Raw genomic sequence first — 126,750 nt, 5'->3', positions numbered from 1 at the left:
ACCACCTGAGATGGCCGCAGCATCTATCTCACAGATGAGATTCATCCCAGATATTATATTTTATCCCTAGTTTAACCCTTCCTCACCAAAGCTGTGGTTTTCTCCGGCTGGTCCAGAGGTGAAGCGTGGCGCCTTTTCCGCTGGCTGAGAAGGAGCAAGGGGGCGGCAAACTTCTAACTTGCTGAGCCTCGATTTAAGACATAAGGGGTCAAAAGCAATCAAAAGAGTTTTTGCTGTGACAAACCATGTGGGCGTGGCCAAGCATCAAAATCAGACTTTGCGCCATTAGAGTATGACTAAACTGCCTCAGGCCCTGCTTTTATTAAGGATTATTAAATTTGTATAGCCGAACACGATGCTCAAAAAAGTATATTGGAGTCATGGTCCACACCCAACAAGAAATGGGCCATTTTGGATCAAAGATACCATTTTCTTTTTTTAGGTCATGACATATCTGAGGGAAGGGCTCTTGGGTTTTTTTGAGTTTGAGACTTCAAATTAACTTTACATGGACTATAGTCATAGCAAATTAAAAGTTATCAAAATTATTATTCTACATGGGAGCATGTGGGCGTGGCTAAGCATCAAACTGTTAACTCCAGTCATCCAAAGCCATGCTTTTAGGAGGAGGAGAAGGATGATGAGGATGAGAAACAAACAGCAGTAGGAGATGCAGTGAGAGCAGCAGCAGGAAGAAGAATATGAAGAGAAGGAGCACAGGGGGAGGAGGATGATTAGGAAGATAATCAGCAGAAGGAGAATGGAGGAGGATTAAATGAAGCAGGATAAGGAGGATGAAGAGGATCAGGAGAAGCAGCAGTAGGCAGGGGATGAAGAGAAAGAGCATCAGCAGGATGAGGAGGAGATGCAGCAAGAGCGACAGCAGGATGAAGAGAAGGAGATACAGCAAGAGCGACAGCAGGAGGAGCAGAAGGAGACACAGGAAGATAAGCAGAAGCAGGATGATGATGAGGAGAAGCTGCATTAGCAGGAAGATGAGGAAGATGAGGAGAAGCTGCAGGAGGAGGAGGATAAGAAACAGTGGCAGCAGCAGAACAAGAAGGAGGGGGAGGATGAAGAGAAGCAGCAGCAGGCATAGGCTGAAGAGCAGGAGCATAGGCTGGGAAGGAGCGTGGAGGTGGAGGTCGCTTGGTTCCCGCGATCGCAACATACCAGGCGGTGCGAGCTGCGAGGGCCGCCCAATGCCACTTGTGGCTTTAATTAGGCCCGAGCAGCAAAGCGCTGCGAAGGCCTATTGTATTTCGAAAGTTTCTTATTATTATTATTATTACGATTCTTGTAGCACTTTGAACGCATTTTACGGGGACTTCGCATATTCAAAAACTCAGGAAAACGTGGCAGTAAATTGTCCCCCGCGTGAAATAGCCGGTCTGTAATGGAATCCAAAATGGCCGCCCCCAAATTACGCCACAGCGCCCCCTAACGTGAGTTGGGGGAAACTGTAAGTCCCAGAGATTTGAAAGTTGGCACACAGGTAGATCTCGTAAAATCATGAAAAAAAGTCTCTTGGAGGTATGCCCTAAAACCCACAGGAAGTCGGCCATTTTGGCTCAAAGTGCGATTTTTGGCCATTTTTCATTTTCGCTCATGTCGAACTTTAACGAACTCCTCCTAGGGATTATGAGCTATCGGCTTCAAACTCGGTCATTATGCAGTTAAGGCATTGGAGATTAAAAGTTATCAAAGGTTTTCGTTTTTGAGCATGTTTAAGGGGTCCCCAGGGGCCCCGAAGTTAGGGTACTTTTGAAGAATTTCAAAGTGGAATAACTTTTACAAAAAAGGTTCAAATCAAACCACGTTTGGCAGTAAGGAGCCCCTTTGGGTGCTTGACCATACTGGATGGTCAAATGATGACATCATCTAAGCCCCGCCCCCTAAGGGAAGAAAGTCACTTTTTTCACTTGGGAGGGTCCCTTTGAGTCATTTTAAACACCAGCACCTTGAAAATTTGTCAGATGATAGAAAACATGTTGGTCTAACTTCGTTTAAAGCACAGAGATTTTGAGTTAAATGGTGTTGCCGTGGCACCCTGGCGAAGTGAGGCGTTTCGCCATGAAAATACGATTGGCTCTCATTTCCTCATTATTAATCAGATCTGCACCAAAATCGCAAGAGATGATCCTAGTCCAACTCCAAACAGGAATCCAGAGCAATATTTTGTGGGCGGGGCTTAATTTCACTACAGCGCCCCCTAGAAATAACAAACTTCAAACCACCAGCCCCAAGCCGTTTTTAGTGCTAGAATATTGAAACGTTGAACACATTTGCATCTCATCAGGCCCTAACTAAAAGCCTCTTGAAGCCATGGTCTAAACCCCACCGGAAGTCGGCCATTTTGAATTACAATTTACTCTCTTGTGAAAGCACTGACCTTTTTTCAAAAAATTGTATAAAATCAGCCTTTTATCCAAATGAGCTAAAACTTTCAAAATACGTTCTTTACAAAGCCTGCTGTAAGCTGGTTACAATAGCAAAGCGCTTCTTTAAAGTCCGTCACTCTGATTTTTCAAAAGTTTGCGTTCTCGCCTAATAGTTGGTCAAGTGGACAGATAATGCCAGGAAATAATTCAGCCCCTAGCCATGCTCGTTCCTAGGATAATGAAACTTGGCACACATCTGTATGAGCCCCCCACCTACAAAAAGTTTCATTGGAGCCATGGTCTAAACCTCTCATGAAGTCGGCCATTTTGAATCAAACGGCACCCTTATGAAAATAGAATCACTATGTTAAAATATTTCTAAAAAATCAGTCGTTTTCCCAAAAGCGCTAGGACTTTTGGAATATATTCCTCTAATCGGTACTTTTTTGATGGTGTACACAGCATAGCTCTTCTTAAAAGTCCGTCACTCTGATTTTTCAACAGTTTGTGTTAACAGGAAATTGTTGTATCTCAAAAAGTTTTATAGCAATCCTAGCCAACTTTGGAACAGTTATTTATCCTTTGATTATAGAAAAGACTGCCGAGTTTGGCGTGAATCCAGGCATGTTTGAGCATCTTATGGGGTTTACAACTGCCGCAGTATATGGCATTCAAGTTTAAAGATTTTTCTTTCTTTAAATTATTTAATAAATCATCTAAAAAAAATCTAGGACATGCAAGATGTGTTCCTTGACATTTGTGATTTTTTTCGGGATTTTATTGCAAACTATAGATTTTTAATGAATTTTTTTGTTTTGAGTAGAGTCGGCCATTTTGAATTACATTTTACCGTGTTGTGAAATCACGGACCTCTTTTCAAAAAATTTTATAAAATCAGCCTTTTATCCAAATGAGCTAAAACTTTCAAAATACGTTCTTTACAAAGCCTGCTGTAAGCTGGTTACAATAGCAAAGCGCTTTTTTAAAGTCTGTCAGTCTGATTTTTCAAAAGTTTGTGTTAACAGAAAATTGTTGTATCTCAAAAAGTTTTATAGCAATCCTAGCCAAATGTGGAACAGTTATTTATCCTTTGATTATACAAAAGACTGCCAAGATTGGCGTGAATCTATGCATGTTTGAGCATCTTATGGGGTTTTCAACTGCCGCAGTATATGGCATTCAAGTTTAAAGATTTTTCTTTCTTTAAATTATTTAATAAATCATCTAAAAAAAATCTAGGACATGCAAGATGTGTTCCTTGACATTTGTGATTTTTTTCGGGATTTTATTGCAAACTATGGATTTTTAATTATTTTTTTTTGTTTTGAGTAGGGTGTATTACCGCTAACCGTGGAGTTTGGCAGTGCTGTTTCTCCATCTTTTGAACATATACTTTTGACCCACCACCTGAGATGGCCGCAGCATCTATCTCACAGAAGACATAGACTTCAGATTCACTTTGCATGGACTATAATTCATAGCAAATTAAAAGTTATCAAAATTATTATTCTACATGGGAGCATGTGGGCGTGGCTAAGCATCAAACTGTTAACTCCAGTCATCCAAAGCCATGCTTTTAGGAGGAGGAGAAGGATGATGAGGATGAGAAACAAACAGCAGTAGGAGATGCAGTGAGAGCAGCAGCAGGAAGAAGAATATGAAGAGAAGGAGCACAGGGGGAGGAGGATGATTAGGAAGATAATCAGCAGAAGGAGAATGGAGGAGGATTAAATGAAGCAGGATAAGGAGGATGAAGAGGATCAGGAGAAGCAGCAGTAGGCAGGGGATGAAGAGAAAGAGCATCAGCAGGATGAGGAGGAGATGCAGCAAGAGCGACAGCAGGATGAAGAGAAGGAGATACAGCAAGAGCGACAGCAGGAGGAGCAGAAGGAGACACAGGAAGATAAGCAGAAGCAGGATGATGATGAGGAGAAGCTGCATTAGCAGGAAGATGAGGAAGATGAGGAGAAGCTGCAGGAGGAGGAGGATAAGAAACAGTGGCAGCAGCAGAACAAGAAGGAGGGGGAGGATGAAGAGAAGCAGCAGCAGGCATAGGCTAAAGAGCAGGAGCATAGGCTGGGAAGGAGCGTGGAGGTGGAGGTCGCTTGGTTCCCGCGATCGCAACATACCAGGCGGTGCGAGCTGCGAGGGCCGCCCAATGCCACTTGTGGCTTTAATTAGTACCTGTATCTGTCCTGATACTGATGAAAATTCTACCTCTGGTAACGGAGAAAATGGGCCTGATCCATAGGGGTCAATCTATTCAGTCTATTTCTATAATAAATTCAACTCTGTAATCTCTTTAATAGCAGAAAAGTTTCCCAGTTTATTGTCATTTCTCTTTGATTACATAACTACAGTCAGTTTGAACCCTTACATCTTTGTTATCAGGATTAGGTTTATCCTGTTGATGCAATTTACTGTTTTTATGACTTCCTTTTCTGACCCTATATCAATCTCAAACTGCCTTTTGGGATTTAAACATGTGCATTCATACATATACATGGTTGTGGATAGAACTTTACCATTTATATGAAGATCTATAGATGTTTACTTTTAGGTGTCGGGGTCAGATCAGAAGTAAAAATATGGAGCGGAGATGCTAGACTACAACCACACATCCTCTGGATTTAGTGAATGCATATATTAAGTTTATCCTTTGTTTCATACGGTGATATATGATGTACTCTAGATTTGTAAATAATTTTGATGATATAAAAACACTTTGCAGCTATAAATGTTGCATTTCAAGGCTTTGCCATCTTGGACAGTTGAACTCATTAAGCAGAAGCATCGTCTGTGAATAGATGTTTTCTTTTATGACTGTTATTAGGTAAACTTTTGGTTTTTGTGTTGGGTGTTTTTCTTTCTGGAGAAAAGCAAGCTCCTCATTTGTGAGATCCTATAAAATTCCTAAAAATCGGATTTAGAATAATGAAACAAGATGCTCGTGTCAACCAGTGCAACCTGTTGTTTTGGCAAGCGCTGCTTCATTTCTCCAGGCTCCATTTTCTGTAAAGCTTTGATTCTGATTTTAGCTGACTATGATTTGCCCTCAAGCACTTATCCTTCAAAAAGAAGAACATTAAATGTACCTGAAGTCTTAGATTGCTAAAAGGTTGCCATCATTTCCAAATCCAGTACAACTTAAAGAGACATTTTGTACATTTTTACTGAAAAAATATCTTAGACAAACTTTATTATAATTTTTTATACACGACATTTAGTTTAGCACAGCTCTCATGACATTTCCATCTCTTCAAGTGCAGCAGTAATGTAATCATTGTGGGAGAAAAAAACATGGTGCAAAAAAACACATTGATATGGTCCGTTTTAAGCAGAGTCTCTGACATGATTTAGAGTTTAGGAAGGAAGTACATGTGCTTTTGTGCCCTTTTGACCAGTGAGGTGTTCTTTAGCTTTTATTTGACCCATGATGACTAAAATATCAGATGAGGAGCAGACTGACATCTCAGTAGTTCAGAGCTGATGCATCTATAAACCTGTAGCCTATTTTCCTGAATTTACTTAAGGTAGGTAATTCCTGCGCTGCCAATCTGATGTCAATTGCATCAATCTTAAATGTGACCAGTCTGCAAGATGGATTTTGTAGATACTCAGAAATGACTGGTATCCAGCTCAACTCAGACGCCAATGGTGACTCCACATACGGTAACAAAATAAATATAGAACCTTGTTATGTACAAGTGTGAGCTACGAGAACGTGCAGAAGGCACAACAGTGGTTGAAAGCTCAAATTTATACAACAGAGCCACTCTTCTTCATGCTGTTTAGCCTTCCTGTTATCTGCTGAAAGTCTTGCTCTCTCTCTTACATAACAAACTGTAAACATGTTTTTAAATAAAGTAGAAAGACTTTATATCATTCGAATAAAGTCTCTGACCTTCAGAAGTTTGCTCTATTTTAGATACACCCTGGATTTTGTTGATAAATGTGTGACTTGGTAGCGTCCGTTTTTAACTGTTCTCCATATCCAGTCCTCCAGGGGCACTGCAGCTGGTAGATGTACCCCGGACTTTCTTTCTTACACAAGAAAAAGAAAAACATCCAAATATAATCTTAAAATAATATTTAGGCAGTTCGTCCTCAAGCAAAAGAAGCAAAATTCTTATTTTTTCCCCATTAAACATTTGCTATACTTTGGTTACCTCTCCATATTCCTATAAATTCATCAGCAATGTACTTTTCAGTTTCAGAGCACGCTCCATCTCGGTCACCCATGTCAAACAGCGCTACGCCTGTTCCATGGACGTTATTGGGTCATATGTTGTTGAACAGAAGATTTCCATTTCCTGGCAGATATCCGCTGTTGTTCATGTACAGTCATTGCTTTGATTGTTTTTTTTCTACTGGGTTCACAGTCAAACAGGTTCCCCCAGCCTGAGGGATTGCATAAGCCATGTTGAATACTGTTGCAATGACAAACATGCTGTCTTTTAGTTGTTGAGTACGAACTGGAACAGCTTCGTTACAGTCAAACGAGTCATGTTGCAGAATATTTTTATTGTTGCACATTTGATTCAGAGTTCCTTGTTGGTTTGATGTTGGAGTCATTTTAAGGAAACAGGTTAATGTTTCTTCAAATTGTACTTTTTAAAATTATGAAGAGGTTCAAAGAAGTTGGTAAATGAAAGGTATATTGGTATTTTAGTACATGCTCAATATGAATCTTCACTGCTGTAGTGCTTTAACCTTCCTAAAATACTTTTTGCAGATTTGCAGAGTTTGGAAATCATGCAATATGTGTGAATGAACAGAGCACATCTGGCTGCAGGTCTGCTGGACCAGCCCCTCTGCTCAGGCATGACTGATCAGGAATGCACACTCAGCCGCACCCTTTCTCTGCCTCAACCGCTGGACGCGGCCCCGCTGAGTGTTCTCGGATTACCGGAGTTCATTTGTCCTATAAGTTGGCTTGCCACTCCTTTCTGTTCTTTTTAAGACAGGCGACTAACCCTGAAGCTGTCGTCTCTTCTCTTTTGTTCTTCCCCGTTCGGACAGCCGACGTGTCAGAGTACTCATCAACCGAGTAGAATCAGGGCAGCGAAGTCTGTTTAAAACATATACTTGACTGATTTCCAGACTTCAGCTGCTGCTCAGATGTAGGTCTGACACACGTGCACGTCCTTGTTTTGACGGACTACAGAGTGTTAATTGCATAAAATTACCCGTAACTGTTAAAATACGCACAGCCAGACCTTTAAGCTCATGTTGAGCAGCAGCTGTGAGTCTGTTGGCACTTTGGGGTCACGAGTAAGAGGTCAAAGGTTTGTAACTGCTTTGCTTTTATTCTCCTGGGCTGATCTGTGCTGACACATGATGGTAAAACACACTCAAAGAACGTTTTAAAGGCAATGCACTCTGGAAAAGCATCTAAGAAGATTGCTTCTAACTGATTGTTTTGGCAACACCAACAGTTGGCTACTGTGGTTATTAGTCCACTGTAGAGCTGCACAACTACAGTTATCAGTGTAGCATGAATGTGTGATATCGGAGTAGAAAATGAAAGGCTTGGGAGCATTTAATAGACCTTTTTTCCCTTGTTGCCAAGATTTCATGTTAAGTTTTAATAGCTGAGATGTTAAAGCTCCTGCTGATATTCTCATTGCAGTATTAACAATGCCATCTCGTCTTTTCCTATAGGTCAAGGTTATAATGTGCTGTTTTAATTTGCTGCACATTGGGGATCCTGATAAGAATCTCAAAATCTTTTGGCTTTTTATATTTTTAATCGCTGGTGTATCACTTAAGCCCCATTCAGACGAGGATGGGTTTGGCTGCATCTGACCGACTTCTTGGTCTGATTAGGGGTGTCGTCCAGACGAAGCTGCCGCCACACCGACATCATTTAAAGCCTTCCTGCTAGAGTGGGAACGTTTATTAGTCCCTAGGAAACATAAAGCTCGCTACCCTTACATGCACCACAACGTGGCAGGCTGCAGAGTTGTGACTGAGTTTCAGAATCACGCTTTCAAATACTGTTTTAATTTCCTGTAGATTTTTACACCTACAAATTGTGTTCCTCTGTTTTCACTTCACACAAACGTATCTTTTCTATCTCCTGCATTCAGTGTCTACATTCTGCTCTCCTTCTTTACTTTTTCTATCTCTTTTACCTCCATAAAGCCTCATGGCTTCATGTGTTTTAACTTTACGCTCCAGTTTTTCTACATGGAAACCTTTCTCAGCTTTGTGAGGATGCAGCCACACTGCTCGTCCCTTCCAGGGATACAGAGATTTTTAGATTGGGACAAATACATTTGGTAGCAGTTTTGCTCCAATGTTCTCTGATCCAGAAGAGAAAAGAAAATTGCAAGGAAGAAATGTTGTTGCTAGGTTTCTGTCGCTCGTTTGAAGGTGAATGTAGCTGTGTTTCTGCACCTCTTTTATTGTATTTTATTTATAAAGCCTCTTAATGGGAGTCTAATGAACTGATACTATCCAATACATGCAGCCAACTGTCATACAGATAGGCTGTTTGTACCTGACCTATTGTAGATTTGAAAACAGATTCACTTTGGGAAGGTTCATGGATGGGACTGCTTTTGCTTTTTGGGACTGTCTCTAATATTTTTATTATTTTTTTTGTAAAAAAAAAAAAGAAAAAGAAAAAAAAAAGGTATTTTTGTCAAATTTAAGCCTCTTTACTTGCTAATGTCTACTTATCACATTTACCTTTAATGGTATATTTTTTTATATTTTAATTCTATTCAGTGCTAAAACCTAGTTTTCTTTTCTAACTCCTTTGTAATTTAGTGCGTGGCTGTTGGGTGTGATACATCAAGCACATATCTAAATAGATTAGGGATTTTTATTTCCCAAACTGGGGTGATAGATTGTGACGTCAGCTTTAGCACCACTGTAGCACCCTAAGCAGAATCCTGTGTGTGTGACTTTAAAAGTACCATCCCACTGAGGCCATAGATAGACCTTGAATGCCTGAAATAGCTGCGTTATCACCCACTACAGATGACTATCTTTGCACCATAAACACATTCACAGAGGGTCCTGCAGATACACTGAGCTCAGTCCCTGCAGATTTGCTTTGTTTACGTACTGAAGCCTAATTATGTGGTGCTTACAAGTGAAGGCGAGGATGTGCAGACATTTTCTGGCCCATTTCACTTTTTATTGTGATAACAAACTATTGTAGCAGCCTCATAAGAAAGCCTGGACAGATCAAATTTAGACAACTAGTGCCACCATGTGTCCTGAGATGGCAATTACATTTCTATAGTAAATAAGTTAGGAAAAAAAACCCAACAAATATATATGTATATATATATATATGTGTGTATGTATGTATGTATATATATATGTGTATGTATGTATGTATATATATGTGTATGTATGTATATGTGTATTTATGTATGTATATATATATATGTATGTGTGTGTATATATATTTGTATATATATGTATATCTTTGTATATATGTGTGTGTGTGTGTATATATATATATATATATATATATATATATATATATATATATATATATATATATATATATATATATATATATATATATATATATATATATATATATATACAGGTATATATGTATGTGTGTGTGTGTATATATTTGTATATGTGTATATCGGAAACAGCCCAGCTAGCGCCCTCACACTTGCCATCAGAGGGTTGTTGCTTCGCTACACGCCTCACAGGGCCCCTGGTGGCTTTAAGTTGCAGAATAGCTCACCTGATTATAGAACAGTTTACTGTGTGGCAATTTATGACCTGCAGGAAAAACCAAAATATTCTTGAACATATCAATTACATGCATGCAACATGGTGTAAATATATCCGCTCAGCTGTCTGTAAAAGCACATTCCTTCCATGTAAAATAAGTATCTGCAATAGCAGTTTATAAACTGTGGCCAATTATAATAATAAGTGTTACAGCTTTTTTGGGATTAGCTTTTTTATTATTTGTATTTCAAGAACAACAACAAAAACTACTTAATATGATTTACCAAATTATGATGTGTGGGAAAACAACCATAAAACTCTAAAAAAATTAGGTTTAAGTTAATGTAAAGTGTATTTTAAGTTGCTGGTTGTGGCTGCAAAAAGTTTGCATCATCTGTGAAAAAAAAAGATTTTATCTTTTTGTTTTTGTATTTGTTGTTGTGTTTTTTTCCCCCCCCACATGCGGTTTAGGACAAAATCAGCCTAGCACCAGTACAAACTCCCATGTAAGTGTCTCTGTAAATGCGGGGTGCTGAGGCGTAATAAAAGGTTTCCTCTGTGGTGCAGCTGAACCCCTGTGTTTAACTGGCTCTGGAGACGTGCTGCTGCTGAGAGACGAACACTTGCTCACACTTTAAACCAGGCAGCAACGCTCAGCCAAACCTATTATGTGAATGAGACAACTGTGGACGTGTGGATGAACTTCTGCAGGCTGTTTTTCTTCTTTTTTTTTACTCATAAAGCTCAGGAAGTGATATTTATCCTGTAAAGGAGCGCCTGATCAGGGTGTATTTAGTGTCAGTGGTTCCTTTCGTGTCGGATTGAGTTACATTTTAGCCACATCGCACTCATATGTCGCCGTGTCGTGTCGCACAGGAGTGAAGAGCGTGAATAAAGAAGCTGATATGTTTGATCTCTGTGGTGTTTATTTAGCTTAATATATAATTTATTCATTTTAGCAGGTCGGCTTTCATTTAGGGTGAAATTACAGGATTCTCTTGTATAATCCAGGTAATCACTGAATTTCAAAACAGCATCTCAATTATTGTTTTTGTCTTAAGTGCAACAATTTCTGAAAACATCACCAAATCATACCTTCCTGCTATTTAAACTCTACCTTAGATGTCCTATTATTCTTTCTGACTTCTTTAGATTTCATTATTCGGTAACTTGGATCAACCTTCTGCCTTTTCTCTAATCATATTGGAAGTAAGAGCCAAAAAGAAACTAAATGTTTGATGCATGTGTCACTGTCTGAAGGCTGAATATAACTGCATTTCTCTGCTGATACGATCATGCTCCCGTCAGAGGAGACATGACAGCATTTACCTGAACATGACTAACAGCCTTAAAGTCAACAAAATATAAGCTTTCAAAGTCAATCAACTGATACAACCCCTGAAACTTTACAGTTTCCAGTTTTAAAATGATATTTTTATCAAAAAAGGTTCCTTCTAATGTCCCATTACCTCGTGCTGGATATGATTTTCTGTTCATCCTATATCTATAAGTCCGGGAGGTGAATAGACATCCCTTATCCCCAGAGATTGTTTTTAAGAGGTCTTTATCTGATGGTTTATGCAAAGCTTCAAGTTCTCATTGCACCAAGCTGTTCCTCACCCCTGCAGAGCTCTTCAGCTTTTTCTCTGGGATCCTCAGGTGTCTCCAGCCAGAGGGAAAATGTAGTTCATCCATCAGGTTCTGACTCTGCCTTGTGGTCTCCTTGTAGCGGGGCATGCTGGAACGTGCCCAGAAAGCTTCCTGACTTTCCAGATCATCCTAATCTGGATCCTTCCCCATGACGATGCTAAGGCTGAGTCCAGCTACCCTATGGAAAAACCTCATTTCAGCTCATGTTTCTGGGATCTTGCTCTTTATTTACAGACTATGATTTAGCTCCTCCACATTATCCACAAGCCTCTTGGTTGCTTCTCTGATTGATGCTCTTTTAATTTATCAGCTTAAAAAGGACTGAATACTGTCCATAAATCCATAATACTGTCTTAATTCCTTAAGTTAGACGTTAGTAAAGTGCTTTAAATACTTTTCTAAGCACATACAGTGTGTGTCTAATGCAGGGGTCTGCAACCTATGACTCTGGTGCAACAATCTCTTTGGAGCCTCTTCAATGACTGTTAGTAGCTGCTAAAAACAGTGGCGGTTCTAGACCAAATGTACCAGGGGGCCAGGAGGGGGCCAGCGTGTTTTCACGGGGGCACAGAAAAGCATGAAATAAAAAACAGGGCAAGGGATTAAAATATATTAAGAGAGCTGCATGAAGTGACATTTCTAGTCAATTAGGTTGAATTAAAATTCTATTTCTTATGAGATCAATATATAATCATAATTTAGGAATTTTACATATTTTTCACTTAATTTAAGTCAAAATTAACGTTTTCTTTAAAATCTGAATTAGAACTCAAGAAAAAATGATAAATTCACCTTTAAAAATTTGAGTATTTTTTTTTATTTGTTTAAAAAAAAAACATTCAGCAGATGAAAACTGGATTCCTATCGCAATACCACTGAAGCTATCACCTTATTGTTTTTAAATAATTAGTAAAACATCATTTGTAAAGAAAAAGAATGAAATAGATCCAAAGGACCTATCAGTAGCCATGTCTGTTCAACGGCATATCATCATTAGAATTTCTTTTAAGTATTATTTCTTTAGTATAGGAGCAATAACAGGACATGATTTATAGGGGCACTTGCCCCCGTTGGCCCCCTGTCTAGAATCACCCATGGCTAAAAAAATGATAAAAGAAACAACTGGTGGTTTCAAATATAGTATATAAAAAAAATTTTATTCTTTGAAGCGTTAGTGTTTTTTTTTTTTTGAATAACATATGAACTGAATTTTTGCTGCAGAATGACTTAAAGAAGCAGAAGTATGTTTTTAAATCTATCTCTTATTATTGGCCCTGGAACTGAGAATTTATTTCTTTACATTATATCCTAAAAAAAAAATCAACGCCTCCTCTTAAGAAATATGTTTGTCCTTATTTTAACCATTTAAATCCTAAACCCTGAAATGACATTTATTTTTAAACAACTGAAAAATCTCACCACCAATATTGAATAATCTAAATTATATAGGTTATTTGTGTAATAATACATTTCTTTATAATTTATAATGTATTATTCACTGTATGAGTGCAGCTCTAAACAACTTTCATTGAACCAAGCTCAGGGTAAAGTATACATATGTCCTTAGAAACCATGTTTGTTTATTCTTTTGGTCTCTAAGCATTAAGGCTAATATTATAAGAACCGGATGTCTGTTGCAGAAATATGCGGCTGTTTATATTGATTTCCATATTGATTATCGACACTGAATGAAGTAGGGGGGTTAAACTAGGATGCTGACCTTCTCAGCTTTCTTGTTCTCTTGGGGGGTATTTGGCTTTAAAGGAAATTAAAATCTTTAACCATTAATTTTTTACTTTTGGACTCTAAAGGCTGCCCCTTTTAATGCCTGTAAGTCTAAACCCTGTGATTTTTCCATCAACATAATGACCTGTAAGTTATTTTTCCTCCAACACCAAACCGATCCCTTTGTGTCCGCTCAATAGAAAATAATCCTGGTTAAATATTAAAGGACTGTGTCCTCATGTATCATCACTCTGGACAAAGGTCCCGAAAACAGCCATATTTGTCAGTGCGGATGAAGCGGTGTTTGGTCCTAAGCGCTTGGTGTCCCGCCAACACAGATTTCTAAATAAAAGTCCAATAAATTCAAGTTGGGAACATAAAAGAGCGATGGGTGTGAGGAGTGTTGGTTTACACCACATGACCGAAGCATCAGCTTTCAGTAATGGAACTTAATCCACCCCATTGAGATGCAGATTATTTTACAGACAGATTAACAATTCCTTTAGTCTTTATGATTGAATTAATTAGAAATTATGAAAAAAAAAACTTTGTAGAGAACTCATTGTTTTTATACACACACACACACACACACACGCAGCTTGGTGGTCACATGGTTCCTCTGCATTCACAGATAGGTGGGAAAACTCCACCTCCCTTGCAAATATGTAGTGCATCATAGAAGCTGTTGTACCTGAGGGTCTGTGTGTAACTATGAGCTCATGAAAGTTTCTGCTTCTCCAAAATGTCAGCGGATTTTTCAGCTAGATCTTCACAGGTTTTCCAGCTATCTGCATATTAGGGAGTTGAAGTCAGTTACCAAAACAGTTCTGCTGTGAAGTTTTAAGTTGCTCTTTTTACATCTCTGAAACATGGAGTATAAACATAGAAAGCTTTTTTGGGCTTCAGAAATATATAATAAAGCACTATAACAGTTCAGGAGTCTAGAGAGCGTGAATAACATAAAGGTAAAAGGTGTGAAGGAGGGTGTGGGGAGTGGTTGCCATGTTGGCTAACAGAGGAGGAGGGGCGGAGATCAGGGATCACAGAAAAACAGAAAGAGGCAGGGAATAAGGAAGAAGGGACGGGCCGACTCGTGTTTCAGTTTAGTGTGTTTTATGGTTGGGTGTACTCCCTGGAGCTCCTCGCTGTCTTTGCACTGGAAGTCTGGACTCTCCTGGAGCACAAAGTTCTCAGCAGATCCTCAGCAGAGTGGGCTCTGATTGTTAACCCATCTTTTTTTGGTGTTTTTTGGAGGGCAGCAGGTGCATTGCTGATGAGCTAATTGAGGGTCCAGATCTGGGCGGCTCTCAGCACCTGGAGTATTATACGTTTCGCCGTTTGTTTTCTTTATTTTAAACGGATCCCTCCTGCTTTGTTCACCTCTTCTACCGTTACCAGCATCGACGGTGCAGGAGGGAAAAACAAGCAGAAGTGGAAGAAGACTGAAGAGCTCTGTTTGGAAGTAGGGAAACATATGTGAGGGTGTTTTTACCGTCCTCTGAGCATGCAAATAACTTCATCAGGCTGGGAATAGACCCGGGGAGACAGACACCTCCTAACCTCGCCGTCTGCTGCAGCACTGAAGGCTTGCGTGTCAGCTGATGAGCTCAACAGCATGAGATGACAGCACCAGAAAGCATGCACGGTTGTAAATAACAATTCCTGTGGGATAAACAGTATTCTCTAGAAGTGTGGAAATCTCTTCCTCCACCCCTTCGATGAAATGAGCGAGTAAAGGGGCGGATGTTTTTCCAACTAACTGGATTGCCTAATTATTCCTTTAAGTTTTGGAATCATGCCCAAAAAATGTCAATCAAAAAGTAATTCAAAAGATGTGGAAGGATGGTTTAAAAAAAGATCATTTCCGTTTTGTAAAAGGATGATGTGAGGGAAGTTGGGTGTAACCTGATCGGAGCCGTGATGTGGACTCAGACAACAAACTGTCTTACTGATGAAGTTCCTCCTGATACAAGTTTGCTCATTGATGTGGAATCTGATTAGAACGTTCCTGGATCTTTATTGCTTCCACTCAACATTTGGACTCCTAAAGCGGACATTAAACTACTGGATCTGTTTCTAAGGAGGATAATTATCTTAAACGGTTTCATCCGATCTCTTTCTAAACCTGTTTCTCTGAGCAAAGATGAGAGGAGACCAAAGATCCGCTTCCTTCCACCCGGAGAAGCCGGCAGGCCTGTCACGGGCTCTCAGCTGGCTTAGCATGTCCCCGCTCGCCCACCAGGGGAGGCGTTTCTTCCACAGCCAAAACGATCTCCGCATGCCTCCAAACCGCCGCTCGCGTTCGCGGACTCATCTTCACCTGCCACAAAAAGAAGAGGATGAGGACCATGACAACTGGGTGTACAGACCCCAACACAAAATAGGTGGGAGCTGAGATGGATGATTAAAAAAAAAAAATAATAATACACACTCCTGTAAACCCTTTCTCTATTAATTTTTTTTTAACATGGAAAACTAAAAGGACATCTATTTATTTATTGCCGCTTTCTCTCCATGTTTACAACTTGCACTTCCTGGTTGCCATAGTGACTAAGTGGTAGCTCTGTTTGGTCAGAGGGTCAACATTCAGTTGGTGGTCAAAGAGCGCCCTGTGTGCGTGTGCCATTGGTAAATAAAGACTGTCAGACCTGAAGAAGGGGACGTCATATAAATGGTGAAGGTACTGGCTGGTACTTATCAGAGTTTGGTGCCAGGCAGAGGATGTGTGTCATGGTTGGATGGCTGACCATTCAGAATGAATGAATGAAACCCATCTGTTTATACCTCATATTAGGCCATATTGGCTGCTTCTCGTAGAGGTTCTTCAGTGTTTCACCTCAGATTAGTCTAATTATGTACTGACTAAATGATGGTGGGTGTTTCTGGTTACATGGATCAATCAGCTCTTCAAATAGCCTAATGGAACACTTTGAACTAGCTTTCAATAACCATTAATGAAATTAAAGTTCAAAAGCGACTTACCTAATTAACATGACCCCTCTTTACATTAGTAGTGAGTGTTAGTTAAATGAGAACCTCGTGGTATTGGAATGGCACAATAACTATTGTCATAGTGTAATCTGGGTTGCAAAGGGCTGTCCGTTTTTTTTAAAACTACATCCAAGCTTTTGTTGTGAGTCTTGAACTTGAAGGGGGTTGCTTGACCGTGTTAGAGACTCTTATTTTGAAATAGAAAGGAAGTAGTTATTTTGTTACCCTTTTAGATGATCTACATGAACTCTATCAAATAAGTGCTCTGTTGAAGAAGTATTCAAGGGGCTTTAAATTGGTTACACTGGCTGCTTATATTCTGTAGCAAAATAGAGCTCCATTTAGACTAACCTTTTGAAACAATGTCCGAGACTGGTCCGAGCAAGGTAACTGTTGAGTGTAAATGGAACTGGACCGTGCCAGACACAACCCAACCGCGCTAAATCTAGTGCTAGTTCATCAGTAGGGCTCGGCACGGTTCAGTTGTGGCTCGGTTCTCAGATAACAAATAGGGCATGAGCAGACCGCGTCATCTCCTTAAGACCAATTTATGCTTCTGAAGCATAGCCTCTGCAACGTCAAATCTGTCTCTTTGTGCGACCGAGCGCAGAGGTTCTGCATCCGTCTGCGTGCACCTAAAAAAAAAAAATCATGACTACGCGTTGGCCGGTCAAAAACCCACACAGACCTCAAGCGGAAGTGTGCAGACAACAAGCAGCTTTAATCGGTCCTTGGTATGCCTCTGTGTTGCCGTCCTTCTTGATGAGGTGCGATCCATGGAAGTTCTTGCAAGTTCTCTAATAAGCTTGCACTCTGGCGTGAAACTGCTGTGCGTCCTTAGAAATTCCAGACCGACGTTGCAGAAGCATAGCAGCAAAACTGGTTTGCGACCAGACGCAAGCGACATTTGATGTGTGGGGTTGCAGAAGTATAATCTGCCCTTTACAGTCCGCTTCCAGTAGTTGGCGGTAATGCATATCAGTAAGTTGCCCATCAACCGCCATGAAAGAGAAGAAGAAGAGGAACTGTAATCAACAATTGAAATCTTCTCAACACTACATTTTATAAAATTGTTTAAAAAGAGTGGTGCGACCAAAGGCTGCCTTCTTCCTCCTTAAATCATTACAGTACTGTAGATCGTCACTAGAAGGGGAGGAACTGTGCTAGCATGATGTGTAATCGGTTGTAAGGAACCTTGCTTGGCAAGGTGAACTGAACCAAGCTCGGTCTGAAGTCGGCACGGATCGGTGTCAGAGGGGTAGTGCAAATGGTGCAAAGAACTTTCCAACACTTACTTGCTAATGGCGCTAAAATGAGCATAAGCTTTGGTGTTTATCAGTTTAACAAATCTGCACTGGTATATAACTCTGAAAAACATGTTTTATTTACTTTTTGGGATTTTTGAAACCTTTGATATTTGAAAAATCAATTAAGAAATGGAAATAAATAAGGCCTTGCGACATAGAATATGTATGCTTCTAACCTTAATGTATTGTTAAAAATCAAAGTACTTAAAATTCGTAGTTTGTCCTTTGAGTTAATCTTGCTTCAGTGGTGTAGTACTGGCTGTTCAGCAAATAGTACTAAAATAGTCAATAAGCCTTATTTTTGCTAAAATTGTTGTCTTTGTTGGTTTAGTCCTTTCTAAATTCCTGCAAACTGGAACATGTTTTTAATCTTCATTTCTCTGAACAAATCATGGATCATTTTATTCCACAGACCAGTTCGCCTGACAGAAATGCTGTTTATTGGCGTCTCAATTTTCCCTGTTAAGTTTGAACATGCCCATTTCCTAAAGGAACACAGAGATGCACATATCTGGAGTAATTTAAGAGCCTGAAATTCTTCTGTTGGTCAAAGGGCTTTCTAACAGCATTGTTGCGATGCTTATGTGGTTTTCTGATTGAAATGGTTGTGCTATACAATCATGGATTGATGATTTTTTGGATATTTTGCAGAAGTTGTTCAGCTTAAGTCGCCGTAAGATGTACAGCTTGGCAGCGCTTGAATTTGCGTCACCGGTTTGTTGACTAATTTATAACCTTCAGCATGGCTTTACTGTAGTTGAAAATCTCTAAATTGTTGAATCTGGTTCCAAGTGTGATTGTTTTCTTTTTTTGCATAATTTTTGCATGATTAGAAACAAATATTTTTCCCTATTAATCCTTTGATTTATTTGCTTCTTTTTTTTTGTACTACCAAATCTTGAAGTCAGTTAAAGTAATATTTAGTCCTCAGTAAGACCTGATCTGATGGGGTGTACCAACCAGTTTTTACAGTTACATGTAACACTGTTAAAACCCCTCGTTTCTCCCATTCAAATGGTTTGCTGTCCTGATCTGAGTTTCCCTTTTGCCTCGGTTCCTTCCTTTCTTACTGTTGCACACTGTTTAGATCTTTTAATAGCTAACGCAAGGCCAGAGACGGAGTCATAGACAGGTCACCCTAAAACCGTTTCCACCCAGAGAATACATACCCAGTGTACTTTCCAGAGGAAACATAAGAGTAATTCCCCACTTTGAAACATATGTATTTATAACAACTGGATCTCACATCTGCGCATGTACCAGAACCAATTACAAGACACGTGGGCCGCCATGCACACTGCCCCAGAGTAAATATAGCTTTAAAATTACTGCCTTCAAGACCAAAGCCTGCAATTTTGGGACGCAGTCTGTCGCTTGACTTTTTTTGTCAGGGTTGTCAGGGTAATAACAACCGCGGCAAGGTATGCAGCTGATTGTTTCCTGGTCCTGCTTGTTGTGTAAAAGAGCCGTCTGGTACACAAGCCGCCATTGGCCGCCTTGGTGAATTCAGACGGGTTAATTTATAAGATAAAGGTATAAAAGAATATTTATAGAAATACAAGAAAACTTATTGTAAAAAGTGTTTCTTACTTTAAATAAGTAAAGAAATGTATTGGAAAAAACATTTAACTGACTTAAAAAAGATATTCTAAGTATTTTAATCATCTATAAATGTGTTCATTATTTAAAAAGAAAAAACGCTTTCATATAAGGCTTCACTGTGCCTTAATTATTTAATTACATACAGCCTTTTGAGAGGAATGAGCTTCTGTAGTCATAAATACATGTAATAATCCTTTAATGAGATTATGGTGGAAACAGAACAAAGGAACTAAAATAGGAAAGAAACATATAATCAGTGTTTTATTTTTAAGAAAGTTTATATCTTTGTGTCGTTTCTTTCTAAATGAAAGGCATTGATTTGCTATATAAAGCTGCTGAAACAGAAAGTCTCTCATTTGTTCATTTGTTCATCTCTCATAATATGCTGGGTTTGTTTTACTGTGAAATTATATAGAAATAAAAACAGTTTTTTTTTGTTTCCAATATGGTTTGCCTGATAGAATGGATGGGGGTAAACCAGCTTCATATGTTTCTTTCTTTAGGCTTTATTCATTTATTCTCAGTCTATAGAGAGGGTCTTCTCTTGATTGTCTAGGATCAGTTAGGGATCCAGATCAAAGTTTTTTTATGATTGAATAAACCCAATTAAGTCAGCAGCTACTTTTCCATTTGTTTTTTCTTATTGTGTAAAATGTGAATGTATTATATTTATCATTGGCTGTGAACATTAACCAAAAGATAACCCCTTTAAATGATCAAACAAGAGCACAACTTATAGACAGTGTTTTTTTTTTATGTAGTTGCATTATTTATTCTTATAAGCAGGTTTTTTCTATTTACATTACATGAAGCAAGTAAAAGAAATGCAACAGATTTCTGATTCAGAATCAAGATTTTGGCATTTGGTTAATGCAGAACATGTTAACAAGAACGTTGGGTGATGTGAGGCTTAGTGGTATTTATTTGGAGGGGCGGGGGGGGAGGGGGGGGTGTACAGTATGTCAGTGTGGCACACAGATTAACCTAAATAGTCACTATACCTTGGCACTCATATTTTATTGCAATCCAACCCAGAATTGGGTCTGGTTGAATGCCATTAAGAAACTATTTCTACGTTTTGAGCATTTGAGCAGGTCAGCTTGTTCACAGCTGATTTTCTTTTAGATGCTCAATGAAAATGTTTTGTAACCGTTTTAGAGCGTTTGGAACATATTTCCATACTTTTGAAATAAGCTCATCATCACCATGTCGTACATCTGTTAATCCAGATTAGAGAATACGGACAAACCTGCAGAGCCTCATTAAATCTCAGACACGGAAATCTTGGATTGTGGCCCCCTTCCCACTACATGGATGTAAACTGAGGCTGTGCATAGATGATAAACAAAGCAAAAATGCTAACTTCATTTTTACCATAAGTGTATAAATCATTGGTTTCAATTTATTCTAACGACCATTTTTTTCTTTTCTTCCTATGTGCTGCTCATTATGCCATCACCTGTAGGTAAGTTGAACCTTTATTTCTTAATCTCAATAACAATTTTTTACTCTCGCTGCTTCATTTACAGCATAATGCTTCATCGTCCATAATGATTTATATTTGCTAAACAGGATTTCAGTTGTAAAGGCGATAGATCAATGCTGGCTTATGTTCTCTCAACATAATCCAACAGCTTAAAAACTGCCTCACCAATTGAACTACAGCTCTACCATGGTTATTTTTTTTATGACAGATCATATTTTTCTTCCCTTTCCCCTGTTTGAATGTGTTAAATACCTCAGGTTCCTTCTGTTTACTTGTCTGATCGCTCTTGTTGCAGAAACTTTGTCTGCATCCAGAAGCTTTTATCTGCCCATTCTTATCAGGCTCTGGCGCAGCAAACAAAGCTCAAAGTGAAGCATCATGGCGTGCTTGTTTAGCACTGAATGTGAGAATAGATGTGAGACACACTGAGGTGCTTTCAGATAACCATTAGTGTAGGGCTGTAGAAATGATCCAAGCATTATGACGCTGTTTTATCTGAAGACAAACAGTAAACTCTGGAAACTGACGACAGCCCCCATAACAAAGTAAATGTTCCTACTGGTAGGAAGGCTTTTAAATCAGATGACCTGTGTAACCATGCCGACTGTTGCTAAAAGTCCTGTTAAGATTAGATACTAAACAAACGAAGCAAACAGAAGAGGATTTGATGTTCTTTTTAGAAAATTATCATCGCAAATGGCAATAAAGCCAATTACAAAACTTTTTTTATTTTTTATGAGCCGTAACCTGGTATATTATGACTTTTGTAATTGTCTTTAAATTGATTTTAAATCCTGCTTTGGAGAAAAATAAATACAGCTCATTCAGATCCCTTTTCATACCTGTTTCTTCTTCCTATGCGTATGGGACTCAGAAAAACTGTCTATTAATCTGTAACAGGGTGGCTTTTAGCTACATGATGAAGAGCCAGGAAATCTTTTGAAAAATACATGTTAGTTAGTGTGCTGGTCTACATTTTGTCAATTGACTTATTGCATCGAATTTCCAGAATAAATTGACTCTATGTTCAACACAAATATAAATATATATATATATATATATATATATATATATATATATATATATATATATATATATATCTTAAATTTTTTTAAGTAGGAAGAATGTTGTTTTTTATAGAATTTTCCAAAGAGTCAGAATCTGTTGAAAAATCTTTTTCACAAGTTTTTTGCCCCTTGTTTTTAAAACTTCGAAAACTTAAAAAAAAAAGGCAAATCTTCTCTATATATCTCTTTAAAAAGGGTCAAGTAATGTTTGCGACTCTTGATGAGTTTTATTAGCTATGCCGAATGGAAATATGGCTCTTTAGACTGTACAGGTTGCAGAACCCTGGTCTATACTAAAATAAGTAAAGGAAAAAAAAGCATAAACTGAATGACATAATTTAAACATAAATTAAATTATATGTACTTTTCATTTAAGTTGCATAACTAAGTTATCTATGCAGAATCTTTAAACTCTTAGACAAGTATCCCAGTCTGTTTATCAAAGATGTATTACTAATAAATATATTAAAATTCCCACTGAAATATTTTCAATAATCTCTGTCAGCTCTCTTTGCAAAGTTTATTATATTGAAAGGAATTTCCTCCTTACTTTCACAGTTTCAGCTCTATGAGTAGAGATTTAGTTCACCTCAAACTTTGCCTTTGAGGTAAAGTTTTTATGAACAAGCTGGAAACTAAAGGTTTGAGCAGCTTCCAGTTTAAGTGGCAGCTTGATGAGGTGGTTTTCTTATGGGCTTTACAGGTGGGTTTATTCAGGGATTTGCATGTGTTTTTAGATGGGGAACCTGTTTTTATGGCTTTCTAATGCTGACAACCACATTTAGACACTTAGTCAGCCATCCGGACCTAATTACTGACATCAGGTCAAGGCAGATGAGTTGGAACCCTCAGGCCATGCTGATAATTGTGTTTACAGGGTTCCTGCAGATCCTTAAAAATTCTTAAAAGGCATTGAATTCTTCAGTATTAAATCAAGGTATTTAAATGTCTTAAATCAGTCTTTCATAGGTGTTAAAATTGTTACCACATCATAAATGTGGTAACAATTGCATTGACTTTATCTTATTTTTATTTTATTTTTTTTTACAGTGTCCTGTCTGGCTATGTGGCAATAAGAATAATTGTCTTGATGCCAAAAAGAGCCCAACAGATTTTACTTTCACAAGTGGAGCAGTATGGCAATGGCCATACTGCTCCACATGTTACATGCATATAAATTGCTTTATTATAATTATGCAGGGAGTTTTACAGTTTATATGGACAATGCAATGTAAATAGAGCAGAAAAACGGAAGAAGAAAAGGAAAGAAGAAAAAAAAGATGAAAGAAAGAAGAGATAGAAAGGAGATAATGTCAAAACATTTTCAGTCTTCTACATCACCTGTAACGAGATGAAAAAAGAACAGCACAACCGAAAGACATGGTACGAGACATACAATAAAGCAACATCTAAAGCATCCACCCCCAGACCCCGAGCTCCACCAGTGCAACGGCGAGCCCCGACGCCAGCCAGTGGAGGGAGAGCAGGACGGGGGGAACGGGCTCCGCACTTAGCGGAGACTTGAGATGTATTTGGGAAAGGGTGCAGTTGAGACCCCAACCTGGGAGAGAAAAAAAAAACACTCACAATCTCAATCACTTTATCTTTTATGAAAGATAAAGTCAATGCAAGGCAATACATAGCAACAGGGGTAGTGGGAAGAACGGCTTAAAAAAGGCCCTTGATAGCCGGAGAAACCTGATCAATGTCATTCCTCTGGTATATCATTAAAGGGACTTTAAATTTTTTAAGTAAAGGTTTTTAAAACCTTTGGAGTTGTTTCTTTGAACACTTTCTCCTCCAAATATTTCTTTGTCTCAATCAGATATTAAATAAATCCTGCTAAAGTACTACAATATACAAAATGTTTTGAAGATTCTGCTTGATAAAACCTTTATGCAGATGATATTTTCCTGTTAAACCCTTAGGATTATCATTATTTGGACAGCATACAATATTTCCTGTTTTACATCTATCACATTGTGATAGATATCCTATATCACAATGGGCGACAGTGGCGTTCGATGCAGGAATTTGCTCTGCAATCGAAGGGTTGTCGGTTCAAGCTCCGGTTTTCAGTGTTGGCATTGGGCAGTTAATGCCTGCTAATGGTGTTCAGAGGGTCTGGTGGCACCTCTATAAATTTGCTTATGTCAGTGAGACCCAAAGCAGCTGTGGCTATAATGTAGCTTGCCACCATCAGTGTGTGAGTGAATGGGTAAATAGCTAAAGCGCTTTGGTCAAGTGTCCTCGCTATAGAAGAACAGGCCCTTTACCATCTACTGTAGAAACACGTGACCTCTTCCATCACTTTGGGTACATACCTTTAATAATGAACATTGTAAAGCGATCATGCAGGTCCATTTATGACCAGATTTGAACAAATACGCACTATTGATATTTTGTTGGTTTCTTCAGTTTTTATTGATGAATTGATAAATGAAGGGTTTTCTATTTTCACTTTTGTATATGTGGTAGACCAGTCCAAAGGGTTAGTAGTTTACCAAGCCCCAGACTGGATCTGATAACAAACAGTTGAACTGTGGGGCTTAAAGAGATTTACATTTGAGCAGTCAACAAAAGATCCCCCTCAAAGCGCGGCCCCTGTCTAGCGGCAAACTGCTGACTGTCCAGATTCTCACAACCACTGTTACCTAAAAACTCTTTCACCGGTTGGCTTTGGGTGTTTTTAATGTTATTTTTTCCTGCCTTTAAATGAATTTAAAACTAATTAGTTGAGCGTTTACATAAAAATTTATAATTAGCTTCTCCTTAATGCATTAAAGAGAGACCAACATAGAATTTGTAGTGGTTGACAGACTTTTTGGATAGAGGCTGAGCTTTAATATTACATCTATCCTTTGATTGGGCAGGGATGGGCGGAGGCGGGGGGCAGAGGGGTGGTCTCTGAGCCGTAGAAGTTGGCCTGCTGCCACTCAGAGCATGCACATGTGTGCGTGAGCGGAGAAAGGGAGGGAGATGGAGCGCAGAGCCAATATGTCAGGATCTGTGTATCAGGGTGCGGACAGTTTGACAGAGCGGTTTGGAGAAACGGAGAGAGGAGGAAAACTTCAAGAGAGAGGATTGTTGGGAAGAGAGAAACCAGAGAGAGGAATCTAATCGTTTTTTTTGTTGGATGAGGAAGTGAAGGGCAATGTTCTGTCTTAAAGGTAAGCCGGAGTTCATAAGATACACTAGACTTTATGAGACAAAGAAAAGTTAAACTTCTACCTCCGTTACTGTCCGTCTGTCCTGTTATCTTCCTTATCTTGCCACTTTAAGCTCTTCTTCTTTTGTTCCACCTTTCTAATCTTTGATATAAACACATAAAGACCTAATCCTCCCCTTTTCCCAGTTTCTTTTCAGCTATTGATTCACAGCCTACTCGCCTCTTGGTGTCATCTGAATCAAATCTTCAGTGCAACTCATCCTTTTCTCTTTCATTTGTGAGCTTATTGACTGCAGTAACAGCTGGAGAAGCAGCAGCTGCAGAGGAAAACCATGTGTTGGTCATTACTTGATGGGATAAGAGAAAACTCGTTCTTTTTTTTCTGGAAGCCTTAAACAATCATCTTTCTTTGTTGTACCAAGATGAAAAATGTTGATATTGTGTTAAAAAAATGTGGTTTGAAAGTGTTGTTCAAACAAAAGCATCACCTACAGTGTAGTTTAAACATGATGTATTAGCATGTGAAACAGAGATCATACAGCTGACTGAATAACATCAAATTGTTAAAGAATATTTGTGGCTTTTGTTTTGATTTTATTCATATGTAAGGCAAGGCAAGGCAAATTTATCTGTATAGCATAATTCAGTACAAAGACAATGCAAAGTGCTTTACATTATTAAAATATAGGAAAATAAACAGAATCAAAGCAAGTAAGAAAAAAGATAAAATAAAAAATGCAGAAACAAAAAAAACCATTAAAAACAGTTGGACTAATGATGTTTCAGTTGAACTGTTTAAGAAGAAGAGTCGAAGGCAATCTTATACAAATGTGTTCTTAGTCTTGATTTAAAGGAACTCAGGCTTTCCGCACTTTTACAGTTTTCTGGAAGTTTGTTCCAGCTAAGTGGAGCATAGGAACTAAATGCTGCTTCTCCATGTATAGAATAAACCTTTATTAAATTTAATAGAAGTTAACAATTTGTATTTTAAAATAACTTATACCTTTTCCATTGCTTGTCTGTGCAGACTAACTCAGGTGCTCAGGTAGCCTGCACTTGGCTGTTTAGAGTTGCTGCTCTTTGCTTCCTGAAGTTTAAAATCATTACATTGATGACAGATTTAACATTTCTGCATATTCTCAATAAGTAAGCACAGATTTAGGGGATTCTCTGGGTAAAACTGGGATCAGATCTTTGATCCATCTAATGTTTGCTCTAAGACGGCTTAAATATGCAGGAGATGAGGAAACAGAAAACATCACAGACCAAAAACTAAGATATCAACATTATGATATAAACTGATAAAGCTGTTACATTGTGTAAGGGTTCCTTTATGTAAGAACATGATGTTTATTTTTCATCTATCTTTTGAACACTAGCAAACATATGATAATGTGGAACATATGATAATAAGGAAAGCTTAAAATTAAAACTATAGTTTAAAACTGATCAATACTTTCAAAATGTTGTGGAAACATTGAACATTTATATTAGAACGCTTCAATCTTTTCAATGACTTAAAAATGCTCAAGAAATACAGGAAGATCTTTTTGCTGGAACTTAGTTCATTGTTCACCCTGTTTTTTTTTGAGATTCTTACAAATTCTTTCTCTGAAATCTTTTTTTTTAGTGCTATTTGTAGATTTATAGCAGTGGAAATGAGGTAATATAAACTACACACATCAACTACATCTGTTAGTGTCCCAGTTTTTCATCTGTATGCACTAAATCACCTTGTCAAATACAGTCCACAGATTGTGACTCTTAAAAAATGGAAAGAAACAGATGCTGCTTCTATACTGCCAGTTTTTTTTTTTTTTTTAGAAAATCAGTGTGGATTAACTCATGAACATTTTTAACTCTGTCCTGGTTAATATCAGTTGAAACACATCCAGTAGTTTTTAAAGCTTCCAAACACTTCAGCATACTGACCCAAATACTCTGCTTCATGTTCATTCTGTGATCCAACCACTAGATTACACCGTTTGCCAGCTGCTGAATGATTGCTTATATTATTTTAAACAAGCTCTGAGACAAACGTGACACTTTCTGCCCGTTTTTCCTAAACTCCCAGCTGTGGTCAGAGTGGATCCACATCTGCTTTCACCACCAAAACCTCGTATTAGAGCTAAATAAGGGTGTGCAAAATAATCGTCAAATCGATGAATCGTGATTCTAATTTTTGTGATCTACTGAATCGATTCTTGAAGGCAAGAATCGATTATTAAAAAAAAAAAATGAACAAATAAAATACATTAATGGTTGGCGCACATCAATCAAACCAAGTGGAATACAACTTCCAGTCCAGCAGAAGTCGCTGCGGATGTGTTGACGCCTGCTGCTTTGTGTCATAAGCATGTCCGGACTGATTATCCTCATTTTGTTATTTTAAGTTTGATGAATCCTAAGATCTTTTTGTTGGTGTGTCCATGCCAGTAATAGTAATATTTCTGTCCAGTATTTGTTTTCATGGCAACACCTCCAAAAGTAATTTCAATAAATACAGCTATGTATGAATTCAGTTGCTTTCAGTTATGTATCAGTTGAAGACACTATCCAGATCACACCCAGCCAGTCAGCCACTGGTAAGGGCTGTATCTTTTTCTTACAGTGTTCAGTGAAAATATCACAATGCATCGCAATATTTCAAGTATCGTGATGCATCGTGATAGAATCGCATCGTGGCATGTGAATCGTGATTCGAATCGAATCGTGACTTCTTTGCCAATACCCACCCCTAGAGCTAAAGCCCTGTGTAAGGGTGGATTTATGCTCTCCTTGGTTTGGTTTTCCGTGTGTTACATAAGGGATTTCATGGCTTGAGCCCCACTGGGGGAAGTGAATATTGGATAGGATGAGTCGGAGATGAAGATGTCGATGTCACTTGGATGAGGAGGTTTCCTGCCGTCTGACGGGTGGAGAGATTCTCCATCTTTGTTAGTCATTTAAATCCCTGCTGAGCACAAACTAGGAGTTCATCTGACCTCCTAGATGAGGGTTTACTTCAGGCCATCTTGGGCTCTGTCCAGTCCGCAAGAACATATTTTTGGCTGAGCTGATATTTCTTTTCAATTCACTTTCATGTTTGAGGAAATCAGGGTTGGTTAGTTGAGGCCATGCAGTTTAAGTGCGATCTGAGACCAAAGTATCCTGAAGTATTTGTCCTTAGCAGCAGTGACCGGTCCATTCTGTTTGCTAAGTCAGGTTGTTTTTGGAGTTACTTTTGTGGAGTTTCCTGTTGTTTTATACTACTTTCTTATTGGAATATTAACCTGATAGAATTCATTAAATGTTATGGAAGTATAGTTAGATTTTAAGTTTTAGGGCAATAAAGGAGAGATAATACTAAAGCCTCTTTCCTACTGAAATTAGCGGATTAACGCAGGTTTTTCGGGTTGGTCGAGCCCCTAACAGTCGGCTATTGGCTCCCTTCTCATTGGCAAAAAACGCCGGTTCTTACCCCCGCTAAAAAGTTGCATAGCTTCTGTCCCCCCACTGCTGCGTGTCAGGGTTAGCATTGATAATGTAAGCAGTGCAACAGAAATCAGGAAAGTAAACAATGGAGAACAACATGTAATGCAGCCAGGGCCTTGTAAGTGTGCTTTGTTGTTTTGCTCTTTTGTCCCTCCGAATCTCTCTCTCCAGTGCTACGCCATGTTTATCGGATGTAAGCAGAGTTGTTTTGACTTGTTAGATCAGACACAAGTGTCGCAATGTCGTGATGTACGTACATTGCGCTCAATGGTATCACGTAAATTTGCAGGTCGACCTCGGTCTGATGTTCCGGCTGTGGGCTGATTGAAGCCGAGCCGTCTGAATACGATTACGACCTGGGTCGCTTGTCGACTCGTTAGACACATGTCAACACTGTTCACTGACCCGTGCTGACACGTGTCGACACAAGTCAGTGAGCTGTTGCTAATGCCACTAAAAGCTGTTTTTTTTACCGGTTTAAACATCTTTTTTGGTCAGTGAGAATGGGGTATTAGATTATTGCTTCTGGTATTTGATTTTTGTCAGATTCCTGCTTTTTTATCTATATAAAAGCTAGAGATGCACCCATCCAGCAGAGCTTATCGGCTGTTATCCGATACCGTTCTGATTTAACTGTTATATCTCTCTATTTGAGTGAAGCTTTTTGCCTTGATATAACCATCGTAAAAAAAAAAACACGTAATAAATTAGCATGGATATAAATGTACTACATATTGTTGAAAGAAATAACAGTTCCACATAAAATGCATTGGATTAGATCTCCGATGTCTGATATCAAATAGTATATCCGATCCAACTTATTAGATGTCTTTTAATAGCTTTTCCCATAGTTTTCTTTGTGGTCTTTGACTAAATAGCAGTTTCGTTATGCCAACAGGAGTTGATGCAGGGAATGCTGTTAGGAGACCTGAAAAAGCTATCAGCTGTTAAGCACGGTGGTGGCAGCATCATTTTGTGTGGCTGTTTTCCCATCAATCGCAGATTTGGTGAAACGGGCTGTTCCAACTACAAAATGATCTCATATCAACATCGGAACTGGATTTGGACTGGAAAAACAGGCTAATGTTTATCTAATGTTAAAAGCTACCTTCTAAAGATTTAGGAATTATGCTTGAAGGCCAAGTCTGTGTCGGCACACCTTTAAATGACCCCTCCCAAGTCTGCCAAGAAAAGTGGTCAGATATCCAGCCTGAGTTATGAGTTATGGTCGAATGTCGATGGCTACCAAAAGTGTGCAATCAAGATGCAACTTAGCCACCTGTATTTAAATCCATTATACATTACAGTATTTAATACAGTATTTAAATGCATATGTTTTTTATTTTGTATGTAGTAGATAAAATCAGGCATAAATCCAAATTCTTGGATCCAGTTGTAGTTGAGTTGATTAAATGTAGTTGCAAACATTTGTATTTTCCTCATGCACATAAAGTTTACCTTAGACAATTTTTCAACATCTCTGGTGACCTTTATTTGTAAACCCTTTGCACATCCTGTCCTATTTTAGTTTTTAAAATCATGATGGACCCCCTTTCTAAAACTGCAGGGCAGTCGATGTCTATGCAGAGTGTGACCTGCTGACCCATGTCCTCACCCTAGACATGAATCACGGTGCTGATGGATGTTCTCACACTTCACATGACAGACTGCTTTTCTTTAGCGGAGGGGAAGAAATGAGGCGTAAAATAGGAAAAAAAAGGAGAAATATTTCTTGGAGAGTCTGGATGATAGCAAAAAAATTCAAATGCAGGTAAAACCCTTCAGATGTTTCTCAAAATATTCTCTAGAAATCACAAATACGCAACCCATGCATTGGCTGGTTGTTTTCTAGAGCAAAAAGCAGCTGTTGCAGTGCATTATGGGATAGGCAGTGTAATTGGTGAGAGGACTGTTTAACCAACTAGAGGGTCAGCGTTCTGTGTCTGTTCTAGCGATATATTTTCAGCGGGTTTAACAGATCTCTCTATGCTTTCGAAATTTTGAAGGAAATATAAGCTAAATGTTGATTTTAAACTGAATGAAATTTGTCTTACCTAGGATTTTAAAAACAAGCAGGAAAACTTGATGTGACTGGGGGGGATTTGCTTAATGCAAACAAATAAAAAAATAGAACATAAATTAGATGCATTCATTTCGAAGGAATTTAACGAAACGGGATGTAGCTAAGCTAGTTGAAATTACTGTTCTGTTTTTGCACATCTACATGTAAGCAGTTTAACTCTTATCTACAATTATCTACTTCAGAGTATTTAACAATCTACCTGATTCATGTTAGATGAGAGAGACGCAGATTTTAAACAAGAGTTTTGTTCTTGATCCTTAAACAATAGAAGCAGAAGTTCCTGTTAGCTGCCAATGGGATCTGCAGGGAATCCAGTGAACCTTTTGTCTTCTAAAAAGAGTCAATAAAACAATAGTTTTTTGTTTGTTTGTTTGTTTTTAATCTTATTAGTTAAAGAAAAACTATGAGTCAGTAACAGGCTCTTATTGTCTTGATGATTAAAAGTTGAAATAGTTTTCCCTAAAGGCAAATGTGACGTGTGAGGCTTAGATGGACAAAGCTGGAAGGTTCTGTTGTGGGTGAACTCTGGGAAAACAATAGTTGACTCCCTGTGGACGAAGGGAAGGCTTCCTTAGACGGAGGACTAACTCCGCATGCAGGTGCTCCTCTTGGTCCATTCAGAGACACGTGTCCATGGAAACCATTGTCCGCCTCCCAAAGCCTTCCGCTTTCCGCCCCCCCACGCAATATTTGGTGCAAAATTTGTGTGTGCATACAAAGGAATGTAAAAAACACATTTTCAGACTAACACTCTGATCACAGCATAAAGTGAGCATGGCATCCTTAAAGAAGCATACCCCCACAGCTGTTATAAACCACTGATAAGACCAGGAAGTGGACATCTAAACCTGAGCACATGCATTTAACATGATAGTCAGTATACATTCAACATGTTGGGTGTCTATGTTTAGTTGTACACTGGTGCTTTTTTTAGGGAACTGGTATATTTTTGTGCAGCCAGATCAAGAACATCAGCTCTGCTAAGTGCAGCTCAGGCCACAGTCAGGCTTTTTTGGCTTCCCCTACGTGTTTCCACACTTAGGGTTTAATGTCTGTGTGTGCCTATGCATTCCATGGTTTGTCTATTATAATTTGAGTGTGAGAACACCATGGTTTAGGGTTTTGTTAATCGGCTTGTGTGTTGGCTGCCTTACCATGCTGTGGAAATGATAACTGTTGGTAATGGCTGTTTTAGCCCCTCGCTCTCTGTGGAGCCTTTGGCACAGTGACAATCAGTCCTCGCCCCTTCCTTTTCTTAGGTTTATGCTCTGCATTAAAGAAAAAAAAAGGGAAAAGTGTAAATTCATAGTAAATTAATGACTCCATAAACCAAAACCCCTAAATGTTCTGAAATAAAATTGACAAAATTACACCCATTTATGTGAAAATACCAAAGTTTGAAAAGGATCCAAGCCTCAGGGAAATCTGTTTGACTATAGGCAATCTTTCTGGAAATATTCGGATTTTAACAAGTCAAGATGGTCATGCCATGAAATAATTACTCTGACCTCCTTTTAGTTTAAACATTAAACCATTTATACATACGACTTAAGAGGGTGGAACAGACCTGGAACAGACCTGCTCCTGAGAGTCATTAGGAACTTTGCTCCTTATGTTAGCTTTGCTAAAAGATGTTAATGTTTCTAAATTGGCTGTGACGCCATCCTGCAGAGAAATATCAACTGGGCTGCTTCCATCAACACCTTTGTTTATAGATGCTGGAGATTAGCCTGTTTTCCAGTTTAGTCCTGTTTCTCTGACTGTGACTGGCTGGATGTGCTCTCTTCATCCTCTGACATGGGAGCTGGCTCGGTGCTCGTCGGCCTGACTGTGTGTTTCCTGGACGGGGCCGCCTTTTACAGCTGCTTTTTGCATCTCTGCTTCTGTCTCCTTGAACCCCAGTCGGTCTCAGCAGATGGCCGCTCACACTGAGCCTGGTTCTGCTGGAGGTTTCTTCCTGTTAAAAGGGAGTATTTCCTCTCCACTGTTGCTACAAGCATGCTTAGTGTGAGGGATTGTATTTGAGTCAATGAGTCAATACAATCAACTGGTTTTCCTTAGATAGAAAACTTTGTATCAATTTGACTGTATGATCTGGTTGAAATGTAAAGTGCCTTGAGATGACTTGTGTTCTGAATTGGCGCTATATAAATAAACTAAATTGAATTGAATTAAATTCCAGAATGGTGTATTAAAAAAGATTGATGGCTCAAAAGGGTAAAACCAACCAAATTCACATCTGGTTTGTTCTTACTGCCAAAAGTTTGCTCTCTTTCAAAGCGTGAACAAACAACAGAAACATCTCAGCTTGTATACAAAAAGATTTCCCTCAGAACAGCTTAAATCTCCAACCTCCTTTTTACTTAACCTTACTGATACAGAAAGTATTTCACTTGAAGTCAGAAGCGAATTCCTCACCTATGATGCATTCAGTGCTTCTGAGACGATAGGATTATTACATTTCTGAGCAGCCAGTCTCTGATCAAAGTAGATCAGGCGAAAATTGCCTGGTTAGAACAAACTGTTTTTTATTTGACCCTCTGTAAAAATAAAGATCTTATCCCTCTTAAGATACCAATTTCTGTTTCAGAAATAAAAAAATACCTAAAAAGGGGAATGTTAATGTCACCAAAAGCTGAAATCCCCTTTCTTTAATCTGTGGTTAACCACAAGAATGTCTTGTTCCTCTTAATCCTGTCCCCAAAAATAAGACTATGCAGTGTGTGAATGCTGCCAATAGGGGGAGACATTTGCCTAATAAATTCTCATAGCCAACATTTCTCCTCTTTATTTCTTTTTTAATTAATATAATTAAATGCCTAATTTCCTTTAAATTCATGAACTTTATTTATGTTTCTCTAGGCGCAGAGTTTGATCCAGTGATGGCTTCTGTCACCCTGTTTGTTAATCTGTCAGTGTTTATTGGTCCACTGCTTATCTTTTTATCTGGTGTCTGCTGTACTTACACCTGTTTGTGTTAGACTATCAGGTTTTACACCCTCTCCATCTGCTCCTCTGCAGCTTCCAGAGAGTAAGAGCAGAAGTGCATTGACTGGCAGGTTTAAACTGCTGAGATTTAGGAACGTCAGTTTATATTTGGCCCAAATGAATAATGTTTGTCAAGAGTTGGCGTTAGTTTTTTCCTGAAGCTCAACAGATTCGCGCTGATGAATCGATGCTCTCAATTACCAGCAGCCTGGTGTCCATCTGTGTTTTGTGTCTGTCACAATCAGAAGCTAGGAGTAAAGGTCTGGCGGCTGGATAATCTGGTTTTACAGATTAGAAAAGCAGCATCGAGTAGCAGAGGAAAGAGGGAGGAGCTGTGAGGAGAGGCCATGTGGACTTTACCGGAGTCTGTTGGTGCTTTCTCAAATAGAAGGAGGAGGAAGAAGGGTTCCTATGGATGCTACTTCGAGCGCTCCTCTAAAAGTTTGGATTTCTTTAAAAGAATCTTGTTTTGAAAATCTGCTTTCTTAACCTTTTGTGGATTTTGTTTTGCATAAAATCTGGAGATGCTTTTTAGGACTGTATGGCTTTTGGAAGGAAAATAAAAAATGTTTTTAACCACAGACATTTTTACACTTTCTCTGGTTTTAGTCTTTACTCTTTCTGCTCTGGGTTATTGCAGAAACTCTTGTTGTTACATTTGCGGCTCACAGCTCTTGTTTTTGTCAGATGCTCGGATTCAGCCATCCTGCTGACATTGTTCAAATACTTTTTGCTGCAGTAGTTCAGCAAAGTATTTGTCTTGGAGTCGAATTCTGTAATTAAACACCGAGCATAACTCTCCTTTGTCAGGCAAATCAATTCACATCAATAGTCTCCCTTGAGAGGAGGAAAGCAAGGACAAAAAAACGATAGGAGGGGACGGGGCGGGGGATAGAGTCCCGTGTGGGTTTGAAAAAAAAAACCTCTAGACCTCCATCCTATCTTGCTAGAAATGAAGGGGGGGTGCCTATTGAAGGTTTGAGAGTACGGGGGGAGGTCTTAGTCACTTCACCTCCAGCAGAGGGTCCTGAGAAGAAGGCTTGTAGAAGAAGGAGGTGTAGTCGGGGGCTTAGGTCCGGGACAGAGAAGGGGAGGGCAGTTGGTCTGGGTTTAGGTCCTGGTCAGGGATGATCACTTATGTGCACTGCCTCTCTTCGGAGCCAGCGGTCAGTTGCTGGGACAGAGCCTGCTATGAGGACCCCCCGAGCAACAAGCGAACTCTGTGCTCCTTCAAGCCTGGTAGAAACATGGGGAACAGCCTCCAGGCCCGGGACTGCCCCAACTCAAGGCCCCCCAAACCCGAAGGCTGCCTACGCAAGCGTCTCCTCTCTGTTTCGAAGGTGCACCAGAAGCAGGACTCTCTGTGGACACCTAAACCACTGCTTGGACCAGTGGTTAAAGACTCTCCAGGGAAAACAACTACCTGCCTGGAGGGAAAAGGTATATTAAGACAACTTTTGTTGTGCTAAATTTCTGTTATGTCATTAGGAAATGGTCCAAGTTTTAAAAGGAAATTATTTGATTCCGTCATTTGATAACCTCCCCTTCTTAGAGTTTCATAAAGATGTCATTAAGGAACTGTTAATGCATCTAATTATGCAGGTAACTGAGCTCCTGATTAAAGTTTCTCTAGTCACCAAACTGTATAAGGGGAAATAGTTGCACGCTACTACTTGTCAGAGCAATGCTGATAACCCACAGAAGAGAAGCTTCCCAAGCTGAGCTTTGTCTCTTCCTATTAGCCGATTTCCATCCTCCTGTAACAGTGATCTGTGCCGTCTGTTGTTGCGTGTAAATCTGTTTGTGTGCATTTCTATATAATTTGATGGATGTCCTTTAAGGGATGGGTGTGGATTGTAGCTGTATGACAGACATCTTTTTTCCCCTATTGTAATGATAGGGTTCCTCCAGGAGAAAAACCCAAATGGCCCTGACCAGATGCCTGCATAAATACTGTTTCTATCGCTGTCAGTCAATGTGGTTTTCTTCAGAGTTTCATCACTCTAGTTAAACAGTGGCCTAAAAACATTTTCATATTCCTTGAACTTTTCATGTTTTCCCACAGTGCAGTCATAAACTTTAGGAGTGAATACATTTTTAAAGGCAGGAAGATTCCGAGTGTTTTAAATTGTCATAGATATTGTGCATCAGTGAGCCTTAATATTTGACATGCTTCACTCCAATACCACAAAATGAAAAGTCAAAAGTAATCAATTTGGTCACTTAAATCCAGCTGTGTCTCGTGGTTTTTCATTTATACCGCTGGTCTTGTACAGGTCTGTGTTGACAGAACTCTGATTAGATTGGCTATTCCACAGATCTAGGTCTCAAAAAGAATCCATTGTTGAAGGAAAACCATAAGAACCGCTCGCATTTGTCACAAGACATTTTTATGAAACAAATGATTTGAAAGAAATTTGGTTTCATCAAATGAGGTTGAAAACTATTGTCGTATTTTTCGGACTAAAGAGCGCACCCCATTATAAGGCATTCTTGCTGCATTTTCAAAAAAACTGGAAATGTACATATATAGGCTGCACCAGGCTAATGCTACGTTCACACCGGACGCAGCAGGAGCTGCAAAATCGCGTCTGCTGCTTGTAGTTTTAATACATTTTTAAGTGAGAAAATCCACCTGAAAACTTAATCAGTGCAGTCAGTTCATTCAGATTATCATCCTGCCTTCCAATATTATTTCTGTCGGAGCCGTTCAGACCCCTACAAACCGGCGGTGCACTGTCAGTAGGAATCCCATTCAACAGCAGCCTATGGCCCGGTCGCCTCCTCGCGGTTTGCCACGGCGGCTGGAAGCTGGTTTTCATGTACATAATCCAAAGTGCAGACACCAGGATAATAAAAGCGAACACGCTTTGTCGGCAGGTTTCAGCATTTTAAGTTAAGTTAGACATTAATAAACTGTTTCAGAGGAGTGATCACAGCACTATGTATCATCAGCGATGTATCTGTCTTTCTGCATCTCCCAGATCAGCGTCTCTGATTGGTTGATGCGGCGCGTCGAGCAGCAAAAGTTAAATTTTTTTCTCGAGCAGCAGCGCGTTTGCGGCGCGTCAGATGCTTAAACGCTCCCGACGCTCTGCTTCAGCTGCTCAGACGCGCTGCGCCTGCTGCTCAAAACGCGCTGCGGGACCTTTTGCTGCGCCTTGACACGCGTCAACCATTGACTTTGCATGTAAACTCGCTGCTTCTGCTGCGTCCGGTGTGAACGCAGCATCAAAGCTGCTGATATCCACTTAACTGTCCCCCCATCAAACATGTAGGAGGAGCTCTATATATCACCCATAGAGTAGGGATGAAGATGAATGCTAGCTCCGGTTAGCCTCTTAGTTCGCAGCAGACAAAGCTTCTAATGAAAGACTGGGCTTCAACTGCTGTTTATTTCAGCTCTGCAGGAGTAGAACCCAGCTTCTTCATTGCTTCAACATCTTGCAGCAAATTAATTTTTTAATTCTGGACATCTTTTCTCCGTTGTGCCTGCTGTTAGCATGTGCTTGTGTTGAGTTAAAATTAGCCCCTTCTTCTTTGACCTCCGCCCCCTGGTGGTCAGAAAAAATCCACAGAAAAGCTTCCGCTTCGTCTAAGCCGCACGGTTCCAAGCGTGGCAAAAAAATCCGTACGGTATGGCACTTCGGTCTAACCAGAAAACTCCATATGGTGCAGCAGAGTGGTGGTAGAATCATACTGAGGGGTACTTTTCTAGCAAAGGAAAAGAGAGGCTGATGAGAGTAGATGCGGGGATGAATTGAGAGGATGTAGTTTTTTATGGTGATTTGTATTGCTTTTATACATTTTAAAAGTATCCCATTTACCTTACTAAAAATCTGCAAAGCTGGTAAATCCATTCCCCCAAACAAATTCAAGTTGTAACTGCAGCAAATTTTTTTTTTTTACAAATAATCTCTCAGAGAGAGACTGGACATTAATTATGCCACATTTTCCGTTTCACTTCCACTTCACCACCGTTGTTCTCTGGTCTATCATTAAACTCTTAAGAAACGGCATCTTGTTGATGTATTTGTACAAATTGTCAAATACATGAATGTGTGTCACTTGAGACGCATGACTGAAGAAGCTTCACTGGGGGTCCACCCCTGGGAACAGGACATAATAGCAAGCAGCTGGAGGTGATGGACCAGCCAGGCGCGCAGGGAAGTGTCTAAGAGGAGTGACGGGATGGGGGGACGAAGCTGATACACGGCTTGGTTTATGGAGGTGACCCACTTTCACCTCTGCCGCTACATAAAGGAACCATTAGAGAGACGCTGGAATCAAATGACTTATGTCCAGAATTCCTTTGTACAGTAAACATCCAGGCTGGACTAAACCTTTTATGACTTTAAATCACTTTGTTTGGACTCTTTAGTTGGTTCTTCTACTTATTGTAAACTATCCTCTAAGGAAGAAGTGAGTCGGGATTCCGAATCCTGACTGGAGCTTAACAACATGCTGCCAGACGAGCATAAACCAAGCTGATGAGCACTTGGACTAATGCGCCCTGACAGCTCCAGATGTAACTGCCTTTGCTTTGCTACTGTATTGTCCCCGCTTTGGAGGTTTAATCAACAAATAACCCTCTTACATTTGAACTTGGCTCATTTGTTCAGTTTGGACTTTTAGTTTAATGGTAATGTGTTCTTTATTTGAATAAAGTTCTCCCTAAACTTCTAAGAGTAAATTATTAAACTGTAAGCATTATTTTTTATTTCTTTTCTCCAGCAGGAGCAGGTGTTCCCCCCATTAACTCTGGTTGGATTATAGGCAGGGTCAGTTATTGGCCAATCAGAGCAATTGCTCTCTGGGGAAGGGCACCTGAGAGAGGTCAGGCTTATGGAGTAACGAGATGAGGCTAAATGAAATGGCTCTTAGAAAGTGGGGGGAGCGTTGCTTAAACCCAGTTAAGGTAATATGATTTGGGTTGGAGGAATTGGACAGGGATCTGACCTCAGTTCCTCATCATTCTCTCCTCTGTTATGACCACCATTATCGTCATTTATATCATTCAATAGAGATAAAAAAAAAAAGCTAATTATGTTGTAGATTCAACTGAGGGTTTTTCTTAACTACATGTTTAGCAAGACAAATGCAGCAGATTATTTTCTAACATCTTTTAACTCCTTTTTCCTTCTCATCAGAAAGTCATAAAAAAAGACATTTTTATGACCTGAAGGAAGGAAGTTCATCGAAAAGCTGTTTGTTTTTCCTGATCAACGATTTGTAGCTTTTTCTGCAAAGTCCTCATAAATGAACAAGTGAAATGTTAGATTTCCCTACAGAACTCATAAAAGCCTGAATCCTGCAGAGTCTCAAAGACTGATGAGTACGGACAAGTGCACACTTGGACTCAATGTTCATGGGAAGCATGAATAGCAGGTTGGAGGTTTGAGAACAATAGAGCGGAGAGCATGACACGTAGCTTAATGAGATGAAGAAAAAAGGATTTCTCTCGCACACACAGATGCACACACACTTTAAGGATTTGAGGGTCAGGGGTCGGTTAGGGTCATTCAATTGTAAAATGGGTGAGGCCTGTTTTTCCTTCAAAGCAACCTGGTTTGCCCCAGTGTCCTGTCACTTTTTTTATTTCCAAGTGTAGCTGGATTAATCTTTTTAAAATCTTTATTTAAGCAGAACCATAATATAAAAACTTATTATTCTCAAGTATTGTTAGGGGAGTGAAAGCTGATTCATTTTGGCTAAAGAAAAAAATTAACAGATTAAAAACACATTTTGCCAGATAATGCAGATTTTAGCCAATCTCAATTCCTCTCTCCAGACATGTTAAAGGAATTGAAAGTGTTTTTTTTCCTTCTGACCATAGATGGTTATATTACTTATAGTTAAATCCGCTGGTTTAACACTATGTAATGGTGAGCAATCTCTGTAAATTATGGTTTTAACTGTATTATAAAGTAAAAAAAATAAAAAATTGGACCCCAAAGACCCTTGACTAGGCCATGAGATTTCCACAAGACTTCCATTATTTCCATATCAGACATATTCTATAACTGGGGTTCAAAGTTCAATGATAAAAAATGAGGTCTTTTCCTCTGGGTTGTCAAAAACTGTTGATACTCTGAAAAGTATTATGTTGAGAAAGCATCTTCTTTGTCTTGATTGAAAAAGGTGATTTTTTCTCATTATTTATCCCAATGGTATTGTTTAATGCATCGAGTATCCAATATTTTCTGGGCATTGATGATGAGTTTGTAATTTTAGTATTACAAACTCAACATCTGAAAGTCTCTCACTCTTTCACAGCCTGAATAAACAGCACACCATTTAGAATATGGACTTCCTCTGGAGTGACTTTTAAATAGGCAGCTAAAGCTATAATAGCATCTTTGAGTCTTCAAGCAGTAATTGACTGAAAAGTCCAAATTAAAGGCTGATTACTGCAGTTATTGTCTATGTACATTTCCAAAATAACCAAGTTGAATTGAGTTTCTGAATTAAAGATCTTTGGTATTTGAGTTAGTTGAAAGTAGTGTTAGTTTTTCCTGCTTGGAGGTTATAGAATCCAGATTATTTTGCTGGTTTTATCTTCTTTAAAAAAAAAAAATCTGTTATAGCCCTTTAAAAAATAAAGCTCATCACCTTTTACTGTTTTATTTTAGATTTCTTTGTGCAAAATCTTACCTACATTTTTCTTTCTTTTTCAAATTAGCAAGTGATCTTATAAGATTTAGGCTGCATTTAGATATTTAGTGACTGTCAAACTTTCCTTTTAGTATCTTATGTTAAAGCCACTGTCTGTATATCCAGTTCACCAGGTTTTATTATTATTTATCTTAAAAAACAAAACAAAAAACACATGACTCACAAACACGGAAACAGTCTACTTACCTCATCAGAGTTTTAAACTGGCATGTGACTGGATGTGTCACAGATGTGTCGTGAACATGAGTCACTGGGCTCAGGCTCAGCTGGCTTTGGTTCAGGAAGCTGATGAAGTAGGAGGAGTAAGCTGAATCAGCGTAGTTATTATGTTGGGATCAGGTGTCAGGGAGCCCGTCGGCCTCATATGTTTTACAGCTGAGTTTTACTTAGAGCTGTGATTATCACATCAGGACGTAACAGCCTGATAATCATGCAGAGGCTTTTATCTCACTATTGATTGATTTAGTCAGAGGATTGACGCTGACACAGCAGATGGTTGATTCCTTTTTTTTTTTTTTTATAACAGATATATGTTCTAAATAATCCCAAAAATACCTTTTATTCATTTGCAAGTGTTTTTGTTTGGATTTCAGTTACTGGATGACCTTCCTCTTATTGTTTGGTCTCTCTCTATTAACCAGAGCCCCCTGCTGGTTTCATCAGGAATTAGATTAAGGAAGAACATCCGGATGACATTCAGATCTTTAGATTGCAGTTATAAACATCTACTTTATCTTATTTTTCTTGCATCTAATACTTATCAGGTTCAGGTTTCTAAAGTATTTATGTTATGTCTGCACGACAAAGACGTGTGATGAAAAGATGGCCGCCCGCCAGCATTGCTGAGATAGGACGTCCCGCTATTGTTTTTATGAATGTAGGCTAGTCTCATAGGTTGCATACATCAGGTGGAGTGGAAACGCATTTATAAGATGGCACATCCTGCTGAATATATTCCTAATCCACTGCCGGCGGGCTCAGAAAATGTGTTCTTTCAGTGCCATCCAACTTTATCCAGGCCAAAACAGTTAACCGTTTGCCCTGCTGAAATCCCACACTGGTGTTAATCAAAAATCTAAGTAAACTTGTAGTGCTGGCTAAGCGTGCTTAATCACTCCGTGGCTGCCCAGACCTCTGTCACAGCTCATTTCTTTAATGAGAGCTGCTATAAGAGGGAGATTTCTCCACCTCATGCTGCTTTGAGTCTGCTCCACTTAAGTTTGCAGCCCTGTTTGCTTTACTGAGCTGCCTGCTGCCTGTCTGCAGCTTATTCTGCATTAACTACTTTTGCCTAATAGTTCACAGAAAACCAGTTTGCAACCACCCCCCAAAAAGATACATGCATGTATTTCCTCGGTAAACTAATTCAGTTATAGAGCCTAATTATTTTGTGTGCAAGAACATCCCAGCTAATCCGACTCTACACATTCAACCTGCCCCATCTTGTATTTCTTTGTATCTACTGGTCTATCCCCAGCTTTAGTCCCAGACCTAAACTATGTCCCATCAGTTTGAGATTTCCATTGAGCTATTCAACATGCAAAAGATCTCTGAAAAGCTCCCCAAAGAGACTGACTATAAAGGAGAAAAGCAAAGGGACATGGAGGAGAGAGAAAGTGATTTTAAGAGCCTCTTTAAATCTGTTGCCTTAATGAGTTTTGCTCACCATGGCAACATTTTTTTTTTTATTTGAAGCGTTTTCCCTGAGCATAGATTATATAGAAAACCAAGTACACATACGGTGAGCTACAGCTTTGCCTTTATTTGGAAAGCTTTGGAGAACATTAGCTGATGATGATGAAATTCCGTCCATAAATGAAGCTGAATGTCTTAATTGTTTTGCACAAAACTAACTGGGACTTAGCTTCAGGTTGATGCTCAATTTCACCACTGGGGGGCAGAAGAATACAGGAAAAATGTAAGCGAGAATCTGAAGCTTCCAAATCTGTAGTTACTAATCTATCTTTTAGAGACAAGTTTAATATATCGTAGCAATAATAGAGTTTAAATTAAATTATATCAGGCACTGAACAGGCATTTATCTTTTTGTAAAAGAGCCACATGAGGTTTTGGAAGGTATTTAATTTGGAGTGACGTTAGTCTAAAATTTATGAAATATTTGATAAGGGAGCTGTAATTATTTCCCCTGAGGCCCATTAGGAGGGAGGCGCTCTTTGCTTCCAAGAGAGGTTTGCTCTCTCCATTGAGGCCTCAGTCCAAACTGTTCATTAGTGCCCAGATGGGACAGAAGACAGAGGGGAGCTAAGATGGATGGGGCGAGGGAGGAGGGAACTATAGGCTGCTTTTTAAGGAGGGAGGGATTGATGATCGAGTGGGAACGCAGGGGGTGGGGGGTTCAACGAAGCTGGGTTAAGTAGATTTCGAGATCAGGCTTTTTTTTTAAACACAGGCTTATCACCTTAAATTTAACATCTAAATGTGCTCTAATACACAGATCTTTATTATGAATCCACCAATTTTAAAATGAAACTAGAGACACCCTATGCCTGTAAGTGGTGTGCAGCTCAACAGGTTATCCTTGAACATCTTTAAATTTTAAATGATAGGTATTACATTACACTGATAGTAAAGCTGCAGCTGCACTGTATTGCTGCTCTCAATGGGTCAGAGGGATTCTGCTTTGCTAATTTGAAAGGATGTCATATTTAAGTTCTGTAATATGTTGTATTGGAAAGAGCAACAAAAATAAGACTGATTTTCAAAGTAAACATCAATCCTTTCTCTTGTTCAGCTTTTTCATGGTTCCACTGTTGTGTAATGATTTATCTTTAGTGATGAGCTCGAACTCTTTGAGGTTTGAAGGCCCTCTGTTCCATCAACCTTATCTTTGAGAGTTATACTCACCTCCGATTTTTTTTTTAACAGTAAGCTCTCCAGCTTTGATATACATTTAGCACATTACTATTAATCAACCCCTAGCATCAGAAAGAAATGAGTGTTTCTTATTGGCTCTCCTTAGATTATAATGGTGGCACCATGCTGACTGGATTAAAACTTCTTTAATCTGGCTGCAAACCTGCCTTTTAAAATAAATATTTGAAGAGCATAAAAAGGTGAATCAATTTGGAGCTGATAATGAAGAGCGTTTTATTCTTCTGCATCAAGCAAAGCTGTATTTACTAACACAGTAACCCCAGGATAATTTCCTAGATTTAGTTTAGAGAAACTAAGCACTGTGGTGAAATCTAAGTAAGCAGGGACATGATTGAGGAATATGCAAATTAGGCATAATAATATCAGATATGGGTCCAATATCAGCTAAAAAACTGATGTCGGATCTCCGATATTGTCAGGCTGATAGCAACACTCTGCTTTTGTTTAAAGTTTCTGTATCTCATTGGTTAATATCACATGGGTCAGTTGTTCTCATAACTTCTGTTGTTGACCATGATTCACTGCTTTTTGTAATATCACTTGATCGAGCAATTTCTAAGGCTGCGTTCACACCGCAGGCCTTGGCGCTCAATTCCGATTTTTTTTTGTGAAATCCGATTTTCTTTGCGTTGTCATTTACATTTCCAAATATATGCGACTTGTATGTGATCTCCTTTGTAAACTGCATTCATACAACGCAAGTGTCCCACATGCGCAGTAGAGGATGCGATGACGTCACAGGCGTAAACATGGATGGTAGTGCCGGCGCGCATCTAGCAGTCTTTTCCAACCTTAAAAACTAATTCTTTTCAATATGTTTAAACATAAATACTGCTCTCCGCATCATCATCTGCCATGGATGTTGTTTTTCTTGCCGCTTCTGCTTAGTAAGCAGAATATTGACCTTTGTCGGGTATTAATGGCGTTCAGATCAGATGAATGGAACCTGGCCGTTCACACACAGGTCGTATTTAAAACGATCAGATTCGTATCGGATTTAGGACCACATAGCCAAGCGGTCTGGGTTGGAATGGAAAAAATCGTATCTGTGTTGTTCAGACTGTCAAGAAAAGATCAGATCCAGGTCGCATATGGGCAAAAAAAATCGGATTTAGGTCACTTCAGGCTGCAGTGTGAACTTAGCCTAAAATTTTACATCACAAAATAAGTTATTAGGAATCCATGATTTGTGTCGATATCGTATTGGTTAAATATCGGTTGTATTCTCAAAGCTGCAATATTGGTATCGCATCAAAAATAAAAAAGTTGTATTGATACATATTGCAAATTGCAAATTGACCCAGTGCTGATTTCAAGTAGAGCTGGGCTTTAAAACGATATCAATATACTTTATCTGGCAATCAACCTGATCAATATCAACAGAAATTACATCCGTTGATCCATAATTTCATTGAACTCCGATCCAAAACTGCACAGCATGATGGGAGATGTTGGCAGGGGTAAGCTAACCAAGGCTGATTTATTTTTTAAAGGTTATGTTTAAACATTATGGTTCCAGTTTAAATTCAGCTTTTTTCCTGGTCGTTATTTAAAAATCCATAAATAATAGGAGTGTCCCAGTACAACTTGTTTATATTACCTGATACGATATTAGCATGAATCATACCTGCTTTATTTGAATATTTTGGACTGTATAATGTTAGAAAAAGCTTGATCTAATGCTATTACTAAAATGGAGAACAGTAGTCACCAACAATAGGCCCATGTAATATGAACCATTATCGGATGTTAAGATGCAGGTCGATATAATCACATATCAGTTTTGCGCTAATATCCGACCAATATCAGATATTGCTATCGAATTGGGATAAACCTAATAAATATTATCAGTGTGGACTGATATGAAATGTTTATATTGACAGCCATGATTTCAGGTCGTATGTCTCAATGAAGACTGAAGACTTTAACCTTACTCCCTATATTTTCTGTAAACGTTGGTGATAGGGGTGAAGAAAAAAATCGATTTGAGCTCGAATCGCATTTCTAAAATTTAAAGATTCAGAATGGATTGTTATTTTCTTTAAAAACGATTTTTTTTGTGGGTTTGGATGTGCCTTATCAGGCACCGTAGTGTTTGGCGAAACCAATGAGCAGCGTGAGCTATGCACAGGCATGCAAGCGTTAGCTTAACAGGCTACAGAGTGGTGTGTGGTGTTGTGTGAGCTACTGTGTTTGTTGTATGGAGGACGACGAAAAAGAAATTCAACCGCCTCCGCGGTCTTTAAAAGCAACCATTTGGAAACACTTTGGAGATAACCTTCAACCCAACCCGGATAAGAAGGGCTTGACATGACTCATGCGATATGCAGAGATTGCAACGGTAAAGTTAAGTATTTCGGGAGTACTTTAAATCCTCGTTCTTATCTTGAAAGACATCACCCAGAGTTGTTGGTAGAATTTACCTTTCGGTGTTTACATTATTGCAATAGGTAAATAAAACATTTATAATTATAAAGTCTTTATAAATGTACTCTTCTTTCATGCCAGCAGATTGGAATAGATCCTGAGAATCGTAAATTAATCGTTTCTGAATCGAATCAGATGGATTTAAAAGAATCGGAAAAAAATCGAATTGTGACCCCAAGAATCGATTCTAAATCGAATCGGGGGAAACCCAAAGATTCACAGCCCTAGTTGGTGATCTTTGTAAAGCCCAGAGATGGTCCTGACTGGGCCAATGTTTTTGTTTTTTATTGGCTGTGCCAAATGCAGTCATGCATTATGATAAAAAAGAATCGATGCCAGCCACCAGCATCCGATCTCATATCCAGGGCCTTACATGTGCCCCCATTGTCAGGCTGATGGTCTCACCCACTTCCTTCATTTGTGATTGCTGGTCATTTATGTCTATTTCTGATTTTGATTGGATATTTTGTTTTTATAGGAAAGTGTTTTCTCTCCAAATGACCAACATTTTTTTGTTCCCGGTGGGAAGTTAGATCCATTTAAAGAAATAGGTCACACCACATAGTCTCAGCCCTGCTACTCTCAACAATTATAGATGAAACACATGCTGACATTTTAAGTAGTATGGCTTTAATCCACCTTCCTTTGGTGTCCTTCTGTTTGCCTGATAGAAGCGTGTTTGTGACGCTTTCTTCTGTGTCATGCAGGCGAGCCCCATGTGGCTTGTTGGTTTGTGCGCATCAGGTACCAGAGACACTTAACCTAAATTAGCTTAGGAATAAAAAAAAAAAAAAAACCTCTTGCTTGAATCAACAGAAGCTGAACATTTGGGGCCCTGGTAACAGCAGAGGGTTTGTGATCTAGTTTGAGGGTCATTGAGGTAAATAGCAAGGATTTATTTGGCTTTATCCGGAATATTTACATGCCTTGAAATGTAGGGAAATTTTGTATAATGAATTATTTTTACTTAAAGACCTAATGCCTAATTAAATTGCTTAAATGTTCCATCTGTTCTTACCCTATGCACACATGATTTATTGCCTAAAAAGGGTGCTGAAAAGACTGGCTACTCTGTACATTTGTGTAGACTATAGCCAATACTGTGTGATGAATAGTTAATTTTGTAGAAGGTCAGATTGATGGGATTTTCAGTGTGAAGTTGATTATAGAATTGGATTCATGATTGTATGCTGCTTTGAAGAAAGATGGAGGAAACACACAGACACACAAATCCCCTGAGGAGAGAAGAGCAGACAGACCTTCTTTTTTTTTAAAACCCATATTGTTTGCATTAGCAGCAGCATGACAAACAGATCAATCAGTGTTATTTTTGAAGCAGATTAAATAATTTGGCATTGGTCTAACTGATGCCAATATGTGCTCTCGCTTTTTTTCTTTTTTTATTTGCGGGGAGGACAATTTTTTTAAGTTATATTTAATATTCCTTCTCCATTTACATGATAGATATAAAATGATGTTACACAAATCTCAATTCAAACATTAATAAACATTAATAGGGATGCACCAAAAATTCGACAACCAAAATTATTGCCCCTAAAATGACAGAAAAGGACATTTTCAGTTTTCATCCGAAAAGTATAATTTCATTTAAAGTTTTCAGCCTTGGTTTCCTCATTTTGCGTTTTTTGGTTTCAGCCAAGAATTTTCATTTTGGTGCACCCCTATTTCTTAATCTGCATGGTTTCTAAGTCAAAACAGGGTTTTGTTTTTGGTCCACTCTATAAAGCCTTGAACTCAGTGCTATTTCGGACATGTTGAATTGAAAAAGCTTCTTGGACTGGAAGCGAAGCGTCTTCAAACTTGGAAAAAAAAGTTGTCTTTTAAACTTTTTTGGGAATCCTTATTTCGCAACAAACAAAACATTGAATAACAATAAAAAATGAAGGGAGTAGCAATGCATACGCTGTTCGTGATCTCAAGGCATGGCTGCTGAATACAGTAATGAATTTGCGAACACATGCAAAAAAAAAGAAAACATTAAAAAAAAACAGCTAATATCGACTAATAATATCAGCCAATGTAGCGGCCTATCCCTGATGTGCACACTGTAAATACAGTCTAATGAAGCTTACTCTCAGACCACTATAATGCAGGCTAATGAGATTTTGTGATGTGACTAATATTTTAATAGAGTCGCTGGAGAATCCAGCATTGGCCTTACCACTGAGGCGGAGACCTGTGATCCTCCTATAGTTTGGGGAACAAGAAATAATAATTAAACTTTATTGAACTCACATTGGAGAAATGTACCTCTGCATTTAACCCATTCCCTTGGGGAGCAGTGGGCTGCCATCATGGGGCACTTGGGGATTAAGGGTCCTGCCCATGTCCTCACTAAGACTAAGAAAGTAGAGCACATCACCCCAGTTCTAAAGTCCTTACACTGGCTCCCTGTATCTCAGAGAATAGACTTTAAAATACTTCTGTTAGTCTATAAATCTCTGAATGGCTTAGCACCTAAATACATCACAGACTTGCTATCAGTGTATCAACCCTCCAGACCACTCAGGTCTTCTGGCTCCAGCCTGCTCTGCATACCTAGAACCAGAACTAAACATGGAGAAGCAGCATTTAGTTCCTATGCTCCACTTATCTGGAACAAACAAAAACTGTAAAAGTGCAAAAAGCCTGAGTTCCTTTAATTCAAGACTAAAAACACATTTGTTTAGGATTGCCTTCGACTGTTCTGGTTAAACAGTTCAACTGAAACATAATTTGTTCAACTTTTTTACTTTTAGTCCAACTGTTTTTAATGTTCTTTTTTTGTTTCTGCATTTTTTAATAATTTTTTTCCCTACTTGCTTTGATTCTGTTTTATTTTCCTTGTTTTAATCATGTAAAGCACTTTGCATTATCTTTGTACTGAATTGTGCTATACAAATAAATTTGCCTTGCTCAGAGAGCCAGAGTGGTGGCCTGTGGGAGTGGGATTCAAACTCACAACCTCAGAATTCTAAGCTGTATGTCCTAACCACCGGACCGCCACCCCCCCTAGGTACAACACAACAAGGTACTGGTGCAAAGAGGACTGGGTAGCAGTCAGAGATGGTGGCCTCTGTGATCTGATCCATAGACACTTGAACTATTGTAAAATATAAATGCAAACTACAGAAACGTGCATATATGTGTTTAAAAAGGACTGCTGCATCATCTTGCATCAAACATGATGAGTTTATCCAACTCTATCTTCTGTAAGACTATAATGGTAGTCTGATTGAAATACCTCTGACCTCTTGATTTAACAACATAAATGCAGATATCTAGCATTCTGGCCTCATTGAATTAGTTTTAGCAAAGTGCCTTGGTTTAAATCAGCGTTGCCTGGGACAGTTGGCTGCAAATAGAACATGACGGGGAAATGTGTGTCATAAATTAACCACATTTTCTAAAATCTCCAAACGCCCATTAGTCTTCTTGTAAAAGAAAAAGATTTTAACTCCCTGCTCAACAGGGTTGCTTGTTTTTGGAAAAGCCTGCCTTTATTGAGCTGAACATTAGGAGACAGAAGTGGGCCAGCTAATGGATTCTCAACAGATGTGCGTCTCGTCGTTCTGGGATCCCTCCGTGGATTTTCTTAACCTCATTTTGAGAGAATTCATTTTAGACTAAACAGTTTTACACTTTTGTCTTTCCTCATAGTCAGATGTAGATGGTTGCTTCCGCTGTCTGCTCTCAGTGACCCCCACCGTTCCCTTTTCATCCCGGATTGAATTTCAAAAGAGTTTGGGGTCAGACACCGGAGGAGAGAAAATTAGACAAAACCGCTGAGCATGCTGGGCGTTGGTGTGTGTTTGTTTTTCAGTCTTCCTATGTGTATTTTTTATTTTCATTCGGTCCAGCCCCGCAAATAGGTGTTTGGGATTCACACTTTCATCTTTCTTTCTTCATCTTTTCTCCTCTACCCTCCACCCCTGACTTCTGCATCAGCTACTTTTATCTGATCTTTCTTTCATTTTTTAATCTTCAAACACTTACCTTTTCAAGCTTTAGATCTGCCATCCAGCCACATCAATTGATCTCCTAACCTTATGGGAATCCTACTTCGCCTCCTGCGTAATCCCTTTGATTTTTCTCCATGTTGGCATTGTGTTGCTTTTTAAAAGGCATCTTCCAAAGAATGCACTTAAACTTTGTGAGAGCCGTGTGGTAATGGAAGAGAAAATACAGCTATATATCTGTCACCACATCAAAACTGCTAAATTAAACCTTAGAAATGTTGAAAAGCAAAGCCCCATCACTTTTGTAATGTTGGATGTAAAAGGAGAGCTGCTTGTCTTCCCAACGTGAAGGTTTTTCACATGGATCACAAAAGACGAGCAGCTAATAAAAGGAGGCCCCTCTCCCTTTCAATAGAGAACACACACATATGCATGCAGATCGCTGACTTGGATCTTCTTTCTTTTTATTTTAAGAGTGTAAGGTGTAGAATGCTGATAAAAAATTATTTTTTTTTCTTTTAATGTCATCAGAGAAGCTCTTAAAGGACTATTTGATTTTAAATCTGCTTCTATTGGAAATAATCTAGTCTGATTTATCTTAAATTATATCCCAAAATGAAAGCACAGCAGCTTTATTGTGTATTATTTACACTCCCAAATATTTCAGTTGACCGTTTTGATCAAGACTGAAAACCTACTTCTTCTTAACTATCTCTTTATTTATAGAGCCAAAACTAAAAAAAAACAAAACATTCCTTCTGTTTATGGTTTTGAATGCATTAACTGACCCAGCATAAGCACTAGAACTACCAGACACTCTTTTTTTATCTTTCCTTTTCTATAAAGATATAAAAAAAATACCTAAAATCAGCAAATTAGATTAAAAAAAAAGCAGTACTGACCCAGGAAAATCCAGATCAGTGCATTTCTAATTGTAATGCAGTTATCATGTTAAACACCATCTGTTATCAATTAGGAAAAATAACGGCCTTATTTATTAGGGATGTTATAATCTGATAAAGGTATCAGATATCAATTTGATATCGCTCAAAAATAATAATTTTGGCTCGAGTCTAAGAACTCTTGATAGAAAGATAGAAACATTTAATTTCTCTTTAAAGTTTCAGTAACACCCTGGTTAATAATAAATGCTACAGTTGTTTTCATACCTTTTATTGTTGAATCTTGTTCTCTGAGTAATATGAAGTGATTAGGGGTGTAAATAATAATGACAGCCGACGATCCGATACATTGATACGTCCGCAAGAGTATCGATTCATTTTTTCCCCCCCTCCGGTCTATTTTTATCCATTTTGCTCCTGGGCGTAATTCTCCCTCCCGTGCTGCGGTGGCGCTAAACCTATTTTGCCCTCCTACCGCGCTTCCTGGTTATACTCCTGCAGCAGTGTGTCGCAATGAGCATGACACAGACACTTTTGATTTATGCTTAATATTGAAGCGTGGTCTTTGCTACACACTGTGGGTCTAGATACGGCCGAGGCGGAGAGGAAGTGGGGGCGAGTTTAGTCCGACAACGGAGGGACATGAGGGCCAAAAAGAGCGGAGATCCAAGTGGAAAAACGGTCCATTGTCTAGCCTGTAAGGTGTAAAAAAAAAAAAATAAATAAATAAAATGAACCAAGTAATCGAATCGTATCGTATTGTGGTGTATTCTTGAGTATCGAAAATAATCGAACCGTTGGGTCAGGAAATCTATACTGAATCGAATCGCCATGATGGGTGTAATTTACACCTCTCAAGTGATTGAGCCTTTTCTAATATTCCAAACTGCAAAAATAAGTAAAAAAAAGTATTAATAATTCATGCTGATATTATATTGGGTCAGTATTGGTGTCACTGATAGTCAAGTTGGTAAAGTTGGAGCTCTGTCCTGGAACCAGGTTTAGTTTGGAAATCTAACTCGCAGTTAGATGACTGCTGGTCATTTGATCCCTTTACAACTTTGGTACCCAACTTGTCCGCCTAGCTTCACCTCTACGGGAACTTTAGATGATGGTAAAATCATTAGTGTTGGAAAAAGCAGCTGTGAGCTCTTGTTTATTCAGCCAACCCTGTCCGTCGCCTCTGTTAGATTCAAGGGAAAGTTGGAGTTAAAGTTGAACTTTTCCTGACAGCTGTGTTTGTTTTTTAACGTCTGTGAAGATGACTGCTGCAGCAGCAGATATACGAGGCTCCTTTCCCTGATGGGGAAGTTAGATTATGAAGGTCTATCTCCATAGAGACTGCATAACTCGTCATGATTAAATCATTTTAGTTATAGTCGCTAAAGGGTGTCTCACTACTTTAGCGACACACTTTTGCTTTTGGGTTCTAAGTGTGCATTCTATTGATCCAAGGAGGTCTAAACCTAGTCCTCTGTTCCCTGATCATGTCATATTACCTCTTAAAATGTCTAGCTCTAACCCATCTGACTCATTACTGATATATTATTTATGCCTTGCTTTACAGCAGTGAGAGAACCGAAGTGATCCGGTTTCTGGTGAGCCATGCTCCTATTCAGTTATGTAGAAACAGAAAACTGCTAGAGGAAAACATTTACATTTGCTTATGCCTTATTGCTGTGAGGGAATACTTTAATTCTCCTGCTTCTATTCAGCTTGTGTGCTTCTCTGCGTGAGAGGTTAAGATGTGCAAGGTCTAAGCCCTAACAAGGGAGGAGAGGGAGATAAAATCAATAGGACTCGAGTACATTAGCTATCCTGAAAGCACTTGTGTTAAGGAGAAGAAGGGGAAAATTGGGATTTCTGAAAGGAGGTAGCAGGAGGGATGGGATACAAGAGGTTCAGACAGAACCTGAAGGGTTTTAAAGAATTGGATTGGCTCACTCCTCACAGGTCTAATTAGAGATGCTGAGAGTAGTGATGGATTTCTGCTCCTTTAGACGTAATTGTTATGTTTTATTTTTATAAGGAGTTTTGTTTTTCCATCCATCCATTCTTTTCATTTTTAGGTTCTTTCTTGTAATTTGTATTTTCTTTTTGTTAGTTTTTACACACTAGTGGTTCGTTTTATGGACAGTAGGCTAACAGGAAAGGGGGTATGAGAGTGGTGGAGAGACATGTGGGAAAGGACCACAGGCCGGATTCGAACCCGGATCACCCGTGTCGAGGACTAAGGCCTCCGTACATGGGTCGTGCACCACCTGCATGTCCTTAATTTGTATTTTTTTTAGAATATAATTCAGAATAATTAACTTGGGCCGGGAAAAGGTCAGATCTAGTGAGTAAGGAACCTCCACTCTCCATGGTGGTCAGTCTGTTTAAACGAGGAAACTTTGACATTCTGACACCTGGGGAACCCTGGGATTGAACCACCAACCCTGAAAGTTGCAGACAACTGTTCTCAAGGCGGGCCTGCATGTGAGAGACATTGTGCAGCTGCCTTTGCCAGGTTGATGGGGAGATCCAAATGGGGTGTGAAAACAGGCTGGGAAAGACAAAGGAAATACGAGCCTAGTGACAGGAGGTAGATCAGTAGTCCTAGATCCGTCTCTCTCTGTTCACTGAGCCTCAGTAAATCATTCAGATATTATTAAGACATAATTTCTCCCTTTTCAGCACCACCTCTTGAAGTGCCTTTGTTTCAAGTATTAGGGATTCTAGCTGTGCTTTAATGGGACGTCATATCAAAGGTGTTTTAAACACACATCTAAAGGGATTTTTTTAGTTGCTATAAAAACTAAAAAGTTAAATAAGCTAAAAGAAAAACGCTCTTGGTCATCATATCCTTATTGTGTCGTTGGTTTATTCTGATAATAAAATCCAGATTTAAGCAGGTTTTTCCTGCAAATTATCGAGATACATCAGCAAGTAATTTAAACTACTTCTGTTTCATTGACTGAATTGATTGGCTGTGTGGAAAAGAGAAGAGATTACAACTACCTAAGCTGTTATAATCTGAATTTAATAAATGTCAAAGGAATACTATTAGCGGGACTCATCTTTAATAACATAAATCATATTAATCTCTGTTTGTCCTTTTTTCTTGGCCCTAGGATTCCCAGACTCAGTCTTTGCGCTTCCCTCATATGCTGCCTGGTGTATGAACAGATGAAAGATTTATAGTGTTTGGGCTGGGCTAAAGTGGGGAGGCTTCCATTCTTTAGTGAGGGGCAGCAGATAAACGTATGAATGGATATCCCTAATCCAGGAGGTGGCCTAGATACGAATCGCTCCCTCAGCAGATAGAGATGTTGACCTGACTGTCAGACAGTGTGTGGGTGCTTGTTAACGCCTCCTACAGAACAATAGGCTCTCTAATGACAGGAGCTGCTGGAGCTCGTATTTACATAAATTACACTAATACTGTACGCGTGCCGAGCAGAGAAAGGTATAACATGCATGAAGGGTTAGGAGAAAAACATGAGGTAGTTTAACATTAGGAGAACATGATTTTAATTCTCATATAATACTAAGGCTATATCTAATTGGGTTGCAGTTGATGATTGTTTTTTAAACATTAATTAATGTAGTATTTAAAGTAATTCTGCTATTATCAACATTTTAAAAAAAACTGAAGGAAATATAAATAAAGTTTGATTAAAATGCTTAAACTGCCCTTTCAAGAATTGGTGGTTATCAACAGTTTCAGTGGGCTTACAATGTATTAACTTTGTTTTAACTGTAAAAGTGACTAAAACTCTTGTTACTGTAAGATATAGATTTATAAACCTTTTTGATAGTATATAGTTTTAGATGTCTTTAGCTCCGTATGATAGTGATTTGCACAATGAGTGCAGTTAGCTTTGTTAACTAGCTAAAAGAAAATATAGCTAACTGTTAGCAAAGCTAATTTGCTAACAATTTGCTAATTTGCTAACTGCCAGCAAAGCTAATTTGCTAACTGTCAGCAAAGCTAATTTGCTAACAGTTAGCTAATTTGCAAATGGTTAGCTAATTTGCTAACTATTAGCAAAGCTAATTTGCTAACTGTTAGCAAAGCTAAGGTAATAGAATAGAGCTTCACCCAGGGCGTAGCTCTAGTCTGAAGAATTTAAACTTAACACTTAAATTTCTAAATTGTGGAAAATGTCTATATTTGTGATACAAATGGAGGTTCTGTCATATTCACACACTTCCACCTGCAGAGTGCCTCTGTAGTGTTTTCAGTTACTAAACATAAGGAGTGCGATTCGTTCAGAAGACGGAAATATCAGGTGACATTTTTTTTCTTTTTTCAGGTTAAGTTATTTTAAATTTGGCCTCTGTATTTTTTTATTTTATTATAGCTAATTGTTAATATTAGCTTATTTTCTGCTACCATAAATGTCCTGTTTCATTATCGGCAAAGTTTTTTATTATTTTTTTTTTTTCAAAAAGTCCAACATGGATTTTTCATGGTTTTCCTTTTCTTATTTATATAAAGTAGATCAAGTGAGTGAAAAGTTTTGACATTTAAAGAATAAAATAATTTACTGACAGCCTAAATCCTGCATTAGTTTAACACTGAATTAAAAAAAGCTGTTGAGAGGCAGAAAGCAGTGGGAAACGGAGAACTTTTTCAACAAATTTGCTTTCTCGTTCAAGCTTTTGTTGCATCTCTTCAGCCCCACCTCCCTTTATTTGTCAACCGCTTTGGCTGAAATTAAATACGGCCGCTAAAGGAGGCACTGTTAAACTAATGGGTGTGTCTCTGAAAGGGTGGTGTTGGAGTTACTGGGCAGGAGAGGCACAGATCAGACAGCGGGTCTAAATCCATGCAGCAAAGATGCAATGGTTTTACGAGAACACAGGAACTATGGAGCAACCGGAGAGGAAGAACAGTTTATTTTAGACAGATATAGATTTTTACTGATTTAAAAAACTTATTGGAATTAATCTATTTGTGTCATTGCAAAATTTAATGTATTCAATCTTGTTTTTATCTGAATATTTTGAGTTGTTTATTTTTAAGGTTAATTTATAAAAGATGAGGGATAATTATCAGCCATTGCAGCAGGTTTGCTTGAATCAAAACCTCTGATTGAATAAAAACCTCTTGTCAGCATAGAAGCTTAAAGATGCTGCAAAAGAATCTCTAATGATGAGAAGTAAAGGGCTGGGCTGCCAGAACTCCTTGGTAACCACAGCAGAGAAAAGGAAAGGGGCCAGAGCTGCACCCCTCCCGCTGTGTGTGTGTGAGGAATGGACTGACTGCTGGAGGCGTGGTGATGTTGATGATGGGGGGGAGTGGTGGACCGTGTGTGTGTGTGTTTAGAGTGATGTGGGGTTAGAGACGTATCGTCAACACAGTAGACGCCCGCATGCGCTTGGGAGAATGTGAACGTCGACTAGCAGAGCACCTTGGTTTATCTCCATTTTTTATCCAGGATTTGGCAGCTTTTCTGCTACTTCTGTTATTAGTAAAGTGTATCCCACTCAGTCGGAATAATGGTGTTCATTGGGACCTCGTTAAAGTCTGTGATTAAGTTCTTCAAGAGGAAGGGTAAGACTATATTTTCTCTTCTAATTTTGTCTGTAAATATATCTTAAATACAGTGTTGATCAGATTGAAGTCCATTTTCAGATCTGTATGTGGATTTTCCACGGTTGAACTTCAGATTTAACAAGATTTAATAGATATTCATACAACTTATAAGCTCCTGGGGCTATTCTGCTTTACCGCTGCCTCTGCTGTGTTTCTCCTTGTTACCAGGTAACCTTTGATCAAAGGTTTTTAGAGCCAACACGTCATGATACTGAATAACTGATAAGAACAAGTCTGGAGAAACTTCCTATCATATTGAATTATTAGGCTTTCTTCATCCTTTAGGGGCAATGTTGTGCTTTGTTTTTGTTTTTTTTGTTTATTTTATAGAATATACCAAGGCCACCTGGATCATGTATTAAAAGGAGATCAAGCTTAATGCCGTTATGGTAATATCGCATTACTTAATTCATCAATGAATGCGTATTAAGCACGTGAGGACTTAAACACCTGCCTGACTCAGAACAAGCAGCTTGTAAAAGTCTATCTGCAGGTTATTTATAGCCCATGTGTGTGTCTAAGCTAAAGTTAAGGTGTTGTTAATTATTACCATAGCTTCTTAAACTTTTTCTTGCGTCTTTGTTTTTTTTCACTTGATGAAAGAAAGCATTCCCATTCAGGAGTTTTGTGGACAATGTATTCTGGAAAAGAAATGACCAATCATAAACCTTTAGCAGGTGGTTGTTAGAATTTAAACCCATTTGGACAAAAAGTTTCCAAACAGTAAGATTAGGCCTTGCTTAACATTTTTATTCAAACATATATAATTATTTCAATATTATTGGTTTAGAATGTTATTTTGCATTTTTTTTTTATTTAATTTAATTTTGTTTTAGAACGGCACTTCATCCTTTTCACAAGTACCAACTTGGTAGCTACCATTTGTGGTCGTTTTACACTTTTTATCAGTTCGTACAAACACGTTTTTTGTGTGAAATGCAGCCATCTTCCACTTCAACAACCATGCATCTTTTTGCATACACCACCACCCACCATCATTTTTTTGCATAATGTTTGCTAGAATTTATTAGGACCTTTTTTTAATCTTTCGTATATACTAGTGGTTTTGTTTGACCAGATGCTATCAACGGTTGTATTACACACGAACCAGTTAGCCCAATAGAACCAATACGAACTGTGATATGGTGTAAATGAAAGTCAACTACATTAGGTGTGAGGTTTGTTCATTTCTAGGGCTTTTTTTTCTGGCTAATTCATGAAAAACACTTTACTTCTATGTTATGGCTTAAGTTTGCAGGAATGTAATGGTAAAGAAACAGTTTAGAAGTAGTTTTATTGGTGATGTGAAGGACAAATTGACCTGGAGCCTTTTCAAGCACCACTATTTTGACATGGTTTTCCAAAACAGTAGTAAAAAGGATATGGTGTCTTATGTCAAAAGTAAGGAGTTCAAGTTATTTTCCACTGGCACAGCGTTCAGATGAGATGTATTGAGGTTCTTTTTACTTAGAGGTTAAACGTTTTAAGCTTAAAAGTAGAAATGTTCACATAAAATCCCCAGAGGAGGGAATTTACCAACTCCCATTTAAAAAATACCACACAAGCTCCTTTAGTCACAAACAGACATCATCAGCTGTTTATTTTCTTTTGGTGTCAAGTAACGAAGTACAAATACTTTGTTACTGTACTTAAGTACACTTTTTAGGTATCTATTCTTTACTCCATTACCTATTTTTCTTCATACTTCTGACTTCTACTCATTACATTTTTACACAAGTATCTGTACTTTCTATTTCTTTACATTATTTAAAGAAACGTTACTCGTTACTCTTGGCTTCGGTTTAATGTTTATAAATATTTATTTCCCGTCATGTGCGCCATCCAATGCAGATCGTTGGCGCCATCCACATCTAGTTAAAACTAGTGTAACTGGATGAGTCATATATCGCAAACACTCATTGGTTAGCTAAAGGAAATCATCAGAAGCGAGCTGATGTTCTTCAAACTGCAAACATGAATTGTCTATGCCATGCTACAATGTTGGATTCAGAAAAAGATGTTGAAATGTCTGAAAGGTCGGATGCAGGCGAGAGCGTATCGGGAGACCAACAAGACCTCCCTCATCCTTGGCCCTATCTCAAAGAATCTTTCGAAATAGTCGAAAAATTGAGCTTTCAATTCATATAGTGGCATCTGGCTTTTTTTTCAAAGGTTACTTTATACTTTTATACTTTAAGTCGTTTTTGGAGCACATGCTTTTTCACTTTTACTTGAGTAAAAAGGTAAAAAGGAGTAAAAAGTTGATACTTCAACTTTTACCAGAGCGTTTTTAAACTGCAGTATCTATACTTCTACTCAAGCAACAAATGTGTGTACTTTGGACACCACTGTTGACAACAATAGATGTTTTAAGGTCAGTAACTTTTATTGGTTTGAGGGTAAAAGAGGTCTGAGTTTAGAGGGGACATTTTTCTGCCCACCATGTTTCCATGCTTTGGTGTTGTTCTCTGCAGCCCCGCTCTCTTTACTGCTTGTCATGATGCGTTCCTCAAACTTATCACTTGCCTCTTTTCTCTCGGTTTCTATTTTGTTGGAGCCTAGGGAGGGGTGGGATGTCAGTGGACAGAAGGATTACTGAACTTTCAAAAAGACTTATATGCCAGTGTTCTGGGTGTGTGTGTGCTTGGGGGGTATTGTGGCACTGAAACCCCTGATGTGGAGACTGAAGCGATGGGACAATGCAGGCTTTGTGTCCCCAGTCCCCATGTCCTTGGTCTGCTTAGTAGTCTTTTCAAAACTCATAGTAGGAAAGGAGGCTGGGGGAGGGAGCTACCTGTGCTGACTGGGTGTGAGAGAGGGACAGAAAAAATGGATAATGTGAAATCTTTGAAGAGTTACTCGCCTTTAGAATCCTCATGTTACCGATGAAAGATCGAAGATCTGATGCAAGATTTGCCAGCATTATTTTAGAGTCATTGGTGCTGTAAACTACCACATTTTGTAGATTATTTACATATGTCTCATGAGCTTCAGATTAGAGTGCTGTGGGTAATTTCTCTGTTGTTTATCTGTTCTAATCTGACTTTTTCCTCAATTTTATTCCATAACTGTGACAACAAGCTTTTTTTTTTTTTTTTTTTTGCATTTATTTTGTGCATGATTAAACAGAACACCAGAAGCAACGGTGACATCATATGCTGTGTTGACATTTACTAATGTGTTTACCATTTTAAATTTGTGGTTAGCATGATTATCATGCATCATTATTTGTAAACGGCTGGTCATTAAAGCTGGAGGGAAGCGGCTGTTCTAAGGGTTTTAGTTCCGAATTCTCCTAAGTGGTGCACGACTTTACACGAGTGACTAAAGTGAATGTGATTGGTCGATTATCAAGGGGGCGGGATTGTTGTGGCAGAAGGTTCGCAAGTAAGTTTGGTTGTGGCCTGTGTCTCGGAAGCATCTTGCTAACCAGTTAGCCACTTAGCGCTAATGGGTTCCTAATGGGGAATTAGATTGGAACCAAGTAGCGCTTAGCAATGACACTGTCAAGGAACGCTATGGACAGCGGAAACATGCAAGAGGAGGAGAGTTTTGTGTCGGAGGTGGATGAGTCTCCTCCGTCATCCATTTTTTATTTAGAGGAAGAAAGTGGGGACGAAGTTACTTCTGCCAGGGCGACAGAAGCTTAGTTTGGTGTAGAAGGCTTAGAGCCGTACATGTTTGAGCCCTTGCCTCGCAACGCTGCAATTTCTGTTAGTTCTACGCCTGCTGAAGACACAGACGTCCATCCCCGTCAACACTTTGATGGTACTCAGTGGTAAAATAAATTATTCTTATTTCAACCATTGCGTATATTAGCTGCGACATATTAATCAAGATGCTATGACCGAAAAATTTTGATTGACAGATGACCCTTGATATATGATTGGCCGAATTTAGGTGTTCAGGCTGACGTATAACTAACCGGCCTGCATAAAATAACGAAGAAGAAAAAAAGATTTTAAGACAGGATTTTTATTTTATAGAAATTTTATAACTTTTGGGACAATATGGTCTGATAAAGAGAACAGTTATATACATGTTTAAGCCAGAATGATTTAAAATTTAAATATGTCTTTAAAGCTGAACAAATTTACCAAAAATCAGAAGAGTTTGAACCAAAATTGAGATTATGATTTTATTTTGATTTTACTTTGCACTAACAGCATGCATAATGGCTTTGGGTTTTGCTTCAGGGTTTCATTGTATTCATGGCCTTAAATGCTCTCTTGCTCAGAATCTGTTGTTGCAGGACTTTCTAGCTCCCAAGCAACTCTCTCCTATTTTCTGCAAATCCATTTACAGCATATTTCTGCCACCTAAAGGGCTGAATGGTCAAGTTTTACTCTCTTTAAGCATAACAAGAACACAAATTGAGTTTCTATTTAATATGGAAACTGCATTTTCCTAAGCTGTAATAGGAATAGGTCCCGTTTTGACATTTGAAATCATACTTTACTGATACCTCGTAAAGTTTGTGTTGGTTATCAGTGGTCGATATATTCCATCATCAAATGTTTAAAAGTTTCAAGATTTTTTCTCCACTTGTGTTCGTCTCAGACAATGAGACTGAAATGGACACAGGTGTGCTAAAGGTTCTGAAGTTAGGGCTGTTAAGTTTATAAACTAATGAGAAGATCACTAAATACTTCTTTGGATTAGAAATATGAAAGAAATGTTCAAGTAAATATATAAAAAGAAGAGTAATACTCGCGAGCACTGTCTTTTATTTAACACTCTCTCAGCTCATTACATCTTAATTGTACTGGTTAAATAGAAAAAGTAAAGCCACCTTGCCTTGGCCTTTTTCTGGGATAAATTCAGTTTTGTACCCTTCTAAAACTAATAATGGTGCATAAATCTATTCTGAATAGGATTCTCATGGGCTTTTTCCATGCATGTGCTGCTACATCCTTGAATGTTTATGGTTTAAAGCTCACTTGTGCGATTATTGTACTTAAAGCATGTTGACTCTTTCCTTTTTTTGCCATATGTAATTTAGCGGGACTCTGCATGTAACAACAAACATACAGCAGAAAATAGAGGAACAAAAAAACAAGAAAGAAAAGAGAACATGAATAAACACAATCCACCTTCTTCTCAGCTTTTAAGCTGTGAATGGTTGAGCGTTTATGAATGAGCTGTGGAGCCATTTAGGTGCCGAATTGAAAAGACTTTTCACTAATATAAAAAGACTTGAAAATTGCTAATAATAGCCTCTAATGTAAAGGTGCAAACACACGCAAGAACCTTTGTAATGGTCACTGTTGAGACATTTAGAAATTTAACTGTATATCAAAGCAGCTATGTGTTTTTTAATGAGCCATTTGCAGCTTGCTCCCCCCTCCCTTACCCAGTGGTGCCTCCATCCTCCCCCGACATGCATGCAGTGCTCCTCTCCTGGCTCATTTGCACCTGTGAAGGGGACAAAAAAAAGAAGAGAAAAAAAAAAAGCACTCCCCACACCTAGATCCACTGCCATGATCCGTCCCCCTTCACCCTACTCTGGTTGGGACTTGTGCTGATTTCTTCAGAGTAGTGTTGGTCATGAAAGAGAAACAGATGGTTCTCTAAATGGAGATAATTCTACATCCACGGTCACCAACGTTGGCCTGGCTGCGCTCCCTCGGTAAGCTCTAAATAGTCTGACTCAGATTTTCACACATTAAGTGAGGAAAACATGGCTGCAGATGGAAACTGATCCACAGATAAAGTAGAAATACCTTGATAGCAATGGTGTGAAGCTACTTTTATCTGATAAAAGGCATTAAGACTAAGTTTTAAACTCCTCCAGAGGGTGTATACCTCAATCTCAGCACCCTGTATTTAAAGCAATTTCTCATTAGATCCTTTCAATTAGAAACGGTATAATGTGTGCTACATATTGTGTTTCTTAAAGGATTATTTCAGGCTTTAAAGAGGTTATAGTTGTTTGGGTTTTACATGGTAATTTATTTTCCCTCTCCTCTGACTTGTGAAACTTCTTTGCGACGTCTCAAATAAGCGTTGTATTGGTAGTGTGGAGTCTGGCACCTTTGTTGGAGAAAACCCTCAATTTCCTCTTCCCTTTCTTTCCTTCAGCCACATGTAAACAAACCCTTGGAGTTTACCACTTTATAAGGGCTCTAGATAACGTTTTCAGTACCGTTTCAGACCCCCCCACCCCCCTTTCAAACGCACATTTTGTCATTTCATCTTTCCCATTTCTTATTAGGAACCAAACACTTTGAACCCGTGTAAAGTATCAACCTTATTTTACTTCTGGTGGCTATTCAATATTTTGCTAAATTTTGGAGACCAATAATCATTAAATGATTAGATCTATGTTGTTGTATGAAGACTTCTTTATTTCTTTTTCTATTTGGGCCAATTTACTGTTATGAAATATGACCAATCATGACCATAACACCAGGCTAGGAGTTATGGTCATTTTCTGAGTCATGATTTCATTCATGAGTCAGGAATTTTGGCCCTACATAATGTAGAAATGTGCCTACATTTTGTAAATAATAATGTAAAAATTATTTAGTAAAAAAACGACTATTGAGCCGATGTGACAAGTGAATTTCTCCACTGTAAGATCAATAAAGCCTATCTTATCTTAATGAGCAAGTACTGTTTAATACCCTGTGCAATAATCCTGTTAAATAAGAGACTTCAGCTGTTATAGTTATCTCATCACCTCACTGTTGTTTTTTACCTGTTACCACTTTAATGTACAACACCAAATCCATATGTGTATTAGTCACCTTAAAGCTCTGCCTTATTTATTTTTTTCCTCTCGATCCGTTGTATAATGTGGATGCACCCCATTGAACCAATGTGACAAGTGAATTTTTCTTATCTTATCTTAAAAACCCTTACAATTTCTCTATATATCATATCCCCCACCCCCAATTCTTTACAGGTCTTGATGTTTAGACCAATAAAACCAAAGAGATAACTTTTAGTTCAACAAAGCTAATTCTTTATGGTTCATTGTCTCTGCAGCTGTGTCTAACCTGGATGAGGAGAGCAAATGGACAGTCCACTATACAGCTCCCTGGCATCAACAAGAGAACGTCTTCCTCCCAGGCAGCAGGCCGCCCTGTGTAGAGGACCTCCACCGGCAGGCAAAAGTCAACCTCAAAACTGCTTTGCGAGGTAAAAACCTAAATTGAGTGCCTCAAAAAATGCTCTCTTAGACGTTTCTTTGGCCTTACATTTGTTGTGGTATTTTTTTTTGCCAGTTAACACTGTTAGCATTACCAAAAGAATAGATAAAACACCTTATCTGATTTTAAAAGGGTGTTTTATCCAGGAGCAGCAGATGTTTAAAGGTCTTCTTCACTCTGTTCAGCCTTCTTGTTGTCTGCTGAGAGTCTTGCTCTCTCTCGCTCTCTTGCAACCTCAATAAACTGCAGAAATGTTTTGAAGTGTCATAAAAAAACACTTTAATCACCATGCTAACATGGAGTTAATTTTCCTCAGTAACAACCTGCACACTGAAGAGCAATGTTGTCATTGTTCCGCTAAGATGAATTCACAAATTGTACAAAAATCAAACTTTTGCGTTTTCCAACTGGCTTGTGGCACACTTTTTTAATATGTTTTGGTCGGGGGTGCAATTTATACTCCAGAACCAATTATAAATTGAAAATATACTGATAGATTTTCAATGAATCTACCGTAATAAAACAATTTTACGTGACATTGTTGCTCCGTGTTTTAAAAAAGCCACCGGAAACAGAAATGCAATGCATCATTGACATTGTAGTGTGGCGGCCTCCCTATAGGTCACGCTGGTCATGATCAACCAGAGATCATAATAAAATAAATACCATAACATTCACATCTTTGACACCCTGAGTGACAAGGTTGTTGTGATTAATCAGATCTATTGCAGAACCACATTCATGTATACCCTTAAAATAATGTTTTTTAATTAAGATGGCGCCATATCTTCCTTTAGACATCACCGTGTTATCTGAACCTTTCCTGGAAAGTTTGCATACCTATGTTCCTTCGACCTATAGCCTGGTTTGACTTATTTATGGATTATTTCTCTTTATATTGGATATCATGCCTGGTCCAACTTATCCTCCGCTGTGACTTATAGTCCGTAAAATACAGTAGTTTGTTCTTCTGTTTTAGTTTATGTTCCCCCCCTAATATTTTCTATACTATCAACACTAATACAGCTAAAGCTGATCCAGAATGCTGCTGCCCGTGTCCTCACTAAGACTAAGAAAGTAGTGCACATCACCCCAGTTCTAAAGTCCTTACACTGGCTCCCTGTATCTCAGAGAATGGACTTTAAAATACTTCTGTTAGTCTATAAATCTCTGAATGGCTTAGCACCTAAATACATCACAGACTTGCTATCAGTGTATCAACCCCTCAGACCACTCAGGTGTTCTGGCTCCAGCCTGCTCTGCATACCTAGAACCAGAACTAAACATGGAGAAGCAGCATTTAGTTCCTATGCTCCACTTATCTGGAACAAACTTTCAGAAAACTGTAAAAGTGCGGAAAGCCTGAGTTCCTTTAAATCAAGACTAAAAACACATTTGTTTAGGATTGCCTTCGACTGTTCTAGTTAAACAGTTCAACTAAAACATCATTAGTTCAACTTTTTTATTTTCTTTAGTCCAACTGCTTTTTTGTTTATTTTATTTTATTTATTTATTTATTTTTTCCTACTGGCTTTGATTCTGTTTTATTTTTCCTATATTTTAATCATGTAAAGCACTTTGCATTGTCTTTTTACTGAATTGTGCTATACAAATAAATTTGCCTTGCCGTGCCTTGGCTTGTCTAAACGCATGTGAGTCGTAAAATCCAATTTAAGCTAATTAAAATCAACTAGTATTTGTCAAAAATCCTGCTTACTCTTGACTGTTTAGAATCTCATTTGTAAAAAGGATGTGCCAATGAGTGAATCTAATTTAACTGAAGACGATTTACATTGAGTCAATTAGTAAAATAGGCTTATTTTTAAATCAAAGTGGTTTGATTCCCTGCTTTAATGGTAGTTTTGTCCAAAAAGGCCATTAAAATACAAAAGAAATGGATATTTCAACCCTCAATTGGGCAGGTTTTCAGTGGAACCTTGACTTCCTGCTGGTTAAAGCTTATCTTTTATTAACGGTAATTTAGACGTTCGGCAGAGGTCAACATTTCTCATTGTTTTCAGGTAAAATGAACCAGTATTTATTTGCGACTCAGTAAAAAAATGTCCAAACACGTCATCCAGTGTTTATCCAACAACACAAAGAGTGTGAGATCCCTTCTTTTCCTTTTGGTCAACAAGCCACACCTTCGTTGCTCAGCAAACACATGGAGTCAAATTTCTGCACAGACACAACTTTGTATGTAAAATTATCACTTTCCCAGGAAAGGAAGCGGGAATTCCAGTGAATGCCTGGACTGGTTTTGCTGAGAGTTTCTGAAAAAGCCTTCTTATCGGCTCATTGCTCAGATAAACGTGTGAGAAGCGGATCAAATACATGCAGGTGTGGGTATCAGACTCCTAGCAACTGTAAGAGCAGGAAGTTTATACTCCTGGATGGCCTTGTGGGTCGAAGTTAATGGTGGGAGAAAGGGGCAAATGGGGACCAGGCTGTTTTAACATGATGCTTTACGTTAGCGAGTTGCCGTCTTATAGACACTACAATCTGACCCTTGTAAGGTTACTAATAGATCTTACCTCCTGAAATATTGATGCTACTTAAAAGAAATCCACGCAAAATCACTTATAGCTGCTGTGATTAATTTAACCAGCCCTTTATCCCAAAAGCGTCCCATCTCCCAGGTTTCCTAAGGGGCAGCCAACAGTTGCCAGTGACAGCACCTGTCCTCCTCCAGGAGGTCCAGGATCCATTAATGATCCTCACATATCAGTTACAGCCTCATAATGTTTTGTTTTTGTCATATTTCTTGTAGCAAAATAACCCCTTTTGCATGTTCTGTAGTGATCACCTTTTTCTCCTTTACGGTTTTGTACTTTGGTTGTTAAATACCATAGATATTGCATCTCTTTCATACACTCCATCAATCTTTATGTCCCCATCTTTAATAGCAAAGGCAGTAAAATAGTTTCCTGTAATCTATTTTATAGTTTAATATTACAAATTGTGATTAAAAAAATAAGTCTGATTAGTGTGCATAATTTCTCGCTTATCAAAAGAGTCCATTGGCCTATGGGGATCAGAAATAATAGTATGTTTTTGTGCAATTAAATAGTGAGATTTGAGATTTTCTTCCTGTCCATCATCCCTACGTCTCCACTGCACACTAAAATGTGTTTAAAGTACAGACAGTGAAAACATGAAAGCCTCTAAAACATGAACCCAGAGTTGGTTTGCATGGAAATTTAACAATGCTATCAGGCCAAATATTTCTCTGGACATAAATGACAAAAGCACAGCTCCACTAATTTGTAATTTTCTCATTGTTCACCTGATTTTATTTATTTTACATTACTACAATAAAATCCACTGAGATACTGCAATGGGGACCTGGGCAGAAAAGCTGTAGCACACATTGAAGATGTTATACAGCACAAACATAAATCATATACAAATATAGAAACAAGATAAAAGATAATTATTCACTAACACCAGCTCAGATTAATAGATTCATGTTGCTTATTATTAGGGATTTATTAAGATAAGTGTAAAGAAATAAGATCAGAGTAACAAGCAATGTTACAATATACAAATGCTCTTAATTCAAGGAGTCTTGGGTTTTGAAAGGAATCTGAAGACTGGATAATTTCCATTTTCTCTGTCAGACTGAAGCAAAACAACATGTTTGTATTCCTCATAATTCAGAGTGTATTAAAGGTTCAGCAACAATTCTTTCAGTTTCTAATACAAACCTTCAAAATGAAAAATGTAATGAAATGAAAGGTGAGATTTTAGCATTTATACTGAAATTTATGCTAAATCTTAATAGAAGTAAACTAATATGTAATTTTACGCCAGCATGAACTATAAAAGTCAACCCTAATCCTGAGCAATCTGCTGCTGCACAAAAAAATATCAATTTTTCCTGTAATGCGACCTTTCGTCTGTGGTATCTCTGTGCAGTCCTGATGGATCACAGCTTTTATTTGTAATGCGACCCAGATGAAATTACTGTACGAATTAGGGTTTACAGTAACTGAGGGGTGAGAGAGACTTTGTTCCACTTATATGCAGACACAACCAGCATTATTGCATTGGTATAGATACATGACCCTGAATTCTGCTCCGCTTTTTTAAACAATCAATACTCACCCAGTTTCTCAGCCTCACTGTGCCCCTTTGACACCCATAGGAGACCTTCCCAGAAGATGAGTTGCAGGAAGTATGCCAGACAGTTGGAAAAAAGTCAATGTGCTTCCAGTTCCTCATTAGTATTTTAGGGTGATTATATAAATCTATCCTATTCATTGCCTCCAAGATCAATCAGTTTTCATTTCAAAGTAGAGTATAACACATTTCCAGTCTGAAAATAAAAAAGTCAATCAACCTCTGAATTCAGTTAAATTACTTTCATTTATTGATCCCAATTATTCCATTGCAATACAATGTAATGCAATTTTCAGCTTAATATAGTTTTGTTTTAATTGTTTTTTGGAAACATACATTTGCCTTATTTGATATATTTATAAAAAAAAAAGGAAAAACAATGTACTGAAGTACTGTTTTAGCTATAAATGCTTATTGAAATGTTTCTTATATCAAAAGCGTTAAAGTAGATAATATGCTGCTTAAACTTAATTTGCTGTTTTGGTTTCTGTTCAGTTCTACCTAGCAACAAGAAACCCTTATCTTAATCCGTCATCTAAATTCATGCCCCACCACTGTCTCACTGTCACCCTACTAATTACCATCATGCCTCCTAATTCCCATCTAACTGACTGGCACCTCATCTGCCTGTTCTTGCATTAGCTGCATGTGTCAGCCCCATCGGGCTCCATTAGCTGGCAGTATTATACATGCATCGGTGTGTCTCTTCATAGGGACATGCTGTAATTGAGCGAGAATGAATTAAACACATTAACAGGATCAAAAGGAGGATCTTTGAGGTGACAAGCTAATGGCAAAGTGGATGTACTCTGATTTGCATTCAAAATTTATCTAGAGCTTTTATACATGTTTCAAAAAACAGCTACATAAACCGTGTAAAGGTTTTTGTATGTGCATTATTTAGATAATCTTTAAAAAGAAAGAAAAAAATCAGGCAGATATTTGTAAATGCACCATTAGATAAAGGTTCATCCCAGTTTTTTAGATACTTAACTTTTAGATGCTTATATTTTGAAAGTCTAAGATGTACGATATTTAAGATTAAAAGGTTGTAAAATAAAACAGAAATGAGTGAATACAGTATTAAACAGAGCAACAATGTGCTTTGCGCTCCCCTGAGAGAACAGGAGGTAGGAGGGGATGGTTCCACCATCTGTGTGTGACAGACTGAAACTGATACCACCTCCTCTGGTTCCACATAAACACATACTCGTTTCTTTATATCAAAGTTTCGCGAACACAGATGCACTCTGAAACACACACATTATGACAGCAGGTGGTGACATGAAGACAGAAGCAGAGCTTAGCCTAGTCCAAAAGGGGATCATGATCACATGGCCGTCAGACGTACAAAAACCGCACATTTTACAGCATTTTCCACTATGGGTAAATAAAAATGAACTGAACAACTAAGTTCATGGTAGCGGTAGAGTTCAGCCAATGGATTTAAATTGTAAGAGGTTACAACTAATGGAAAAAGTAAATTTAGTTGCACAGAATACACAAAAATTAGCACGAGGCCAATAAAGATAATCTCAGTTCTGAAATTTTAGATAATGACTACAGAATCGTAAAGAAGGCTGCAGATTTGACAGGAGCAAAGCAGACAGTTTGCATCCAACTAGAGTAAGAAGATCCAAAAGATCAAAGGGTTTCTATTGGAAAAATGTTCATGGAAAATTAAGAGGAAGGAAAAAAAAATTGGTAGTAAAATGTTCACAATCCTTCGAATCTCCTGTTTTGGATTAAAAGGAGCTAAATTCAATTCAGAGGGGTTCATTTTTGTATTGACTTTATTTTGATAAGTGACACTGGCTTTATATCTACTGCTAGATCTAAAACTAATTCAGCAGGTTTCATTTCAGCAAGTATAATTAAAGACTTAATGGCTCGATTTAACAGGTTTTTATTGTTTATTTCAGTTAAATAAAAACAATTAGTGGAGTAAAAAGCTCACTGAGGTTTGTGTATTCCTGTTGTAGAAGCAATTTCACTGAGATATAGAGATAATTCGGACATAAATATGACTTAAAACAGTCAGCTTCTACTTAGTGGTTTTTCTATCTGGTTTTACAATAACCAACTCTTTGTTTTTCCTTTTTATTCCAGAATGTGATAAGTTGAGGAAAGATGGTTTCCGGAGCTCCCAGTACTACTCTCAGGGTCCCACCTTCTCTGACCCTAAACAGGCCAGCCTACAGGATGAAGAGGATGATGAAGATGACAGAAAGGTAGGCATTTAAAAACATGGATTTGCAGGGTAACGTGGAGAAAATGTTTGTTACACATTAATAAAGTTAGGTATTTAACAATATGGCCTAATGTGATTTCCAACACTGGGCTTCGTGGCCCACTTTTAATGCTGGATCCGTGCTGTAAAATTCTTTGGTTGATTATGCCATGAAGTCCTGTAGAAGCCTGCTAACCATCTAGTTTAGGAAACCAGTAGATCATGCTGGGCAGCAGCCCCTAAGAACCTGGTATTACTGAATCTAAGTCTGCCCTCTAGTGGTTAGAGAGGAAAATGTGACATGTTTTCATGCAGCTTCATTCCTGCTGTAATCTGTTTGACATTTTTAAAGGAGAGTCCTCTAAAACTTCAACATTTTAGTGATAAATCAATGTTCTTTTTATTTAATTTAGCCATAGTTCTGTTTTCTTTTTCTTTCTTTTTTACACAGACTTTAGAGTAGTGTACCTTTTATTCTTAGTTGTTATGATAGGTTTATGGAGAGATAATAAAATTGGACAAAACTGAAATAGGAAATTGAGCTAATGAAAGAAGAAACATTAAAGAAATGTTATTTATTTGTGCTTTTTTGTTTGAACCCATATGTTATGGACCAGATAAAAGGAAGTTGAATTGAGTGAATTGTGAAATATTTCATATTTCTGGCAAACAAAGTTTTGTTTTGGCAATGGTAAGTTGGAGTACTTGATAGATGTGGAAAAGGAAAACCCAAATGAGGTCAAATAGTTTGTTTTCCCTGTCTTCAAGTCTAAATATTTTATGTTTCCATCCATTTGCACACAGTCTTTTACAAGTTTTATAAACAAAGCCCCTTCTCCACAAAAAGTGTCTCTTTTTTTTTTTACACGCTTCTATTCCTAGGAACTGTCTGACCATAGTATAGACTTAAAAGTTTTATCCATGTTATGCAGCTTTATTTTAACTTTTCTGACCTTCCTCTCATTATTTCCATCTCTGTCCACTAACCTACATCCTGTTAGACCAGATGCAGCCTTACCCACTCTGTTGTCCTTGTCCTCATGTCCTTCGTTCTGCCGTCACTTCTTGTTGTCCTGATCCTAACTCTGTTTGACAGCCTCTTTAAGAACAGGAAACTGGCTTCATGTTTAACCTGAAGAAAATGTAGAGAACAATCCATGCTTCTTACTGCCTTGCTCTTTTTTTTGCAAAAAATTTCCTTCATTTTGTTTTTCTACTAATCTCTTGTTTGCTCAATTTTTCCTTTTAAAATGTCCCTTTTCATTTCTTTTCAACCAGCCCAACGTTGTAAATAAAGGATAATACAGAAATGTATCCTCTCTAAGAAGTTGGGAGGTAGGGAAGTTAAAAGTCCATTAAATAATATAATTTTCCCTAAACAAACAGACTTTAAATCATGTAAAAGAATATTATCATTATATCTAGAATGATCTACCCATTGTTGGTTAAATTAAGATGGGAAACAAAAACAAAGTCTGATTCTGCACACTGCTTATTAGACGAAATGATAGAAATCTGGAAACCGACACAAATTCCTAAGAATTTAATAGGAGCTTATAGCCAGATTCTGAGCTTTAACTAAAGCGCAAAAGTAGTCTTAGACTGGTAATGTCTAAACTGTCAGCAACCAGACACACATGATAAAAAAAATAGAAAACACCTTTTTTAAAGTCAGAGTTACTGTTATTGAAACTCTTACTTATTTAGCTTAGATGGTTAAATTGTTCGCTCTGAGGATGGAAGGAGCTCCAAAACCTGAGCTGAGTTAGTTAAGCTGATCATGGTGGAGGGTGAAAACAATACTAGATACTTTTACACAAACATCTCACAAAATAAAGGGAAGGACTGAATATTAAACACAGCCAAGCTTCTTGCAGCCAAACTGCCTTTTATAGACTAGTAAAGGGAGGAAGGGGTTAACTAGTCGGGCACATGCAGACAAACTCCTATAGCATCAAGGGTGAATTTTTGCTTTAGACCAGGGGTCTTTAATGTTTGCCAGGTCAAGGACCCCCAAACTGATGGCAAGATGGAGCGGGGACCCCTAATTATATATAGTACGAAATTGTGTTATATCAAACTGGCCCGATAGTCACTCTATTACAGATGGATTTATGTAACGAAAGTAATTTCTCCCTGGGATTATTAAAGTATTCCTGATTCTGAATCCTGGTTGATGGGACAGGTGTTGTGAAGGAAACGGTGCCCAGCTTGAAAGAGCTCCTGTGTGTCGCTGAATGTGTGCATTGATGACTGAAGGACATCTTCTACCTTATTTATCTGTTTACCACTGTGTGTTGAATTCATCTTAATGTGGATTTAAAGACAGTTCAATCAGTGGAAAAATTTGCAGGGGGGAATATAAAAAAAAAGTCTAATCAGCCAAAACTTTCGCGACCCCCTTTCAGTACCTCCAAGGACCCCCTAGGGGTCGCGGACCCCCTGTTTAAGACCTTCGCTTTAGACTACAGTCATCATCCTGTTATCCCACTCATCAAAAAACATAGATAATTAATACTCTGCTTTCACAAAAGTTTGCCACAATCAACAATAAATATGGGAGCACTGATCGATCAGCTGGCCCAATCTACCTACTCGTGAAACCAAGCTTATCCACCGATCTTATTTACCTTCAAAAAACATCTGAAAATCAGCCATTACTAAAGCTCCAAACTTTCTGTTTGGATTAAGAGCTCTACTTTATGCAGATGAGTAGAGTTGTCCTATGTTTACAGGCGTGTTTAAATGTCGATTGAAACATTGAAGTTCGTAGATGACCTTATGATGCTTTACATTGTCAGATATAAAGAGAAAATTTAAGAGCGGCCAAAATCGGACAGTTCAGGCTTTTTAAAGATCCGTGATTGGCTTGAAACTCTAATGATAAATACAAAGTTAGAAATGAAGTACTTATCATCCTAATGCTTTCTGAATATACAAACCAGTTTTGACTGATAAGGACATTTTTTATTTAATTTTAAGGATTTAGAGAATAGCCAGTAAAAAAGAGACAAAGCATGGTTTGAACTACCAGGCTTCCACCTGCATAGTTAGCTTGGGTCTAATCTATGGTCCTACGGGTCAGTTTGACCTGCAAAGAAAGACATCTGTAGATATGAGCTTTGCTTTAAGAGTTGGTCAGTGTGTAGTACAAAACCTCAGTGAGTTGCGATTGCAAACAATCAGCGCTTTAGTGGAAACCAGTAATTTTTTGCAGCATTTTCCCTCAGATGAAAACACAAAGTTGTTAAAATGTCTGTTTCACTGGAGAGTAATGGCTCAATTTAACGTGGCTGTCTGCTCCACTCTTCATTTTCACGATTGAGGACTCTTAGTGTGTCAGCTCAGTTTACTGCTTGAATGCTTTTGTCTCTCTCCTGGCTGCTCTGCGGCTTTTATCGTGCCATCTTCAGATGTTTCGTCAGTTCAATCAACAGTTTCCATTTGGATCTGACTGATCGTAAAACATGTTTAGGGCTCCAGAAACATTTAAAGGTCAATCCATGAAGAATCTCCAATTGATGCATTAGGACAACTCTCACGAGTTTTTAATGCTCAGTCTCTTCTACTCTTGATTTTTGTCCTTCTGATTGCTGCCTCTCCTCACTGCTTCTTTCAAGCTTTGTATTTTCCACCACATTAAACATTTACTCTGCTGTCCTCCTGCAGTCGACAGCCTCATCAGCGGAGGATGACAAATCTCAGCTCTCCATGAGATCTCCGACGCCGCAAGCAGGTAGCGAGACAGGGGAGGCGTCTGAAGCAGACGGACGGGTGGTATGGAACAAGGCCGCTCCCCTTCCCACCCCGGAGGAGAAGATGAGGCAGGTGGCTCAGGCTGTGCCCACAGATGTGGTTCCTATCAACATCACAGGTACGTTAGATGTCCCAAGGCACAGCCAACCAACCTTCTGCATCCGTCCTCTTTCTGCTTTACTGATAACTTTTATCAGTATTTTGGTAAATCTATTCATAAAAACACTTTGGGTTTAAATTCAACCCTAGTTTTTACAACATAATAAAAACCAGGGTCATTGCTTAGTCTGGTTATACATGTTATTAAATCTGATAAAACATGGATAAAGAAAATAATGCATGAAAAAATACTGCTTTCACATTGTCTAAAATATATCCATCCATCCATCTATCCATCCATCCATCCATCCATCCATCCATCCATCCATCCATCCATAATCTATCATCCATCATCCATAACCTATCATCCATCCATCCATAATCTATCATCCATCCATCCATCCATCCATCCATCCATCCATCCATCCATCCATCCATCCATCATCCATTTATCATCCATCTATTGACATCTATCATCCATCCATTCATCCATCCATAATCTATCTTCCATCCATCCATCCATCCATCCATCCATCCATCCATCCATCCATCCATAATCTATCATCCATCATCCATAACCTATCATCCATCCATCCATAATCTATCATCCATCCATCCATCCATCCATCCATCCATCCATCCATCCATCATCCATTTATCATCCATCTATTGACATCTATCATCCATCCATTCATCCATCCATAATCTATCTTCCATCCATCCATCCATCCATCCATCCATCCATCCATCCATCCATCCACCATCCATCCACCATCCATCCATCTATTGACATCTATCATCCATCCATCCATCCATCCATCCATCCATCCATCATCCATTTATCATCCATCTATTGACATCTATCATCCATCCATTCATCCATCCATAATCTATCATCCATCCATCCATAATCTATCTTCCATCCATCCATCCATCCATCCATCCACCATCCATCCACCATCCATCCATCTATTGACATCTATCATCCATCCATCCATCCATCCACCATCCATTTATCCATCCATCTATTGACATCTATCATCCATCCATCATCCATTCATCCATCCATCCATCAACATCCATCCATCCATAATCTATCATCCATCCATCCATAATCTATTTTCTATCCATCCATCCATCCATCCATCCATAATCTATCTTCCATCCATCCACCATCCATTTATCCATCCATCTATTGACATCCATCATCCATTTATCCATCCATCCATCAATCCATCCATCCATCCATCCATCCATCCATCCACCATCCATTTATCCATCCATCTATTGACATCCATCATCCATTTATCCATCCATCCATCCATCAATCCATCCATCCATCCATTGACTGTAATCAGGAGCTGTACCACATCATCTAGATGGAAATATCTGTCTGCCATGCAGGTTTAGCCTCATGTTACCGTCTCTTATCCAGTCTTAATTGGTTTTTGACCTTCACCTTTCCTCTAAGCATCTGTGAGTGAGCGTTTGTGTGAAAATCAGCTGGGGTCAATGTTATTTGACAGATGAACATGCCGCAAGACTCTGTCGTTACAACCCAATTAGTCTGGAACATCTCATTTTAGTGTTTAGGAAACAAATGGAAGCTAGATTTTTACGTTAATTGACCCTTTATGGATTAGTAACCTACAGCTGCAGACATTATTTGGAGCTTAATCTGCTCTCACTCAACCTGTTTAGTATCGACTGCAACTGCTGCGGCCTCAGGTTGCTGAGCGGACGTCTAAATCACACATGCAGACTCATGGAGTGATAAGAGACTTTACTGTCACTATGAGAAGAAGCCAGAGAGACAATATCTGGCATCTTGTCAAATCCTGCCTCCCTGATACGCTGCAGCATTTCACTAACCAGCCGCACACAGCAAATTAAAGAACTTTACTCTGACATTTTCATCTTCATTAAAGGGAAACTAGACAGAAAGTCACCATGAATGGACACACTCCATGTTATATGCTCTACGCATGTGGATGTTTCACCTATTTGTGCCCAAGTCTCTTATATTTAAAGGCAGAAATAAACTAAAAATATTTCAAACTTTTTTTTTTTTTTTGACAGAAAAAGATTATAGTCTTCTTAAAAAAGGATAATAATAAAGCTGTCCTTGGAAACAGGCAAACCTTTGTTGACATGATAAATATTTTTTGCTGTTTTTGTACTCTGTCTTTGCCTTTCTTACACAATGCAGAGGTTTCTAATTGTATTAGCAGATGTGTCAAAAGTATTAATGTTTTTTTATTGAAGCAAATGTTTGTATTTTTAAAGCTACTTAAAGTATAAAAGTAAAAGTAATGCAGGAAAAATTGACAAATGCTTTAAATTCTACTGGTTACTGCGCTACTATATTAAAGGAGCATTTTTCTACATTTCTGGATGATAAATTCCTTATACTTAGGTTTTTTAGTTTTATAACTAATTACCCTGTCAAATTTAACTGCATCATCTTGAAAAACTCTTTATTTTGGTATGTAGTGAACAACAAGTTGGTGCAGAACCGAGTCCAACCACAAAGAAATAGATTTTCTAGATGAAGCTAATTATTTTGAGGGTTTTTGTTTTTTATTTTTTCAAATACCAACAGGCTATAAGGAAAATAAGCTTAAATTACCCATAACTAATACGTGTATTTTTAAAATGTAAGAAGTGCAAAGTAAAGATAATTGCAAAAAAAAAAAAAAAAGTAAGCAATGGAAGTAAAAAGTAAAATTTCTACTTGGGTAAGGTAATGTAGTATTTGTACTTTGTTTCTTGACACCTCTGTTTATTAGAAACATCTGCATCAAACATCATTTAATCCCTTTTGGAACAATAATATTGAATAACAGCTTATAAATGGGTAATTATTGGTTTAGTTAATAAAAAGTTAATACAGTCAATATCTTTGCTGCATGGAAATAATTGGGGCTGATGGAACCTGTTGATTATTTTTTTTGGTGGGTTTTCTAAATTTCAGGAATATATATATAATATTAATTAATAATAAATATGATATTTTAGTTAAGAATATGACTTTAATCTTTCAACTGACCTTCACTTCCTGACTTGTTAATGTTGCATGTTGAGCTTTAAAAAAAAAACAACCCAAACCTTCTGCATGTTGTTGAGTTTGTTTCCTCCCACTAACCAACTGCTGTTTGCCTGTGTCTTGCCTGCCTTTGCTCTCGCCCTCCCGGCCACCAGGGGCAGTGTTTGACCGCCAGGCGAGCATCCGGCGCTCCCTCATTAACACTGACACCGTGGCCCGCCGGCCCAAGAAGGTCAAACGCAGAAAGACTATATCAGGGCTGCCTGACAACATCAACCAGGAGCTAGGTATGGATCTCTGCGAAGCCTTCTGCGCCAACCCTCTGCATGAGCATCCTCCACTCTGTCACTACCTCTTTCTTTATCCGCTATGGCTATCCACAGTGGGTTGGGTTTTTTATACGGAGAAAAAACACATATTTTCTCATGTTACAAACACAAACTTTTTTGTTTAATGGAGATTAAATATGACAGACCAACAATTTAACAGTTGGCCCCGGCTAAAAGCTCTTGGCTCTGTAAGTGTTAAGGGCCCTTGATGGTTAAGTGATTAATTAGCTCCATCCATCCTTACATTAACAGGTTTATTTGTCCTTGCAGAAGAAAAGCGTCGCCCATAGCACGATGCTTCCACCATGGCTCCCCTTGTAAACCTTGCAGATCGTACTTTGTTTCCAGCTCCTACATAGTTCCCATGGGCTACTTCTCTAATTAACGCTCCTCTTGCCAGTCAGCTCAGTTTAGGTGGATAGACCTCTCTGGTTCCATTATTGAATGATGGACGGAGCAGTGTTTATTTTTTCATCCATATAAATAACTTTTTTATGCAGGAACAACTGCCACCCGATTCCTCACCCGATTTTTGCTAAACTGTAAACCAGATTTCTTATCACTTTCTACCCAAAGTGGTGTTCGTCTTGCTGCGCTTCTCTAAAGAAAAGACCTGTTTGTTTGGCATCTAGTATTTGTTCAGATTATGGATTATACAGCTTAGGATCAAGTCTTATTACCTAATCCTGCTCTAAACTTCAACACTAGAAGTTTTCAACTTGGGGGTGGTGATAAAACCAATGGTTTAATTTCCTTCCCCTTTGAAATCAGTCACTGCTGACTGGTGTTGGTCTGTGACATTAGATCCCAGAATATAACATTTGGAGTTTATGAGGGTAATGGCCAACTTTGGAAAAATTCAGGCCTTATGAATTGAGGTTATTGGACAAAAGCTTTGCAGCGGCTGAGAAATCACAGGTTCATTTCTGCATATGTGGCGTTCTTATTGAGCCCACAGCACAGAGATGGTTACCCTTTCATGGAGGTTAGCTAAGCAATAAAAGTTTCATTTTATATTAAAAGTTAGTCTCTCTATGTTTGTAAATTGTGAAGATTTTACGATGATTAATAAAGTTCTTTAAGAACATATGAGGTTCAAAACAGCTTTAAAAAGGTTTAGTGGTTCTCTAACCTTAGTGACTCTGGGTGTGAAGCGACACTAAGCTCTTAAAGCTGACAGTGCAGCATGACTAATGTTTACATTTCGCTCAGCTGTCTCATGGTAGCAGCATTCCATATCTCCTTTCTTTCTGTGGTCACTCTGATCCGTCAGGATTGATAGAAACAGAGCTTTAAAGTCTGGTTAGTGGCCCCTCTCGCTACAGCTTTTTGATGTCAGCACGGCTCGCTCCGGGGTAATTGTCCCGGCATTTCGTCCCTCCCTCCTTTAGCGCTGGAGCTGCCTGCAAAGTAGAGATGCAGCTTAATCTATCTATTGCAGCAGAAGCAGCAGCAGGCGAGCTGTCAGTCGAGCTTTTAGCAAAGGAGGGAGAGGGTGTATGTGTGGTTAGGAGGAAAGAGGAGGAAAGGACGCAGGAGTGCGAGTGCCAACACAAAAATACCAACAGGAGAACCACAACAAATGAGATTAGACGTCCTTTCTCTGTATCTTCCCTCTTCAGTGTTTACAGGCCCCTATGGTTAGTATACAGATTTTTACGTCTTCATTTAGTGCATGTTGTTGTTTTGCTGATCATGATTAAGCAAGTTTGCGTTGGAAATGCATGATTATGGGTCTTTGGTGTAAATGTTAGTGTGTGTTGGGGTCAGTGATCTGTTAGGGTGAGTTATAAGATTGAGAGGGGGGGCGGGGGTGTCTGCCATCCTCATTTCCCCCTTAATGAGAAAGAACAGATGCTACAAGGGTACGGTAAATGTAATTAGTAGTTTTCCGTGGCTGTTTTTTTTTTCTTTAAAGTCCAGTCGGATGGGAAGGAGGCAGAGAAAAAAGAAATAAATCTCCTTTTCTATTTTGTTTCTCCACAGCAGCTAAAGGGCGAGGCGGAGAGCTTCGGCCACATTCGATGTTCATCCCAGGTCAGTACTCCACCCTGGGCCGAGCTGCCAGCGTCAACTCCACCCTAAGACACTCAGACACCAGAGACTCCAGCTGCCAGACGGAGGAAGTGAAGATTGTCCCCCCGTCCATGAGAAGAATCCGGGCGCAGAGAGGACAGGGGATCGCTGCTCAAATGGCCGGTATCTCTGCCTCCTCTTCAACGGGAAGCATCTCCGTCTCCAGCACTGACAGCTCGGGGGTCGTGATGCTACCGCATCAGTTTAACGGGGACCCCTCCCGTTTTCACAGCCTCCCACGACAAGGCGCCAGGGTGTCCCTCAGTGCTGATCCGATCTACAGCAGCACGCCCATAAAGTCAGAGGAGCAGCCTCAGAGGCAGATAGGGAAGCTTCAGGTGGACGACACTGTGGTGCACATGAGGAATTCCCCAAGAATGAACTCTCTACCCAGGCCAAAGTCTCAAGAGGTGAGGAGGACTACAGAGTGGGGTGGCAGTACAGCATGCGTAGTCTCCCCTCATGCTGCTTATTCCACCTCCTACATCCCTAACGCCACCCTGTCTAGCTCCACTGAGGTGATGAGCCTCAAGCCCTCCAACCAGTCGCCGGTTTCAGTCTACCCCACATCTCGAGCTCTCAACCAGGCTTCCTCCACCAGCAGTGACCTCTTGATGTCCAGTCCGACAGCTTTCAGCCACAGTCCAGCCTTGGCCTCCTCCACCCCCCTGCACACGCCTCAGGACATCAGTCTGCCTCCTGGCAGGCCAGCGAGTGAGTCAGGTCACTCCGATAGCAGCATCCACAGCCACAGCACACTGGCCCCCACTCCGCCATCCTGCCTCCCAGAGGAAAACTGGATCTATGACACGCCTGAAAACGTGGTGGCTCCACACCGCACCCTGACCTCCAGCTGCTCCACCCCCATCAACCAGCTCTACAGCAGCTTGGACCACTCCTCCAGGACCACCACCGACTCCAGCTCCCTCTACTCTCAGGACAACGACGGCTACTACACCTCTATGCACCTGGACTCAGGTTTACGTTCCCGCAGCCACGGCAGCGGCAACGGCGCCACACTCGGACGCGCCTCTAGACACAGCATGTACGAGTGTCGCGAGGCGGTCGTCGAGGAAGACTCTGGCAGCCTGTACAGTGACCGCTCCCTCTCCCGCAGCATCTCCCTACGCAAATCAAGGAGGCCGCCTCCTCCTCCGACTCGGACAGACTCTCTGAGACGTAAGCCTGCGGCGAAGAAGCCCCTTGGCGGCGAAGTGTCGAACGGTTGCATGCTCAGTGAGACTCTGATCGCCAGCTTGCAGCAGAGCTTACAGATTGGACTGAGAGGGGGGAAGGGGAAGGGCGCCTCACCCTCCTCGCCCTCCCACAGCCCGAGCAGTGACTATGACGATCCCTGGGTGATGCGGTCACGCAGTCAGAGCAGTATCAGCGCCGGGAGCTCGGCAGCCTCCCTGGCAGCTAACGCTAATTCTGCGGCCCTGCAGAACGTTTACTCGCTCTGCCATGTGACCCCCACCCCCAGCGACACCAGCAGCCTGCGTTCTGACTACGCAGACTCATGGGGGTACTACTCAGACTACCCGCGTAGCCAGACAGACCAGCGGGCGCAGACGCCTCCCGGCCACGCCACAGATAAGCTCCCAGGTGGCGGTCATCCAGGAAAGTTCCAGAACGGAGGTCAAACCCATGGGGGTTCAGCCCAGGAGGTGGAGGCGTCTGTGAAGAGCAAAGCCGGCTCCTCTCCGGACAGGGTGCACAGACTCACCTCCCCATCCAGCGGCTATTCCAGCCAGTCCAACACCCCCACTGCTGGAACGCCGGTACCAGCTTTCGTCAGGTCCATGTCTCCGTCAGGTGGCAGACCCAAACCCAGAGTCCCAGAGAGGAAGTCCTCCCTCCTCTCCTCAGTTTCTGTCTCCTCCTCCTCCACATCACTGTCCTCCAACACCTCAGACAGCCTGAAGAGTTGTGCCCAACCACCACCTCCTCCTCCACCGCTGCTCTCCTCCTCAGCTCCCAGCACCCCTCTCAGTGCTCCTCCACCCTTCCCTCCGCCCCCTCAAGATGCTTCCCTGGATCCCCCCCCTGCTTGCTCCACTTCCTCTGATTTCCCTCCTCCTCCACCGCTGCTCTCCTCCTCAGCTCCCAGCACCCCTCTCAGTGCTCCTCCACCCTTCCCTCCGCCCCCTCAAGATGCTTCCCTGGATCCCCCCCCTGCTTGCTCCACTTCCTCTGATTTCCCTCCTCCTCCATCCCCAGACATCCTGATCCATAGCAGCTCGTCTTTCAATGGGAGCCTCAGTCCGCCACCTCCCCCGCCTCCTCCCCCTCCCCCTCCACTGCCTACTTTTCCTTTAGCGTCTTCCTTGCCTTTTAAGAAGGGAGCTAAAGATCCTCCCAAGGCAGGTCCTCCCAGTAGCCCCTCAAAGTCTCCCAAACCCCTCATCACCCTGTTTGCACTTCAGAGCGTTCAGCTCCGCTCAGTCAGACGACAAGAAAATGAAATCAACAGTAAATCAGAGCAGATTGAAGCTCAGGAAACCAGGATAGAAACCATTTTGGGTGTGAAAAATCAGGACTGGGAGCCACCCAACTCTGCAGAGCCCCCCACCGCGCAGACCGGCTCTACTGGGCAGGATTTGCACGAGACCCAACCGTCGCCAGTGTCAAAGCTCCTGGAAGAGCTGTCACTGGACGGTAGTTTCTCCGATGAAACACCAGATGGCGCTGATATCAACGGGGAATCCAAGGAACGGAGTTACTGTTTGTTAAACAGAGAAGGAAACGAGCATCAGGACTCGTCACATAGCTGCGAAGTGACCCCCATCAAACAGCCCCCGGCAGTCGCCCAGAAACCAAAAGTTTCACTAATCCTCCCGTTTAACCAAAGCAAAAATGTTAGTGTGCATCCTCAGGATAGTCTGTCTATAACCCAGGCAGCAGATGAAGTGGATGCGCTGCCTGGGCAGATGAAGGAGGAGCTGATAGAGAGGACAGAGCAACAGGATGAGGAAGATACCAAAGAGCTGTCAGGGGGAGGGGAGACATCCCCTGACCAGGAGGACTCCTGCTTTACATCTGAAGATACAAGTGTTGGTCATCATCTTCCAAATGGAGAGGTGCAGGAGGAGGAAGAGGAGGATGAAGACGGACTGAGCAGCACCACCGGGTCCATCAGCTCCAAGGATGATGATACAGGTGAGTCCGAACTCTAATTTGTATAATTCTGAGGAAAATGGATCCTAAAAGTGTTTTTGTTGAAGACTTTGAGGATCTGCTATGGTTAGAAGTTGAGCTGCTAATTGCTGCTTGGAAATATGAGAACTTTGATTATTTGTGAATGGAGAAGGAAACTTTTGAGGAAACATAATTTAACATGAAACCCCCCCACCCCCACTGTCAGAGTATATATTATCTCTCTTCTTTTCTCCCATTCCTACCCCTCCCTCTCTCCCACTCTCTCTTTTTTGGTACGAGGTAACGATGGGGGCACGTGTCCCAGGGGAGATGGTGTTTTGTGGTTGGAGGGATATTGGCGGGGGGGAGGGGCCACATGGTATCAGAGTGGAGGGAGGGGAACTGATCCGGTAGAAAGGATGAAGCGGAGGAAGGGGCGAGTGTAAACTGTGACTGCAGGCAGTTGATGCTCAGACCTGAGCGAGGAAGGATGGGAGGAAAGCAGAGGAGGATGTAGGCCAGCCAGGGATGCTCCTCTGTGCATAGAAGAGGAGCAGCATGGACACCTGAGCCTCTTTTCAGTTCTATGATTTAAGATTTAAATTAGTTGCCTTTTTTCCTCTCTCTCTCCTTAGGGGAGGTTTTTGAACCCAGTACGGCTGAAGCATCTCCGTCCCCGTCAGTAAACGGGGCATCAGAAAAAATCATGGTGACCCCAACTCCTACTCCTGCTCGACCCAGAACCACAGAGGACCTCTTTGCTGTAATACACAGGTAGGAGCTCCTTCCAGCTTTCCTAATCTCAGATGAAATCTTCCAAATTTGTCCTCCTTTAGTCATTGCCTCTGCTTTAAAACCTTCTGTAAACCCCCAGCTTCCTCTTCCTCACCCTTTCCTCACAAACTAATAAGCCCCTTCCCCCCCCCCATCACCCTTCAGGCCTTGATTTCTCTTCCCTCAGCTCCCCCCCTTCACCTCTTAGACATAACTTTAATGAAAGCATCGCTGCTGAAGCAAACTCCTCTTTTCTGACTAGTGAAACTACAAAAAGGGACGACTCAGAATGAGTCATTAAATGTTCATGAAAGCATCTGTGTTCATTCAGTCACATTATCATTGCTCATTTTCAACAAAAGAGGGGGAAAAAAACACAGTTTCTTCATTTATTATTAAACTATTGAACACCCTGAAATCCTAATCTAGGTTAGAGGCCACCGGAGATTTTCCCCATCTTCAGTTTTCATGTTTCTGTGACACACTCTGCATACATTGCTCATAAATATCCCATGCAGCCCGCCAGTTTTGTGCTCCACTGTCACGTGCAGCAGCTGCAGATGGACTTCATCCCGAGCAACACAGCGCTTTTTTTTTTCCTTATCCGTGCTCAGAAGATGGGTTCTCCGTGTATTTGCGGAACCCGCTTTATCACGTGTACAAGCATGGTGGTGGTGTTGTGCAGCCTAATTAGAGATGAAGACTGCACGTAGCTCCGGGGCAAGTTATTTGTATTTATTCGGCACACTCCTCCTACTTCACACCACCTGAGGGGGACGGAGCGTAAAGAATAATTTCACAGATTTGGGGACATGAATATTTCTATAGATATTTAAACCTGGGAGGAAGAAAAACGTATAAACCTTAATGATGGAGGCTTTTTGGCTGTAAAATAGGCAAAAATTCAAATAAACTTGGGAATTTTGAAGCAACACTTTTAGTGGTAAAAAAGTCTAAAGAAAAAAAAAAATCTTATACATTTCTTATAGTTTTTATTTTTCGGCTTCTTTATATTCTAAGGACTTTAAAACATGAGAGAAAAGCATGAGCAGCAGGTTCCTTTTTAGCGATGTGAAGATTATGTGGGATTTATACCTTGTTGGTATAAATCTCACATAATCTACACCAACTTTTTTTTTTTTTTAAGGTTATTTATCACTTAAGAAGAGATAAAAGATTTCAGGTTTGTTTTGCTGATCCCTGATCGGACTCAGTTTCTTATCTCTTTCCAATAGGGTGATGCGTGTTTAAGTAAGACAGTAATAAACGGCTTGTAGAATTTTTTTTTTATGTTTTCAGTGATTGATTAAAATCCTGAGTGGAAACTCTTCCGATTAAACCCTGGAAGCATCCAGGAGGGAAAGATCGATTGTTTGCTCAGAGCTCTGTCTCATATTACCAATGTGATCACCTCTGGAACTATTCATGCTGTTCAGCGTTGTCACAGCCCACCGAGTTCAGGTTTCCCATCTTATGCAACATTTAAGTGATGATGCAACGTGCAGAGGGAGGCTGCTTAGATCCTCTAAAATCAGAGGACTCTCACATCAATCGCTGGTGTTTTTTAGTCCTCCCCTCCTTTTTGTGACCTTCACTATGAGGTTTAATTTTCTCCAGTTATTTTTCCTGATAGCAGGGTTTCTTAATGAATACTTTAGGATTAGAGATTCTGCATGTGTCCTTCTCTCATATCTTTACCACCTTCAGCTTCAGATGCTCTGCATTTTCAGTGCATTTAATTACATTCTCTCCGCGACGCTGTAAGGTGGTGTACTGGGTTATGGGATCTGTATATAAATAAAATTCAGACAGACCCAGATGAAATGTTTTAGTTCTTTTTTTTTTTTACATATTTTAGTAAAACATTTTCTCTAATATTCTGATTCGATCACTTTGGCCTAAAACTGTATCACTGTAGCACAGAAGGCACATGGTCCTATGACCCTATGAACAGGGTCTGCTGACTGCTGCAGGATGCTTCATCCCCTTCAAGATACGTGAAAAAATCTTGAGCTTGAATTACTACTTTAAATATCTCTACTTTTAATGACCAATTTATTATGTTATTTACTGGTTTATATTGGCCAGAGATGCGCCGATCCAGTTTTTCTATCTTTATCTGATACCGATACCTGGGTATCGGTATCAGATAAACATTGTTAAAAATGGGTAACAAATCAACACAGATTTAAATTTACTTTATATTATTTATTAACAAGTTAACAGCAAAGAGAAAGATATAAAAGTTCCATGTAAAGTGGACTGGATTGGATCTCCGCTTCAGGTATCGGATCAGATATCTAAGATTAAATATTAACAGAGAATTTAGACAAAGCAGTTTATATTTTAAATTAAAAGACTTGTGTATTTATTTATTTATTTTTTTAATATGAAAAGGGGTTTATCCCTCTGATGTGTCGAGAAGGGCTGCAGTTAATAGATGAAAACATACTAGAGCAGGTTGAAAGTATAAGTGGCTCTTTACAGGCTTACTGCATTGTCTCATAATCAGTCATCTTAATTTAATCCTTTAAAAATAACTGTAAGAATACATCGTTTGATTCTATATTTGCTGCTGCTGCCATATTTTTTGTTTGTCTCAGGTGGTGATATTCATCCGCGTGTTAAATGATGCAGATTAGCAAACAGTCCAGTCAGAACAACTGTTCCTGGAACTTTCTTAGTGCAGATTTTCAGTGAAACATAAATAAAACATTTTTAAGTGAGTCACAGTAGATGAAGTTCTCACTTTTACCCGATTTAGATCTGTCAGGTTTTATGCTGGGTTGGTCAACCATTATCCTACTCATATAAGAGTCTTTTCAGGGATTTGGAAGTTTGTGGATCTTAGGCCAGCGTTGATGTTTACAGGCGCTCTTCATCCAATTTGCTTGAGAAGTTTACTGATGTGTAGAAATAAAGACCTCCTCCCAAGCACTGGCAGCTGCTTCCACATAGTGTTGACTCAAAGCTGAACATCAATACATGCTGATGTTTCCAGAATTACCTGTTTATTACAATCTTTAAAACTACCATGAAATACATTACGGTTATAGTCAAAATGTTCTAAGCATATATATGACATATAAAATACATATATGTGTGTATTTTGTCTCTAGGTTATCACCCTTGTTTCTGTTGAATTAACTCTTATTGAGTTCCTCTAAACATCTGCTGAATCTACTGGTCTCTGTGTCCACAGGTCAAAGCGGAAGGTCCTGGGGCGTAAGGAGTCTGAGGAAGAAAAGTCCCGAACCGGCAGCCAACCCCAGTCTCCTCCATCAACCCCCACCAGCCTGTCTCCAGGATCACCTCTGCCCCGCCAGTCCGGCCCCATCCAGCGCAACCTCCGCAAGACCTCCACCAGCAGCGACACCTTCAAGGCCCTCCTCCTCAAAAAGGGAAGCCGCACAGAGACCAGCTTCAGGATGTCTGCCGCCGAGATGCTTCGCTCCACCGACCCGCGCTTTCAGCGGACGCGCTCCGAGGGCTCTATGGACCCCGCCCTGGCTTCGCCCACCTCACCAATGGCTCCAAACAGCCCCTCCAACTCTCCAGGCAGAGGTAAGAGGGCGACAGAAGAGTGGAGCCGCTATGACGCCTACGGCCTCTCATCGCCCACGTCTTCGCCCTACTCCATGGGCATCTCAAAATACGGACGCTCGCGCACGCCGCCGTCAGCCGCCAGCAGCAAATACAACGCTCGCAACCGACTCCTCAGCAGCCCCATGACTGTGATCTGTGAGCGCGAAGGAGAGCTGGCTGAGAGCGAGTGTGGAGAAAGCGCGGAAAATCAGTCCGAACCAGCAGTGCAGACTCTCACCGTGCTTACAGACTCTAACGGCACATGAGGAGCTGAGCTCCTGTGGAACAAACCTGGAAGGAGTCCTGAGGAGGAGCCTTCCTGAGCGACCAGCCCCCTCAACGCTGCCTCTGAAGGGTCCGACGTGACGCCGGCGGTCGCCTGACCATTCAAACCTGTCTGACGTGGGAAAATGGTCCTGCTCCTCTCATTTCATTCTCTCCTCAATCTTCTAGCAATGTCCCTCAAAGTACCAGATTTGGAGGATGAACTGAAGTGGGCTGAAGGATCGCAGGAAGCTAAACATTTAAGTTTGCGGCTGTGTTGTTTTTTATGAGAAAGATCTGCTTTCTGCTCAGCTTGTAAATCTCAGTTTCTGCTTTTTACTGACTGGTTTTAGAAAGTGACTGATAGCAGCCGTGTTTACAAATGTCAAAAAGAAAACCGGATTAAGGATGAGGTACATCAAACATAAAACCCGTCGGTACACACTCTAGAAACACCAGCTTTTCATCAGTGGTTCATTGGGAGAACACAGGGGCTCAGTGCTGCCACCTAGAGACTGGATCATAACATCTTCACTTTCTGTTTGTAGACTTTTGCACTGTCCATAGATCTGTTTTTGTTTGTGACCTTAAAATATGTTTTAAAGATGATTTTATTCATGAGTTGTGTTTGGGAGTTAAATATGAACCTGTAAATGTTTATTAAAGAAATCTTATGTTATTTTCCAGCTCTTTTAGTTTTGTAACCAAAGAGTTGAATATTAAACAGAACTGGCTGTTGATCTGAATTCAGTCTGTGTCTTTATGTCTAATAACAGATCTATTTGGTGTTTTAAAATGATTGACACTGTCCAAGTAAATCTGATTATTTTATAAACTTAAGGTTTAGAGCACTTTTTTCCCCTCTGTTAAGAACTGTTATTACTCATAGATGGGTATTGTTGTTGTTTATAGATCTGGGTTGATTCACATGTTCATGTCAAATTTAATAATTTGTTTCTTTTTCTGACTTTTTTTTAAAGCACAAATCCAAAAAGATGTTCAGATGGATGGACGATCTGTCTCTCATAAACATAAACCATTCTATGTGATGTCTTCCTTCCTGATTTTTGCTTACGTGTTGCTCTCTTATTAAATATGGGAAATATTTGACATGTCACAGAAATGTAGATCACTTGTAAACACCCTGTTAGACTTCCCTATTTAATGGGGGAGTGAGAAAATAATAACAATAATTCAAAATACCAATATCGCCATACTTTATAAAAACATTGTTATTAATTCAAAATACGGCTGAATGGATCTTTAATGTTAAAAAAAATCGATGCTTGATAGATTAGTTGGATGGATGGTTAGCACACAGATGGATGTTGGATGATAATTAATATATAGCATATTAAGACAAGAGGATTGGGGATACAAACTGGAAATACAAATGTGCTTTAGAATTAATAAATTTCAGAAAAAATTGAGAATTGCTGTTTTAAGACAAAACAAGAGGTGCATATTTTTGCAGATGTCCTTCAACTGCTCCTGTCCTCATTCTTAACTTCTATTAATCTGTCTCCGGGGCTCACAGCTGAGTAAATCTTGTCTCTTCAGATTAATAAACCGCATTGACAGGCGGGTGATGTCCCAGCCATGGCAGCCTGAGGGCCACTGTGCCTCCAAGCTGCCTCCTGGCCGTGATCAAGTGTTTGTTTCGTGACAGGAAGCATCTCAGATCTGGAGGTTTGTTAGAAGCCGGCTGGCAGAAAGGGGTGGGAGTGAAGCGCCGGGCTCCTTTGAAATATCTGTAATAAAAAACTGTGATTTTATTTATGTCAGTTCCCTCTGTGTGTGACTCAGAGCCATCTGCCTGCCTGACACACCTAATCATATCCTCATTAGAGCTGTGGTCATAGCTCCCATGCTCCTGTCATCCTGTAAGCTCAACCCTTCCCCCTCTGTGTGGTCATCAGTTACATCTGGTAATCCCCCCTCTCCCCACAGGTTTAATAAAAAACAAACATTTCTTCCTGCAAGGTTTCCTCTCAGGACCTGAACGTGAGTTTCCACCCCTGATTCAGCAGTCACCTGTCCTCCACAAACTGCCTCCATCTGGCCATCAGATGGGAATCTATACCCCTCCCTGCTATAACTGCACTGCTGACGCTTCCTGCTGTCTTCTCGTTAACACATGCACTTATACAGGGTTTGATCAGCAGCCACGCAACGCAGGCTGGTCAACATGATGCAGCAGCTAAAACCAGAACATTTTACATCCAACTACTATTTGCATGGTTGATCATTTGTTCTAATTTTCCTCCAGGGTTAAATGTAAGATTTAAACCTATAAAAATCTTTAGAAAAGGTTTTTAGGAAATTTATTCTGTATTTAGTTTTTTTTTTCTATCTGGCAGGGAAGATGTTCCAGTTTTTAAGATCCCCTGCAAATGATCAGACTATATTAGAGATGCATCGATCAGTCAGAATGATTCATCAGGGTTTTACTACATGCAACTTTATTTGTGAGAATATGTCCTTATTTCAACCTTGTTGCCGCAGATTGCATTGATGTGCCATCCTGGATGAGCCACATTATCTGAGCCACTGTGGGTTGTAGAGGTCGTCTCATACTAACCTGAGTCTGAAAGCAAAACCAACATTCTGAAGTGACCAAAGAATAAACCAGAAAGCATATTTAGTGAGAAGTGATGTGTGGTCGCCACCTGCAGAACCACTTCTTTATTTAGTGTTTCTCGCTAATGCCAATAATTTCCACCTGTTGTCTATTCCATTTGTAGAACAGCATGTGAATTTAATTTTCAATCAGTGTCCCTTCCTAAGATTTAATTTCAGTAAAGTATCATTTAATCCACGTTATGTTGTTTACATGCTCTATTTTTTTTAGCATGTTTCCTACTTAATCCAGTGTTCTATTTCAACGTCCCTTTGTCTTCATTCATCCATCTGTTGACTTATCAGACCTCAGTTTGTCCATCCAAACCATATTTCTTTTCTACATCAATCCGTTTGTCCATCCATGGAAAGAAGCAGTAATTTTTTTCAATCCATTCTTCTGTTATTTGCTCTTAATTTAATATAAAAATGGGCTTAAAATGACAGAGTATTCGCCCTCTAATCTTTAGAATCCCAGTTCTGGACCCAGGACCCTTCATATTTTGTAATTGATTGGCTCTGATCAGTGATGTTGATCACTGATCAGAGCCAATCAATAGAAAGCTGGGTATCTGAGTGGTGCTTTGTTTAGTCTATCTAGTTCCTTCAAACTAAAATAACCTTTCATACTGAAGGCTGGCATACTATAACACACAGTCAAACACCAGAAAACCAGGTTTGCTTTCCATCCAAATTAGCTCACGCAGCAGGGATACAGTCAAAACGCCCATCTGTGGTGTTTAGATTAAAACCCCTAATTTTAGATTTGTTCCTGGTGCTAATGCTGCGCCTCAGCGAGCGCCATGAATCAACATTAAAACTAGGAGGGTGTGTTTGTTTTTTACTAAAAGAGAAAATAGGAAAAAAAAAAAAAAATTCTGCTGATTTTTCCGAACATGATCCGGGGCACCGTCCTGCCACAAATAAAACCACTGACTCAGCAGAGATAAACCTTAGGAGGATGAGGAAGGGGAGCGAGGATAAAGGGCAGAGCGAACAGCGGAGAAGATCTAATCCGGCTGATGAAAGGTCACCGTTGTCTTGAGTGCAATCGCAAATTTTACGCATCACAAATTAAATGAAACAAAATGGTATCTGTGAAATTAAATAAAAGAGAAACTTGAATCATTTCATTTTTTTTTATTAACGATAAAATAACTTTACATTCAACATCAAATAGAAGCAGATAATCAGCGTTAGTTTCTCTGAAAAAAACATAATTACTCATGTAAACAAGGCATTATCATGTTAGTGCTTATAATTACTCCCAGATATCTAAAAGGTTTGCAGGTTGGAGGCTCCAGGCACCACCTGCCAACTTTACGTGTGACATGACAAGTCCAGAAATAGATACTTAGTCGTTTATCATGATGGATCTGATAGGAGAGGATGTGAGTGAGGTCTGAGAGCAGATAAACAGGGATTAATCAAACTGGTGGACGACTGAAAAAGCTGCAACAAACCTTCAAAGTTAAGCACAAAGGTTCATTTAATAATTTTTTTCTGGTCATACTAAAATTAATAATCTGATTTCTATAAAACAAAAGGTCTCCATTTCCTCTAGGTTTGCTGCTGTGGTGGAACGGAAAACATTCTCAGCTCAGATCAGGCTTCATGGAAAAGCCGTCGGCTGTTTTCCCAATGCAGAGGCCACACGTGGAAAACAACGCTCTGCTCGGATAAGAACAACATTAAATGTTATGCAAAATGATTGGTGTGGAGGAAAAGTAAATATATAGTAAAGCTAGGTGATGAAAACATCATGCTGTGGGGATTGTTTTCAATCGTGTAGAAAGATGGAGCCAAATGTGAAGGAGTAGAAGACTTGAGACTGGAGGTTTACAGGTAAAAAGCCAGAGCTCCAAAGAAAGTGTTTACCTTGGTCATGTGTTAGAACTGCTGATCAGATTCCAGAACTAATAGCAAAATAATTTTTTACATGTGATCAGAAAACAAGAAAGTGCTGAAAGAGACGTCAGTAAGGCACTGAAAAATAAAGAAGCATCATGATCCTAAACATTATAAGAGAGTTCTGAGACTTTCTGACATGAGATGGACTAGGTTCTCTGATTCTTGGTCCATGGACCATCGCAGCAGCTGCTTAAAAAGAAAAAAAACTTGGCTTTTAAAAACTAGATCCTTTCAAATTCAAAATAACATTTTAACTAGTAATTAAGCTCAAATGTAAAAAAAAAAATCCCTTTTAAACAGTCAATAATATGATAAAAAAAAAAGAAATCACAAAATTATGGTATATTCATTGTATTATAGGAAAGAAAAATAATAATAATCAAGGCACTCTTTCCACTTGGTTCCCCCCCTGCTGGACATTTTCTATTATTAAGGTTTTTCAAGTATTTGGTCATCAACATCAGTAGGTTTTTGTAAAATTTATAAACTCCTCCTTTTTCATCATTCTTCAGAAGCTGCTGCTAGTTGGATCCCAACTACTGCTCTGCTTTCTTGAGGATCCACACCTCGTTCCTGCGGTTGGTCAGCTTGAACGGGGCGTCGTACCCGGCCGTGTAGTACGGCTTGTCCACGAATTCGACGCCGTCCCTCTTCAGGCTCTCCAGATGCTTCAGGAGCTCTTCCCGCCTCGTATTTTCATTGGCAAAACCTCCATACGTCCTGGAAAAAAGGAGTAGGATTAACACCCTGCAGCAGTGACTCCCACTAGGAGGTAAGCGTACCTCCTAGTGGTCGGTGAGTGCATTGCAAGGGGTACACCAAAATATTTTAAGCATCTTCTGCCTCCATTTATCTGTTTACTACAGTGTGTTGAATTCATGTTATATGTATTTAGAGATATTTCAATTAGTGGAAAGAATTGTAGGGGGAATATAAAAAAAATAAAGTCTAATCAACCTAAACTTTGGCAACCCCCATGCAGTACCTCCGTGGACCCCCTGTTGAAGACCTCCGCCTTAGGCAGTAAAAATAAATCGGGCTGGGATCTGTTTTGCTTTGTGAGGACCCAACTGAATAATTAAACAAGCTTTTATTAACCAAAAAGTTAGTTTTTCTTCTATCTTTGAGTTCATCTTCAGCTTTGACACACATCAAAACCATTTAGAGGAACAGACTGGATGTAAGGAACAGCCTGAGATCAGCTGGTTTTCACACTGAGCTGTCGGAGCTCATTAAAGCAGCTCAGGTGCAACAAAGTAAAACTAATAAAGTCAGTCTGACTATTTGTTTTGTTCTGTATTTTGTTTCTAATTCATCAAGTTTAAATGTGATTATAAGGGATTTACTCAATGGAGCTCCAGTTTTATAAATACAGGTTTATAATAAGATTTTATTTTGTATTCATTTTGATTCTTGCAAACTTCCAGGCAACATATTAATGTTTATTTATTTGAGATGGAAAGCATAAAATTATAAAAAATTAAGTGCACAAATATAGAGAGATGCAGATATATAGAGGTAGATATACAATCAATAAAAACATATTAAATAGGATAAAAAAAAAAAAAAAAAAAAATTAGAATAAAAAATAATTTATGGTTTGTGCAGTGAAGATAATGCAGCTCACGCATGTCTGCTGTGTCACGTCTGCTTGCTCGAGTGAGGCTTCACTTTTTCACTTTTCATAAACAGGTTTGCACTTTTGAGACAGTTTTGACACATCTCAAGTTTAAACTGTCCGATTTACAAGTTTGCACTTTGTGTTTAAAATGACAGGAAAAAATAAAATACATGAGTATTTTGAAACGCAGTTGAACCACTTTCACTATTCTATAAACAGATCGAATCGAAATGAATCGATTTAGAACTGTATGAATCAAAATTGAATCGTTTCAGGACTTTGGCGAAAATACCCAGCCCTAGACACGAGTCTACTAGTACTACTACTAATGTTACACTAAAAACCCTGGGTTTATTTGTTTTTTTCAGACGAGGGCCACTCCTGGGCTTGATGCGGGCATGGCTGTGGGTGCTGTAGACACTTACGCCTTTGTATCTTGCTTGTATTTTGTTATCATTAACATCTACTGCTCATAATAATAATTTATAGTATATTTTGCAGGATTCCTCTCATGATTCTTTATAATGTTTGTGGTTTCTTCAAACTAGCAGATGTACACATGATGTTTGCAGAACAGGCTCTTTAAGCTGGTTTTCTACCTGACATATGCAGTGAACTCTTTCCGCTCCTCCATGAACACATCCGAGTCGCTGGGCTCAGGTGGGTTTGCCTGATGCTCATCTGGGATGTAGAAGGATACGGTAAACTGAGATTCGCAGGCGGGGCCGGCTCCAGGGACCACACGGCACGTCACAGGGGCGGTCATCTCCACTTTAGCCTCTAAAAAAAACAAACAGCAGTTGCCAGGATTTAAACACACGCAGAGCTTACACTGGGGAAATTAGACGCTGGTGTTTGAATGCATCACTTTGGTGTTTAATGCTTCCTGAGCAGATGGTGGATGAAGAAAGATCAGACCCTGAGTTTACAGGTAGCATACCCCCCCCTTCTGCTGCACACCTCAGTATTGAACAACACAAACAATGTATAAAATCATCAATAATGCTGCTGCAAACTGCAGAGTCAGAGGAAAGCTGAGCTCTAAACTGCTGAGCAGGAACTAAAGTTCCCCATCTATTACATTTATTCATCAACTTCTTCGTCTTAAATTGCAGATATTCTTTAACTTCATTCACTTGACTGGTTCCTAAAAATTAGGTGTATAATATTTTGTTAAGTCAAATGAGATATATGTATAAATAATAAATACAAAATGTGCATCTTTCAACTCTGGAGGCACAAAGAACATCTGAGAGTTTCACACAGACTCACTGTTTTGGTTGTTCCCTTGAATGTAATTGAAGAGCTTTCTAAAGCCGGTCTTTATACATTCTTCACTCTGCATCCCACTCAGAGTGGTGCTCACCCACTTAGCAGCATGGTAGGTGCGGATCTCATAGTCCTGGCTCTGTTGGACACAGACAAACACACTTATTGGAGCTCAGGCCTATGATGCTTATCCATTATCTTTTCAAATGAACAAAATATCAGATCAGTTCCTCCGACACTGCAGATGGATAAAAGCCATTTCATCCCAGCGCTCCGTGTCTCGATCCTGTAACATCATCAGCGACCCCTCACACCATGTGCTGCCCTTTAGAAGGAGTCTTCGCGGCATTCGATGCAGGACCAGCAGATTCTGTAACAGCTTTTTCTCCGCCGCCATGCTGAACTGTTGAAACCCTAATCAAGTCACAAACCGTGACTCTGCATCACACTTGAAAACATCCTGAGATCAGCATCATACTTGCACTACATGGTTCGTTTTTAAATCCCTTTAAATAGAACTCGACTCAGTGTTCTACTGCATTTTGCACCATTTTTTTTTTTTGCACAGCTCTGAACCTTCCATATCAATACCTTTTGCACCATTTCACTCCAATACCGTTTGCTGCACTTTATAAATGGAAATGTTCTTTTTTCCACTGCTAAGCTGCTCATTCACTGTCGAAAAGCTGTATGTAACAAAATGTTGTTTTGTATACACTGTGTATACAAAATGACAATAAATTTTGTCCAAGTCTGAATACTTTGCAGAAAACCAATCTGCATCATTCAGTCATGCCATGAAGTTGTCTCAAATTTTAGAAATGCGAGAGCATGAAGGTTTAAATATTGCTTAATCGAAAAAGAAATACAAATACCCTGTGAAGTATTTACACCCTGCGATGTTCTTTGGTAGCAGTCCTCCAGAGTAATGCAGCCCCTTTATTTATGCACATTACCTTCTTGGATTGACCTGATTGGTTGTTTAAGTTTGCATTTTTCAACATTAATGTTCTACAGGTAAAATTCATATTTTCGAATTCATGCAAATAAAGCACATGTACATATTCAGCTTTCCAGTAAACAAATGTTATATTCAGAGCAGTTCAGAGGTTTATCCACCTTGACAGGAGTGTTTTACCCTAAAGCAGGACTATCTGATTCAAGTTTTAAAGTCAAGTGTCTTTGGATGATTTATTCGGAAACACAGGACATTGCTGTCCAGGTCAGAAATTAAAGCCACTCCAGAGGGTTTCTAAATTGTCTTTTTGTACATTTTTTTATTTATTTATTTATCTATTTTTTTTTTAACATTCTTTTCCTTAATAACATCTTTGCACAACTGAGATCTTTTTAATTAATTACTAAACTCTGCTTAAAATATGGCTTTACCTTACAGGGTGCAAATGACTAAACGTTTGAAATTTTATTTTAGTTTAATTTTATATAACTCAGTGCAATATATAATATATATGTATATACCGGTATACAGGACTGTCTCAGAAAATTAGAATATTGTGATAAAGTTCTTTATTTTCTGTAATGTAATTAAAAAAAATCATGAAATGTCATACATTCTGGATTCATTACAAAACAACTGAAATATCGCAAGCCTTTTATTGTTTTAATATAGCTGATTAGCTGAAGAAAACACAAAAATCCTATCTCAAAATATTAGAATATTTCCTCAGACCAAGTAAAAAACAAATTATAACAGCAAAACAAAATCAAACATTTGAAAATGTCCATTAATGCACTCAGTACTTGGTTGGGAATCCTTTTGCACAGATTAGTGCATCAATGCGGCGTGGCATGGAGGCAATCAGCCTGTGGCATTGCTGAGGTGTTATGGATGCCCAGGATGCTTCAATAGCGGCCTTTAGCTCATTTGCATTGTTGGGTCTGGTGTCTTTCAGCTTCTTCTTCACAATACCCCACAAATTCTCTATGGGGTTCAGGTCAGGACCACTCTGCAACTGTCCAGTGCTTCTTTTCTATAGCCCAAGTCAGACGCTTCTTCCGTTGTCTTGAGTTCAGAAGTGGCTTGACCATGGTAATACGGCTATTGTAGCCCATTTCCCGGACACGTCTGTGAACAGTGGCTTTTGATACCTGGACTCCAGCTTCAGTCCACTGTCTTTGAAGCTCCCCCAAATTCTGGAAGCGGCTCTTCTTCACAATTCTTGTAAGGCTGCGATCACCTCTCTTGGTTGTGCAGCGTTTCCTGCCACATTTCCCCCTTCCAACACACTTTTTGTGAATGTGCTTTGAAACTGCACTCTGTGAACAGCCTGCTCTTTGAGAAATTGAGAACTTTTTGTGTCTTACCCTCCTGATGGAGGGTGTCAATGATGGTCTTCTGGACAGCAGTCTTCCCCATACTTGTGATTTAGTTTACTGAACCAAGCTGAGTGTTTTTCAAGGCTCAGGAAACCCTTGCAGGTGTTTCGAGTTAATTAGACGATTCAAGTGATTAGTTGAATAGCCTAAAAGTATACTTTTTCACGATATTCTAATATTTTGAGATAGGATATTTGGGTTTCTTAAGCTGTAAGCCATAATCAGCGATATTAAAACAATAAAAGGCTTGCGATATTTCAATTGTTTTGTAATGAATCCAGAATGTATGACATTTCATGATTTTTAATTACATTACAGAAAATAAAGAACTTTATCACAATATTATAATTTTCCTGAGACAGTCCTGTATATATATATATATATATATATATATATAGTTAGCTCTTAGTTATAGAAAACATATTTATTGTGCAGGGATAAGGTCTTAGCTCTGTTACACTGTTAGCCAAGTAATCAACATTTCGTTGTCAAGATTCACCTTGTGTTTTTTTTGTGCAATGACAATAAAGGAAGTCTAAGTCTAATTTTAGGATTAATATTTGAAGTCCCTTAGCGAAGACTCAAATTCTTAAATCTAAAGGTGCGTTGACTATATATTTAACCAACCAGTTTGAATTTTTATCAATTTTCCCTTCGATTTAATTTCCATAAGCACAGAAGAATGTTTAAGGTGAAAGTTGTTATCCTGTATTTAAAGGAAAAAATGTCCACAATAGTAAATACTTTAGATCCATATAATTCTGTCCTCCAAATCTTGTTAGGGTTACCTTTTTATTCATTCACCTTCATTATTTTTTTTATTTTTTTAATCATTTAATAGTATAAAAACAATCATGTTGGTTAAAATATGGCAGCATTCTGATATTTCTGTCTGATCTGAATGTTTTTCTGAACTAAACTTTATTCTGTTTAGGATTATTAAGATCTGGGGTATCAACTATCACACAAATGCAACAAAAATGAAAAATAAAAGTAAACAGAACAAAGGTTACAAGTTCAAGGTTCATATTTACCCAACAAATAGTGACTAAAGTCTGTCAGTATACTGGAGGAAAGACAGAATCCCTTCATTTTTCTAATCTAACAGGTTCAGTCAGTGATATCTCACTGAACCAATAAAAAGAACAGAGCAGATAAAAGATCATTTAACTGCTTAACAGTTTAACTGTTATATTTTTGGTCTCATGACAGACAGGAGCTCAGAGCAGGTGTAGGTCTGAAGTTCTGCTTTTATGAGGAGAATAATTTACCTTGGACTCTTCTGCTGTGAATTTGGGATTCTTCAATCCAACGGAGAATAAAGCTTGTCCCATAGCTTTCAGCATGATTGATGAGCGGCTGGTCCTCAAATTAGAGAAAATCCTCAATGTTCAGCTTCCAAACTCCTGCAAACAGCTAAAGGTGTCCATTTTATCTTACACAAGAGCGTTACATCATCTGTTTTTATTTCTTTCTGGCTTCTGTGTGTCACCGAATAAACTTTATCTTCTCACTTTTAAATCTACCTCACTGCTCCATTGATAACATGTTACTAGAATAATAAAACAATTACCCACCGATAGGAGCGTTTGATCCTCGGCTTCACGGTGTCCGAATGATCCGATCGCTTCCTGTCACTGAACTCTGACTCCTGATTGGTCGCTGACACTGAACTCTGGCTCCTGATTGGTTTCTGTCACTGAACTCTGACTCATGATTGGTTGAGTGACTTGAACTTCAAAATAAAATACGTGATCGTCGCAGGTTCAAAATGGGCCATTTTATTTATTTTTATTTTATTATTATTTATTTTATTTATTATTTATTTTTTTTATTTTTCTCTTAAAAAATATTTTAAAGTAGTAAGTAGAATATTACACAAAATGATTAGGGCCACTGAAAAAAACTAAAAAGTTAACTGATTTTTCATATTTATCTCAGTATAATATGGGAAAAAAAGTCCGAATTCTGACTTTAATCTCAATATTCTGAGAAAACAGTCAGAATTCTAAGATCAAAGTCAGACTTTAATCTCAGAACTCAGAATTTTTTCTCAGAATTCTGACTTTAATCTCAGAATTCTGACTTTTTCCTCCAGAATTCTGTTTGTTAGCCGTCAGAATTCTGAGAAAAAATGTCAGAATCTGAGATTAAAGTCAGAATTGACTTTTTACCCATATTAAACTGAAATGATATTTAAAAATCAGTTAACTTTTTTTAATTTTTTGCAGTGGCCCTATTAATTTTCCATAGAATATAATTAAGCCTGAAACTACTATTTCTGACAAATTAAAAAGAAATATATACATGTCCACCATTTTTTTTCAAATTGCATTTTCGCAAAATTAGACTTTTATTCGTGTATGCACCTGTCATCAACTCAAACTATTTTATAAAAAAAGACAAGATAAAACAATCAGAGCTGAAAATTGGAAAAAAAAATATTTCCCTCATGCAGATACAATGGAATGTAAGCTTTTTTTTTTTTTAACTATGGGTTGTTGTTTAATCTAGTTATTAAAAATATAAAAGCATTACCAATGTCTCCACATTTATTCGAAAACCTTACAATTTTTTTTATTAAAATAAACCTTTTCCCCTATATAAGTCATCGTAGATATGGACCTTTAGACAGCAGTCAACCATCTTGTAGGTATTTGAATGGCCTACTCTTGTATTTCCCATTTTGAAGAAAAACTGACTGTTTAATCTATTTATACGCCTGGACAAAAAAGCACAGGTAGCTGAAAATTCCTTAGACAATTAGATCTTGTTTATTTTTTCATAGTGGGACCTTACCCAATAAATGAGGTCTCCCAAATGGTTGGCTTTTTCTAGAATATTCAGTTTAATGTTATGAAACTAAAAATCAAGACATACATCTATTGATAGATTTAATCAAAAAGGGGCCACTGTACATGCAAGATAGCCTTTATTAAAGCTCTAAAATATATTTCACTTTCACAAAGCCATGGCAATACCATAATCCCTTACTATTTGATTATTTACACCCAGTAACCAAAGAGCTCACTTAACAGAAAAAAACAAAACAGTTTGTAAGATTTATTGTAGCTGTCAGAGACTGAGGCACAAAAACCAAAGTTGAAACTTTGAATTTCAGGTTGCAAAAATGGGGGGGGGGGGGGAGGGGGTTGTTACATTAGCTAGAGGGAAAATAAAAGCGAGACAAAGGCAAGGAGGTGCAGCTGGTTTTAGTCTCCAGCTTCTTCTTCTCCAAAGAGGAGTAATATTATACCAATAGTACAGACGGCTACATTGACCATGTAGGCAGATGCATAGTTCACCTATTTAAAACCTCTCTGTCATTTGTAAAGAGATGTATGAAAGCACAGCAAAGCAGATCATGAACAAGAAGAGAAAAACATGAATGTACAGGAAAAGGCAAGGCATGGTCAAAACAACAGCTTTTTCATTGTCTCTATTTTGTTGTGAAAGGCCAGTATGACTCAGTACAGTATTGAGGGCAGACTGGTTTGACCAGTTACTATCATTGGTACAAAGGAGAGCTTTTCTGAAAGTAGTCAAAAGAAGGACCTTGATAATTGTCTTAAAGCAGTTTGATGAATCAGACAATAGGTTGAGAGGCTACATGAAAAATAAATTATAACCAAGAATCTACAGTCCTTTTATTGTCAAATAAATACGGATCAATGGAACGCCGCAGCCAGGCTTTGCGTGCTCCATCACTAAACGCCTCCTGAATCTTTAGTGGTTCTTCAGTACTGGTGATGCTGGTGGATAAAGGTTAAAAATTCATCTTTGGACAGTTTCTGAGGGTCTATTCGGGTCTGAGAATCGTGGACGATGACTCCATCCACCCAGGCCCAGAAGAGTCGCTCAGCATAACAAACTCTGCAAAAACAAAACGCAAATAACACATAAACCAGATATTTTAGTGGTTGTTTTTTTATCCTTTCATTCTGCACTTCTTACATTTATTTATTACCTTTAATTACTTTTTTATGTAACTGACCACCAGATATATGTAAAATTTTAAGCTACAAAGACAAAAAAGTGGTGCAAAATTACAAGTGGAAGGAAAATGGTGATAAACGGGATACATGGTGACTTAATTTGTAATCAGTCCACCTTAGTTTACACACGTTATATCCTCCTGCTGCCACACATACAGCACCAAGCATCCCCACGCCACGATAGATTCACCTAGGGAACAATGCTTTCACTTTAATGCCCAACTTTCTGATGTTCAATTTAGGGATACAAGTACCGATTATTTTGCTTATTGATAAATCTATCGATTTTTGGGGGGATTAATCAATTAATAATTAATCAATTAATCAATAATTAATCAATAATTAATCAATTAATAATCAGATATAATTACTGCTTTTCTTGGGTTGCTCTGTCAGCTAAAGGCATATTTTATGGTCTCTATACTTAATTTAACGATTATTCCAATCCTAAATTGACGATTATCTCAATAATCTATTAATCATGATTAATCCGATTAATCATTTCAGCCCTAATTCAGTTACATAAAATCCCAGTTAAAGTCCTTAAAGGGATAGTTCGGGATTTTTGACATGAATCTGTATGGCATCCCCATCACCAGTGTCATGCAATCACACTGACTTACCCCTGGCAGCATCCTGTGAGCAGAGTTCTCGTCCAGCTTTGGTCAAGCCGAAAGTAGTCCGGCAGGTTTGCTAGACCCAGCGAAATAAAATGTTTCTCTTCCCAAAACATTACAGGTGCTGGTCATAAAATTAGAATATCATGAAAAAGTAGATTGATTTCAGTAATTCCATTTAAAAAGTGAAACTTGTATATTATATTCATACATTACATACAAACTCATATATTTCAGATGTTTATTTTGTTTAATTTTGATGATTACAAATGACAACAAATGAAAATCTCAAATTCATCATATCAGAAAATTAGAATATTGTGAAAAGGTTCAAAATTGATGGCCCCTGGTGCCACACTCTAATCAGCTAATTAACTCAAACCACCTGCAAAAGCCTTTAAATGGTCTTTCAGTCTAGTTCTATAGGCTACACAATCATGGGAAGACTGCTGACTTGACAGTTGTCCAAAAGACGACCATCGACACCTTGCACAAGGAGGGCAAGACACAAAAGGTCATCGCTAAAGAGGCTGGCTGTTCACAGAGCTCAGTGTCCAAGCACATTAATAGAGAGGCGAAGGGAAGGAAAAGATGTGGTCGAAAAAAGTGTACAAGCAAGAGAGATAACCGCACCCTGGAGAGGATTGTGAAACAAAACCCCTTCAAAAATGTGGGGGAGATTCACAAAGAGTGGACTGCAGCTGGAGTGAGTGCTTCAAGAACCACCACACACAGACGTATGAAAGACATGGGTTTCTGCTGTCGCATTCCTTGTGTCAAGCCACTCTTGAACCACAGACAGCGTCAGAAGCGTCTTGCCTGGGCTAAAGAGAAACAGGACTGGACTGCTGGTGAGTGGTCCAAAGTCATGTTCTCTGATGAAAGTAAATTTTGCATTTCCTTTGGAAATCAAGGTCCCAGAGTCTGGAGGAAAAGAAGAGAGGCACTTCATCCACGTTGCTTGAAGTCCAGTGTAAAGTTTCCACAGTCAGTGATGGTTTGGGGTGCCATGTCATCTGCTGGTGTTGGTCCATTGTGTTTTCTGAGGTCCAGGGTCAACGCAGCCACATACCAGGAAGTTTTAGAGCACTTCATGCTTCCTGCAGCTGACCAACTTTTTGGAGATGCAGATTTCATTTTCCAACAGGACTTGGCACCTGCACACAGTGCCAAAGCTACCAGTACCTGGTTGAAGGACCATGGTATCCCTGTTCTTAATTGGCCAGCAAACTCTCCTGACCTTAACCCCATAGAAAATCTATGGGGTATTGTGAAGAAGAAGATGCAATACACCAGACCCAACAATTCAGAAGAGCTAAAAGCCACTATTAGAGCAACCTGGGCTATCATAACACCTGAGCAGTGCCACAGACTGATCGACTCCATGCCACGCCGCATTGCTGCAGTAATACAGGCCAAAGGAGGCCCAACTAAATACTGAGTGCTGTACATGCTCATACTATTCATGTTCATACTTTTCAGTTGGCCAACATTTCTATAAATCCTTTGTTTTTATTGGTCTTCAGTAATATTCTAATTTTCTGATATGATGAATTTGAGATTTTCATTTGTTGTCATTTGTAATCATCAAAATTAAACAAAATAAACATCTGAAATATATGAGTTTGTATGTAATGTATGAATATAATATACAAGTTTCACTTTTTAAATGGAATTACTGAAATCAATCTACTTTTTCATGATATTCTAATTTTATGACCAGCACCTGTATGTGTTCAAAAGAGTGATATTTTTGCATCCCAAAAACATTGTAGTGGAAAAAGTCCTATTTTCTCTCTGTTCGTATCAGTGCGCGCCGTCATTCTGACAGCGAGCTCAACTTGTCCTGTTGTTTGTGATGCAGACAGCAGCTGCTGCAACTCCGACATCCTCATCAATGGAAAGGTTCTGTATCTCGGGCATTACTAAATCCCACTCGTGGCAACAGTAGCATTCCACCTCTGTCTGCATTAATTCGCACTTGAAACAAGTGCACCATGATTTGTCGGCCACCCTGGATATCGCAGCTCCAGCTGAGGCTCCTGCGGCTCCGGCTTCAGCTTCCATCACTTCTCTGTCCACCCTTTCTCTTTCTGCCCGATCTAACTCCATTTGTCGAAGTTCATCGTCAGTGTACTCGGGTTCATAAAGATATCCCTTTGGCTCTAAGTGGAAGTCGATGTTTTCCTCGTCGCTCTCGTAGTCAGACATCTTCCCCAGTAGTAAACAATCGCGAATCAAACAGGTAGGCCCTAGCTGTCAGGTCATGGTGTCGCGCGCACTGATACGAACAGAGAGAAAATAGGACCAAGTGATAACGACGTGTGACTTTTTCCACTACAATGTTTTTGGGATGCAAAAATATCACTCTTTTGAACACATAATGTTTTGGGAAGAGAAACGTTTTATTTCGCTGGGTCTAGCAAACCTGCCGGACTACTTTCGGCTTGACCAAAGCTGGACGAGAACTCTGCTCACAGGATGCTGCCAGGGGTAAGTCAGTGTGATTGCATGCCACTGGTGATGGGGATGCCATACAGATTCATGTCAAAAATCCCGAACTATCCCTTTAATGTTTGTTACCACTTCACAGCGTATAAATAACTCTGCTACTACAGAACCACACAGAAAGGTGAAAACCTACCGAAAAGGAGCGGCCGCGTTTGGAGGCATGTCATAGGTTGATTTCTTGGTGGTCTTATTAAAGAAGAACTTCTTATTAGAGTTTTTGCTGTACGCCATTGTCCAAGGCTCTGAAGGGAGAAGGAAGGTTCTGTCTTTATTCCTTTATTTCAACACACTCTTTGATATATACCAAAAAATATGTAGAAGATACCATATTCAATAGCACATATACACACCATTGACAGTTTTAATGATATGGAGGCCTGTGGGGAGGAAGTGTCTGTCATCTCTGCCGGTATAGGACAAACGAGGAACTCCTCCTGAACTCTTTGTTATCTTCATCTCTAGTCTGAAGAGCACAATTTGATTAGTTTGTGTTTTTTTAACAGTCACCTTTAACAAAAGTATGAAAATACCTAAAGTAATATTCTCATATAGATAACCAGGTGGAAACTCTTATATAGAAAATCATTTTTTTCTACCTGACAAAGATTTTCTCCATTTCCTCTAGTCTGTAAACTTCCTTAACTCTGTTTGGAAACAAAAAATAACATGTTAAACAATAGCAGGAGCAGTGGGAATCAGAGCATGTGAACGGAGCGCCGCACCGTGCAATTCCCAGTTTTACTAGACTTAAATCAAATAAATGTTATATTACAAATTAAGCGCATCGGAGCGAACTCAAGCTGCTTGCTCCACGCTCCGCTCACATTTTCTGGTGTGAATGTAAATAAGTTGCTTCCATTTAAAATAACAGGTTCAATTAGATAATAAATTATAACATACCGTAATTTTCGGACTATTAGCCGCACCTGAATATAAGCCGCAGAAGCTAAATTGCATGATTTGTACATATAAAAGCCGCATAGGACTATAGGCCGCAGGTTTTTTATGTTTAATGTCCGTCTTTCTCGCTGTTGTTCTGTCTCGTACCACTCGCGGTAGAAGTCTGCTTCCAGAGGACCTCTGCATTCCCCCGCGCACGGCTACCGTACTTGTGTGTTGAAGCAAATGTGATGTCATTATGGTGGATGGTAAAATCCATAGATTTAGGTATTACGCTAGTGGCCATTAGCTGTAAAAGTCCATAGATTAGCCGCATTGTTATATAAGCCGCAAGGTCGAAAAATGGGGAAAAAGTTGCGGCTTATAGTCCGAAAATTACGGTACTCAGAATTTAAGTCCAGATTTTTTTTGGTTTAATTAAAAAAACAACAATAAAAACGGCCAAATCTGTTCAGTTATGACCTGATGGGGTTCATGTCTGGTCTACTGGGTTTTGCCACCGCCTTCACAAACTTCTCAGCCATCTGGATCCTGAAAAATAGATAAAACAAGTTTATTCAAGTAAATGTTGGTAAACGGTCACATTTCTCAACTCTTTTCACAGTTTTATCTTTTCTATTGTTCTCGATGTTTTACAGCACAAAGGGCCAAAAACCTGAGTATCTTAAATAATGTTTTGAGGGAACATTAGATTCCTTAAGATGCTTCAAATAAAGACTAAGGCAAATGAAAAACTTATTTTAAAAAGACATCCAGATAACTCTGCAGTCAGCTCATCGTACCGCTGGTTGAAGTGCTGATCTCTGACGTCAGTACCATTAAGAATCAGTGCATCCATAATATGGACCGCGCTGATTCTCCGCTGAGCTTTACCCTGAGAACCAAACATGCTGTTTATATATGTTACAGGGAATAAAAATGAAACACGTGTGTTTATTGTAACAACAAAGGAAGTCAGGTATTCCCATTTTAATAAAAAGCTCCTAAAACCAGACAGGATGTTTGATTTTGCTCTTAATAATGTCTGATCCTTTTCTCACCTCCCCTTTTAGTTCCTGAATGATCTCCACATTGAGCAGCGTTTCCCTTGGCAGCTCCAGCTTTAAACTTTCCATTTTCTTCCAGCGTAGAGGCATCTTCCCATCCCACATGTATATCTGAGACTTCTGCACAACCAAAAACACACAGATTATCTGCTTCCACTCTAAAAGCATAGGTTAAAGAAAGAAGAGCTGTGTTTTCACACCTACCCCCAAGGCAAGCAGGAAGATCTGCTCTCCGCCACCCACAATGCACCTGTAGTCAAAAATGTGTCGCAGCTTATTGAGCGTGTTGCAGTCCAGAGGGGTGACCTTCCCCTGGAACTCGCCCATATCTGCATTCTGAGCCAACAAACAATAAAAACTATTAAGGTCCAACAGTAATTACATCATTTTTTAAGATACTTATTCCAACCAGCTTATATCACTGATAAAAAAATATTCATTTTTTTTTTATTATTTAATATCAGACCTTAATCAGTTCGTAGAATTTGTTTTTTGGGTCAGATGAAGAGGGAGCGACTCTGGCTTTGTCTGGTACCTGGAAACAGTTCACCGTAACAAACACAACATCATACAAAACTACAATCACCTTCAACTGAGATAATTTAGGGGATTTGGAATGTTTTATTAAAAGTAAATATAGCTAAATATATATAAATATAAGGGCACTAAATTTGGTACTCACCCCCCAAAGTTTTAGGCACTCTTTCCTGATGTCGGCTTGTCTCGGCTCTGAGAGCGTCCTTTAAATAATGCAACACAGTCATTTTCAGACATAAGAACATCTGCTTCTGTAACTACGAAAAAAGATAGATCCAAGTGTGTTTGCTTACGGGTCTACGACGAAAGCGTGGATCTTAGCCAAGGCCTTGATCTGGACCGCACAGAGGCTGAAGTCACAGTAGAACACAGCCTTCGTCAGCATCATTGTTAAATAAGCAGCTGTTAATGACTGGAAAGCTGATCCTCTACCTCTCGTTTGAGTTAACCATGAACTGGAAGAAGTCTGTGTCGTCCTTTATGATGTGCAGCGGAACCACTTCTGTGACATCAGTGTCCCTGTCCTTGAGTACATTCAGTTTGAGGTTGACTTTGAACATGTACTCTCTGACCGCATCAGAGCCTGGCTTCAGACCGCGGCACACGATGTACCTGTACGCAGCAGTATGACAACAGATTTACTTCAAGGGGGGAATTATCCCACAACCTCTTGGACCAAAGATCAATGTTGCAGCCAGAGATGGCAGCTACTGATGATAAACAACAATCACCATCTAGGGTCAGTTAGTGATAGAAATGGGTGGAGAACCTAACTGGACTACTTAAAATCATTTTCTGCTGTTCTATAGGGGTCCAACAGTAATCTATGCTTGGTCCTCTGCTATTTCCTTTGTATCGTCTGCTGCATTCTGCACAAACAAGCTTTCCACTCTTAAACTTATAAAACAAAAGATAACTGACAACTTTTTGCGTAACTAGATTTCATTATGTTCATTTTTAAAAGGAGATAGAGGTGATTCATTTTTCAAATACTGTTTATATCATTTAAATGTTTTTTATCATCAAAAAGTCACCATGATTAAATAACTAAAAAGTATAAATCAAAGTAAGACGTTTATACCTGCATTTAGTGGCCTAAAGCTCAGATTTCAAAGTAAAAGACTTTCTAAACTCAGAACTTCAAAAGAGAAACTGTACAGCGGTGGCTAATAGTTAGTTTTATTCATTATTTTCATCATTAAATCATACCCAACATGAAATGGGAAATAATATTCTAAATGCCATCAAGTATAGATATAGATATCTATAGGCCGTATCACATCAGCCTGGAATTTTTCTCTGTACTCTTTTCAATCTTTGGTGGTCTTTAGATGTTATAGTCATAAAGATTTTTATGAGTTCCATATTAAAAGCTACCGTACATTGCAAAGGTTTACACTTCTCAACATTCTGTTAAACGTTCTCATATAAGGAGAATGTTGATTTTGACCTAAAAACTTCTTCCATATTAAATTTATTACAGTCCAAATACATGTCTACAATGAGTATGTCTCTATAAGTCTGCAATAAGGACAAGTCAGCCCAACTTAATGGGATTGAAATGGAAGTACGTAAATGTGTCATTATTTGTGTAATGGAAAAACAACAGCTGTAAAATGATACGTCATTAAATCTCATTATTGGACTCTTTACACATTAAAAGGCTTTAAAGCCTAAATAAGTCTCATCTAGGTGGTCATTAATCATTTGTTTATTCAGAATTTTTAGAACTCTAACTGAATAAGAGCACTGAGGACCGTTTCACAAAGCAAGTTTAACAAACTCTGAATTGATCTCGCTTAAGGTTGGAAACTCTGAGTTTTCAGTTTCATAAAGGCTGTTGAGAGTTGATTAACTCTGAGTAGGTTCACTGAGAGTTGAAGACGTGCGTAAAAAGTATGAAAAGCCTTTATCGGTTGAGTCCGATTCGACGAGTCACCATGACAACAGGCAACAGGAAGTGCCTATTTCCCACTGGAACTAGAGATTTAAATGCAGAATGAAAGAAACATTGAAGAAAGTGTTTAAATGGCAGAGATACAGAAAGGCGGGTGGCGTAGGAGAAGATTACTACTCGAGTTAGCGTACACCTTTATATGAAGTCTGTTATAGCAGGCCATTTTGACATTTATTAAAACCACTATTCCCTCTGTTGTTCCATTTGTAGATCACTAAAATACGATTCTTACTGGTCAAAACCACTGATATTCTAAATTATATTTTTGAAACAGAAACTGAATTTAGAAAAGTACAAAAAACTAAATTGTACCAGTAAGAATTAAGTTTTATATACCTATAAATGTTTACACATTTTAAGTGGTCATTCTGACATTTATCAGCTTCTGAAAATCTGAAATGATCTGATTTCAGGTTTAGAAAACTTAAAGAGTTTCCACTAAACCTGAATCCTAAAACAGGCCCCTGATCTCTGAAACCAACTACATTAAAATCTGAGATGTACAGATTTTAAATCAGGACAAAACCTGGTATTATTCACAGCAGAACTCCCGAAAAGATCAAACTTATTTTCTTGTATTTGTTTCAGCTATTTTTTTGTGTTTATATCTTTAATTTAATTAGAATACTGTCTTTATGGATTAACTTAATTTTACTTTACCATTTCTTTTCCTTTAAAACATTCCGAATGATGCTTTAAAAACAAACTTGATCATTTTCTATTGTATTCACATTCACGGAGCCCACCTCTCAGAGTTTGCAGGCCTGCTGGTTACAGGTTTGAAGAGGGAGATCCTGTCAAAGCAGAGGTAGAGGAGGTAGACCAAGCCCACGCTGAAAGGAGTGAAGAGGTCAAACGTTTTACAGACAAAATGGCCACCTAGGAGGAAATAAACGAAAAATAAATTAAGGTGAAGATGTGTGCCGATTCACTGAGTTTCTTTATAAACATTGACAAACACACCCACTCATACCTGTCCTGAGAGTGGAGAGGGCAGTGAGGAACTGACAGAGCAGCAGCTGTTTGGTGAGGATCTCCTGGATGTTCTCCTGACCCTCCACAGAGAAACCCTACAAAATCAACAAATGCCATCAACACAGATCTCAGCCAACTAGACCGAATTCTCCAGGCTTATCATTTTTTTTCTAATTATTTTAAGTAAAAGTAGGAAGATATTGTTCAGAAGTCATCTTACCCCATCTGCCATGAGGAAATGCAGCCCTCTTCTGTCTGTGTTCTCCATGACAAAATTACGAAATGCATTAAGATTTTCAGGCCGAGTGATGTCACCATCCCCGTCCACTCCGCCCTCACCTGAGACACACAGACAAACATCCACTCAATCATTTATAATCTGAAATATCAGCTTTTCCCCTCTGAGAGGTGAGAGTTTCATCAACACACCGTAATAGGGTTCAAACAACTCGCTTGGAGCTGCGTAGAAATCCTCCAGTTTGAAATCGCACGGCCCTCTCAGCGTCATCCCAAAGCCCTTTGCATGCCAGCGTTTCCTCCACAGAATATACTCTGAGAAGCCACCAGGCCCCGCACAGACGTCGCCGAAGTACAGAGGCTCGCCCTCACGGTCCTTCACCAACGATTTCTATATGATAAAAGCATCATTTTCATTAAAGCAGATGATTATATGGACCTGCGCTCTGTCATCCATCAGAGATGCTGTGTTGGAGCAAACACACTCACCCCTTGAGAATCCTTTGGATTAGTAAACATGTAGTCAAAGCAGTGATCGATGTTGGCCATTTTCATCGCTGCTCTAAATACAGACAACATAATATAACATGATTTAAATAATGGAAACATAGAAGTAGAGGTAAATTATAAAGGGGCAAAGATGACAAAGTTTTCTATAAATTTTCAATGTTAGGGTGTCAGAAAGTATTTGCGTCTTTTTTATTTTTGCTTTCGACCCATTTAAAATGTAATAGTAGCAAAACGATTTAATTAATCAGGTCATAAAGTTATTAAATGTTGTTTTAACTTTTGAAGCATTTGAATAATGGTTTCAGCTTTAACAGGCCATAGGTTTAGAGTCAAGTGAAGGTGCAAACAGCTGGGTGGGTCCTGTGAACTTCAAAAGTGGGGAATCCTATGGATTTAATTAATTTAAAATATCTGTATCATTTTCAGGCTTTGTTATTTTAAAGAATTCATAACACATTCTGTTTTCCTAAAAAAATCTGTTTTATCATGATACCTGACTCCCATATTAGGACAATAATTGTGAGTTGTACAAAAGTGAACCCAACTAGAATAAAAATTTTAAAAATGCTTTAAAATCCTAAATTGAAGCTGGTATTTCAATATTGTTTTTTACCTGTTGAGAAAGATTCCTCCTCTGATTGTCTCGTAAGGGTTGGAGCGTGTTCGTGCTCTCCTCATCTCCTCACCCTCCAGGTCATCAAAGATCGTCTAAATATAAAAACAAACACATCAGTATGAAGAAAAAACTGCCAGCAAGAAAGTTTAACATTTAAACAAACAAGAAAGATAAAAATATCAATGATTTGTAATTAGAATGAAGCAAGCTGAATTTATTTAGATGGTAAAGTTAGAGATTGAGATGCTTTATGTAAAAATAACCTGATTTTAAAACTTTCTTTTAAATGTACTAACTGAAAAGCCTATAACTAGATTTGCTCTAGTTGGGCTTTTTTCTTTTAATTGTTATAACAAGAACATGATAAAAGTAGAATACTTTTACAGCTCACCTTGCACCGTAGAAGAGTGTGCAGAAGATCTTCTGTGCAAAACTCAGTTTCATCCTCAATCTTTAGTTTTCTCTGCCCAAAGATATAAAAAAAAAATATTTAAATATATGGAAAAGTATAAATCCAGATCTCTCAGATAAAGTGCCCATGTTGGTATTTTACCGGTCCCAGAATCAACCAGTCCCTCAGCTCCTCTGCATCCGGGATCTCCGTCATGCATTCTGGAAACCAGTCAACTTTCTCAACAGCACTGGGCTGTGAAGAAAAAAAAAAGCAAACAACTTTGCTTCAATTAAACTATTTTAAAGAAAAAATAAAAGAAAGAAAAAAAAGGTAGATAAATGTTTTTTCTCACCTGTGGTTCATCACGCCAGTCAACATTCAGCTCTCCTTTGAAACCCTGCAGCGTGAGGCCCAGACCCCTCCTTCCACGCTGGGTGGAAGCCTCCACGATCTCTTTGCGTCCCTGGCCAAACTTACCCAGACCCTCCCCTTCCCTGAAACCCATCTTTGCCTGTGGGAAAAAGAGTAAGGTTAGGGGAGATTTTAAAACACAGCATGCTACACTTTATGAATTCAAAACAGTACAATGTGCAAGCTCCTAAAAAAAAACAAGGTTTTTATTTAATTACCATGAGCTTCTGTGACACGCTGTTGTACATAGAGAACTTCGAGGCGGTCTGAGAGGAGCCATCATCGTCTTTGGTATCAAAGGAGGAGGATGTTGATATGGACGGCATGGAAAAGCTCGGTCTGTGATCCTCCTGGTCACTGAGGGAGTCATTTTGGCTGGAGTCTGGACAGGACGACACCAGAGAAACATGCATAGAAACCTCATATAAAGGAAAATTCCGGTTTTTAACACTTTTAGCCCATTTTCTGTAGTGTCCAGGATGAAATCGAATGATCGACACCAAAATTTTGACAATTGGTCCTGTCTCTGCTATTTGGCTCATGCAGAATCCCCCCCTGGCTGCTTTAGAATGGCTTCCATAGTGCATGTCCGATAATGTCCTTAAAATAACCTTAAACGTTCTTTTTTTTAAATATGCTACTCACTGGGTCGTCAGCGCTGTTCAATGACGTTCCAAAAAAAGTTTCGTAAAGAAAAAACGTTCCTGTAGTGTTTTATTTAGCATTTTGTAAATCCCATTGAGTTCTGTAGGAATAGTCAATATTCCGCTGCCACCGGAAACGGAAATGGGGCCTGTTTACACAGTTGTAGTCTTTTCGCTTCACTCTGTGTACTCCGACGTCGAGGTGCTAACGTCTCTGTTAAACACTTTAAAAAACTCTGAAAATGGAATACGAAAGGTGGATTCTTGAGGAGGACATATTGGGACTTTGAGTTTGACGGTAGAGGATACCGTCGCCAACTAGTGGTCTGGAGTGTGCAACGCTTCAGATTCGAACGGGAAGCGGAAGTTTATAAGTGGTTGTGATGTATCGGAAAAAATAGTTCTGGGATTTACAAAATGCTAAATAAAACACTACAGGAACGTTTTTTCTTCACGAAACTTTTTTTAGAACGTCATTGAACAGCGCTGACGACCCGGTGAGTAGCATATTTTAAAAAAAGAACGTTTAAGGTTGTTTTAAGGACATTATCGGACATTCACTATGGAAGCCATTCTGAAGCAGCCAGGGGGGGATTCTGCATGAGCCAAATAGCAGAGACAGGACCAATCGTCAAAATGTTGGTGTCGATCATTCGATTTCATCCTGGACACTACAGAAAATGGGCTAAAAGTGTTAAAAACCGGAATTTTCCTTTAAAACAGTATTAAAATAACAATAGCATCTTACAAATAAATAAATATGCAGATTACATTATATTTCAGAAAATATGATGCTAGATGTTGCTAACTGTAAATATGCACAGAGAAAATTTCTAATTCAAAAAGCACACCCAAAGTGAATCCAATCAGCAAGAAAAGAGGATTTATGTGAATGTTTCAAATGGCTAACCATAACCTAAAGCACACATTTTATTTCAGTTAATGGTAGACATGAATATATTACCCTGTCTAGACAGGGACTCTTCATCTGAGCTACTTTCATCGCGCTGCCTCTTTGGCCCCTGCAGAGGTGAGTATGTTGGATCCGCTCTTCTCTTCATTACAACTGAAATGAAGCACAGTGTTGGTTAAAAACAAGACTAATGGTAGTGTAAATGAATGTAAATAATCAAACTTTTGGCTTGTATAAACACAATGCGATATACCTAGCTGAACTAGAATCACAGGTAGCATCAAACACTTTTATTATTTAAAAATAAGCCTGCTGTTCTGTTCTTATAAATTTGTTTTGTAAATTACGGGTGCACGATACAGAAAAATGTAGCTGACATTTTACAAATTAGCTAGCTAATAATCAATACCAATAATTGTATTCCCTAGACCTACTAACAGATAGTTTTCTCCTACCAGTACTGTGCATTCATTGCAAATAACAGTTCAGCTGTTTTGGAAACTTCAACAAACATCCACTCCACCAAAATTTTTTACATGCATCATCATCAACCCGCAGGTACTGCAGGCATAACCCTTGCTTTCTTTTCCGCTTGTGTGTCGGTGTGTTTTAATGGTGGAATAGTCAATGTCCGATATTTGGTTTTAAGGCTAATATTGGCAAGTGTCGATAATGCTGACAATATAATGCATCCTTACTATAGATGCATGTTCTTGTTTAGGGGAGATTTGCTATAGCACTGTCATGGCAGCAAGGGGGTTGGTTTGTAAAAAGAAATAGTTACAATCAGCGACAGTTCTTTTATAATACCAAGTCTGTCTCTATCGATAGAGATGCACTGATCAATTGGTCGCTGATATTACCCAACCTTGCCTTTACTGGGTATGACTATAACTCGCATGTCAAATATAACAAATAATCAGATTTATGATTTAATTTTACTGAAATTACCGCCATCCAATTTTTTGTCTATAAAAGCAACAAGCAAAAGGATAGGCTTAGATGCAGATTTTACATCTAGAGTTGGACAAATTGTAGATAAACGATTGACACAGCTGTTTTGCAATCTAAATCATCAACTTGCAATTACAAAATACAGGAAACAAACCCATAGCAAATGATTAGTTATTTCCAAAGACATGTGGGTTTGCCATTAGAGCTTAATAATAGATACAAATAAGATGCTCGCATCTAACTTTTGTTATGACTTTGAAGAACATAAATACATAGTTCAAATAATGTAGTTTTGCATTACATTTAAAATCCCACCGACAGAAGATCAAAGACAACACAGATTTCATATATACTATTTAAATTCCTGATATCACTAAAGTAAGCACATATTTTAGGATTCATTACCAGACATCTTTGACAAATCACTTAAATTAATAAATGCAATTTTGAAAAAGCATATCATATTTACCCTTTGTCATTACTTGCATATTTATGCAATGCAACTTAATACAGAACTATAATAATTGAATAGTTAATTATTATATCCATCTTTTTAAATGCTGTTTGTGTTATTATAATGCAGTCCAAGAATTAACTCGACTTTCGACCTTAAATTCTCCAGTATCCCCACCAAGAACTCCACGCATTGATATATATCAGACAACAATTTCAAACACAAACAATTACCTATCGATTATGTGGTAAATGTATTGAGTACAGGCCCATGTCAGTCTGCAATGTTTTTGTAGAAAACACCAAGAAGCACTGATAGATTTAACAGGCTACTTCATTTTGTGTTTTCAAAGAAATGAAACTACGCAGCATTAGCTATTAGCGTGCAATGTTAGCCAACTATTCTTTGTTTTACCAGCTCGGAGGGGGGGGAGAGCTTCACTCTTCTGTGGGGAAACAACATCGACTGGGACTTACTGTCTCAAAATGTTTCAAAATGTTCGAGTAAGAGTTTTTATTTTGCATGGAAAAATGTGCCAAAAAAGCAGTTCTCTAAAGAATTAGCCCGCTCAGCGTCCTTTTTCCTTGGACGGACGCAAACAGATGACGTTACTTCCGGAAGGCGCCCCAACTGCAACATGGGAGTTTGAGTTGTTTTGTAAAAAGTGACGTTATGCTTTGAACCAGGGGTCAACCACTTGCTTTAGGCTGAGAGCTACCGCGCCATAGGAAGGGCTACTAATACTGACCTATGAACTGCTTAATATAATAATATAATTCTTAATATTTTTAATACTCTTTTAAATCATAAGAACATTTATTTTGTTTTTCCTTAGATGTCCTACAAACAGCAAGTACAGCGGTTATTTCTGGTATGACTCTGTAAGATATTCACAGGGGGTTAATATTATTCTTTCATTATATAGTTATATTTCCATTATGAATAAATATTCATACTTAAAATGTCTTAATGTAAGAAAAATTGAAGTGAGGTCAAATGTGTGTGTGTATGGGTGTTAATAACACCGATACTGGAAAAAAAATAAATAAAAAATTGATGCAATCTTTAAAACAGCTACATAGATGCAGTGAACATAAGCATTTACAGTTTTAATCTAACTGTAAAATGTTCATAAATGTAAATTTTCCTAACCCGGAAAGGATTAATTACACATTAACTTTTCAATGCAAAAAAAGTCATACTGAAAAAGTTAGCTGAACTATGTAAGCATGAAAAAAGTAGTCACATTGGGACAGTGGTGTGCATAGACTTTTTGAACAGCAGGGGCGGAGAGAAAAAAAGGATACATATAGCGCATCCTGACCACTGTAGTATCCTTTAATACATGGTTTGGCTCCTTAGAGGGCACTTTAACATGTGTTTTTCAGCACTTGGGCCAGAATTCACACTACATTTTATCACACTGATAACACCAAAATGCTGCACATTTGCACCATATATGTTTGTCATATATGTCATATATTTTTGAAATGCTCAGAACTTCCATATCAATTCGTTTTACATCATGTTTTTTCTCCAACACTATTTATATTTGATCACTGCTGCTCTTTATGAAATGGAAATGTTCATTTCACTGCTAAGCTGCTTCTCATTTACTGTCTGAAAGCTGTACAAAAAGAATTTCATTCTGTATACACTACATGTAAACAAAATTACAAAAAAAATCTAATTCTAAGTCTGAACGGAAAGATTATTTTTATACTTGCCCTGATAACAAATTTTTCATTCATGTATACATGTACTGTAATGATAATAAAATACATGTATTTGCTGCTAGTTGTATTGGCTGCTTCCGGTTGCTTGTGAAAATTATCAATATTTATGGATGTCCTTCGATGATTGTATTTCAGTTTGAATATAAAAATCTAACTCAACTAATATTTAATATTGACCCCGCTTTTTATACAGGCTGCTGGAGGCTACTCAGTGTTTTTTTCATGATCTACCCTGATATTTGACCTTAATTACTTGCCTTATTCACCTGCCATTCCCTCACCGCTCTCTAATTATCAGTCATCTATTTCACCTGCTCCCTCTGCAATACATGCGTATCAGCCCAGCTGTCGGGCCAGATCATTGTTTGATGTCCGTTTGTTTGTTTTGTTACTTTAAGTTACTCTATGGTTCATGTTCCCGTTCCCAGCGGCCAGTGGGTTGAGAGGTTTTTAGTGTTTGTCTTGTCTCCTGATCGTGTCCTGGCTCCCAGGTCGGACTACAGCTTTAAGTCCGTAAGCCTGGCTCCTAGGTAGAGACCAGTTTAAAGTTCTGCAGTAATCCTGGTACCATGTCTTGTCTCTGTTCCTCAACCACTGAGCCTGCCTGTCTGCATCTGTGCATTTTTGTCTGAGCTGGTTGCTTGACTCATGCAACTCTGAACCTGCCTTCATGTTCTGTGGATTCCTGGAACCCTGGATCGTTCTGTTCCTGTGTGGAGCGGAACCCCTGACCGGGCTGGGGACTTCTAGATTCCAGAAATGTTCCTGTGTCAGAGACACTTTGGACAGCTCTGCACCACAGTCCATCGGCTAGATCCTGCCTTCCTTATAGAGGATGTGCTGAAATGTTAAACCAGGTAAGTGACTCAATCAGATAATCGTCTCCTGTCAGATGATCAGGTCACTTACCTGTGTTTCTCCCTCCAGAGTGTCAGTGATCGGGCGTTGACGGCCTCCCACCCTGCAGCCACTGCAGTCCGAGCTCCGTGCTTCAGTTCTGTTGTGTCTTTGTGTTAATAAATGCTTTGACTTTAAATACTGGGCCCATCTGTCACGATCATGACAGTTTTCCTTAAACTGAGCAGGATCAGGTACAAACGACTGCAGGTCATTTTTACTTTATAATGATCATTACATAGAAAAAAAAATGTTTCCATTTTTCTATATAAAAAAGTTTTTTTTTTCTTTTTTTTTAAAACTCTGTAATGATGCTAACTGGCAGGCCTAATTTGTGGACAATAGATTAGGAGTGTCTATCCAGGGTGTATTAACCCACCATGTTGGCAGTAGATCTGCTAATCCATCAGTGACACAGATGCACACACGCCTCACATGCACACACACAAAATTACCAGCTCACACATTGGTAATGATGCCAGGGCTTTATATACTGGTTTTCCCTGGAGCAGGTCATCTGATTGAGGAGCTCGTGCCTGTAGACACCGGGGAGAGCTGCTGGTACCTACACACAGAGACGCAGTGAGATACAGTTGCCCGGCAGCAGCTCCTGAGGGCAAGCCGAGGAAGACTTTTCAGACATCAACTGTAAAGCACTGAAAGGAGCAGGGATGTTTTTCCGCATCCCTCGATTGACCCCTGGATATATCAGATACCCGCAGGTTTGTGTGATGCTTTCAGATAATATCCCAGTGTGGATAGGTCTTATTAACTGTAAAATCTGGAAAGCAAACAAAAAAAAAAAAAAACCCTCTTATGACTACATAGTGTACAGCAGTTACACATATTGGGATACTGTGAAAATATTGTGGATTGCATTTTTAAAATCAATTTGTAGATTATTTAATTGCTGCTGTTTTTATAGACCACATTCATGTTTAAAATCAGAATTAAATCCCCCTGAAACTGAACATTGGTAAGTTATATAATTAGATAGAGGAGTTCTTTTAATGATAACCCTACTATTCAAACAGCTCATATTAGTCATGGTCATGGTAGGATTTAAAATAGAGAACCACAGCAGTGTGTCTCTATAAATGGATTTAACTAATTGGATCTCCTGAGCAGTTGCAGTAAACCCTTGTGTCCTGGTAGATATTTCAGACACATGCAGCTGGATTTAGAGCTTCGAGTATGTTTTTTTTAAAAAGGAGACAGCCCATTATCTGTGTTGCACAGCTTGTGTTGTGAGGCTAATAAAAGTCTTATATAGAGTGGGGCAAACTGCAGTACTGGTTATAAAAGGACTAAAAAGAGTGTGCAAAATATAGTGCCATATTTTTATGAGCTGAAAGACATAAAAAGGTTTGATTTAGCTTTAAAAGCAATTTTTTCACAGAAAACCATATAGTATGTCTGACATTTTGTAGTCCTGACCCTTGTGGACGTCATGGACCTGCTACGTCTTCAAGTTCAATATAACCAATGTTAGTAAACAAAATATAGAGACTTTAGTTCAGCTTTTTCCTCTTGGAAAGACCATTGCTGAGATTGAAAAGGTCTTTATTGGTCACTTCTTCTATTCTGGGAGACACATCACTGTGGAGATCCCTCCGTCAGCCTCTTATAAGGATTTTGTTTGGATAATAAGGCTGCATGCATTGTAACAACCACTACTCTCTTTTTCAGACCCAAGCAGCCCAGACAATGCTGCAGAGCCAGGAGAGTTCTACCACGCCCCGCTTGGCCCTCCTGATGGGTCTGATGGGTGTGGGTTTGTCCGGCTACAGCTCCCGCCAGCTCACGCTGCGCTACAAGCCATCGAGGCACCTCTTCAGATGAAAGCGATAGAAAATGAACTCTTTTTTTGGTTAAAAAAAATGATCACTTTGGAAGGTACACTCCTATCGAAAGTTATTTCTGGACGCGTTAAGAAGTTAGTATTCGTGGATTAATACAAAAAAGTCAGCAAATACATAATTTAAACACAGTGATACTTTCAGGGATGCTGGAAGAATTTTTTTTTTTATCAACCATCTGGCAGCTTTTATTCTCACGTTCAGTCTGTGAGTTACAAGTTTTATAAAAATGAAAATTTTATCATAAAAATATAAACTTTTGCAACCTAATTGATTGTTTATGTATGCTGCTTTTTGCATTTCCCCAGTTTGGTGCATGATTCATGTTCAATATTGCTAAATTTCTCTCCAATTATTATTATTTTGTTGTGTTTGAACTGAAGAGAGTGTTGCCTTAAAATTCTGTGTAAAAGGGCTTCCTATCCTTCTCTACAAAGCTGAGTATTATTATTATTATTTTTTTTTGTTTGTTAAATGAGTATGAATAGGTATTATAAATAGGCAGCTAATAATGTTTTTTTTTTTTTACTTGGCTTATGTTGAACGTGGTTCATGGCCCATATTCTCCAATTTTTTTCATGCCTTATAAATATTCAGTTAAAACTAGCAATATAAATGAAACTGATCTATAGTTTAGCTCAGTATGTGATGAAACAAATATCTTGTTTTGGTGACTTATATTAAAATCTCAGTCTATAAATAACAATCAATTTGGTTGCATTCAAAATTTTAGAAAATCTTTACAACTCCTTCACTTTTTGTGTATATAACCTTTATATGTGGTCATGCACGTGTATCTTGGATGCTAAATGAGATTAGCGGGGCAGGACATTGGGTTCTCCCAGCTTATTGTGTGAGCTGGACTGGGCATGCAGCTGGACTCACGTGTTGTTGCCAAGTACAGGTACCAGGACAGCCACCCTGGGCACCACCTTGGTTAACATGTAAATCCACTTGGATCTTACCCAGTTTCCCACAAAAAAATGTTAATTCGTCTACATTCATAAAATGTATGTAGATGGATGACTATTAAAGGGTCTCAAAACAGACCTTTTTATGCCTGTATACTTGTTGTGTTTGATGCTTTTTTAAACGGAGAAAATGAACTTTTGACAGCATATGAATGTAAGTCTGAGCTGTTCAATTGTAACTGCAAAGAGGATTGCATCGAAACCTCTTTACAAAACAAACCAGAACTTCAAAACTATTGCGTAAATGTAAAAGAAAGATTAGCATTTTAAGACATTATGATGAAAAAAGTCATAGGTGATCCTTAAAGTCCTTTTTAGTTACAATAATTTTTAATGGCAGCTTATGCTTAAGATATAGGATAAGTTTTTAATTTACTGTGCTATTTTCTCATTTGATGTTGTTGCAGTAACATTTACTAAAGTTAGACCTGACTTCTATACATGGATAGAAATGTATACAGTTGTTTTTTGGAAAAAAATTGACATTTTAGAAAAATATCAGTTTGCAAGAGACATGCTTTAGATTTGACCTAAGAGACTCGATGCTCAATAAAGCACCTTATTATGAACTTGCTATTTAATATACTGTATATAAATGTTTATGCTTAAATAAATAATCATAAAAACAAAATATGGCTTGTGTTTTCTGTGACATACCTTGACTATACATAGGCTACCGACATTTATTCTAGTGCAAAATTAAAATATGACTGTAACACCTGCTATGACCGCTAGATGTCAGCATAGAACACAATATATATTCGTGCTTGATTTAAGCATATAAATAGTTTATTATAATTCCTGCAGGGATTATTACAGATTATATGGACACTGCAATGTAAGTAGAACAGGAAAGGAAAAACAGAAAAATAGGAGAAAAGATGAAAGAAAGAGAAGATAAAAGGGAGACAATGATAAAAACAAGGATAAAAATATATAAATGTATTTCTAATAGAATATTGGATTAACTAAGATTTGATACAAAGACTGGACAATTTTAATTTTAATGGGACGTGTTACCTCTTTGAAAGTCAGACAAATGTTTCCAGAGAGACAGTAGACAATGGGTACGTGGGTTTAGTCATCCAGAGCTGCTATCTTGCAACTATTAAATGCATCCTTTCGTCAGCCTACTTGAACCAAATGAATAGTTTATAACCATGTATCAGTGAAGATGAATAACCTCCTGGTGAGAGAATTCAGCCTTATCATTCAGCTGGGTTGCTGCAAAGGCATCCCTCTTAAGGACATGGTTGGAGCTGGCTGTTGTAGACAAAGACTTCTGGTTTAATATCATTTTGACACATTAGTATATATATATATATATATCTTATAAAGATTGCTGATTTTTCTACATAAACATATGTTTTAATTTCTTCACTTCTTCTTTCTTCTTAGCTGACAGTATTGCCAGTGAAGATTCAGTCATCGAGGTCATAGTCATTCCAAAAAAGTGGAAAAACATAATATGTATTATTGTTTAGGTCATCTGCACCCTCCTACAAAAGTTCTCCGGATTGATTGTTTTAAGTTGTGTTCGTTGGATTCTGTCACCAATGTGCTATGTGATGTGTAATACATCTGAAAAACATGACGATTGAGCATAGTCTAGTTTAAGTGAGCTAATCTGTGCACCAGGCATGCAGCACCAGAGTTTCTAGTTGATGCCACCTGATTCCGGAGGCTTAGGCACGGAGTTCTGACCTAATTACAGTTGTAAGCTGCTTTAAAAAAAAAAAAACAATTTCTGTAACCAAGCAGTTGGATGTCAGGTATATATAGATTACATGTGAGTCTTAAGGAGAAAATGCATGAAAATATACTGAATAGTGAATATAATACATACACCTGGACAAACCATCTGGGAACTTCAGTAGATCCCTTTAATAAACTTCATCCTCCCAGAAATAAAAAATGACTCCAAGACAGAGATGGCTTCTTTCTATACTCCACATGTTAACGGATGTGAACACATCCAAACAGAGGTCCTTTGTGTTTCTCTTTCGACCTATTCAGGAGGTTCTGGTTACTCTGCCTTGCAGCAAACGACAAAGAGCTTAATGTCTTTTCTGCAGTGGAAAAGTGGATGCTACAGTATGAGTGAGTGTCTGCATTTATATATTTGGCATTAAAGTGTCTGTATGAACACACTGAATTGTTTGGATCAATTAAATAGAGTCAAATTAAATGTCAAGGTTTTTTTTTATATAGTTCTCTATATGAGAACCTACTGTTACAATAAACAAACATTTTATTTAATATATTTTTTGGTATAATACTGGTATATTCAGACAAATCAGAAGAATCATACCTTACCTAAACATGTAACACATAAAACGATGTTTTGTTTATGAACTGAGTATGTTGTTAATTTGAGAAAAAAGTTTGCAATTTCCAAAATGACAGCAAATAAAGTGCAGAAAAATCACCTTAAGATGTGTTTACTGTAGGTTGTGTCTACAGAGTCAGGTTCTCCAAAGTCTCTTGCAAAAGAAAAGATGAGAAGAATGTGAGCAATATGCTTTAGTTAGAGTTAGTTCAACCTGCTGCAGGTCATACAGTAGTTCACAGAGACAAGAGTCCATCTCATGTATCTCTCTCTCTGCAGTCTCTGAGGTCTAAAATTTCAGACTTTCAAGGCTTCTGTAATCATCTTGGTGTAGCTTTCATCACCTAGAACATAACTCTAAACCTACATGACATCTAATACATCTTTTACTTTCCTGTTATTAAACAACTTTGTGCTTTAGATTTTACAATAGGAGTGTTTAGATCAGAGGGTTTGCAACCTTTACAATCCGGAGAACCATTTTGATATTCAATCCAGCTAATGAAACTCACTTAGAGCTGCAAACATTACCTTTTTTAAAGACAACAAACATCTAGTAAAGTTTTTTGGTCACCACAAATTTTAGCTTTAAAATGAAGGAACTTAACTTAAAAACAGAAAATAAATACATTTTTAATATGTTGTTGAAAGTTTATAAAACTTTAAATAAGATTAAAAAAATATTATATAGAGTAAATTTATTTTTGAAGTTAAATGCAATTTGTCAATGGAGAAAGTGTAAAAAAGCAAACTATTTGTTAGTATATTTATGTTTCCAAAGATTAGCTGGTTATTCATCATTTTTAACCAAACTGAGAAGAAGAGCTATTATATTATTATTGTTATATTGCCAAGGATGTCTTTTTAGGTTTTTTGGCAAACAATCAATTTCTACAAGAAAAACCAATTTCAGGTAGAAATAAATGTGAATCTCAACTGGTCTAAGCTTTACTACATACTGAATACCTTGTTGTTTTAGTTCACGTTTAGGTTTATCAGTACTGTCAGTGGAAAGCTGTGTCGATGTCAGATCTCACATGGTGGCTTTTCCCCAAACGCTAAGAAGGAGGTGAATATGCTGAGACACACCTAATCTATTCTGGGTTGGCATTCCTTGGTTGATGAGGCATGGCAGAAAATTACCTAGTGGTAAATGGTGACTTTTACTGTGCTTAATGGAACCATTACATGTCTAAGTTGATGCTTTTCAGAGTTCCCTCTGTTGGCATAAAAAATAAAATGCTGAGGAGGGCTTTAGCCATTAAAGCATGCACTGAACGTTGTGTACAGCTTCCTCTGTGACCAATGGAATAAAGAGATAAACTTCCTTTGCAAAGCTTTCTAAAAGTCTTTAAAGAGCACGTATTTTCCAAGTTTCTTTGCTTGAACAGTACTATTACCCTCTTATTGCATTTCTGTTTTTGAGAAATACAATGAGTGTTACAGTCAACTGGAACCCCAACTGATTTGAGAAAATGGCTTACAAGAAAAAATGTTTTCATTAAACTATTCTTAACTATGAAATGTAATGTTTATAAGGCACAATTTATTTTCTTTTTAAGTGTAATTTGCTAATTCAATTCAGTTTATTTATGTAGCAGCAACTCACGACACATGTCATCTCAAGGCACTTTACAGAGACAATTCAACCAGATCATACAGTCAAATTGATTCAAATTTTTCTATCTAAGAAAAACCAGCTGATTGCATTGCTGAGTTGAAGGAAATCCCTAATACCAAGCATGCTTGTAGCAACTGTCAAACAGCTCCACACACGGCCCTGTCGAGGAAACACACATCCAGGCAGATCCGAGCCAGCTCCCACATCAGCGGATGAAAGAGGGCAGTTACAGTTTGTCACAGTCAGAGAAACAGGACAACACTGAAAAACAGGCCAAGCTCCAGCATCCACAAAAAAATGCGTTGATGGCAGCAGCACAGCTCCAGGTATCATGTCAGGAGGGCAATGCATAACAACCTTTAAAACGTTGCTGTGCGAAGAGCATTAAAGTTTGTGGAAAAAATTATGTAAAAGTGCAAAAATACTTTTACTACTGTATCATTCTGACTATCAATTAAAAGCAAAACTTTAATGAGACTGAATCTATGATTTATAAAATGTGCTGCATCATCTCTGTATAAACCATCCCTCTGTAGATCCTAACTGTCCTTGCAGCTACTGTAAGTCTCTGAGGAACATCTCTGAGACTTGGCCTGTGAACGTAATTAAAGCTTTAATCTCTTTTCCTGGCTAACAGTGTCCTGATGTGATGACCTGAGAATCTCATCAAGTTGTTGCTGAGTCACAGTTAATCTCAGCTGGCTCCCTCTGTTTGAAGCATGACATGTACAGGAGTAACAGGATGTATAAACAGTATAACAAAAAAAAGTCCATTAAAGCTACTGTTAGGATCCTTCATCAGTTAATTTGATGTGTTGCATGTCCCTTTTTAGTATAATTTTCCATTAGCTTTAAAAGTGCTGCCTCATACATTTTGCCTTCATCTGATTTATTCTTATGTGACATAAATTATAATCATTCCAGCTGGAAAATAATCACCAGGCTGATTTCTAACAACTTTGTTGCTGTATTCCTGCCAAAGAAGTCTTAACTTTATAAAATCCTCACGAGGAAAAAGCAATTACCCATGGAATTAAATCTACTGCTAAAAAAACCAAACTGTTCTCAGGAAAAAAGGCCCAACTCTGTTTATGTGTGTTTAATCTGCCTAAGAGTGACTGTAAAAGCAGCATTAATCCCTACATGATGGTTTGATGCCTCGCGACCTGACTTGCCTTTTACAAGATTCCTCTGTCGTCAAATTCGACATATTAAAAACAATTAACTAGTGTTAATTTTACAAGCAGATTATTATTTATTTATTTATTATCATTTCTATTATAGTCTTTTGACTGCAACAAAATGTACTCATCTGATGTCATTTTAAAGGGGTTTTGTCTTTTTTTACTTAATTTATTAATAATTAGTTAGCCAAAGTGTGAAGTAATAAAAGAATGTTTATTTGGGTCTTTTTACTTATTTATACACAGGTTAAATATTCCGTTTAAAGTATTGGTTTATTTTTGTTAAGTTTTGAATAAAACTAAAACATAAATAGGATTTAAATTGCATAGAAGTGCTTTGTATACTGTCCTCACCTTTCTTAATGACTAACATGAAAACCACAGGATTCTTTAAGCCAAGGATATTTTTATTTATTTTATCAGCTGATAAAATTAATTGTTTTTTCATGATTGAAGGTATTTTGGGTGACATTTATTTATTTGTGTATTCATTTATTTATTTTGATATTCGAAGGAGAATATTGACAGAAGCTACAGTGGTTATTTGTTAAAAAACATGTAAAACTGTAAACAGCTCTATTCATTTTACCTTTGATATGTTTTCTGTCCTGCGTTTATCTGATTTCTGTTAACTTACAGAATAGCCTAAACTTCACAACAACTTTAATTTATCACTACAAGAAAAAGAAAAAAAGAAAAGAAGATATTAGGGGAGACACCAAGAACAGGAACTATTCACAATAGTTTCATTATCTCAGGGCACACATGACTCTACAGGTTACAGTCCTGTTGTCAAGGTTGATATAATCAGCAGAGGTCAAAAAGGGAAGCTTTCCAGAAAGGTAGGCTCAGTCAGTGTAAAATACAAAACATAAAAAGTCTGCAGAGTTACTGCAACTGTGGAAGGAGCCAACAGAACCCCCCCCCAAAAAAAAACAAACAAAAAAAAAACAATCAAGAGACTTAAAGTGTGCAAGATCTACCATGTAATTACATTCAGTGATGGGAAAATTATTAAAACACAAACATATGTTTTAGGAAAATAATGACTAAATAAGTGCAGAGGAATTTATTAAAAACATATGGGGAGAAAAATCAGATAGGAAGTACTGTTACTGCCAAAGAATCAAATCACTTCCAATTATCTGGGACTCAGAAAAGTAGACATGTAAAGAAAATATGTTACAGCTTTTAGAGATTTTTATAAGTAAAAGCCTGTGTGTCTCCACCAGCTTTCTACTAGAACAGGCTCCAGTCCTGCATGGTTGGATGTGTCTCGGCTCCACCACCTCTCCATCAAACACTTAAACTACAACTTAGCATGCATTCAAGTTCTTGTAAGCTCATCTAAAAGTTGCAGAACTCTAGACCCTAAGCACTGCACTTCTCAGCTCTGACATAAAAGCCTTTATCATTACATATTTTATCACATGAGTGTTGGATATCTGTCGGTTCTCTCTTATTAGCATCAGTCATTTGGTTGCTTTTCAGATTAACCTTCTCCGGATTTAAATTGGACAAGCATGTCGAATTATTTTCAGATAATTGGTTAGGAAGTGGTCCATTAAATTGTTTTATAACATAACCTAGATATCTCAGACCTATCTGGTATGTTCACTGGTCTTCATTGTGCCAATTGTCCTCTGAGATGTTCTGGGGTTTTACTTTAGGTTTCTGTACAAACCTCACAGAGGAAGATCAAAATAAAAAAAGGCAAATAAGTTGTTTTAGCTAAATTTCATAGTTTTTTACTTTTTCTTAGAGTATTAGGAATCTTTTAACAAACTAGGGAAAACAAACAGCTAATTTTATATTAGCATTTTTCCATTTCTTGAGTGTATTATTCCAATCATGAAGGACATGCTACACATTCCTATATACTCTTATCCATCTCATCTCAGAAAACAGAATAAAACTAGAGAGGATGAAAACAGCTTCAAGAAATTCTAGTGGAGGGGAAGAGCTCTTAAATGATCAACTCACAAAGTGACAGCCCATAGGGTTAAAGGTCACTAACCTATAGAATGAGTGTTGATAGACTCATTTTAGCAGGCAGTCCTGGGCTACGTCAGAT

General features: G+C 38.7%; 3 protein-coding genes across 11 annotated transcripts; 1 reads left to right on the top strand and 2 right to left on the bottom strand.

The window, feature by feature from the left end:
- The first annotated feature begins 14,580 nt into the window (after positions 1 to 14,580).
- nhsl1b (NHS-like 1b) lies at positions 14,581 to 87,695 on the top strand. 6 transcript variants are annotated; one of them, XM_038271155.1, is made up of 8 exons: positions 14,581 to 15,853; positions 63,069 to 63,221; positions 69,464 to 69,585; positions 73,254 to 73,458; positions 76,641 to 76,772; positions 78,801 to 82,049; positions 82,664 to 82,802; positions 86,005 to 87,695. In XM_038271155.1, exons 1-8 carry the CDS (start codon positions 15,613 to 15,615, stop codon positions 86,651 to 86,653), a joined length of 4,890 nt encoding a protein of 1,629 aa, XP_038127083.1. In that variant the 5' UTR covers positions 14,581 to 15,612; the 3' UTR covers positions 86,654 to 87,695. The 6 variants fall into 6 exon arrangements, with proteins under 6 accessions (XP_038127083.1, XP_038127087.1, XP_038127084.1 ...); XM_038271159.1 differs by lacking the exon at positions 14,581 to 15,853 and adding an exon at positions 24,887 to 25,092; XM_038271154.1 differs by lacking the exon at positions 14,581 to 15,853 and adding an exon at positions 34,643 to 35,076.
- Positions 87,696 to 90,403: 2,708 nt separating this feature from the next.
- hebp2 (heme binding protein 2) lies at positions 90,404 to 98,098 on the bottom strand. Of its 2 annotated transcripts, none has more exons than XM_038271172.1 (5): positions 97,986 to 98,098; positions 97,680 to 97,824; positions 94,075 to 94,210; positions 93,402 to 93,582; positions 90,404 to 91,901 (listed from the first exon to the last, which is right to left on the bottom strand). In XM_038271172.1, exons 2-5 carry the CDS (start codon positions 97,752 to 97,754, stop codon positions 91,718 to 91,720), a joined length of 576 nt encoding a protein of 191 aa, XP_038127100.1. In that variant the 5' UTR covers positions 97,755 to 97,824; positions 97,986 to 98,098; the 3' UTR covers positions 90,404 to 91,717. The 2 variants fall into 2 exon arrangements, with proteins under 2 accessions (XP_038127100.1, XP_038127101.1); XM_038271173.1 differs by having other exon boundaries at positions 97,680 to 97,814; positions 97,986 to 98,090.
- A 1,116-nt stretch (positions 98,099 to 99,214) lies between these two features.
- cmtr1 (cap methyltransferase 1) lies at positions 99,215 to 114,691 on the bottom strand. 3 transcript variants are annotated; one of them, XM_038271162.1, is made up of 24 exons: positions 114,494 to 114,691; positions 112,723 to 112,824; positions 111,333 to 111,496; positions 111,056 to 111,214; positions 110,863 to 110,955; positions 110,701 to 110,772; positions 110,307 to 110,401; positions 109,673 to 109,745; positions 109,376 to 109,574; positions 109,167 to 109,285; positions 108,945 to 109,041; positions 108,718 to 108,850; positions 106,447 to 106,626; positions 106,308 to 106,364; positions 106,160 to 106,217; positions 105,944 to 106,012; positions 105,682 to 105,813; positions 105,472 to 105,597; positions 105,214 to 105,305; positions 104,894 to 104,962; positions 104,128 to 104,175; positions 103,882 to 103,994; positions 103,665 to 103,773; positions 99,215 to 100,281 (listed from the first exon to the last, which is right to left on the bottom strand). In XM_038271162.1, the coding sequence occupies exons 2-24, from the start codon at positions 112,817 to 112,819 to the stop codon at positions 100,146 to 100,148; spliced, it is 2,490 nt and encodes an 829-aa protein (XP_038127090.1). In that variant the 5' UTR covers positions 112,820 to 112,824; positions 114,494 to 114,691; the 3' UTR covers positions 99,215 to 100,145. The 3 variants fall into 3 exon arrangements, with proteins under 3 accessions (XP_038127090.1, XP_038127091.1, XP_038127092.1); XM_038271163.1 differs by having other exon boundaries at positions 114,556 to 114,691; XM_038271164.1 differs by lacking the exon at positions 114,494 to 114,691 and adding an exon at positions 114,313 to 114,470.
- Between the last annotated feature and the right edge of the window lie 12,059 nt (positions 114,692 to 126,750).

This window comes from Cyprinodon tularosa, unplaced genomic scaffold (assembly GCF_016077235.1).
Source record: "Cyprinodon tularosa strain WSP-4 unplaced genomic scaffold, ASM1607723v1 ctg791, whole genome shotgun sequence".
NCBI classification, from domain to species: Eukaryota; Metazoa; Chordata; class Actinopteri; order Cyprinodontiformes; family Cyprinodontidae; genus Cyprinodon; species Cyprinodon tularosa.
This window is presented reverse-complemented; position numbering and strand designations above follow the sequence as displayed.

What these genes read in the sequence shown, in the direction of transcription:
- cmtr1 (XM_038271162.1), bottom strand. Translation starts at nt 112,819, where the DNA reads ATGAAGAGAAGAGCGGATCCAACATACTCACCTCTGCAGGGGCCAAAG. An exon ending in TTCAGGAACTAAAAGGGGAG is followed by an intron (nt 105,306 to 105,471) that starts GTGAGAAAAGGA and finishes TTTGGTTCTCAG; the next exon opens with GGTAAAGCTCAGCGGAGAAT. An exon ending in GATCAGCACTTCAACCAGCG is followed by an intron (nt 104,963 to 105,213) that starts GTACGATGAGCT and finishes TCTATTTTTCAG; the next exon opens with GATCCAGATGGCTGAGAAGT.
- hebp2 (XM_038271172.1), bottom strand. Translation starts at nt 97,754, where the DNA reads ATGCTGAAAGCTATGGGACAAGCTTTATTCTCCGTTGGATTGAAGAAT. An exon ending in TCACAGCAGAAGAGTCCAAG is followed by an intron (nt 94,211 to 97,679) that starts GTAAATTATTCT and finishes TGTGTCCAACAG; the next exon opens with AGCCAGGACTATGAGATCCG. An exon ending in TCAAGGGAACAACCAAAACA is followed by an intron (nt 93,583 to 94,074) that starts GTGAGTCTGTGT and finishes TGTTTTTTTTAG; the next exon opens with AGGCTAAAGTGGAGATGACC.
- nhsl1b (XM_038271154.1), top strand. Translation starts at nt 34,764, where the DNA reads ATGATCACTTATGTGCACTGCCTCTCTTCGGAGCCAGCGGTCAGTTGC. An exon ending in GGTTCCTATCAACATCACAG is followed by an intron (nt 73,459 to 76,640) that starts GTACGTTAGATG and finishes CCCGGCCACCAG; the next exon opens with GGGCAGTGTTTGACCGCCAG. An exon ending in CAACATCAACCAGGAGCTAG is followed by an intron (nt 76,773 to 78,800) that starts GTATGGATCTCT and finishes GTTTCTCCACAG; the next exon opens with CAGCTAAAGGGCGAGGCGGA.